This window comes from Alligator mississippiensis, chromosome 2 (genome assembly GCF_030867095.1).
Source record: "Alligator mississippiensis isolate rAllMis1 chromosome 2, rAllMis1, whole genome shotgun sequence".
NCBI lineage: Eukaryota > Metazoa > Chordata > Crocodylia > Alligatoridae > Alligator > Alligator mississippiensis.
Genome location: NC_081825.1, coordinates 289,256,418 through 289,384,963, shown reverse-complemented (window position 1 = coordinate 289,384,963; position 128,546 = coordinate 289,256,418). Strand labels below are relative to the sequence as shown.

The window sequence follows — 128,546 nt, the reverse complement described above, 5'->3', positions numbered from 1 at the left end:
TTAGTTCAAGCTCCCCTGCCACCATTTTTCACTGCAGGGACGCTGATACATGAGATGCTGGAGTCTGCTGAAACGTGGTTATTACCACACTCTAGCAAACCGAATTAATCGAGCTTGCTCCGACGCACTGTAATTATAGCGCATCAGAGTAGCCTTGCTGTTTATGTATAGGTGCCTGATGTAACTTGTGCTTGGGCCTGATGCAACCGCAGGTGGTTAAGATTGGTACTGGTTACAGACAAATCAATAACTACTCACTATTGTTAATCTGCATATTATATTTTTAAACATGCATTCATATTTTCTCATCTATATTTTTTTCTATCTATTCCTTTTATTAGTTTAATTAATGTAGCCTTGAACAGCCATTCTAGCTGCTTTCCCCAATGATCCCTGCTGCTAAAATGGCTGTGGGGGCTGGGCACAGCTTAGAATAGCACTGAATATGAGCAGTTTGGATAAGCAAGAGAATCAAGGCCAGATGTTTTAATGGTGGCTGCTATAATGTGTGCAAAAATAGATGTCAGAACCTGATAGCAATTCAGGTAAAAACAGACAGTGCCTTTTAGGCTTATTTCAAACTCATGGAAGACTAGAGTTCACATTCAATAAATAAGAATACTTCTAATGCTGTGTGCATCTGCTTAGCTCTACAAAATGAAATGCTCTAAGGCAGGGGTGGCCAATCTGTGGCATGTGTAGCATAAGTGGCATGAGAAGCCTCTGTGTCTGGCACACGACAGATCAGGGAGAGATCTGGGAACACATTGACAGGCGGTGCAAAGAGCAGAAAGCAGAGCAACAGATTGGGCAGGGAGCACAGAGCAGGGAGAAGAAAGCAGATCAATAGACCAGGTAGAGAGCACAAGGTAGGAAGCGGAAAGCAGAGCAACAGATTGGGCAGGGAAAGGGGATTGGAGTAACACTCAGAAAGGTACAGGGCTTACCTTGTGACACACCTGCCAAAAAAGTTGTGTGTTCCAAGGGATCCTTATGGGAACCAGATAACACTGCCTGTATGAGTCTGCTAGGAAGAAGACAGAGTGAGATAATGTAAGAACTGATGGCATTGGCTGCACAGCAGAAATGAATGAAGTGTACTAGATTGGAGAAAAAAAAATATAGAAAAGCCATCGAGCATTCCTCATGAAAGAATCGTGTCATGAGTAGAGAAATGGAGGATATGAAAGAAAGGAGCTAGGTTAATGGGAAAGTGTATAAGAACACAGGAATGGCTGACATGAGCTCAAGGCATGTCTAGTAGAGGTATACAAGCCTAGAGAACATAGGGCCTTGCTAACATGGCACTTCAAAGCTGGTCAAATGTTGATTGGTATAGTGCTAGCTTGATTCTGGAGCAGTTGCACCTTAAGGCTAAAAACCTTCCCTGACCGTCCCCCACCTGCACAGCTGAGACTTGCCACGAGAGGGCTGGGGAGCCAGAACAGGTCTATCTCTGCTCCAGGTAGGGGGAGTGTAAGAGATGGGTTGTGGGGAGGAGGAAGCTGAAGTCGGGAGGTGAAGAGTTAATGGGATAGGGGTGGATAATAAAATGGGAAGTGGAGAGGAAATGGGGGTGGGGAAGTGGAGGAAATTAGCCACTGAGAGGTAAAATAAAAAGAAGGAAGAAAATAATTTAAAAAGCAATAAAGAGGAAGTCAATTAATGAAGGTCTCATTTTTAATAAATTGGGGTTTGGGATTGGGGTATGGGGTGTGCTGGTCGTGCTTCCTGGGGTGGCTGGGAGGTGGGAGCAGTGAGGGAAGGTATTTTTGGAGGAGCTACTGCCCCTGCCCCAGGAAGGAAGCACCAGGTCATGGAGACCCAGTGTGACCCCCCAATTTGTTCTCCCTCACCCCCAACCCCACTCCTGGACCAGTCCATGCCCTGCAACCTGGCTAGCTGGCATATGCTCTGCAGGCTGTTTGCATGGGGTTGCACCCCTGGAGGTGGGAAGGTCACAGAACTGCGCCCTGGGCAGTAGAGTTCAGGGGGTGAGAACTTTATCTACATGGAAATGAGGGAGTGGACACTGCACCCTGGGATGCTGGAGGACTGCAACTTGGGTGGCTCATCTGTGGGGAGTGGCTACACATTAATAGAGCACGAACTGGGTAACACAGATCAGAGATAAACCTGTCCTGGAGTGGCATAACTGTATTCTGCCTGAAGTGTGCTTAAAACTAGCTTCAGGTGTTAATGTGTGGACAATCCAGGGGCTAAGAGCTCCAGGAGCTGTCTAAAAGTAATGTGTAACAAGGCCCATAGAAGCAAAAAGAAAGTAGATGTTGAAGGCTCCTCCAGCACCACTGCAATCTGCATACTAATTCCTACCTGCTGCATAACTAATTATACAGTTGGTATTACAACTGTGTTTTCTTTCATTTATCATTACTGTTTATTTATCAGCCTCCAAAATGTGCTAAACACTGTATAAAACTAGCAACTGTGCCATTTGGGCCCAGCAGGCCTGACTGTCTTAATTTGACATGGTGCAACAAATGCGAATCATAAGTGTACAGAAAAGGGAACAGAGAGAAAATGGGCAGCCCTCAAATTGCCATAGAATCACCCAGTGAGGCATGGATGCATCCTTATTGTTAAGTTACTCTGGATTTAGTTAAGATAACTTAACACACAGCCCCTCCCCTGACATATTGGTAAGATCCTAGAGCAGGGGCAGCCAGCCTGCGCTCCGGAGCCACATGTGGCTCTTCAGAAGTTAATATGCTCCTTCTTCAACCTTTGCACAAGCACACGGCGTGTGCCATTTGGAAGCTCATCACTGTGTGCTTGTGCAAAGATTCAAGGAGATGCATATTAATTTCTGAAGAGCCGCATGTGGCTCTGGAGCTGCAGGTTGGCCACCGCTGTAGCACCGCCTGAATGTGGCTAGAAAGAGGTTTTTGGCAGAGTCTGAGTTAGAAAGAGCTATGTACAAGAAGACACAGAAAGATTTGGGAGAGAGCGTGGTGGGTGGAGTGCTGGGGCTGGCATCGAGAATAAGTAGGAAACTCTCATTGCACTGAAATCAACCCTGCAAGAATTGCTGTTACCATATTTCTCACATACAATGCACCCCCCAAATGAAACATGCACCTGGTTTTTGTAAGGCAGAGCATAGAAAAAAAAGATTTTTCCAGGGTCATGGCTGATCGTGTGGCATAGAGTGAATCCTGGTAATACAGAGCCTCCAGGAAGTGTGGCACCAGGAACTTCCTTGTGCCAGCTTCCTCACGCCAGTGTTTCCTAGAATGCCACACTTCCTAGACAGTCTGCATTTCCAGGAGGACTTACTATGTCATGCAAAGTTAGGCCCGGACCCTTGCATGGGCAGTAGCAAGACTGTTCCTTCTTTACATAAATTCATTAAAATAAAGTGTTTCTGTATCCAAAGCCTCATTGAGATACCAGCAGCTGACATGGCTATTGTATGAGAGCCCCAACAGAGATTAGACTCCAACCCACATGTGGTGACAATCTCTGCCCTGAGATGATAATGACCTAAAGGGAAGAGATAGCAAAGAGTGGGAGATACGAAGGATTATTATCACCGCCCTCGATTTTCAAACAGAGGTGTGAGGCACTAGGCAATTAAAGTCCAGACTCACATTTACAGTAAGATCCCTCTGTCTGGCTCTGGGTGGTAAAGGACCCCTAGTGTAAATGATGATCAGGCTCTTGGTGACTCCTCAAAGGTCACACTAAGGGTGCCTGTACATGGGTGCAGATGCTGCTATGACATGCTTGATTTACAGCGCGTTGGAACACAGTTAATCGAGTTTGCTGGAGTGTGATAATTACTGCACGCCAGCAGCTTCTTGCGTCTCGTATATCAATGACTCTACACTTCAAAATGGCAGCAAGGTACTTTAACTACTGTCAAATGAGCTTTTGTACAAGTGCCCCGCTGCCATTTTGAAGCATGGGAATGCTGATACATGAGATGCTGTGGCACTTTAATTAAAGCATCTCTCAGAGCCACTCTAAAGGGCTATCCCCATCCCCGTCCCCCCACCACCACCCCTGGAGCACGTGTAAAAGTGCCCAAAGGTTCCCTGAGGCACAAGACACCGCCATTATCATGAACCTATCTTGGAAACGCAGGTGCTTTGCACAAAAACTTGGCACACTACAAGCGATGCCAGTCAAGCAGAGGGAATTTCCCACTTTTAAGAATTTCCCTGCTGCTTCCACCACATTCCCATTATCATTGATACTTCCACTGTGAAATGAATCTCCAGCCCAAAGTGTGCTTTTACACTCTGCACTGCTTGCCCATTGGCAAACCCCCTCCCCACTAGCTTTTCTCTGTGTGCTGCCTAAAGATTGCACCTAACCCACTGCATACAGATCTGGCCCCATAGTCACAATTTTAAGGCTTCCCTAATGCAACTTCTATCTAGGAATGAAGCAACATCTTGGACAGACTCTTAGCAACATAAGCACAACCACATATCTGCTTAGAAACACGGGTTTCTGTGAATCCATCATCCTGAGGATCTCCTTTCTGCCCGGAGTCCCTAATAACAGAACTAAAATCTAGTTCAAGGACAATGGCCTGCTAGTTCAGACCTTACAAGGAGTAGCCCAAGAGATCTCTTGTTTCTCCATAAACATGACTTGCTAGAACCAGCTCTTGGGGCAAGAGCTGGTTCATGAGTGCACAAGATAGAACTTTCTTGTTCTTATTTCTGCTAAATTCGATACAAATCATTTTAGGTTATGAAAATATAGCTTTGATGCCATCTAGTGGAGCTAATATGGAGGATAAAATATTGTGAACAAGATCTTCAAAAGACCTTATTCCCCTGTTGGGCACTTGTGATGAAAGGAGAGGCCAGACTTTCCGATGGACTCAGCACCCTGAAGCTTTCATTTGCAAATGTTGGGTACTGAGTGGTTTAGTGCATGCACCTGAGCTGAGTGTGGCTCATGGTGAAACACAAGGATTGGCCAAGAAAAATAAAGCTCATCTGCAATATGATACCATGTGAGAGTTAGAGCTGGAACCTAGAGTCAGGCCTAGTTTCTGCTTTGCAAGAAACTCATGGCCCATTGATAAATGACAGGCTGTTTCAGGCATTAAAGCAAGTAGAACATATAAGTCAATTATTCAGCAGAACTTAAAATATGAAGAGAGAGCCCTAATACAAAATACATTCTTGCAAAAATAGGGTAGTAACCTTTTCAATAGCTATTCTGCAAATCCCAAAAATGCCAACTCTAGAAGAAATCATGTTTATTTAGCATGATGAAATTAGTGCATTTGCTCAAATAAATGTGCATGGTCATCAGACCACCATAAGGAAACAAATGAGGTGCCCTAGAAATATTTTAGAAATAATTAGAAGCATCAAAGATGCTGCATAAGGCAATTCGTAGCATCATAGATGTGTAAAGTTTGAAGGGACCTCAAGAGTCTGACCTTCTGCCTGAAGGAACGATGATTAGACCAGTCCTGACAAGTGTTTGCCTAACCTTTTCAGACACAACCTCCACTGGAGGAGGTTTTAAAGAACAATACAGAAAATTCCCCAGTCCATTTAACAATGCCCATTCCAGTAAGAGGAATAGAAAATCACCTTTTCAGCATAGCAAAGATTTTCCATTCCCACAGTTGTTGAAGTAACTGTTCTTAATATGCTCGTGTATAATTACAACAGCAACAAAAGCTGAAGTGTTATCTCTTTGAAAAACTTACCTCTTTGGTCTGTATCTATAAAGAATCCACACTGACTTTCACCAAGAAATTAAATTCCCTCTTGTTTTTCAAAATAAAGTTTTATGTAAAAGTGGGTTACTCTGACACAGAGCCTTGGGCAGCAGCTATATGGACATCTAACTGGCTGGTTCAAGTGAATGAAAAATGCTACAAAGGCATGTTCTTCATAGCATTTTTGCAATGCGTCTGGTGATCTCATTCCTGTACAGGGGGGGCGAGGTGTTTCCAAAAAATATTCACAAAGCAAATCACACATGCAAACACAGCTCTGCCTTCCGTGCTCAACAGAGGACAAGGAATAGCATCAGAAAAATTACCTCTCTCCTCCAGGGTAAGGATGAGACACTTTCATGGAAAGGTCTTGTTGTCCTGGCCTGCTCAGCACCTCATCTGTGGACCGAGAAAGAGGACTTTAGTAATCTAGACTGTCAACAACACCAACACTAACACCTCATTTAGAAAAAAATCCCAGCATTTCTAACTGGTGCGTCTTCAGCCTTGCTGAAAAGTGGAATTGTGTGACAGTGGCAGGATTAAAGTGTAGCAAGCCAGCTTCCTTCTAGTTGCAATGCTCATCCTGCAATCAGAAAAAGGTTGATTGCAACTCAGAGATCCAACTGAATTTTCCTTGAAGCAACAGCATTCCCTATAGCTTTCTCTGGAGCTGCAGTGGTAGGGGTAGGCAGAGCTGGAAATATGCTCACTTTCTAGAAGCTTTCACATTTGGAGTTTAGGATAAAAGAGTCCTCTCAGTTCTCACAGGTGCATTCACAGACTGGGGACTGTCATGGCATACAAGAAGGTTAACATCTTGATTTTACATCCATTTAACGAGCTATAAAATCCCCTTATGTCTCCAGTCTCTAAGCACCACCTTGCATCAGTGTTAAACTTATCTTAATCTTATCTTAAATGTTGAAAAGCTCACTATAAGCATGCAATGAGTTGAAGGCAGCAGTATTATTCTCAAACACTGCCATCTTCTGGCATGCAACAGAATCTTTTAGCACCTCTTTCAAAATTAAAAGTGGCTTTGGAGCCTGGGGGTAGACCACAAGCTTGATTTTGCACTTGAAAAGTCCTTCTGAAATGTAACAAGGGCCTGAACGACTTCAAACATGGACCTCCTAGTCCTGGAGTTCGCTGCTTTTCATGTGTCTCTGACATTCCCTATGAGATGTGTACAATAAGAGATCACACAGGGAGCTTGCACCACATTGTACAGCTTGTTCAAAAGGAAGTTTAACCAAGGTGCTGAAGGGCCATCCTGGTTTGGCCATTATCCATGTGACAGCCCCAGAACACGCACATATATATGACAGATCCAAATGGGGAGGAAGATCTTGTCCACATCCCCCAGCATGCCCAGCGTGAGGCTGCCGATTCCCTAAATATCTCAAAGGTAAGAGGTGCCCACAGATCATGAGTCCATACAGTCCTGAGTGAAGGAAAACATCTCAGCTATAGATAAGGTGGCACAGCCCAGAAGGCGGATCATTAGACAAGGACGTGGGACACCTGAGCTCGATTCCCTGCTCGGCAACCAACCTGCTTTGTGACCTTGGGCAAGTTGTTCCCTTGCAAGGGGCTGGAAGGGGCCCTAGGGATCACCTGATGATCACATGGAGTCAGGAGTCAATGGGGAGGAGGACACTGAAGGGAGGCAAGAGTGGCAATTATTGTAGGAGAAAGGCTGGTGGAGGGGGAGGGCCTGATGGGCTGCAGGGAAAGTGCCTAGAGATGACCATGTGGGTGGAGGTTGAGAGGGGCTTGCTCTGGGTCTCTGGGAGAGCTCCCTGAAGCCAGGTATCATGGCACTCCCTCCGTGTCACAGAGGAGCAACCGCTGGTGTTTTGTAGCTCAGGCAGTTTTGAAAGACTGGAGCTAGGATACAGCAGGTCCAACAGAGCTGCCACCTGTAAGTCACAGCAGATACCTTACATGGAGACAAATTGCCATCCTGCAACATGCTGGAGTAGGATCTTGCCTTGCCTGGCTGACAGATTCCCAAAGACACAGTGCCTAAATCCCAGCGAGTGATCAAGGTTTCCAAATGCCAAGAGTACATTCCCTACATTTAAATTAAAACAACCGTCCAAGAGCTCACGTTCATTTACATTTGCATCCAGCAGCAGGCAGAAATATGTGTTTTGATAAATATTTATCAGCATGTATGCGTGTGTCCTGAGTCTGTTTTTATCTGCGTTATTTAGTAGCAGTTGTGGTTGAAATAAAAGCTGTTCCTTTTAAGAGCTACATAAGAAGTGGGGCACCCTCAACTCTCGTCACTCCCACTCTTCGATTACAATGAAGGATGAGGGGGGTTGCCCTTCCCATACAAATGTAACCCGGGCAGTACTCCAAGAAGTACCCCCTCTCCAATTGAAGGGATCAGAGCAGGTGCACAAGCGCTGTGGGAGGTGTAGGGACTCTCCTCCCCCTAAGAGCAGAGCCAGATCACCAATGGGGACTTAACCATATACCTTTTAATGAAAGAACAGTACTGGGAACATAACAGGCATAAACCAGGGGTATAGGGGACACTACAACGCCCCGAGGGGGCAGGATTCAACAAAGGTTAGGCACTTACAATCATTGACAAAAGACAGGGTTAACAAAATATAAAACACAAACAGCAGAGCACACAAGACTGGTTGGTGAAATATAAAAAGGCACAAAATACAAAATGTGAACTGACAAGGAAATATAGGGCCTAGGTACCTGGAGGGGGAGAAAGGGGGAAAACACAATGGGCCCTTTCCACTGAGAGAAGATTTGCTCCTTGTTAGCTCACTCACCCTAAGTCACCCCACCTGGGACTTAAACTCAGATCTCGTACATGGTAGACAGAAACTCTGCCACACAGACACCACTAGTGGCATGGCTCTAAGCTGCTAGGGGTTTTGGCCTTCCTGGAGTCCCGGCCTCACGTTGAGCTGCCCAGCCTTTTATTGGAGGAGCTGGAAGCAGGGCTGGGAACCTCTCAGGTCACTGATCAGATCCTTGCTGGAGCTGGGGAGCCCCTCCTGCTGGCCACAGCCTCTTGTAGAGGAACCTGGGGCCCAGTGGGGAGCCTCTGCCGGCTACACGCCGCACTACTGAGGGTCCAACTGCTGCCTGCAGGTCCTGCTCCTTCAGGCTCTTCTGGGACAACTGCTCCCACCCCGCTGGCCCAGCTCTTGCCAGCTCTTTGAAGCTCCTTCCTTGTGGTCCCTCGCTGGTCTCTCCTGAGCCAGCTGCACTACCCCTTTTATCCCCCTCCAGGTGACCCAATCAGGGGACACGGAGGGTGAATCTATGGGGCCTGATTGGTGAGGAAAGGGAATCCCAAGTCCTCCAATCATCTTTTGCCCTTTCAAAACCCCTGGGCTAAGTCACTGCCAACTAGCCCGTCACACAAAGGATGAAGCCTTAAAGAAGTTTGCTGAGCCACGTTTGGTACTCTGGCTTTTCACGACACCAGCATCTGACTCTGCTGCTCTGAGCCTTTATTGCAGTGTTTCCCAACCAGTGTGCTGTCAGAAATGAACAGGCGTGCCGTGGAATTTAACCGTGGCAATGAGCTACAATAGGTATGAGGATGGGGAATGCCTTAACAGGTGTGCCGCAGAAAATTTTTATTAACGCTAGTGTGTCTTGGGCTGGAAAATGTTGGGGCACACTGCTTTATTGCTTATGTGTGGGTGTATCTACACGTGCAATTAATGTGACATGATAAACTGTAGCATAGTTTGCACTGGAGTTAGCTGCTTCCAGGTGCAGCGTCTACACATACCTGCAGTAAAGTGCATGTGTAGATGCATTCAACGTGTGCTATATTGGCTCCCACTGCTAATTCAAATCAACAGGCAGCCTTTGAAAAAATATGCCATGGGAAATGAACAAATGTATCAGTCGATGACTAATTGCAAACATGGATGGACTTTGATCAGGGAAAGTGATGGTATGATGGAGACAGAGACGCATGCAGCCATAATGTGGGTTGTAATTTGTCCCCCACCCACACCCCAAGGGACCGCCGCACCTTTCTTACAGCCCCCCTAGTACAGCCCGTCTAGTGAGCGTGGACGACCAGGACTATGAGATTACTCCGCAGAAAGCACTATGCATTTGAGCTGCTTAAGACTCCTTCACTTGGTGACATAGTTGAAAGGATACCCACAAAAAAGCAGCCTCCCCATGACTCAAATCTGCCTCTGGTGCTGGGGATGGAAGTGGCTTTGCCCTAGCTCCATTTGGGCATCAGCTCTTGGCTCCAGCCACCCTCTAATGGTGGGAGGGGAGTCTTGAAAGATGCAGAAACCCCCAGGCTGACCTAAGGAGCCAGCCAAAATATTTAGGACTTGGTCACTTAACTCTTTTTGATTCCACTGAGATTTCAGCACATAGCTCTTTTAGAAAATCCCACCAGCAGCTTATCTGTATTTTTAGTGCCAAGGTAATTTTTAAAATCTGACCTTTAGCACCCCAGGCATCTACTTTTTTGACTCACAGCTAATGTCAGGACTTCAGTAACCCTATGTCAGTGGAACATTATTGTTGACCTGTAAAGTCTCCTCAAGGCTGGTAACGCAGAGTTCAAGAGCCCATGGACAGATATATCTATGTCTTTCTGAAGCTCGATTGCATTAGGATCAAGTTATTCCTTAAACAATCACTTAATACTGGATAGTGTGTTGCCCAGATGTGGACATATTTATTTCACACAATTAGTGAGCTAATCAAGTGCAGCATATGAATATTTTAGACACTGTCACAAATGATTTGATTATACAAGTGCTCTGGAATAAGAGAAGTTCTCAGAACACTAGGAAATTATTTCTTTGACAAATCATTGAAAATACCAATTATTTTACATATAAAAATCTTCAGTTTAACATAGAAACATAAATATATTGAACTTTCTGATTAACTCCGGGATCCACCTTTCCATAGGCAGTCTTTCTGTTGATACCCATCTTCCAAATTCACTGAGTATCTGGAATTCCAGTCTCGTTCAAAAAGATTTTTTAATTGTTCTTGCATTGATGGATTCTTTTTGGAGGGATCAGTTGAGACCTGGTTGATAATCAGCCCTACTCCAGCTGTATTAGTAAAGTAATCTTCTGACCAATTGGAAGTCCCTACAGGGTAGAAAACATCACGTTTAGTCACACTGAAAAAATAAATATGATGTTATGTCAACTATTTTATCAGGCAGATGAGAAAATGGGAGCATGATGGTGGACAAAATTATCAATCCTGAGGTCTCATTTTACATTCCCAAATCCTTATTTAGGAACCTAAATACAAGTGGCCTGACTTACAGGTTCTCCATGGGCCTCATTCAGTGGAGCCAGTGACTGAGATGCACTGGATTTCCCTATTATAGCAATTAATACGGTTTGGCTATCAGTAGGGACCTACTCAAATCTCAATTTTACTTTCCACGAAAAGTGGAGTTCCCTGTGATTTTTGGTGGAATTGCCAGAAAAAAAAACTTACTGAAAATAAAATACTGGCTGTCCAGTGGAAGCCAGCAGTTCTTACAGCAGCTGGCACACAAATGGTGGCCACCCCCTTGTCCTTCCACTGCTGACTAGCCAAGAGGGCTACCCATTGTGCAGCCCTGCCTCTCTCCACCCATCAGCTGTGAGGGGTGAAACTGCATCAACAGCAGCCCTCTGGTGAAGGGCAGCCCTTTCCGCCAATCAGCAGTGAGGGGTTGGGCTGCTGCTGGGGGCCCTTGGCCAATCATCAGCGTGGGGTGGGCCTCACTGTGTAAAACCATGAAAATGGCAGCGGGCACCACTATCAGCCTGCAAAATCACCTGCCTGCTTTTTGATTTCAGTAGGTCCCTAGCTATGAAGATGATGGGGAGGGAAATCAAATCTAACATTTGTTTTGGGCTCATGTATTTCGCTCTTCCATCCCCCTCCCTTCAATGGGGCCTGAGCTGCCCTGCTAACAAAGCAATCTCTAAGGACTCCTATACACATGCAGGGAGGCTGCTCTGACTCGCTGTAATTACAGCATGTTGGATCAGACTCGATTAATCGAGCGTGGACATTACCGTGCTCCAGCAGACTCCACTGTCCTGTAAATCAGCATCCCCCTGTGCTGAAAAATGGTGGCGGGGAGCTTTAAACCAAAGCTCATTCAACGAGCTTTAGTTCAACGTGCCCCATTGCCATGTTTCAAAGTGGGAATGCTGATACATGTGACACTCTGGGTACTTTAATAAGCACGGCTCTCCGACCTGTGCCAATTAAAGCCCCACCTCCCCTGCCTCCCAGAGCACATCTATAACTGCCCTAAAGTTCTTGCCCCTTCAAAAGGAAATGGCTATAAATAAATAATTTTCAAAGCTGAACCTGCTAAAAAAAGTAGCGTGGGCTCCATACAAATACTGCACAGGTGAGTTAGATACACAGGTGGGACCCACCGGTACTGTGCTGGACCTATTAACCAGACGTTCAAAGATAGAGACCTAGTTGGATATGATCCCTGATGCTTTGTCAGAAGCCCCCCTGCCACATAGCATTAAGCACTGTGAATATCTCATAAATCCTATTTTAGGGTGTCTCCTGCGGCCAGTCTTACCTGAACAAATCTATAGATGATTCCAAAATGAGCATTGGTTAGAAAATAAATTTGCTGAGAAGCTACCTGTGTTTCTATCTTCAGAAAGTAATTGAATAGACCATCCTACATTGGCTAGCAGATGAAACAGGTGACCTACCAAGCCTTTTCTAGCCCCTTACTCTGGTCTACACTTCTACTATGAGAGGGAAAAATAAATGCCAGTTACTAATTTAGCAGTGACTGAAGCTGCTGTCTTCTTAAATCTGCTCCTGGAGTTCTGTTTAACAAATACCCAGTAACAAATACCCAGTAAAGTGAATTCCTGACAACAAATGATTTTATTAGAGCAAGATAATGTTTTTCACTGGAACATTAACTATCCCTGTGTGACTCTAGATACACATCTCACTACTCGTGTGCTACAGAAATAGTCACCTCTGCTCATTTGGGGCCAGGACTTGTCTAATTTCATTCTTAATGGTTCACAATCTGCTTAAATAAAGCTCTTGCTGATTTTGTCTGACATTATTCCCCACCCCTCCCTCCGCTTCTGCCCCATCATATCTTTGCTCCTCTATCCAGTGCAGAGATTCTGCCAACTGCTATCCACTGTGCTATGATTCTGTACTTTTTCCTGATAAACTGAGCTAACATTTGACATTTCACCCAATCCCATTTCAGTTCTAACTCTGTTGTTCTAATCATGTCTTAAACTATTCACATTTAGAGCAGCAGGGTGCTTACCAATATAGGCCTCCTTATCAGTGACCATGTACTTGTTGTGATTCACTCTCCCATAAGGAATGTTCGTGTGATTCAGAACTGGAACAATGAAGAGCTTCTGCATAGAAGGAAATTACAAAGCGCACACAGCATTATTTGAGCAAAGCATAGATAATGTTATTGGACACTGAAAACTTTCCCTGTTTTCCAAAACAGAATTGAATCTACAAAAGCTCTGGCTTAAGATGATTTAGAAAAGATTTTACACATATCCATTAAAACTAACTTGGACAAAATGATGACTCCACTGTATGCATAATTGGATAATCCAGTGGGATCAGTTAAGGATAATGTGTATTTCATACTGTTCCATCACTGAAACAACTATTGCTACAGGAAAGACAACTAAGTGTAATTCTAGGCAGCTGTTTAATAGCATTACTGATCTCCAGTCATCATTCATTGGTATTTTATTATGTGCTTGAATAGACTGACCCCAGACAGAGAGAGGTATTGCAAAGAGTAACAAAGATTTTTAATGTTTTTAAACTCTAATTAAAAATTACATGTGAAGTCTTTTTTTTGTTATCCCACTAAATAGTCCTCCATCTTGATCTTGTTACAGTCTTCTCTCCTTGTATCCACTCCATGTTAGGAGGTCCCAACAGCCATTGATACATTTCTAAGTATTGCTTAGCACTGGTGCAGTGATTAATTTGTAGGTAGGTGGGTAGTGAGGAGAACTATTTATCCTGAGTTGTGCTTAGTATTAATCAAAGTGTCACTTGATGAATACCTCACACCAAAGGAAGTAATGCTGTGGAATTTGATATCAGGTGTGAAGTGCATTCACGTGCCGTGTAAGCTGTCACAAAAACGGTGCTCAGTCTGCAACCCTGCCTTGTAAATAGCTATGTACTTGGATTCATATTGCAAACTAGTTTTAAATAAATGCCACCAGTTCCTTGAAAAATTGTACCTGGGCCCAGTTTTGAAAGGGCTGGGGCTGTAAGATCAATAAGTAAACCTATTTATGCAGGCAAACATTTGAATTTATGTACGCAGTAGGCCTGTACAAAGCAGCTAGTATTCGCTTCAGATTTGGATTCGGCCGATTTGGGGGACAATGATAAGATTCGAATCACTGTCCCGATTTGATTCGGCCGAATCTGATTTGAAGATATGGCTACTGCCGAATCTCCAAATCTTTGAATCAGCCAGGCCCATCCCCCGCAGCCCAGCAACGGCTGCCCCGCCCACTCCAGCTCCCAGCACTTGTTAAAAAAAAAAGCCCCGGGTCACTGGGTGCTGCTGGGCAGGAGGGGCGATTCCCGCTGCCCCCAACTGCCCCATGCTGCATGGGGGGCTCTGCACGAGCCCCTCGACCCCCCAACCCTCCCCTTGCTCCCCCAGCCCACCCCACAGGTGCCCAGCCCAGGCCAGCTCTGGCCTTTTAAGAAAAAAAAAACAATGAGGAAGTCCCTGCACTCACCATTCCTGCTGGCGGGAGTGATTCCCACTGCCTCCCGCTGCCCCATGCCACAGGGGGGGCTCTGCATGAGCCCCCGAAGCCCTGAGGCTGCTACAGGAGTGGCGAGTCCCGGGCCTTTTCTTGAGTTTTTTCTTGAGTTCCCGGTGGGGGGGGTGGAGCAAGGGGTGGTGTCAGGGGGCTTTTGCAGAGCCCCCATGCTGCATGGGGCAGTGGGGGGGCAGTGGGGATCACCCCCCCTTCCGGGCAGCACCCGGTGAGCACTGGGGCTTTTCTTTAAAGTACCGAGCTGGGGTGGGCAGGAGAAGCCATGGGGGGGGCTGGGGGAGTGGAGGGGGGCGGAGGGGCTGGTCCCCCATACTTCCCTCCCCCCTCCCCCAGCCCCCCCCTTCCCTGTCCCTAGTACTTATCAGCTTGGAGTGGCTGCAGCTTCCTGCTGCAGCCACCGGGGACTGTCCGAATCGTCGAAGCTCTCCGAATCTTTTCCAAAGATTCAGAGAGCTTTCAATCGATTCGGACCTTTAAATTGGTCCCCTGATTCAATTCGGATTTGGAGATTCAGCTACCGAATCAGGCCGAATCTCCTCCAAGTTGAATCAGCACCCAAAGCTTCGCACAGCCCTAGTACACAGCAGTGCATTTAAAACACACGTGGGTGCGGTGTCTACAGTTCCCAGAGATGCACACTCAGAACTGCCTTCTTATAAATACAGCCCATTACAGCAAGAGTTTTCCTGTCTTACCACTTCTATGCTGATGTGGGTATCTGGATCACTGAGAGCAAGCAGTGACTGTAGGTAATGGAGCATAGAGGGGTCAGTGTGTAGCCAGCAGCTGATTAAAAGCCGGATGCGTACATTGCGGGTGAATGCTACACTTCTCAGAGCATCATCGATAGCTGGCCAGTATCTATAGGAAAGGAAGTAAATTAACAGAAAAGCACTTTCAAAACACATCCATCAAGAGGTCTAACATTACACTGGATGCATCTACACGTCTAATTAATGCAACAAAATAAACACTAGTGCATACTACGCCAGAATGTATTGCTCCCAGGTGCTGCATTTGCACGTGCTCCTGGGACTGCAGCACATAGAGCCAGGTCAGAGCAGCCCGGGCTGGCAGGAGATCCAGGGGGCTCAGCCTGCCAGCCGGGGGATGCTCTGACCCAGCTCAACATGTTGCTGAGGGGTTGGCTGGGACATGAGGGTGCTTCAATGTGGGGTTAGTTGGCAGGCATCCCTTGCACTGAAGTACCCTTGTGCCCCAGCCAGCTTGGTCCCCATCTACACGTGTTGTGGTGGAGTAAATTAGTCTGCCACTGGATAGTACTTGTATATACAAGTACTATCCTGATGTGGAATAAATTAATTTACTCCAGCCTAATAGCGTTCCATGTGTAAACGCTGATGTTTTACTGTAGAGCTAATTAGTCAGTTCTGCAGCAAACATCTCATGTACATGCACCTGCTGATAACTAAGTAACTATAGCACTAATATAGCGCTAAGGCCAGACCTTTAAAAGGCACAACCCAGCATAAAGATAGCGTGGAGGTCAGGGGCAGCAGATTATAGCACACTTTAAGATGTTTAGTTGCAATATGGTAGAGCATTTGCTTGCATTCTCTTAACCAATGTTTGGGAAAGAAAAGACGAGGCAAAGAAATGAGCAAGCAAATGAATATCAGAGGCAAGAATAATTTTAGAAAGTGCAAGTGAAACAGGTCAAAAGAATAAGGCTGAATGTGGCTTGGAGTACATTTTGTGGTCAGTTAGATCTGGTTTAGGAAAAGATATAGCTTAAATAGGGAGTAAAAATAGGCACATAAATATTAATTTGAGTAGAACCTATTAAAAACATCTTTTAAAATGTGGGCCTTACTAAGCTCTGTGACAGTGAGCTAGGGAATAGAGGATAAAAATCCGAGTTCACCTTGGAATCTTTGCTCTACAGCCTTGAACTATAATTCTTGCTGAACAGCCCACCAAGGTAAGTGCTCTTTTAAAACTTAGTTTGCCACTTTGGTGAGATATACTTTTCCCTAAAAAAATGGGTATCCTGTAGGGCAGTGCAAAACTTTGGCAGCTGTTTCATTTCAGAGGTGTTTTGGCCCATGTCAGTGCCCAAAACACTGAATCCAAATCAGAACAAGAGACTGAGAAAAAGCTCCTAAACAAAATGAAAGCATCTGAAACTTTTTGGAAAATTTCAGTTTTGGAGCTGGGCTTGCAGGGAAACAGAAACTAAGAGGAGGGAGGGGGAAGAAGTGGGGGAAGGACTGCTCTGTAGCTGGCCAATGTCTGAGATCTGTCCCTGAGATCCCTTCCAATCCCAGTGCTCTGGGGGAGGGAGGACACAACTGTGCAGACTCCTCCCGGGTGGTGCGGGCCCCCAGATCTGTGTGCAGGATGACAGCAAGGGCCAGCCGCAGCACCAGTCTTCCCAGCGTTTGGCATGCCCTGCGCCAAGTGCTGGTCCCAGTCAGCAGCGGCAGCCTGCCATCATACTGTGTGCAGATCTAGGAGCCTATACCCCCCAGGAGAAATCTGGCACAGCTCTGTAGCCCTCCTGGGGAGTGCAGGCCCCAGGATGTGTGTGTGGCATGACAGCATGCTGCTGCTGCTGGCTGGGGCCAGCACCCGAGTCTGTTTGGCACAGCCCACGCCAAAAGCCAGAAAAGAACCCAGTGCTGGTGCTGGCCCCAGCTGGCAAGGGCAGCCTGCTGTCATCCTGCGTGCAGATCCAGGGGTCCGCACCTCTGGGAAGAGTCCAGCACAGCTCTGCAGCCCTCCCAGGTGGTGCGGACCCCCAGATCTGTGCACAGGATGACAGCAGGCTGCTGCTGCCGGCAACTCATTAGTTATATGAGTTTTGCTTTGAACAGTTTGAGGTGCAGTTTCACAAAAACCCCTGCACCTACCTCCTCGAAACTTGGAGGCTTCGTGCCCTCAGAAGGGGCTACCATCTCTGCAATTTTCATCTGAATCAGCCAAAAAATGACAAAGTTATACCTATTTTAGTGATTCCCCATTATAGTCTATGGCTGAATCTCCAAAACAGCATCAAAATTCCAAAACAATTTTGCCCGAATTGAATCGGGACAGTGACCTTAAACACCGAACGGAATCACTCTGAAATGGCCGAATCCAAATTGAAACAGCCATTTCACACAGCCCTAGTGTGAAACCTAGCTAGACCTAACCTAACCTGCTAGAGGCTATTCTGAAAATGTTGGGACTTAAAGATAATTTTATTTTTGAATTCTCTCAAATGTTAATTTGATTGATATTTCTTTAGATGAATGCATGTTATAAATTGTAATCATTTGCTTGATGTGCCTTACCTGTACTGGTCAGTGATTTATATCTCATCTGTATTTCATTATTAAATTTGCTATTAAAGGGTTTCTATATTTGTGCTTGTGAGTTTTTATCGTTGAACCTTTCTTGGTTCTGTGAATAGCTCTGGGGTCTCAGGAGCTGTTCTACAGAAAGCCTCTTGGAAGTATTATGGACAGAGCCACAGCTCCCACTTCACCTCCATCCTATTCCACCAGGCATCGCACATGGAAGTGAGCACATGGTGCCACTTCCTGTCCATCTCTCCTTGCCCCTTTAGTATTCAGGACAAGAGTGTAAAGGAAGCACAGAGCTCTGCTCTCTGAATGCAGGGAGACCGTAATTCCTCCTGGCACCTGTAAAATATGGTTTCCATATTTTAAAACCAGCTCCCTAGTTCATGAACACTTAGTTATAAAAACAGAAGCCTTTTTCCTTCTGAGTTCATCAGCCTCATCTCCTTCCACATGCCCTGAACTAATCAGCCTCAGTCTGTAACATTATGGCTGGATGCTGTGGAAATGATCTGGGGCCCCAATCCCTTGTCCCACAGGACATTCAGATGCGCGCGTATGTCAGATGAAGCCCTAGATGTCACAAACCAGGGATTAAGGCTGAAGGTGGAGAATGAGCAGCATTAACAAATGGATTTTTAAGGGGAAAACAACTGGTTGTCAGGCAACTAATTTTAATCCAAAACAACGGGTGGCAAGGAATAAGTCCAATCAAATCTATGACAGGAAAACAGAATTTCTCTGAATTGTTTGACTTGCAGAAGTATCTGTCACGTGGCAGACAGACTTTAAATATTTGTTTTAAGGCCAACATCATCTATCTGTATCTCATCTCCGTCCCCACAAGCTTCTGAAGCTCCTAGCTGTAGCCTTATGCTCAGTGATCATCATACCAGAAGATACGTAGTAGGATAAGACTGTTGGTAGCAACATAAAACGAACGGTAATTCAGGGCTTGCTCATTTCCTTACAAGCGTCTTTGAGCGAAGCGCACCTAATTACATATAATCATCTCTCCTTATCAGTTCTTTGAGAACCACAGAGATGTTCCATGCATATCAAGTACCACATGTAAACTTCCCAATCAAGTGCTGCTTAGAGGTTTTTCCTTTTTAATACCTAATGACTTAATAGCTTTCTGAATTAGTTAAAGCTAAGGTTATACACAGAGTATGTAAAATATCTAGCCACAGTGCTTACAATTCTGGCTCCCGCTAGTTCCCAAAGCAGGAAGCAAACATACAGTGCCATCTCCCTGCCCTGGGCAGGTGTACATCCCTCCTTGAAGAGCCTGTACAATCATAGATGCCTTTGTAATGTAAGGGAGGGAAATGCATACAGGCTTCATCTGAAGTATAATGGAAGAAAGCAGAGGAGCACAGACACTAGCAAGATATACAGTAAGACCAGAATCAAGAGTCATTAGTAGGATTGAAGGTAGAAATAGATGTCGCCGAACAAAAGCTGATCAGCTGCAATGGGACATGTTCCACCACAGCTAATCTGCTTTGCTGGGGGATACACACATCGCCCCTTGTTCTGCTTCGGACCCCCTGGCTAATGTGAGACAAGGGGTGGTGCGTTCCCCTTGCAATGTGGAGGCACAGGTCAGCACGGGGCCCAGCGTGGGGAGATCTGAGGAATCCCCACTCGGCCCAGACCCGCACTGAATAGGTCCCAGCAATGAGGCAAAGGGCAGTGTGGGAGCTGGGAAATTCATAAGGCTCGGTCCCAAACTGACAGATCCTGGCATGGAGGCAAGGGTTGCCGGGAACTCCCCAGTTCCTGCATCATCCTGGGCCTCCTTGCCAGTACCAGTGGTGACCTGTACTTCAAGCAGAGGCACGGGTCAATGTAGCACAGGGTAACACAGAATGGCATAGGACCTGGGGAATCCCCAGCACCCTGGGCCTCTGCACTGGGACCTGTGCTTCACATGGAGACATAGGTCAGTGCAGGTCTCAGCGTGCAGGCACAGGGTGGTGGGAATTACCTGGCTTCTGTGCCCCCACCCTGCCAGGTCCCTTACTGACCTGTGCCTCAGTATGCAGCATGGGTCAGTGCAGGTCCCACTGTAGAGGCCTGGGCTCATATGGATACCAGTGTGGAGGCATGGGGTGCCTAGGATTCCCTGAGTCCTATACCTCCATGTGGGACTTGCATGGGCTTTCCCTGCTTACAGAGATGGGCCCCCGGGGTGTCTGTAGGAGGCAAAAGCCAGGCAGATGCCCTGGGGGCTGGAGGAGCCCGATCCTACCCAGGTGCACAGGATCAGACCCCAGGGCAGCAGGGGATGCAGGCCACCTGCATTCTGGCACCCCAGAGGAAATAGATGTTGGCCACAATAAAGCAGCAACATTTGTTAGTATTTTTTGTCGCACTACTGACAAAGGGAAGGGACATCTATTTGCTCAGCATTTGTGTCACCATAAAATCATTATGGCAGCACAAATGCAACACCGGGTGACATCTGTTCTTACCCAAAATCATGGTGCAACCACAACAATCAGCTTCTCCCAGGGCCAGAAGCCAAGAACTCTTAGGGAAGGTGGCAGACTGGAGGTGTAAGGAAACAAAGCAGCTCACTTTTTGGAAATTTTTGCACCAAAATATTTCTCCAAATCCACTCTCTCTCTCTCTGTCTCCAGGTTCTTGTGGTTTCAGCTTGAAATAAATTGGAGGTTAAAGGCCTGATTCTCCTGCCCCTGTGTTGTGGTTTACTTGGATCCAAGGTGAGGGCAGAGCCAGCGTGAACTGCTACAGAACAAAAAGGGAAGTATTTCGTACCCACTTGGCAGCGACATGAATGACGGTCCAAGATGCAGAGCAATGGAGAATCATATCCAAAGTCTCTGTTCCCTCACCTCTTGTGAAAGCACAATATTTACATGTGTGCAGGGGAGGGGGCTGTGGCATTTCTAGTAAGAATAAACTGCTAAACTGTTATAGCTAGCATTTAGTTATGAACATAGTTGTCTGATTTATCCAGATTTAGCATCATACCTAGCTGGGTGTGTGAAGCGGCTTGTAGGGAAATATTCCATAACAGAAGCATCTACATATTCCTGTGCATCTTTTATAATGCTGATAATAGAAATGAGGTCATGGGTACGACCCTTCGGGCAAAAGGCAGGAGGAGATGCCTGCATGGTGGGAAACATAAAGCCTGATGATTATTGTATGTTTCTCCGTTTATAACCTACCATTTTCTTTCAACAAGTATTTAGACACTGGTTTATATTCATAGTTTGATTACACATAAAGATGGAGAAAGTAGATTGAGCACAAAGTGGTAGACCTGCCATACGGCAGCTGATCCAAGGTAACGGTTGTGTATGTCTGCTCTGTCTCACAGCAGGTGAAAGCTATACCAGGGCAGCTCATCCGGGGGTCAGCCTGCCAGCCTGGGGCTGCTCCAACCCAGCTCAACATGCTGCGGAAGGGCTGGCCGGATCACGATGGTGCTCCAGTGCGGGGATAGCCAGCAGGCAGCCCCCTTGCTGAAGCACCCTTATGTCCCAGCCAGACCTATCAGCATCTACATGCACTGATAAGATAGTACTTGTGTTGACAAGTACTAACCTATAGCAGTGTAGTTATTAGTTTACTGCGGCCTAATAGCACTGCACGTGCAGATGCTGAGATTTTACTGTGGAGCTAATTAGGCAACTCAGCACTAAATGCCTTGTGTAGATGCACCCACTGAGTAATGAATTACTCCACAAATAGTCTCACTGAAAACAGTTGAACTACCTAGGAAGTAAAGAACTAGACAACATAGTAATAGATGACAGGACCGTGCACTGTCTTCCTCTGAAGACAGAGGACCCAATTCTTTATCCCTCACTTACATTTACTAGACTTTTAGTTTATAAGTAGTCCTAGTGAATTATGTGACAAAGGTCTTCTCAACACAAATTGGGTGCAACAGGAGACTTTAGTAAACAGCAATACAGAATAGGACATCACCAGTGTAATATGGCATATTTTACAATGGATATCAAAATAGCAGGTTTGAATTTTAAATCCACTTACAGAAAAATAGACTTTGGTCAAAGTTCCATTCAACTGTACTTCCAAAGGCCTATCCTTGTTAATGCTGGTGGAGTAATTGGCTGGCCATGGGTCTGGGATGGAGGCATTAGCGTGTCCTACATCCCAGTAAGTGCTAAATGTTTTCCAGAGATCTTGGGCTAAGCAGCTGCAGTTGTATATTATGGCACCAACTTCTTTCACCTGCAGAGTGAGTAAACAGATGTCAAAAAACCCAATAAATTGCTTAGACCTCAAGGGTATTTTTCACTCTGTGCTGCTTTCCTGCTGTGCCTATATTCTAACTTCTTATTACCATGAGCTTTTGCAAGGAGAGCTAAGATAAAATATGCGCATGATGAAAGCATCTCTCAGATGGCTCTGAAATCCATCACATATTGGATATCTAGCTCCACCTACATTTTTTTTTCTAAATTGTTACCAGTCAACAGTGCAGCTCACCTGAGATAATGACCTCCAGTCCATATTGGCACTGCCAAGATAGATATGCTTCATGTCTACAATCCAGAATTTGGTATGCAGGACACCATTAGTCAGTTTTCCAAAATCAATTCTTTTTACATAAGCCCCTAAGGAAAGATATTGAATAAGAGAAAAAATGGGTTTAAATACCAGCAATTCCCAACACAGTTTTTAAGTTTAATATTAACGAGAAAACAGTAATCTGTATCATTCTTCACCTAGCCAAATATTTTATGGATTTCAATAGCTTACAGTCCACCTAGCAACTATTCCACCAAAACAAACAAGCACAGTTTGCTGGAGATACAGTTATATACATGGTAACAGTTACTATAGCTTCACTTTCAGAAAAATACCATAAAGATAGATCAAACTAAATTGAAGACCTTTCCAAAAAAACCCTTCAGTACATGATTAATTTTAAGCACATGAATAGTTTTACTGTGTTGAAGTTAAGCATGATCTTAAGTGCTATGCCAAGTTGGGGCATTAGTGGCCATCCTACCACGCTGAAGAACTGAAGATACTATTTGAATTAGCAATACCTTTTGCCTCCAAAACATTAAGGTCAGTTGAATGTACTGCTAAAGTTGGAAGACTGGTTGCTATATACACAGAGACATTCTCCATAAGTAAACTTTCCAACTTCTTCAGAATATCTTCACCCTGAATAACACATTACTCATTATACTGGATGATGATGAGACAGTTAGGTAGCCATATGAAGAAAGTAAACACAATACAAAGGTAGGGAATACTTAATCTCTATTAATGCTTCAATTAGAGAGGAATTAAAGATAAAAAACAAAGCTCCCCATCCAATTCAGGAATACCATTTTGCTTTCTATAACTGATTAATATAATCAGTCATAAGGAACTTCCACGTAGAGCCAAACACAACACTGAAATAATGTGGAGTTCAAAGATGAAACCTAAGCAATAACAACAATTCCTGGATGATGATACTTTTTAACTGATTTTTCATATAATTTTCCTTTAAGGATAAAAGTTATAGGGACTATCACAGGGTAAACTGGCCCATCAGGAGTGTTGAGATTTAGTTGCATGGGTGCTACATCTAACTCTCCCCTGCAGCATGGTAGAAATGTGTAAAATAAGACTTGCTGGAGGGGCAAGGGCAAGGGCATGGGAACAGGGAGCAGCAGCAGCAGCAGCTTGTGATGATAATCAAACAGAGAGGACCTAGAGACAGCACAGCCCTGGGAGCCAGGTCTCTGTAAGAGTGGAAGGGCAGTGGGTTCAGGTAGAGAACTTAGGAACGAGCAAGAGTGGTTGAGGCTGGTCAGAAAGTCCAGGGATATACAGTTCCCAGAGCATGGGTTCCTCCTATGTTGCTTCATGGAGGTGGAGACAGGGCTTAGGGTGGGATGAGGCTGAGTCCCAAGTGGTGGAAAAGAAAACAGACCCTTTAAAAAGGAGGTAGGGTTCATCTTTAGGCTAAGGTGCAAGAGTCTAGGCTTTGTGTTTGTCTGGAGTTGGACACCTCTGAAGAGATGGACTTTTTGTAACCTGGCTGGGGGACTGAGTACCGCAGGGACTCAATCTCTGAAGGCTGCAAGAACCCAAATGAGATGAGGGGAAGCTAGAGAAGCTGATGTGGGTGTAGTCACCTGGGGCAGGTGCTCTTCTAGATGTCTCTGTATGTCTGCACGATCACATAAAAGCCCATTTTTGCTTTCTTTTTACCTTTTCAGAAGATGAGTCATTTACACTTATATCTTTTCCAGTGAGAGACCAATAGTAGGAAACCATATGAATCCTGTCCTGAGCCATGTTGAGAAGACCCATCCAGGCTTGGTCTAAGGGTTTTGCAGTGGTGCTGTTGCTTTCATAAGGCATATCATAAGGAACACTTTCCACAAGTTCAAAACTGCAATGGCAATTGCATATCATGAAACAAACATTCACGACCTGAGAAGCCCATCAACAACTATGCAGGAGACTGAATGCCTCTTAGTATATTGTAACAGACATTTATAACACAACCTCTGAGCTTAAACAAGGTGACCCAATAGTGTTTTCTATTTCTAGGCTCTACAGTTGCATGATGTGTAATCAAATGGGTCAAATGTCCTTCCAAACTAGTGCAGCTTCATAAAACATTGCAGTGACTTGTTTTGTTATCTTGCTCCTTTTTAGACTAACACTAAAGCACTTTGTCTGCCAGTTAATCAACTATCAGATGCGACTTACATGCATGAGTCCTTACATCTATTGACAGTGTCTTCCTTAGTAATCCTGTCTTTTACAATCTCTTCAAAGAGTACTTGATCATATCCCTGATAGTAGATGTTGGCAATGGTTTCTTCGTCCTCTGGGATGACTACAGTGACATCTTTTAGGATGTAAATAGCCATCAGGGCAACAAAAATAACTACTGAAATGGCCCCCATGATCTGCAACTAGAACAGAGTTCACATTAGATATGGCTTGACCGTAGCTGAAAGGGCCTCCAAGAACTGGTACATCATACTGAATACTTACCACTGCTGCAAGCAAAGAGGATAGTAATTGAATGTTAATTGTGCTTTCAGCTTCTGTCAAGCACAGATCTCATTTACCTTTATTTTAACTCTGTATCAAGTTGACTTAGCAAAATATCTTCCCTTACTCCAAATTTATTTGACATATTTCATTTTATTTTAACACAAGAATGGTAGGTAGGTATTTATCATACTTTCTCCAATCTAAAAGAAATCTAGAATGCAAACATTAAACATAGAGTCGTGCCCAGCTCCACCGCAATAGGTATGCTTACACATGTGAAAGAATGGGCAGCTTTGCTGTTATGGTAATGCAAAGTCAGAAACAGGAAGCTATTTTGCAAGTTCAGACTCTGTTTTGTTTTTATATTCCAACTCAAAAATGTCAGTTTTGAAACTGAACCATCACAACCACAACACTACTCTTACACTACCATTTTTTTTAATTGAAACTCAGCAGCTCATTAGTCTATGAAGTGGATAGTGTTCCCTCTTTACAGTTTCATTTCAGTTAATCAGATTTGTTTTCCTTTGTGTGTGTGTGTTTAATAAGAAAAACAGGCAGCTGGTTTGCACTGCCCACATCCACGTACACAGCATAACATTGTCTCCTGTAGTCAGAAGACAGAACTCTCCACTGATAACTGTAGGCAAAAGGATTGCTTTTACTTTATCATTTAGGCTCTAGGACCTGATCCCCTGAGGTGTTGAATACAAGTCTTGAGAGCTGGGAAGGTTCAGCCCTTTAAAGAAGGCTCTCAGGGCATGTCTGCACCAATTCCTTGACTTGCTTGGGATACCCCTGTGAAGGACAGCCAACCCCATCCTTGTTCTGCACATGCTGACTCCCTCTAATGAAGTGATGCACTCACATTTAAGTGGCACTGAGCACATGCCCAGTACCACTCTTACATGTACTTATTGGCTCAGGGCAGGTGTAAAGCAATTCTGTTGCCTCATTTCGAGGATTTGTTGCATGTGGTATGGGAACAAGTGGACAGAAAGTAAGAGATCTGGAGTCTCCTGCTTCATTACTTTAGGAAAAATGACCTACAAGCCAGAGGTGTCAATGTGGACATGCAAAAAATAATAGTGAAGAATAGAAATTGCCACAATTATTAATCTCTTATTTTGATGCTAACCACTCCATAAGATACCAGTTTAAGATCCATCTACACCATAAAAAGTTGCTTAGTTTTCTTTTAATTTGGGCATAAATTCTCTAAATTATAAAGAGCTGTTCTCAGAGGAAGGGTGAACCCCTTGATCATTTGAGTACTAGGGAAGGAAACAGGACTGCTTGCATGAGTAGGGGTTACCCCTGTAAGCAAAGACTATAGGATTTAGGCTTCATGTTATTTCAAGCTGCAGGGTTTTATCAGACCTTTAGTTGAGTCAACAAGCACTTTTGGCAGTGAAATCAGCAGCAAACAGGATAAAAACTGACACAATTCAAAACTTGTACTAAAGTATTATAATTAAATTGCTGTTTCTTTCCAGGATTTTGGTACAATGGAATGCAATTCCCAACTCTGATAGAAAAAAAGCGGTATACTCAAATAACCTACCATGCTGATGTCTTTTTGATCATTTGGATTTAATTTCTTATAAAAGTACTTATTTGACATCTGGGACTTTTTAAATATCTTGCTCTCACCCTGAAAAACAGAAATGTGCATGTAAAAAAGTAAGAGATATAAGGAAGTTCTAGAGTAAAATTTGCCTAGAGCCTGTTTCATACAGGAATCCAGGTAACTACAGTGTTTTACACACTATTTAGACATTAGATACAGAGCAATTGCTATACAATGGGCCTTAGGTGGCATGAAAAGACTTCAAAATGAAGGGGAGGGTTAGTTTTCTGCAACTTTTTCCATAAGGCTTTTGCACAAATAGCACCTCCCTGCATTTACTGTATAAGGAACTAACCCTTCCCTTCAGATATCTCAACACCCAGCTTTTCCCATAATACATGCGAGTAAGATAACCACTAATAATGTCAAGGTCCAAGAGGTAGAAAGGACAGTGCAGTTTTTCCAACGTCTAAATTAATTTACATTTTGACTATATTTTATCCCTCTTCCCTGCCCTATATGCATTGATTGTTGTCTTATTCTGCAGCCTCTTCAAAGCACAGATTGTGTTAAGGGACATTGATCAAATAGGCCTAAAATGTCCAGGCCTCTTTTCCTCCCAAACAGCCGTGTTTCAGAAGCTAGCTAACCCTGGTGTACAGGCTGTGTTCCCCCTGGATGCACAAGTTCTCCAGGTCCACATCTACAGAAAGCATGTCCCTGCTTTTGTGTTGGCACATGCCAGCAGACACTGCCCCAAGGAGTTAAAGAAAGCATATTAATATTTGCAACACATGTAATGCTTTTATAATAGCAAAATATCACTAAGACTCCCTGAAGCTCAAAGAGGGGTTACCTTTCTAAACACTCACAAGCAAACACTTCACATATGCCTGAAGGATCAAAATGATCCCTGGAATGACTCCACTGACTTCAATGGAATTACACCAAGAATGAATCTGGTGCGAGGGGACAGTAGTTGTTCCAGAAGCAAAGGACGTATCCTGCGGCAGGACAGATTCCATTATGATAGGAACAAAAAGTGCTAGGACAACATGATCAGCCCTCTGATCACTGTTCCTAAACTGTAATGCACTCCCACAGTGCTTAACCTGCAATTGGAAGCATGATTACAGCATGGAGTTTAACCTAGCTAGCCCCACAAATATATTCCCATGGCCCAGGCAGGCTTGTACTGCCCACATTGTTAGGGCTTCCCTGATATTGTCAACCAAAGAGGCTAAAGCTAAAGGGGTATGTCTGGCCCTGCTCCACTCACACCTCCAGTGCCTATACACATGCTGGTTCACACTCTAATTAGAAAGCATAAGAGCAAATTCAATTAATCAAGTTTGCTCCACTGTCTAATTAGAATGCTCCAGTGTGGCCTCACCATCACATGAATAAACCCTTATGGGTTTAAAAATGGCTCTTGGGGCACTATATCTAAACTTCATGGAATGAGGTTTAAATAAAGCATCCCGCAGCCATTTTTAAATACATGGGCGCTTAATACATGTCATGGTGAGGCTTTTTAATTAAAGCAGCTCTCCAGGAACCACTCTAATTAAACCCCCCACCCCACCCCTGAGCATGTGTATAGGCAGCTTCTGGTTCTGGTGTGAACACACCCAAAGGCAACTGAGTCCCAAGAGCCAGATGGAAGGGAGGAGAAACACCCAAGAGATGGTGAACAACTGAGGACGTGGACCTTAAATAGAGGCTTGGAGAAGAGGAGAGACTCAGATGAAAGTGTAAAGAAGGCAGAACAAGGAACATAGAACAGGGAGGAAAGGGACCAGAATAAAAGGATGAACACAGTCATGTAAAAAAAAAAAAAAAACAGTCCACAAATGCACAGAGGACAGCTGTCGGCCTGTCTCGGAGTCAGAAAGCGAGGTCTATGATTGCAGTGTTGAAGCACAGGGTCCATTGTGTTAAGTCCAATACAAATACAGAGTTGTAGACAGGCCCTGCCCCAGAGAGCTGATGAGACAGGCACAGGGTGGGGGAAGGGCTATTGCATACCAGCAGTGACCAACATGAGGGCAGCAAACGTCTGGGCAGTGCATGAATTTTTGGGGTTGTTTTAGTTAGGAGGAAAGCAGTTACATGGCAAGAAAAGAGGAGAGAAAAGGAATGAGGCAGACAGGGCTTGACTGGGCTAGGGAGCGTGAGGGAAAGAAGGCAAGTGTGAAATGGGGTTGAGGTGAAGAGACCACTGAGAAGGAAAAGGGTAGAAGAAAACAGCCAGTCAGCACAGGACAGAGAAAGTCCAGTCAGTGTGAATAGGTAAAGATCCTCTTAGCTGCTTCCACATCCTTTCTGGAGGCCCCAACACACATTACATTTAGAGATGCAATTTACAGGTTTAACTAGTAACCGGACACACATGCAGCAAATTGTAAGATGTGATAATGCAGTAAACAAGCCACAAAGTTATTCCACTTATTATAAGTCCCTTGCCTATAATGTGGAATAACTTTGTGGCTTGTTTGTATCACACCTTAAATTGAAAGTGTGGCCGGGACTGCCTGGGGGGCACCCAGCTGACAGGACCTGGTATTCAGGGAGGCCTGTATTGACCAGGTTGCTGCAGCCTGATGTTGAGCTCCCTGCGCTCTGGGAACTGTATAAACCCTGCGTGCCAAGCATCGAGCTCTGCATGTGCCGAGCAGATTGTTGGCCAGGGCTGGGGACTGGATTGGTTCTTGACCCCAATTGACAACCAGCTGACTGGATTCATCTTACTGGTGCAGGGAAAGTCTGGACCAGAAAATAAAGTGCAATTGGGATCTCTGATCCCAAAATTGTTTGTCTTGCCATACATAAGTGGATGCATGACTGTTGGAATCGAGGATTAGATCCCATCATGTTTTAAAGTGTATGTCTGTCAGGGACCTAAGTCCCTTGCACAGTTCTGGGTCCAATCTGCTGGGGAAAGGGTAGCCGTGTGCCCCCACTCCACTCCTCTGATTTTGGTTGCTTTGGCAGGTCCTCCGACCAGTTAGAGTCTCTGGTCACAAACCCCTGACTTGGGCACCTGGAGTCACAGCTCAGGGGCTGGAAAGGCCTGTTAGAGGTCAACAGCCCATCCAGATCCCAAAGATAAAACATTTTCTGCAGGACATTGTCTGATGCTGTGATGCCAGCAGGAGCCTTTAGAGGAACTGCAGCTTTCTGTGCACTCCCGGTGATGTTATGCCTCCAAAGGCCGGAAGCTCGAGGGAGTTATAATTAACATGGTTCAGTTCTCTTTTTAAGTGACACAAAACAGCTTTGGGAAGGAGCACTTTTCTTTTTAAATCTGACTGAGCAATCTCCCATATGCCATAATATGCAAGAGGAATAAAACCCCATCTTGTTCAAACGAAGGAATCCTACAATCCCACTGACCATCAGGAATTCAACCCCCAGCTGGTTGTATTGACCAAAGCCCACAGAAACACATCAACCCATGGCAACAGAGGATCTGTACCAACATTTAATTTTGGAAAAAAGAAAATGAAAGAGGATTGGAGCTTTTAAGAGAAAAAACAAGCCCAATTATGGATCATTAATTCACCACAACTCGTTAACCGACTTCTTCGACTTTGCCAGCTGCTTCCAGTGCCTGAAGTCTACCAAAGGGCAAGGAATAAAACGTGTTTAATATTGCTAAATATTAGCAATAGCCAGAGAAGCTAATCCTAGTATCTGAAGAGCATGTTGGGCTATTTTATGCTGTATAACACAGGGTTCCTTTCTAATATATATATATATGCACACACACACACACTACACACACACACGTACATATCCCTTATTGCTACAATACAAGAGAGCTTTAGGCTTGAGCATCTTTTGAATTTTTCTCAGCAAGAAATTCAAAACATGCATGTCAAGCCCTTACAAAGATGAATTTCTAAAATAAAATCTTCTCCCTGTGAGCTCTTTGATGTACCTCAGATGAGCAAGGTACATTCATCTCCCTTTTTTGAAAAAAAACACAAGACAGTAGCATAATAATTCAACATACTTACCATCTTGGGAGCCTGTTCACAGCTCGAAACGCTGCCTCTTTCTGATCTCACTCACAGCTACAGTTATGGCAGAGAGCAGGCAGCACAACCCCCCAGTAGATTTGTATGTGCTATTTTTTTCCTTCCCCATTTGCTCTCTGCGGCAAACACTTCCCCTTACCAGCAGGAGTTAACAAGATCTGTCAATAAAGAGAGATTTCAAGTAGCTATTTGGCAGTGGTTACCTTATTATCTGATCTTAAGGCCTGAACCTCAACAGATGAAAATCATCATGGATCCATTGGCTTGCTTTCCAGCCAGCCCCTGGGGACCTGGATCTGTTACTGGGGACCTGAATGGCAAAGTTCCCATTGCTTTCAAGAGAACAAAGTCAGACTCTGGGTCAGTGCTGAGAGCTTGAAAAGGTAGGCCGTGTAGGAAAGAGTAACACATTTTCAATGCAAGTAAACTGTTATTCAATTTATTGTGAGCATTGCAAAACCATCAAATGAGAATAAAGTGGCTCCAACATTCAGGTCTTTCAATACATCTTGGGGACAAAGGCGGCAAACCCACTCTTTCTTAAGGAAAACAAAAACATCTTTGCTTTCCCACCTTAAAGATTTCAATTCAATATCCCCACTCCACCCCGCCTCAAGACTGAATGCCTATGGACAGATATACCATCAACAGGACCCAAGGCAAAAGCACTGAAGACAGAAGAACAGCTAAAGCTTTCCTCTGTTGCTTGCTTTGCTAGCTGCTGCAGCATGCTGATAAACCATTGCTGGGGCCATCCACTACTCTCCTCTCAAAATTAGGCATTTGTCAACACAGAAATAAAAGAAAAAGGGCCCCAGGCACAAAGTCATAGGCATATACAACAGAAGTCTTACCAGCCAGCCATTCTACTTTTCTCTGCGGGTGAAATCCAATACAGGACTCCCTTTGACAGGACCTGGATTTCACCCCAAGAATAGCATAAAGTCCTGCTTACCATTAGATCTAGAGCTTGATTTTGGTCACTTCTGTCACTGGAGTAATCCTACATTATTTACCAGTATCCTCTCATTCATTAAATACATGTTGGAGCCTGTGATAACAGAAATGTATCACAGTGCTCAAACCAAACATTACATGCAAATTCAGTTGGCCTGAGGGACAATCTAACACAGTTGTCACAAACCAGTGGATCTTGATCCACCGGTAAATATTGGAGCCTATTGCAATAGATCTTGGAGTCTCTTGGAGTTTATCCAAGGTTGGGGTGGGTGGCCAAGTGCCCATGTGCATGCACCCCAGCCCAGCAGATGAGTCTGTGGGACGGAAAAGGCGGGGGCTAGATTAAGGCCACTGCAGCGAGGGACAGTGCCGCAGAGGTAGGAGTGGGGTAAGCTGAGCGGGGTAAGCTGGGTGGGATTTACCTGCTGGGGAGGTGCACCCCCAAATAATTTTCTCTCTCTCTGCCTTGATTTCATAGACATTAGGGGCTGGAAGGGACTTCATGAGATCATCAAGTCCAGTCCCCCTGCCATAGGCAGGAAGTCAGCTGGGATCAAGTGACCCCAACAAGAAATACATCCACATGTTTTCTGAAAGAGTCCAGAGTAGATGCTTGCACCACCTCTGAGGGGAGTTTGTTCCAGACCATGGACACTCACATAGTAAAGAACTTTTTTATTATGTTTAGTCTAAATAGGCCTTCCTGGAGTTTATGGCTGTTAGACCTTGTTATTCCTCGGGCAGCTCTGGTGAACAGCTGTTCTCCCAGGTCCTGATGCACCCCTCTTATATAATTGTAGGCTGCCACCAAGTCCCCCCAGAGCCTTCTCTTCTCCTGACTGAAGAGTCCTAAGTCCCTCAGCCTCTCCTCATATGGCCTGTCCTCCAGGCCTTGGATCATACGAGTGGCTCTCCTCTGGGCTCTCTCAAGCTTCTCCACATCCCTCCTGAAGTGGGGGGCCCAATACTGGACACAGCCTTCCCCCATAATTTGGTATCATCCATGAACTTGGCCAGTTTGCATTTGACTCCTGAATCCAGAACATTAATGAAGATGTTAAAGAGTACCAGCCCAAGTACTGAGCCCTGAGGGACTCCACTGGTCACCCTGCAACACATCAATTTGCTCCCATCAACTAGTACTCTTTGGGTCTGACCCTGTAGCCAGTTGCCTAGCCATTGGACCGTAAGATGATCAAGGCCACAGTTCCCCAGCTTAACCATGAGGACATCGTGGGGAACTAGGACTTTCTTGAAATCCAGATATATGATGTCCATGCCATCTCCCTTGTCTAGGGCATGCTACCTTGTCACAGAAGAGGAGGTTGGTCAGGCAAGACCTGCCAGTCACAAAGACACGTTGGCTGGCATTCAGATGCTTGCCTTCTGTTAGACTGCTGTTGATGGATCCCTTGACAATTTTTCCAAGGATTTTTCCAGAGACAGACATCAGACTGATTGGTCTATAATTCCCCAGGTCATCCCTCCTCCCTTTCTCGAAGATAGGGACCATGTTGGCTCTTTTCCAGTCTTCCGGGACCTCATCTGAGTGCCACACGTTTTTAAATTTCTCTGCCAAGGGAGATGCAATGATGTCTTCCAGCTCCTTCAAGACCCTCGGGTGCATTCTGTCTGGGCCCACAGACTTGTGAATGTCCAGTTTCTCGAGGTGTTCCCTCACCTGATCCACATTGATTTTGGGCCCATCACCCACTCCCAGAATAATTTGTGTCCTTTCTGATAGTGCAATCCTCCTGGGAGGGTGAAAAACTGATTTTTGAATTACTGCAAAAAAATAATTTAGGAGACTGGCCCTTTCTTGGGCATCACATATCAATTGCCCTGTTGGATCTCACAGGGACCCAATGCTATCTTTGTTCTTTTTCAATTTCCTACACATCTGAAGAAGGATTTCTTGTTGTCCTTGATTCCTGTAGCTAGCCTGAGTTCAGTTTGTGCCTTGGCTTTTCTCAACTGCTCTCAAAAGGTGTGGGCGAGTGCTGAGTAGTCCTCTTTGGTGATGCTTCCTGCTTTGCAGTCTTCTCTTTTGAGTTTAATGAGGTCTAACAGTTCCTTGTTCAGCCAAGGGGGCTTCCTTGCCCATTGACTGCATTTCTTGTGAGATAGTATGGCATTCCCCTGTGCTTCTAGGATTATGTTTTTGAGAGATGACCAGTCCTCATGTACTTCTTTTTCTTGGGGGGGGGGGCGGAGTGGTGGGGGGGGGACACCTCTAATTACCTGACTGACCAATTCCCTGAATTTGGAAAAGCCAGCCATCCCAAAGTTAAGGACTTCTGTTTTACTGAGGGGTTTGCCTGCTCTTTGGTGAACTAAGAAGGTAACCAATTCATGGTCACTGTCACCAAGCTTCTCTTTGATCCTCACATTGCTCACCAGGTCCTCCCCTTTGGCCAGGACTAGGTCAAGCAATGCCTCTCCCCTAGTTAGCCCACAGACCTCCTGCGTTAGATAGAGGTTATTAATCTACCCCCCCCCCCACTTCCCTGCCCACAGACTTACCTGCTGGGTGGGGGACAGCGCATGGTAGATCTTGGGTTGTTTTTAAATGCCAAAGGTAATCTTATACTTTCAAAGGGTTGGAGAACACTGATCTAACACTTGGGTTGTAACCCCTGGGTAGTGAAAAGGGGATCAAAGTCTTGGCTCAAAATTTTCATGAGCACCTCATCTGAGATGTTATTGGTGCCCAATCTTTCTTCTTCTGAAGAAGGGCCTTTCTTTCAGAAACTGCTGAGCACTTACCTGGGCTCCTTTAAAGCATTTTCCACCTGAGTACTAAGAAGACGAGGCTCCAAAAATCCTAGCTTGTACTTAAAATTCTTCTCCTTCTCCAAACACTCAAAGCAATAAGAATCTACAATGTTGTGGCCAAAGTCCAGGAAATGAGAACTTATTTCTTCTATAGTTTCTGATTCTCTACCCATCTATAATTCTGACTGATATAACCTCCTGCTTTTCAACAAGGAGAAAGGGATTTGGTGGTAGGGGTCTGCTACAGACCCCCACATCAAGGGGAAGAAATAGATTTGGGGCTCCTGAGGCAACTCTCAGAGACCATAAAAGCTAAAGAGGTGGTAGTCATGGGGTACTTAAACTACCCGGACATCTGCTGGGAGTCACAGACAGCAAAGTCCCACCGCTCACGCAGGTTCCTATCCTGTGTACAGGACCTCCACCTGACACAGGAGGTACACGGTCCCACTAGGGGGAATGCCATACTGGATCTGGTATTGGCAACAGGAGATGACATGGTAGGGGACCTCCAGATCAGTAGCCATCTGGGGGTCAGTGATCACCTAATAATAGAATTCACCATAAGACGTCGAGTGGGTAAGGTAACTAGTAGGGTGAAAGTGCTAGACTTTAGGAAAGCTGATCTCAATGAACTCAGGCGATTAGTCAGGGACGCACTGCAGAGTAGGAGTTTTGAAGTGATGGGAGCCCAAGAAGGGTGGCTGTGCCTTAAGGAAACAATCCTTTGGGCACAAAGCAAGACGATCCCTGTGCGAGGTAAAAGAGGGAAAGGGGCCAGGAGGCTTCCCTGGCTGACCAGAGAAATCCAGGGCAGCCTAAGGGCCAAAAGGGGAGCACATAAAAATTGGAAACAGGGTGAGATCACCAAAGACGAATATACCTCCTCTGCTCGTGCTTGTAGGGAGGCAGTTAGACGGGCCAAAGCTACCATGGAGCTGAGGATGGCAACCCAAGTAAAAGACAACAAGAAATTGTCTTTTAGATATATAGGGAGTAAAAGGAAGGCCCAGGGAGGAATAGGACCCCTGCTAAATGGGCAGAAGCAATTGGTGACGGACAGGGGGGACAAGGCTGAACTCCTCAACGAGTTCTTTGGCTCAGTGTTCCTAAGCGAGGGGCATGACAAGTCTCTCACTGGGGTTGTAGAGAGGCAGCAGCAAGGCGCCAGACTTCCATGTGTAGACCCTGAGATGGTGCAGAGTCTCTTGGAAGAACTGGATGCCTTTAAGTCGGCAGGCCCGGATGAGCTCCATACGAGGGTGCTGAAGGCACTGGCCGACATCATTGCAGAGCCACTGGTGGGAATATTTGACCGCTCGTGGCGCACGGGCCACATCCCAGACGACTGGAAAAGGGCCAATGTGGTCCCCATTTTCAAGAGGAGGAAGGAGGACCCGGGGAACTATAGGCCAGTCAGTCTCACTTCCATCCTTAGCAAAGTCTTTGAAAAAATTATCAAGGCTCATATCATTATTATCATTTGTGAGAGCCGGGCAGGACAAATTATGCTGAGGGGAAGCCAGCACGGGTTCATGGCAGGCAGATCGTGCCTGACCAATCTAGTCTCTTTTTATGACCAGGTTACGAAACGCCTGGACACAGGAGGAGGGGTGGATGTTGTATACTTAGACTTCAGGAAGGCCTTCAATACGGTATCCCACCCCATACTGGTGAACAAGTTAAGAGGCTGTGACTTGGATGACTACACAGTCCAGTGGGTGGCAAATTGGCTGGAGGGTCGCACCCAGAGAGTCGTGGTAGATGGGTCGGTTTCGACCTGGAAGGGTGTGGGCAGTGGGGTCCTGCAGGGCTCGGTCCTTGGACTGATACTCTTTAATGTCTTCATCAGTGACTTGGACGAGGGAGTGAAATGTACTCTGTCCAAGTTTGCAGATGACACAAAGCTATGGGGGGGATGTAGACACGCCGGAGGGCAGGGAACAGCTGCAAGCAGACCTGGACAGGTTGGACAAGTGGGCAGAAAACAACAGAATGCAGTTCAACAAGGAGAAATGCAAAGTACTGCACCTAGGGAGGAAAAATGTCCAGCACACCTACAGCCTAGGGAATGACGTGCTGGGTGGCACGGAAGTGGAAAGGGATCTTGGAGTCCTAGTGGACTCCAAGATGAACATGAGTCGGCAGTGTGACGAAGCCATCAGAAAAGCCAATGGCACTTTATCGTGCATCAGCAGATGCATGACGAATAGATCCAAGAAGGTGATACTTCCCCTCTATCGGGCGCTGGTTAGACCGCAGTTGGATTACTGCATGCAATTCTGGGCGCCGCACTTCAAGAAGGATGCGGATAACCTGGAGAGGGTCCAGAGAAGGGCCATTCGTATGGTTAAGGGCCTACAGACCAAGCCCTACGAGGAGAGACTAGAGAACCTGGACCTTTTCAGCCTCCACAAGAGAAGATTGAGAGGCGACCTTGTGGCTGCCTATAAGTTCATCACTGGGGCACAGAAGGGAATTGGTGAGGTTTTATTCACCAAGGCGCCCCCGGGGGTTACAAGAAATAATGGCCACAAGCTAGCAGAGAGCAGATTTAGACTAGACATTAGGAAGAACTTCTTCACAGTTCGAGTGGCCAAGGTCTGGAACGGGCTCCCAAGGGAGGTGGTGCTCTCCCCTACCCTGGGGGTCTTCAAGAGGAGGTTAGATGAGTATCTAGCTGGGGTCATCTAGACCCAGCACTCTTTCCTGCTTATGCAGGGGGTCGGACTCGATGATCTATTGAGGTCCCTTCCGACCCTAACATCTATGAATCTATGAACTCACTATGGCCCCTCTGTCCACTATTGGATCTCACACCCATTTTCTAACTCCTTTGCTTCTTTCTTTCAACAGCTGGGCTCCCTGCATCACTTCTGTTGACAACCAACTGGGACTCTCTCATTTCCCTTCTATACACAAGGTAAATCCCTCTCACCTAAAGTCTCTGTCCTTCACTTCAACCCATACCTGTTACTTCCTCCTTCTGCAAAGCATGCTGGGCCCCAACATTTGCTGGAGAGAAAAATAGACTATAAACATGTTGTACTGGAAAGTTAGTTAAGCAGAAGCTACTAATTTAAAATGCTCCCGTCACTAATGGTAGGCAATAGGTATTTTCAGAATGCTACACACCTGGTTATTTGAATACAGCCACAAGCGGCAAAAAGCACCAGGGGCCAGATGTACATTATTAATACAGTGAAAAGTTTGAGGCAAAAAAAGGTTCTTTTTGGTGGTGGTGTTGCCAAAAAATGCATATGCAGATCAACAAAACATTTACAAAAAAAATCACTTCAAACTTACTGAAGTCGTTTCAGTTGGAAAAAAACCCCAACAAACAACAAACACTTTTTTCTTCATTTCAAGGTCATGTTCCATTTTGGAAATTTACCTGGATTTAAAAAAAAAACCACAACCCATAAACTATAAAAGAATGATAAAATTGTAACTGAAACAGTTTAGGGTTGAACAAAACATTTTGCTCAACCTCAAATAATTAATTTTGGCTTCACTTTGGTTGGAAAACAAACACACAAAAAACAAAAACAGAACATTTCAGGTTCATCAGAAAGTAAATTTAAAAACAATTATTCAAACAGGGCTAACTATTAATCCTTTAGAAAAGAAGCATGCTGCTGTTCTGTTCCCATCAATGATTGGAAAGGATGCCCTTTGTGTAGTAGCTGCCACCCACAATTTATCAAGGATAGAAACTTATGCATCTCACTGGGTGATGAATGAAGTCTCCAGTATGTTTCTTCCCACTTTACAGTACCCCTGGTTTGTTTTTAGGAGGCACAGGCACTTGTTCCAGGCTACCTCCTGGGCTTAGGGATGCTTTTAGAGCCAGAGAATCACCAAACTGGTCTCATCCTAAACCCCGCCCCAGCAAAATATCCCTCTTTCACTTTCTGTAAGCACACATATGGCATTTGATTGCGACCCCAAGCAGCATCCGTCAGGCCAGCTAGCAGAGGGTGTGAGAAAAAAACCCCAGAAATTGCACTCTAAATTTATCGAGTGAGCAGCATCCCCAAATATAGCAGCACCAGTGCTAGCATGGACAAAGCTGCACTTTAGGCCTGTAGAGCTTTTCCCGCAGTGGGTTTGCAAAGTGGCAGCTACATTTGCGGCTGCCTAGCTGGCGTGGGCAAATCCCCCTGAGCGCAGAAGCGATTATGATTTGGCTGTTATTTCTGCCATGGTGTGTATAGAGGATTGGGGGGAGGGGGGGATTTCAGAGCAAACAGCTCACAGCAATGGTCAGCAATGTTTTCTAGCAGTGGGCAGGAGCTGGCTGCTGCCACTGCCACAGGCCGTGGTGTGGGCAAAACCACCTGCTGCTGGACTGCCCCGAAGTCCCCCACTGCTGAAAAGCTGCTGAAGCCCCACAAAAGCCCACTGGGTCTGTGGGCCAGATCTGGCCAATGGGCCATATGCTGCTGACCCCTGCCCTGCTGATCGATTGCTCCTTTGGCAAGAACTACATTTTTTTTTTCAAATTAATATCAAGAAAGGTACTGCTTGTAAAAGGGAAGGAAGTACTGTAGCTGCACATGGCATCATCTTTTTGCTTTACATTAAATATATTCTAGAAGCAGTGACCCCCCCCCCCGCACAGACTCACTTTTCTTAAACTATCTTAGGTAGGTGCCTAGGCCCCTTTGAAAGCCTCCATAATTTCCCCATGTAGCTTGTTTCACTGCCCTACTGCTCGAACAGTTCAGGAGCTTTCCCAGAGATTCACCTGCTTTGCCATAACTCACTCTTTGCCATGCATCCTCCTCCTAGTGGCTAGGGAAACAATGTTTCTTTACCTCCATCCTTCTTTTCCTTCATCTTCTCTATATAGTAGCATTTCAGATATGTCTCTCTTCTCTCGGTGGTGGCAGATGACAGAACAAGGAGCAATGAACTTAAGTTGTAGCACAAGAATTTTAGGTTAAATATTAGGAAAAACTCTCTCAGTAGGAGGATAGTAAGGCACTGGAACAAGTTACCCAGAGAGGTTATGGAACCTCCATCCTCGGCAGTTTTTAAGACGTGGGTAGACAAAGCCTTGGCTGGGATGATCTAGTTGGGGATGGTCCTGCTTTGAGCAGGGGATGGATAGATGACTTCTGGAAGTCCCTTCCAAACCTAAATTTTCTACGATTATATGAAGGACTCCATATAAGCAATATGAGGCCTTTTTTTTTTTTTTTTTTTTTTTTTTTTTTTTTTTTTTTTTACAGAAATGCAATTAACAAAAAGTGAGTTCAAATTCAGACATCACTGCTTAGTTTAGGAAATTAAGTTTGAAAGTCAGGACTCAAATCAGAAGTCCTTGGCAATGAGAATAATTCCCAATGTCATGGAGCTACTCCTGTAACAGAATGAAGAATCAGGCACACAAATGTCTTATGCAGGCCATACAATCCTGAAATATTATTATTTTTACTCAGCCAATTAAAAAAATAAATGAGATGCTTGCACAGTTGGTTTGAAAGGGCTCTTTGCACTTTAACATGTACAATTATTGTCTAGTGGGCATGGACAGAGAAAAAAAACCCAATCATATCATTGTAAGCGGAAAGAGTTCCACAGTTTTACTTTCATTTGTCTGATTCTGTTTCATGATAAGTAGAAATGAAACTAAGGCAGTTTACCCAAAAATGGAGCAGAATTGAGTTCCTACCATTTAGCTTCATTGCTTGCGAGACAGGAAAGGACAGACAAAAGGGTTATAAAGGGTCAACTGATATGTAGTGAAGAGCAGCAGGCCTATTGTATAAAGGTGCAGAGACAACACAGGAAAGATAAAAATCAGCGCTGCATTTTAGAGACTGTGGGGGCTGTGTCTGTAAATGTGTTAGATGCATTGCTCCAAAAGAACCTGTGAAATCATTTTTAAAAATGCTGCAAACATAAGGAAAATGAAAACCCACCCCCATTACTAATAGGAAAAGCTAATCTTATGGTCTGGGGCTCTAAACATCAAATTTCTACTTTTCAAGGGCCCAGTCCAAAGGCCACTGGGATCAATGGAAAGACTTTGGTGGATTTCAGCTGGGCTTTCTATCAGGCTGTGAAAAAACTGAACACAAAAATGATTGACTTCTTTGCAGTATTTTGATTCAACAGTGGGACTATCTACTACCAGTTTCATCGGCTTTGCATGCCGCCTTAGGCTGTTTGGTTACAAGGGTGGATGGAGCTGAGGAACCCGGAACAGAGTTCCACTTCTGTAACGATGTGCGCAGCGTAAACTTCTGGAGCTCCTTAGAGAGACTGCAGAGGAGGAAACAACACTCAGGACTCCAAGAGAAGACTAAAGAATTTGAGTATGAAAAGAAATGATAGTTAAATAGTGAGGCATGTCAAATCAGGTGGGACTTAAACCCTAAATATGCCATTGTTAGTTATAAACGATGAATCAGATACTCCAACCTTCAGTGTGAACCCAAATATTTAGATTTAAAAAAAGGTTTAAGTACAAGAGAGTCCTTTTTTTTTTTTTCCAGGTCGCTGTCCCTGCAACTGAGTATCCCTGCAGGAAACCCTGTGCTATTGAACTAGGCTCTACGAGATCAACAGGTATGAATCTAATTGCATTATGATCTTTCTTGTTACAGCAGAAGATTAATAGAAAATTGTTTGGAGAACTAAACTATCTCACAGAGTTCATATTAAAAAAACCCAGAATCATATTTGTCACATGATAAAAGGATGATTTATTAGAGCAACTTTATGATAAAATTATATAAAATAACAATTTATTTCTTTAAAGACATCCACAATATCACCTCAGAACAAAATGTACAGATACTGCCTATAATCCAAACAAAATAAATTACCTTAAAAAAAATGTGGGTGGGAGAAGAAGAGGAGGAGAGGGGAACGATGGTGCGAGAAACTAATCAAAATTGTACACAAGATTTCAAGAAGAGGGTGCGGAAAGGAGAGACAGTCAAATCAATTCAAGTTATACAAATGTGTTTCAGCTTTACTCTCCTACAGCTTGGCTTGCATTGTGTAGCATGCAAATGGAATGATCCAGTGAACAGTTTAGAACAGCAGAATCAGCAGCATAACAACAGCAGATAGCCAGATACACACAATTCAGCACAGGGCACATCAGAAGTGAACAGGGAATTAAATTATGTAATGATTTTGCAAAACATTATTTGCTGAAATTCAAAAATATCTAATGTGATCTACAAAAAATAAAAGAAGAAAAAACAAGCATCTTGCACTTCAATATTTCTAATGATTCTATTTTTCAGTAAGCTGTTTGTAAACATTCGGTAAGGTTGTGTTTTTTATTAAAATATTCAAGGATGATACAGGCTTTATTTTCATTCAGAGCATGACCACAACATAATGTTAGTGTAGACACACTTGGATGCCTGCTCACAAAGCATTTCTACATTCTCTCAGGAATTTACATTCATTCCATCACAACAAAGTAACAAGAGTTTTACATTTGAAAACAATCTCAAAGAAAGCGTGGTTTTCAAGTAGAGTAAAAGAACGAGGCCTGGGATTTTCCAGATGCTAAGGACAGGAATCAAATGAACCCCATCAACATTCAGGAAAAGGTGAACATCTTCAAAAATCCCAGCCTAAATTATTTTTATTCAAATATATATAAAAAAATATGAAAACAACATACAGCCAAAATAACTTCCATATAAGTGACACATCTGTCGAACTCACTGAAAGCTTGCCACCACCTGAAAGTCTAATCTAGTGCCTGTTGAAGCCAATGAAGATCTTTCCATTGACTGTCAAGGCCATCGAATCAATCACTAAATGCTTGAGATATTCACATTAGGACTGGACATAGGCCTTTTTTTATAATCATATACAGTACCGTTTAGAAGAATGAACAACAGATAACGTTTTACAATTATGTGGCTTGCTCTTTGGCTTAATTGCAGCAGACAAATGTAGAGTGAGGTGCACTTTGTAATTAGTACCAAAAGCTACGTTTCATCATTGAAACAAGTGCAAAGTAGGATTGCGTTTAAAACAATCTTGAAAAGTTTTGAATGTGAACTCTGCCGGGAAACAGGTGTTTTATCTATTGGTTCTGTCGCACTGAACAAGTGCTGAAGTGAAATAACATCAAATTGTGCTTCCTCCCGTGTGCACACATCAAAATTAGTGTTTTCTATACTCATTGTTACATTGTTATTGCCACTCATTTTAAAAGGTATCATGTTGTATGCGTCTACCCACTTGGCATGAAGATGCTGGTAGAGTACCTCAAAAACAGAGCAAAGAGCAATAATAGCCGAGTACCTCTAAGCCAGGAAAGGAGAAACTGATAAGTTTCAAGCGAAACTAAACAGAAGTGATTGTTCTATAAAAAATAATCTGTCAAGAAACAAAACCACCAGAGCAGAGCCATCAACATGGGATCAGTGTGATAGAAAGTAAAAGCAAATAAAACTAGATGTTTTTGAGTGAAAAAGCAATTATCTGTCTAGAGCAGAAGTGAAACTAATGATCCCTTGAGCTGCTAAGATCCTTCAATTCACAATAAGCTGGAGTTAGCACCTTACTGACTGAGAAGGCCTTGAAAACTAATGGATCCCATGTGTTAAGAGCCATACCAGCACTTATACAATTAACCAAAGACACAGCCAAGTATTTCAGAAGGAGACATCAGAATGAAAAGACAGCAACAACATAGCAGGAAGTCAGGGAGATGCATGCAGGCCAAATTCTTTGTTATTCTGTCAAGTATGATTTACTTCATCCTCCTCCTTTTGAAGACCAGCATACTTATCCGAATCCCTAGCCTAGCGGACAAGCTGTGCCCTCTGTTAGATCACTTGGTCACCGAACCGTGCTTTTTACCCTCAGTCAGCACTTGAAGAGGACACTAGAATGGACTGAATCCGCTTCTGCTAAAATGAGTGGAATACTCCAACTGGCTTCACTGGGAACAGAATCGTGCCCTTTGCTAATATTCATCATATGAGCTTCCCTGCATATATATATATATTTTTTTTTTTTAACAAATTTTTAGCAGAAAAAGCTCAGTTAACTAATCTATCCAGCTGGCCCACCCTGCCCTGCCCCACCCCCACCAATACACAAAAGCAATTAAACTGGGGAAGCTATTTCCACTGGTAAAAATATACTGAGTGAGGGCATAATAGATTTTAGCCTGCTTACCTTCTTCAGTAAATGTGCTTTCCACAACTATGTTGACAGATTTTTTTTACCCAATTACCCGATTTTGTTGCTGTTTCTCAATCAGAATAGAAGAATTAATGTAATAGATCCAGATTCCAAATTGGAAGCAAAAAGCAAAAAAACCAAAAAAAAAAAACAAAAACAAAGTAATTTGCCAAAAGTCCCCCTCCACCAAAAAAACCCACCAAAATCAAATAAAGCCCCCTTTAACCATTATAACCAGACTTTTAACCATTTAGAACTTCAGAATTCAACTGACAGATTGGTATAAAAAGCATTTTTTATGATATACTGCTCAGTGCTGCTGCAAAATAATCCTAAAAAAAAAAAAAATAAAAGACAGACCCATGCCACACTGTAATACCTGCTGCTTTACACTGTTGAATAGGTTCTCAAGAATACAACAAAATGAAGTGTATTCATGCATATCTGGAGACAAAAATCTTATGACAGCACTAGTAATAAAGGCAGAGCTATATTTAAGCCATTATTTTGGAGTGCTGTAGTGTGAACACTTTATTCACAGCCATTATGTGATTACGTTTATTACATGAGCCATCAGAACAGATATTTTTCTTAGTAACTGGGTGATCACAGACAGCTTGCTCTTTAGCTCATTTCCGAGTGATGGCAGCTCAGTATGCAAGATTCCCCACTTTATTTTTTGTTTTTACTTTTTCAAAAAAATGCCATAATACAACACAGTTGTACTGGAAAAATGAGACTCTGGCAAGCTTAACTGTAAAAACTGACCTTCTCATATCTACATCTGTATACCTGAAGCTTTGTGCCTGAAGTATGTTCAGAAATTTTAACTGCATTAATAGTTTTGCATCCATAACATCATACTTAATCTTACACCTTCCCAATGCACAAAACAAAACAAAACCACCACCATCTTTTTTGGATAAAAAGCATGATGCAGATGTGTTCAAAATGGTTCCTTTTTCTTTTTTTTTCTTTTTGCAAAAACACCGAAAACGTTTTCCATACGAGCAAAACAGAAACCAACTGTACTGCATCATCACACAGCAAGATATGCAAGTTGATTCCTACAGAACTGTAATAATGCGCCATGTTTCAATTAAAAAAATGTAGTGTTGACCAAAAAAGGTATATATATTTTTCAAAGAGCTTCATTATAACTGATCAGAAACAAAGCTATAAACAGGCTAATGCAAGAACACTTTAGAGCTTCAGCAGTAGTGAATGGAGGATATACAAAGCCTGTTATTTTTATGGCACGTCAGAAGAATTGAAGTGAGTTGCTTTCTCAAAATCATAGCTTGCCTCTATGCTGAATATGTGCTGCTCCACAGTGCTAGTCTTGATTAAAAGGCATACACAGACTTGCCATTCACCCACACAGCATAGATCTTTTTTTTTTGTGCAACGTGTTAGCAATCTAAACAACTGCTCCACACAAAAACTGTCCACAACCACTCGTACACAATACTAACGCCACAGTAAATTACAATAGGACTGCAATACAAAATAGTGTGTCAGATCACATATTTCTTTCCATCTGAAATGAAGTTAGAATCCTGCAAGCTAGAAGATCCACAGTTCGATTTTTGAGTGTAGTTTCTAATCTGAACTGGGGACAAAGTCTCCAGCGTGGACCCAGCCATGTTAACAGTCCTGCCTGGAGGAGCACTAGATTGTTTAGCAGCAGAGGATGCTTTGTTATTTGCAACCACGTCCAAGTTCCCAGTGGGGTCAATGATTGCATTTATAACTGTGGAAAGGGGAAAAGAGAGAGAAAGATTAGCAACATTCAAGAATGTTTTTAAATAGAAAAAAAATTCTCACTTTCAAAACTAAGTGATTCTTATTTAGCCACAGCACTCCATTTTCTGTATAATTAACCCTGGACCAAATGGAAAACGGGACAAGAAAGTAGGTTAACACCGATAAAGAATTTTTGGGCCGATACCAGTTGCCGATATGCAGCCCGGCAGCTTGGAGATCAATGTCTGGCTGGTAAGTCTGCTGGGGGGAAGGGGGATGGGGGATGGAAGGAGCATGGGGAGCAGATCGAGGCCCATGTGGTAAGGGAGGGAATGAGGCTGGGACAGGGATAGGTGCTGCCCAGCCGGGGCAGGGAAGGACACAAGACACAGCCAGCAGCATGTCCAGGGGGCACAGGAGGGCGCTTCCCATCAGTGTGTGCGCCCTTGGGGAGGTATGGGTGGCATGTGCCCCCTGGATCTGTGTGCAGGGGAAGGGCGGGCTGCTATTGCACACTCATGCACTGCTCTGCACTTCTCTCAGTGGCTGCACTTGGGCCAGGTAGGTGGCAGTGGTGGCACTGGGAGGGGGGCTATGGAGGTGACTCTAGCCACCCCCCCCCCCCCCCACTGCTGCCATATGACCCACTTGGCCTGAGCACAGCCACTGGGAAGTGCCCAGTGCAGCTCCCGTGCTCGAGCCTACAGCAAGCAGTCCACCTTTGCCCTATGCACAGATCCTTGCCTTTCCCGGGGATGCGCAAAGAAGCAGGATCCACACCCCCCCGAGATGAGCCGCCAGCTCCACTACCGCATCCTGCCCCACCCTATCTGGGCAGCACCTCCCCCAGCCCCACTCCCTCCCTCACCACAAGGGTCTTCATCTGCTCCCCTCAGTCCCCTCCACAGACTTAATGGCCAGGAACTGCTCTCTAAGCTGCTGGACTGCAGGCCTGGCTGTGTGCATGCGCAGGGCATTTATCGTCAGCATTATCGGCCACATCAGCGAAAAAAAGCTGATTCCCAATAATGTCAATTTTCCTTTTATCGGTGAACCTCTACAAGAAAGTGCAACCATTCATCAGTCAAGGCATTTTTACATGTTCTTGTTATGTCTCCAGTAAAGATTACGTTTGTATCTCTATAGCATGAAGTTTTACATACACAATTCAAGCCAACACAAACGCTTGCTTAACACTCCAAGGTATGGCATATTGATTGAAGTGATGCCAACCATTTGCCTATTTCAAAGATGAGAAGCTTTTTTTACTCCATGTTGTAGTGCAATTGCAACAGACCTGAATAAAATGTTTCCACAGCAATCATTTCCAACTACCAGAAATCAGCAATTTTCTCTTTACATTTGAAGTAGGGGAAAAAAAATCCCACCACTTTGTATATACACACACACACAAACATGTACACACTCTGAATAAGATTACTTGACATTTAGAAAGCTTAAACTGACAAACCAACCAATAAACCTTGTTAAGGGATTTTAGAATATTTTAGTAAGTCACTTGCATATAAGAGACCAACTGAGAACATTGTAAATTACCAACCTTCAAGTTGTTTCTGAACTCTCCTTAACTCCTTTAGAATAGAACTGATTTCCTAGACATGAAAGAAGCCAAGAAGATCAGCTAATTAACCAAATATTCATTTCACCCAGGAAACAAGTCTACATGTAATACTTAACATTTTTCACCTTTCTCTAATGAAGTAAATTCAAACTCAGTTATTCTATTATCAAACAACAATAAAGTTTGTATCTATGTATGAAGGCTTGTTTGGGTTTGAGCTACCATACTTTGCTAAATGTTATCAGGCTGCTCATACAAATGTTAAGACTTCTTTTATTTGGGATTCCAGCTGCCAGTCAGACATATAAACCCCAGTCATACAAAGGGGTTGGCAAGTACAGACATTTTGATCCTGCTCTTAAAGATGTACATGCATCTTTCAGCATGAATAGTTTCACTGAATCATCTGGACTATTTACATGCTTAAAATTAAGCTTATGCTTAAGGCTTCACATTATTCTTGTGGGGAATCCCATTAAGTGAAACCAGGTGTCTCTGTCACAGGCACCCAAACTCTATAGAAGAAGAGAACATGATGGTAAAAAGCCTATGTCCCACCTGCATCAAAGATAACTAATAGTCACATCTTAAAACAGAAGAAGAAAGAAGTTCAAGGTATACATCTGGAGTAACAATCCAGGAAGGTTTTGATTGACTTCAAAGCTCACCATTTTGGTTTCTTATGAATGCCCCTCCCCCCCAGTGATCATGTGCCACTTACTAGGTGTTGAGATGAAGAACTGAGACAAAAGTCTAAGAGACTCTGGCACTGAAACACCATTAAAATTTGTTAAGATAAAGGCATGCATCTGTTTTGAGAATCCCTAATTCCATAGGCTTGTGCTGTGCAAGTCTCTCAGCCCCTTATTTTCTTGTTAAACCCTCTACCTTGTTTGAGGTCTTTAAAATTGGCACTTCATTTTCAGAGTTAATTTTGGCCTCCATCTCCTCCCAGGTCCTTTCAGAGTTCTGAAAGAGAATTCTGAAGCGCACAAGATCACACGTTTTGTGAAAACGCCAGTAAAGTAACCCACGTGTACAGTATCAAGCAAACACAAAACCCAGCCAAGCGGCCCAGTAGATCTACCTTCCTCTTGAATGCAACTCGGAAACAACCCAAAGCCATTCCCCACCTGATGGCTGTTCTATGACCTATGGACTGACAATCTTACCCCAAGAAGGCATCCCAAAATCTATTCTTCATGATCTGCACTCTTAATGAAATTGGAACAGGGGACAGTAGATTGAATGGAATGGAGAATGTACTCCCCTCTTTCTACAGGGGAGACTTCTTTAAAGCAAAGTTAGGATGTACCACTAGAGGCAGCCCATGCTTAAAAATGTCATCAGTTGTCCAGGACTAAGTTGTCAAGTCACATACAGAAAAGCACGTGGCTTTTTGCCAACCTCCTCAGGCAGCATTCTAGGCAATTACCAAAGTCCTAATCTGGCTAAGGCACAGTCTGTCTTACAGGACAAATCGATTGAGAGTGGAAAGTTAATGGCCATATTTTAGTTCCACTCCCTGTGCTGTTCCCCTTCTGTATGCAGACAACCACACCTCCCAAGTATGTCAATTGAGTGTCTTTCACAAGCAGTTAATTAATAACGCCCCCCATTTCTCACACTAACTCCACAGCAAACATACATTTCAAATCCAAGGTGAAATACTTACTTCATTTTTTCAGCCAGGTTTTCTGTATTTTCACGGATTGCATGGGATAATTGCGACACTGGGTTCAACATAAGGTTGTCAAAGATGACCTAAAGGTAAACAGATCAGACTGAAAAAATATCCTCCAAAGTTACTGTTTTTATATTCCAGTTTTGACAAATTATTCTATTTAGACAGAACATAATTCCAAGGGAGGCTTCATCTATATTTAAAGTTCAAAGGCAGATGAGGGAGAATACAGCTTTGCTGTAGCAAGTCCCTGAGAGGATTAGCACTAATCCGCTAAGATTTTATTTTAGGAGTCAAGGAACAGAGGCCTGCAGAACTGTTTCTGGATTCAGAACTGTGTAAGCATCTTTTTCTAAAACCAAAGACCTCCCATGCTTTTAAAACGCCAAAACAAGCAACTAAATACCATACACAAAACAGTTTACAGCTTTACTGTAAATCAAATCAAGTTGGTTTTCTGAGACTAAAGCTGTTAAAGTAATGCTACAACCTTATGTTAGGAAACAATCGTGTTTGGTTACCACCCAGTATTCATGGCCTCAGTAAGAAATGCTTTATATTCTTGTTACATCAGCCTATGCCATCTACATTCACAGCACATCTAGCCAGAAGCACATAAGAAGCATGTTATACATCACTGGTTCCCATGTATTTGGGGGCAATAGTTCAAGCAAATGACCTCAGATTAGTCTAGGGTTGGGTATTTGATTGATCAAATAACATCTGGTCAATTGACCAGTCAAACACTGATCAAACATTGTAAAAAATTGCCAACAGGTCCAAATAATACATAGGAAACGCACAAAATGCCCATTAAGGATGTGGCAAAAAATCCAATTAAAAATCATAGTTTTGTAAAGAAAAATATAAAAAAAGGTAGTTTGTTTTGTAAATTGCTATGATCTTTGATCGGTCAAAAATATGCAGTCAGTTGACGATACTTGACCAGTCTGGCTTGCCAACCCTAGATAAGTCTGCAACCAGCATGTCCCATTCACATTGTTTTACCCCTCAGGGAAGCGCCGCTGGGGACAGGACATGGAGTAATGTTTTACTGAAGACTCGGATGAAAACAAGAAGTTGGGAGCAGCAGAACAATTCAGATTAGCACAAAAGCTAGGTAGGAAGGGCCAGATTCTGCTGTCCCTCACTGGTACCTTGGTCCACCAGCAGTTCCAATGACACGGGCAGCAAACACAATCTCAAGCCACAAACAGTAACTGGGACCAAACCATTACAAGGGCCAAGACTTCCAAAAATGATTAACTTATTGTGGGTACTAAGTCTGAGGCATTTTGAAAGAGAAAGGCCCAATTTTCACATAGCACTGAGGAAGCTTCTCTAGATGGTGTTATGTTGGCACCCAAAAAATGAGTCACCCACAATCAGCAATAACTATTAAAAATCTCACTCCAGAGCTTTCTAAGTTTTCCTAGCAGAATTCCACACAAGACAAACGTTTACGCAGCCTTCCCCCATGGTCAAAGTAGCAAGGACTGAGGGATTTTTTTTTGTCTTCCTCTGTAGTGTGGGACACGGTTCTCTTCCTAAAATCCTCTAAGCCAGAGGTTCTCAAAATTTGCGATACTGTGACCCCACCGGCGACTGATCAATGAGCAGGGGGCGGGGGCTGCCTGCGCACCCACACAGCAGTGGAAGCGGGTGGCACGCGCGGTTGCTCGCAACCCACAGTTTGAGAACCCCTGCTCTAAGCACATCCCGAAGACCAATTACTTCTCTATCAGTGCAGCAGCAGGACTCTAGCCATGCTATTGTGTCCCCTGCTTTTATTGATGGCATGCTGTAGGGCATTCTTGGCGATGCTGGTTTCGGCCCGTGAAGCTGTGTGTGGAAATGGTGAATGGTGATCTGGAGCAACGTTTCTCAACCCATGGGTCTCGACCCAAAAGCCCTAAGAATATATGAAAGGGCGGTAAAAAAAACTTTAAAAATGGATTCTCCTTTAAAGGAGAAAAAAGTGGAAAACTGTGGCTTTTCCTGTGCAGACTGGCAGAGCTCCAGCCTGCAAGGGGCTGTTTGGGGACCCCCATGCCCCACACACAACTCCCGCCCCATTCTACACACCCACCCCTTGCCCCACAAACTAAGGATCTGAGGCCTGGTGTGGGGGCAGTGGGTCGGGACTAGGCACTGATGTTTACAAATGGGTCCTGGTACAAAAAAGGCTGAGAACCACTGATCTGGAGGAATCCTTGTGTAAAAAACTGTTTGCAAGTGCTTGGAACTGGACTCAATGGCCCAGGAGGCTCCTTCGAGTCCTATATTCCCTGCATAAGGGATTCTTTAAATCATATTTCTATGGCTACAAAAGGTCATGGGCTCTGGAGTGTTCGAGTTCTTTGAATTACTGCTTCTGGCAGGTTAAAAAACACAGATACATAGGCTGAAACCTCAGTATTATTATTTGCCAGCTTGTAATTAAAGGAGAAAACCCTGCCTCCTCTCGATTTCTCGTCCTTGTTTTCCTTGAAGGATCCTCTTCTCTGTTATCATTCATGTTTTGATCAAAATCCTTGAGTTCCATTGACCCCGGAGGCACCTTCTGGTAGTTCAGACTTGCTTCTGGAATGTGCTGCACCAGCTTGAAAATAATAAGCAATGAATCAGTCAAAGTTACCCACCGTGTGGATTTAAAAGAGGAAAAAAGCCCCACAAGACGGGCAAAGAGATGGTTGCTGAAGGCACTGCAGATTAAGAAAAGCCCCAAAAGACAGCTGCCCAGCTCCAACCCTGCCGAAGCAGGAATGGGTTCTGAAGCAAGTCACCTAGGCCTTAATCTTGCGAACAGTTACACATGCCTGGGAGTTTCCCATGGAAAAAGAAAAAAAAAAATCACAGCATTTGCAATACCAGGGCCTTTAACCAGTACTTAAAAGCAAAATGTGTGCCTATTATGAATTCAGGACAGAACTAAAAAATATTAATTCCCTAGTCAGACCTGTTCACAATGTCTATTTTACGCTTTACTAGGTCATGCTCTGAGAGATTAAATGCAACCTTAAAAACAGCATTTAAGTTAAGCTGAAGCCATCTGAAGTAATATATGGAAAAGGCAAAATAAAAGCAATAAAACAATTGATAAATGTTTAACAATAGAATGAATAAAAGTAAAAAGAAGGCACACGCATATGCACAGACACACACACACAAGACAACTACTGTTAGGTTAAAATGGATCAAGCTACTTCGACAAACTTTCTAAGAGACAGTCAAGAGAAAAACAGCACTGTTAAAAAGAAACAGCAATACAAAAGAATGGGATGGAAAATTGCACCTGAAATGGATATGCCGGCCGTAAAGATCTACGAGCAATCTGTGTTAAAACAGAAACAAACAGGACAAAGAAATCAATGCTGAAAGAATGACTTTGATAGCAATCATCCAAGAAAGCATGTGTACAGTATCAACCAGAGCAGGTGGCATTCCAAAGGAGCATTCCAGGGGATGCATGTTAAATGTGCCAACATGCGTCCATGGGAAGTCCTAGCATATCAACTTGCATTGTAGCATACTGAGAATGTATTCACCAATCAAATCCTCAGAGATGATTTTTTTTTTTTTACCATTCTACAATTACATCTAAAAGAAATGGATGACACTAAAATGGACTATCCTTGGTTGAAGTCAACACTCTGGGCAGCAGAGAACATGGACTCTAAATAGTGCCTTTGGCTTTTGGGTGGGGATAGCATAGATCTTGCAAGAATGACATTAAAAGAAATAAGGAAGCTTAAGCCTTGGGTAGTATTCAAATACTTACATTGCAAGGCATGGGTTATAAACCAGCCAGATGAGATAAGAACAAAAGTGCTACTGTGCATCACACCAAAGGTCTTTCTAGCCCAGTATCTTTTCTCCAACAAGTAGTAGATGCTTTAGATCGAGATATGAATGAGGCCTGCCTAGAGTGATCCATCTCATCATACCCTTCTGGGCGTTAGCCATCATTGGTTTAGGGATGTCAGAGAATAACTATTCTATTTAATATCTCCCAAAGGACTTGCCATCCATGACTGTTTCATGCAAGGTGAAGAGTATACAACATTCAAGATATTACATTTCTGTAGATTAAAACTGAACAACACAGGGAAGAACTTTACTAGGAGTCTGAAGGCATACAGTGCCTTATGCTGGCAGAGGCAGTGGCAAGGGCATTAGAATGGTAGAAATGATCAGATCAATGCTAACGAGCTCTTTGGAACCATCACAGCATAAATCACATCAATGTCTAGGGACCTAGAACCCCCAGATGCATAAACTGGATTAATTCTCAAGCATTGTGCTCTGCCATTTCCCTATCCATTTGCCTGTATGATGCCAATTACCATCTTTTAGCAGCAGTAGGCAGCCTTTTAAGGCTGAGAACAGGACTGAGGGCAGGCTGGCAGGTGCAGAGAGGTGCTGCTTTTCCCTGTGCCTGCTGTCACGGCCTCAACACAGGGAGAGCACCACTGCTGCCATTACTTCCTTGCATGGGTGCAGGGAAAGCACCTACCATTCCTGCTCTTCCCTATACCCACTGCTGCTGTTTTTCCCTATGCTGGCAATGGGAAAGCAACTGCTGCCAAAGCCCCTGCTGCCTGATTACACCAAAGCCCCATGACCATGGGCTGGATCAAAAGGCTCTGCAGGCTGGATGCAGCCTATGGGCCATAGATTACCAACCCTTGCCTTACACATATAATGCGACAAAACTAACGGAGGACTAAAACACACAGGCTAAGGTTCCAGAAGTGTGTAGTGATGCAGTGTGCCCAACCTGATAGACTTCAAAGTGGCCTAGATTTTACAGCCTAAGTAATTAGCACTGCTTAAACCCAGGCCTCTTTGAAAAGTTCCTTAAAGTAGGCACCTACAAATCAAGGCACCCAAAATTATTACTCACTTTGAACTATGGAGTTTTTACTTTTGCTATATGCATTTTGCCTTGCATAAGCATATCAGGATTCTCAGGAGAACTCAAATCAGGATTCTCAGGGCCTGTACAATCTGTGCAATGCATAACCCAAGCAAACTAAAATCCTCATTAAGTGCACACCTGGCAATTTGAAAAAGCTCATACTTCCAGTCCAATTCAACCCTGGACTTGGAGGAACAAAGCTCAAAATCCCAGTTTTTATGGCACCATTTTTAACTTGGCTGAGAACACAGCTTATTTTAAAATTTTCAGCCAAGTTTGGTAATGAGATGTTAAAAAAATAAAAATCAGTTGGACCTGAGAAACACACCAAGCAGAAGTCCAAAGGGAATTTCAAAGTTGTGTAATAAACCCTTGACAACAACAGTGTAGAATGAAATGAGGTGCTTCTAGTTGGGATATGTAATTATTTCTTATTCTTTTTCCCCTTTTATCAAAAGCAAGGTTACTGCCTCCTGAACAAGCCTTTAAAAATGCAAGAGAATTTGCTCCAGTTTTTCCTACTATGTTCACTATCATGGGCAAAGCAAGACCTTAAATTATTTTCTTCTTACAAAATGACTGGATTTCCAGTACTGGAAAACCAGGGGACTAGCAGAGTTGGCATATACTGTTGTTTCTATGCAGGGTTTGTATAAGCCAGTGGGTCTCTTGTGGTAGAATTCGATTTTTGCGCATGTTTACTACCCGTGTCCTCTCTCAAGCAGACTTCTGCTACACTTAATGCAATTATAATGCCTTGCTTATCAAAGTGTCTCCACCCCAGTCTGCTCCTTCACGTGTAGCATTTAATATGAAGCTGCTTTATAAATACTTCCTGATTAACATTGCTTGGCATCCCTCTCTTGTGAACTTTGGACATCTCTTATTTGCTTTTCTTGCATTAAGCTAAAATAATTATTTCAGCAGGGATTTAGCAGCACACGAAGCTTGCTGAACGCCCCCTTCCCTCTCTCAAGGCATGAGCCTATTACTTTTAATCCAATTTCCTACAGATATTATGCACTTTGATTAAATCCCACCTGAGTCTGCATGTAGTGCTCCTAAGTAACGTAAAGAAAAGATCAAGCCATTCAGCATTAATGGCTTCCTCAACCTCACAGTGAAGTCACTGGAAAATCCCACTGATTTACTCTATTTTCCCACTAATGTAACTTGGCTCCATCTACGTTTGTAATAGTTGGCCTTCCAATATGATTAGTCAGCCAGCTGCTGATGCTGTTGTGAACGTTGTACCATTTAAACTCATTTGGAGCAAGTCAAAAGTCTTTAAAAGGGTTTTAGTTGACTCCTGCTTGCACTCTCTAGAACTGATAGAGCAGGTTAAAAAAAAACAAAACAGGGGTTTTGTGAAAATTTCCATCCCTCCTTTTTCCTGGGAAAAAACTTGTTTAGCTCCCAGTGTTGATTGGAGGAAAGAGGAAGAAGAACTAGTGATCTAGCTAGCAAGACATTAGGGGGAAATATTTCAAATGTGATAAAGGCTCCAGAGTGAGAGAGACCCTCACTTGCACCTCACTTCTTAAAGGCCGGCTTTCAGTGAGGCAGCAGGGATCTTTGTCTGTCTCATGGGCCCCCTTCAAAACTATTCCATTTGTCCAAGTTTCAAAAACATGAATGAAAACCCTGGATCACACAAGATGTCTGCTAAGCACAGCCACTCCATCAATGGGCTTTTTGGTTCTGTTCCTCTGCCCATCGACCTCATATTTGTCCTTGATTTCATCACAGGGAACTTGTCTGTCAAGCATCTCAGCAAAGCGCCCCGCCTCTTACTATTACCATGTAATAAAAACAGGCAAGTGCCTCCATAATGTCAGGAAGTGAGTTTTATCCATTACTCACAGGCATTAAAAGATTTCAGTTGAAACTGGGAAGTAAATGGCACATTTATTGCTTGGCTGCTTAAAAAAAAAAGTTCTACAGGTGCAGCCCTCTTATTCAAGTAGAGCAATAAAGATGTCTTTATCTTGCACCCCAAGGGTATTGTGAAACAACTGAAGTTTGCACGCAAGAGATGGCAGCTCAGGCTGCACTGAGAAAATACCCACTGCTTACAAGCTGGGTCTGGTTTGATTGCAAGTGCAGACAGTACAAACTGCACCTTGTTCCAGGCTAAACTCTGGCACGAGCCTGCCAAAGTAAATGCAATGCGTCCTTCCACTGGGGGCATCTAGGTACTACCCTCATTCAAGCCATAATTTTGCCCACCTCTGAACCTGTTTTATGCATAAAATTAGATATCCCACAGTCGGACTTCCAATAACACCAGTATTCACATCCCCATTTGCTTGTGATATAGACGGGTGCACTTCTGACTCATGTTGGCTAACACAAATCAGCTAACTCAGGTAAAAGCAGCAATGAAGACAAGACTTCGATTTCAACTCAGGTTAGCAAATGGGGCCTATAGAGGAGTGTGGGGTTGACCTTTAGCTGCCAAACCAAACTGACCCTCTGGCTGCCCTGGTTTTCACTGCTTATTTAATCCTAATCAGTTAATCTGAGTTAAGAACATGCCCTCTTTTTTTTTTCTGACAGTGTGGACCCTCTGCTAACAGGAATACAGCAGGGCTTGGTTTAAATGTAAAAATGTAAGTACATTTCAGCATATACCATGAGGAAAGAGAAACCAATCTGAAAGGGAACTTCTAGAGCTGGTGGGATAGGGGGCCCATGAAGTCAGCAGAGTCAAATCCCTTTTAAAGGGAATGATCTATAAGACCAGCCTTGCTTTAGAGAAATTATTCAGCCTACTGTCTTTCAGTAGGAGAGGAGTCCTACCTGGGCAAAACTGTATGAACACAGAAGGGGAGTTACTTAAACATTTGCAAAGTACTTGGAAACATTTGGAGGAGTGGTGCTGTAGAGTAAGGCTGTCAAATATACTGCCTCTGAGCCATATCTAGCCCAGAGCACTGTGTTGTCTAGCCTCCCAGAAGAGCTGGACATTTGGGGGTAAGAGGTGACTGATGGCTGCATTATTCCCCATAGGCCACCACTGTCACATCCAGATCCAGCCCACAAGGATGGGTGATACCCCTGCTGTAGAGGTACAAAATGAGATACCTGCTGCTAAGAAAAAGCACATGTTGTAAACAGCTGGAGTGCTTACTGCCAATGCCTTTGTTTTAGACACATTAAGAGGAAGAATTCTCTTTCCCTCTCCCCCTAACTCAATGCCCCATAGTCCAGTGAGACTACAGAGACAGAAGGCCACTAAGCCAAGCTCACACCACCCAGAAACAAAACCCTACATGAAAGTCAGCACACCACTGCACCCCACCACCCAGAAACCTATCCCCTACATCTGCTAATCCAGGAAGACTCCTAGACCAAGGCCTGAGCAGGAGGCTTTAAGTACTTGAGAAGCATACTCCTTTACCCTTCAACTAAAAGGCTGTGCTTTTTGCTGAACACTAAAATAAGACTGCTGTTTTCCCATGGCTGAGTGAATCTGCCACAATCTGCCAGGGAACTATGTGATTTGAGCCAAGCCAAGGAAAAATTCTTGCTCCTCTCTCTGTGCAAACTGGCCCGGGCAGAGAGATGCCAGGACAAAATGCACATGCAATAAATTGACAGTGTTCTTTTGCTGTCTCCTCTCTCCTCCTCCCACACCCCGGTGCCTGGCATTGTAGCCCCTGAACTCATCACACAAATGTCCCCATCTCTCCCTTAATTTTGTGGCTGAGATTTTTGCCCTTTCAGCTCTCTTACCTCTTCCCTCGCTGATATAGTAGAAGCAGGGGTGTTGGGCACCGAACTGTGGGAGGTACTTGGTCCAGTTCCTGAAGAGCTCTGAGAATCCCCGTCTCCAGCGACATCATGAATCTCTCTAGCAAGGATGGCTACATCTTTCACCAAGGTTTGGCTTAATCTGTAGCACACAGCATAGCACAAGCAGAGCCATTAGACAGCATTGTCTCTTCCAAAGAACTTTATATGAACCTGCTGAGAGTCACTAGTGTACGGTGGTAGCTACAAATGATTCTTTATTGGACCCAAAATCTGAAAGCTATATGAATGACATCTCTTTGCTGGGGCTACTATGAGCTTTGGGTCTCACCCTGAGGCAGAACAGACACTTTTGGCACTGCTGCCATCTCTTGGGTGCTCTGAGAAGCGCTACCCAGCAAGACATGCTAAGGCAGGGGTGAGCAATTATTTTGACTCGAGGGCCACTTTAGGAATCTGGGTGAGCTGTTGCAGACGAGGGCAGTGGCTGTATTTTGCCCATCCATATGCTAAGGGGAGGTGCCAAGTTACTCAGCACACCCAAGATCACTTTCAGTTCTTGAGATGGCCTCCTCCGTATCCTAGCATCTGGTAAAAGGAAGTCAGCAATCTTCTGGTGGCTCTCAAGTAGTGGACTTTCCACTGCCAGTAACAAGGTTCTCAGCAGAAGCAGCCCACAGCCACCTGGGCTCTAGAGCAAGGGTGGGCAATTATTTCAGGCAGAGGGCTGCTTACAGAGTTTTGCCAAGCCATCGAGGGCTGCATGACAGGCAGCCAGGGCCAGATAAATATTAATTTTCTAATTTTTTTAGGGGCCCTGCTGGCCGGATAAAATGGCCTGGCGGGCCACATCTGGCCCATGGGCCTCATTTTGCCCACCCCTGCTCTAGAGCGAAGAGGATTCAAAACCATAATGTTTTCAAAGGAAGCCCATCCTACTAGCTCTATGTAACACCAGGAAATGCTCAGTTATACTGATAACCAATAGATAAAGGGCTTTATTTTAGAATCATGATCAACCTTAAGGTCCCCCTTATACCTTAAAAACCATGCACACAAAATGGGAGACTGACAAAAACTTAGTGCAAAAAATATTTTCATGGGTTCTTCTGAGATTTCATTGACTTCAAAACCTGAAACACCCCTCCCCTCCCCCTGCGTGAAGAACCAGACTCTCCAAAACAATAGTAAACTTCTCAAAGCTCCCACAGATAAATCCTGATCTTGTGTAGAGACACTCATAAAGCAAAACTGAATATGGTGAAAGATGTAAAAGGCCTGATAACAAACTAAGCCTTTAAAAACTTTCAAGAGTGATTAGTAATTTAGGATCCTGAAGCAGACATTTTAGAAGGACCTGATTTTCCAGAGGTACCATCCAAAACTCAGGGCCCCTGGGAAACTCCAGTTAGCACCTAAGAATGAAGACCTCACTGACTTTTCAAAGCTTGATTTAGATTCCAAAAATTATGTCTAACAATTGTATGTGTTACCAACACAGCTTTAAAACGGCTGATGTTGTTTTTCTTTTTATCTTAACAGTATTCCCTAAAAAAAAATCTCCCCCACTGGTTACTTTAATTTTAATGTTTTGTGTTTTTTTGACTAGTCAGGCAACGGAATAAAACCATGAGGTCACCAAAATATTTTGAAGGAACTTCCTCCGAAACAAGTTGTATATTTGCACTAATTAAAATAATACTTAGATGAGATGCATGTCTAACAAACCAACTGCACTTGTCCGTTTCTGAAACAGTTGTGATGGGATGCATCAATTATGTGATTACGCTCATTGTAAACAAGTGGAATTTTTTCTTTTAACGTTCGCTGAGAAGTTTAAACCACTCCCAGTTAATTCAGGAGCAGCAGCGGAAATCAGAGCTGCAATTAAGAGCCAGACTACTTGACCGAGTTCTCCATAAAGTGTTCAATGTGCCGTGCCAGACAAATCTGATGCAACCTCTTATTTATAGCTTCTGCAATCTAAAGTGCTTTCTCTCTCTCCTAAGAAACCTTGCTATGAAGCAACAAGTCAATAATTTTTTCTCCTTTCATCGAACAGCACAGGGGACACAAAATGCTGTAAGCTTTAAATTGAGTTGAAATTATCTATAAACAACATTTATTAAAGGAAAAATCCCTTCAGACAAGTGGTACAGAGAGTACAGATAACATAGGAAGACACACTGCAGGTCACAGGACTCCTAAACTGAAAGTATTTAACCCATGGCAGACAAAATCTAATTTCTACACAGTAGAACCTGGATACTATTAGGTTCCTGCCGCTCCCCAGTGAAGATGAGGGTTTGCGAAGGATCTGAATACAGGGCTGCAGCTAACACCTGCAGGGGACTGACAAAGTGCCCCAGCTGCTTACTATGGCAGATTGCAAACCATCTGGATATGAATGATCCGAGTTCTACTGTTTCTGGAAAGCTAGCACTTTTTACAATATTTTTTATAAAGCTGGAAAGCTAGCATTTTTATAATCCAATTGTGCAATATCACACCTAGACAAACAGTGCACTGCCAAGCATTTCCAAGTTACAAGATCTCATTATATAATGGCCACCATGGCTCCAGAACCTACTTCATGCAAGCTCTCAGTGGCTTCAAAGTCTGCTTATTTAGATGTGATTTAAGAGAAGGAAAGGAATTTGTTTGAGTGGTCAGAGCATAGGACTAAGATCAAAATTTTGGGGTTCTATTCCCAAATCTGCCCAGACAGTGAATTTGAGGCATATCCCCATTATCTTTGTATAACATCTGACAAGAAGAGGCCATCCAATATCACTTGCCTACCTTACAAGTACTGTAAGGCTCAATTCCTTTAAATCTCAACTTATATATTTATATTTTTAAATGTTTCAATGAAAAGGGGAAAAAAAAAAGATCAGATGAGCAGGAACCAGGTGAAAAGTTATTCTCCAACCACATTCATTTCTGTAATACTGATAATCCCTCTGTTCTTCCCCGTCTGGTTCAAACACCCAGGTAACCCAACAGACTTGCATTCTGACAGTGGCTTGACACCCCACATTCCAGCTCACCTGGCGATTTCCGCTATCTCTGCTGTTTGTGCAATGAAATTGTAGGGGTCAGCTTCATCAAAGTCTTCATCATCATCCGTTTCTCTCCCATTGTGCTTCTGTCGGCTTAGCCCAGAACCACGTGTCCGCGGCGTCTGGGTAGCTGTTGAAGTATGGGAGCGTTTGTGTTTAGGGGAGCTGTGGTTTGAGCCATACTCCTCCTCAGAAGTAGAAGTGTAATCTGAGCCCTGCAGTCTCCTCCTTGAAGCTTATAAGAAATGAATTGGTTTCAGATGAAGAAAAGTAGTAGGACTAACTATGAAGAGCAACACAAAAGGTAATATATAACCTAGCCCAAGAATGTAAGAAGAGGTCTGGAGAGTTTCTGTGCATCTTTTTTTGTTCAAGGAAAGGTTGGCCAGAGTTTTTTTAGAACAAACTGTTCATACTTTAATGGCTTTGCCAAAACACTGCAAATTTGAAGCCAAAAAATTCCAGGGGAAAAGTGTGCCATCTGCATTAACAGCAGCAGGCAAAAAGGTTCTGGGTGGCCTCATTTCCTATACGCAGAAACTCCATATGAATTTGTTAGATTCCTAGAAATCCCCCACAAAAATCTTTTCTACAGAGAGCCCAATTTTCAAGTGTGCTAAGCATCTTAGAGGAGAGCTGTCAGGAAAAATAAGAAGTGAGATTTCTGTGGTGCTTAGTCTCATTTTGTGAAAATGTGCACCTGTTTTCATTGCATTTTACCATTCTTTAATAGGATTTCAAATTCCTTGCTGAAGTTTTCAAAGGAACGCTTAATACTAGCCCCAAGGTCCTTAAAGTGAAGAGAAAAGCCTCTCTTCATTCTAAGAGATTTTGAAGCAAGTAGTTCAGAATTCAAATACCTATTTTAGGTATCTAAGTATGATGTTGGTCGGATGCCTTCCTTTGAAAACTGGGCTCCCAGGATTTGTTTGATTGTTCATATTCTATTACAATAGTTGTTAACAACAATTTCTTCCTTTTTTACATGCTGGTGTGAGGATCCATAGAACACAAAAGCAGCCAGTGTATTTAAAACAACAAAGTGTGATCTGAATTCATTTAAAAGCTTCACTATGTTACCAAGATTGAAACACCACACCACTGCATTCTAATAAAGCCAACACCACTGCAGTGACATAGCTTATGTAGTTTAAATGAAAGCATTATATTTACCATACAAAATATGGACAGTAACTACAAACACACAGTTACTATTCAACTAAGAATGCTTCCAAAACAAATGACTATCTTGATTCCAGCCCTCTAATCAGGACCAAATTTAACAGAAAAACCAAGCTGCTCACAATTTAAATTCAAGGAATTAAAAAAAAAGTCACTAAACTTGAGAATCAAAGGGTTATTCTTGCATTCCCAATTCTCCTTTCACCTGTATCAGCATAAATCAGAATTTTGTCCACTGACATTATTGGACTTATGCTGTATAAATCCAATGCAAGAAAACATATCTGGCCTTAGGCTTTTAGAATATATGCTTGAAGTTATGTTGACAATCTCCCGACAACTCATTTACAGTGGTTTTAAGATGGCCTAGCAATAATCTGGCATTTTACATCTTGTGGTCATGCATCTCACTCTGTTTCTTTGTTGGTAAGATTAATTTTCCTATGGGAATGGCTGGAAGTAATCTTTGTTAGCTAAGCATTTTAAGACATCCTTGAGCAAGTCAGCTTCATCCATTTCGCTACCTTCAGTGTCAAAGCACATTGTATTTAAATTGTTATTGTATCACAGTAAAAATTCCTTGACAACATTGTGTAACATTTAAGCCTATACAAGTTTCTTTTTTAGTCCTAGAATCAATACTGGCTGTTCATTCACTATAAATACGTCATTAGTACAAAAACACATATTAAGCAGTGTCTACAGCACTACACAACTTAGAGTACCCCAGTCTATGTAGAACTTGTGCAAGGTCCAGAAGCCTATCAAAGAATTAGAAAGTTAATATTTTAGAGTAATTAATTTAAAGGAAAGAATTAGAATTATCCACCATAATTAAACACAGGAAAAGTTATTAGTATTTTGCTAAAAAGCACTGGAAACTAAAAACCAATTCATTTAGCACAAGTGGTGGTCAACAATTTTGGTTTTTTCCTTTTTTTTAAATTATATCTGAAGTCTGTGATTAAATGTAAGGATAGTATCTATCTACTGTTTGAAGAACTACAATGATTTTACATTGTTTTGGATTTGTCAATGTTCTAACTAAAGAGAATGTAACCCTCTCACCAAAATCAGAAAATCACCCTCTCAGAAAATGCAGGGGGAAATGCCATGTATATTCTCTTGTTCAGACTCTGCACTGACAGACTTGCATGAAAGGCGTAAAAAAACCTCCATGAGATAAAAGGGAAGTTTGATAAGCTAAAGAGTAAAAATTAAAAACAAGCAGCATTGTATAAAACATTTCTAGCATGCAATTCAGAGCATAAATGTCACTAAAAGGACAAATCATAATTTAACTTACCAAAAAAAAGGTTAAAATGCCACTTACCAAGAACTCCAAGGGCCTCTGACACAAGTTATGAAAACAGACTGGCTGAAGTCACAAGTCTAACAGCTCCAGTCAAATTTCACTGACAACAAAGCTCTTTGCCTTCCCTCCATAAAAGCCTAAGGGATCTGACACCAACTGCTACCAGTCTTAGTTCCCTGACCTTCTGGAACTAGGAAGGTCCAGAAGGACATCACATTGAAGTGCAGATGATGCTCACAACTATCTCAGACTATTTGCTATATCAACCATATGCCTTGTTCCATATAGTAATCATTTAAACGTGCCAAATATTAATGTTCAGGATGCTGTTTCCAGGCAATGGCTCTGCACAGCTCATAGCAGAATCATGTGCTCTATGGTTCTCAAATATGGACCCGAGTACGAAGCTTCTGTACATAGGGCACATTTTAGAGACTGTACTTCAGACCAATAAAAGCAAGCAAAGGGAATTTCTCAAACATGAAGCATTTTGAATTTACAGCATTGACCACAACTGCCTCCCATCTACTTGCACCTTTGCTTATTCCTTGCTTTATCATTTCTAACATGCTCACTCACCACTGACTTCAGCTGCCACTGGACAAATTCTCCTGCTGAGCTAATGCACATACCCTGGATCTTCAAAAGCAGGCAGTGAAGCCTTGGGCAACACTGGAAAATACTTGTATTCTCTTTCTCCACCAAAACTGGCCAAGAGTTTCAAAAATTAGTGTCTACTTTTGGTGGCTCAGTAACAGAGTGCCCAATTTGTGGCACTTCAAAAGGGACAACTGATTTTTAGAATGAGCTAACCCATGACCCTCCCAAAATCATGCCTGTATATGGTACCTCATGTTGATGCATTCCCAAAATTGATTCATTAAAAATCACTGGTCAACTTTTCAAATCCTTATCTGTGTTTAAAAGAAGTTTCAAAAGGGCACAGAACATGCTCTGCTATGTCCAATTCCCTGATGTGTGTGTCATGTTGAATTTCCCCAATGTGCCTATCTGTGCAAATCCTTCCCTTCATCCCATTTTCTTTCAATTCTTCCTCCTAATAGGTTGACAGCCACTGGGCTTGCTATTCCTATAACAGCAATGCCAGCCTCTAGAATGGTGGTATGAAGAAACGTTAAGCACGGTACTTACTGGAAGAGGATGAATATCTGACACTGCTAGAACGAGTTCTACTGAAAGGCTGCTTGGTAGAAGCAGCTGATGCAGTTTTTCTAGCTGCAGTTCTAACCTCAGACGCCGCTGGCTTCCGATATGGCTCCGTGTTGCGCCCAGAAAAACCTGTTCTTGATTGTGTTGTTTCAGAGTCACTTGGCACTGTAAATGAACCTGCCCGTTTCCTTGGCATGGCGAGGATGTCTAGCCTGGACAGTTTCTTGGCCTCTGTGGATTGCTTAGAAGATGAGCTTGTGGTTTCCACCCCAGAGGCTGTTTTCTCCATATCAACACATTCATTATCCGACGCATCTCCCAACCGGGCACGGCGGAGCTTTGAGGCTCTGGTGGGCCGTGGGGTCGACAAACTGTTGGACCTGGTGAGAACCTGCTGGATCTTCTGTGCTGTTGCTTTGCAATGCTCCTCTTTTACAGTCTGAGTAAAAGGCTTCCTCCTGGATGTAGGCCTGGCCACAGAATGCTCTTGATCAGAGGACGCTGTTTCAGTAACCGGCAAATAAGGAAGACTAGAGCTCCTCTCATCATCTGTAAAATCCAGAGACCCACGTGTCCCAGAGCTACGTTTCATTTGGAAACGCTTGGTCGTTTCAGATCGGCTTCCCGTCTCAGGAGGAAGTGTCTTGCGCTTTTCTGATAACCTCTCGCGAGCGGTAGGTTGGATGCCCTGATCTTGCATGGATGGTGCAGAGGAAGATTTTTCTTTCTGCAAGCTGGTGACAGCGTTAAGTTTTGGGACAGTGACTGGGACATTTTTTCCACTGACCAAGCTGACCGTGCTCGCTGTGTCCACATCAGAGTCCCCAGATAAGGAGTCTTCAAGTTGCCCAGAAACAACTTCTGAAGGCTCTAACTGTTGGCTTTGACAAAGTATTTTGGCTTCTAGAGCTGCCAAAGCAGTTTCAGTATCTTTGAGGATAAGATGGGTGTCCTGATTGAAGTCCATACGGTTTGACCGGGTAGAATCTAAATCTTTAAGCAAGGGATGACTTGAAATATGTGGGAGTTTGTTTTGAGGAACAACACTGCTTGATTTATCTTTGGTAAAACTTTCCTGCCTAACGAAGGATGACATTTCCTTTGGGGCCAAGTTTTCTTGCTCTTGAGGAAGACTCTGATGAGCGGGTACAACTATTTTCCCTGCTGCACTGATGTAGGCATTCACATCTTTGACCAGTGGCTTTCCAGAAACAACCACGCTGGCTGCCTTGAAGGGAAACACTTGATCTTTGTAGTCTTTGTCTGCTCGAAAATGAGATGTGCTCAGGGTGATCTTGGAAGGAACTCCTATCTCATCTGCTTCATCGCCAATGTAGAAGGAAGTAGATGCTGTCTCACTTACGGCTCTGATACTTGAACCCCGTGGAGCTGCTGGCTGCCAGCTCTCAGGTTTTCCCTCCTCCCCTCTCTGCCGTTCTTGCTCAGGCATGTTGCTGTTCTCTTTGTACTTCCTGCCTTTTTCTAAGCCAAAGCCATCATCAGATTTGCTGGCATCACTAAGACTATCGGGATCCAAGTCTTCTTGGATGAACAGTCGGCTGCTGGGATCCATGTAGGCCTCTGTAGTGTGATTCTTTATGATGTTCCGCTTTGACACTTCAGGATAGGAGTCTTGGCAAATTAAAACTGTGGGTGTGGGACTGTCGCATTTATCACTTGGAGGGAGCTGGGGAAGAAGCCTTCTTGTCCTTGAAGGCACCATGACTTCTGGCTCCCCTGGTTCACGAGCTGGGACACTTTCTAAGAGGATTAAAAGACATTTATAAATTGCTGTGCTAAATATTGTATTTATTTTCTAGGGGCTAGATCATGTAAAGTGCAATACAGAAAAGGACTTAAGTATGTACTTAATTTATGCCTTTACTTAAGCATGTGCTTAAATGCTGCACCACATTGAGGTCAGAGTACTAAGCACCTGGCCCTAAATCTAAATTAATATTCTTAAGGTACCAAGATAAAAAAACAAAACCGTGTAGTCCAGGATGAAAATTCTAGTACAATGTGCCAAATTGCAGAAATGATCTCTAGTACAAAGAGATTTTTCTAGCTTTTTAACAGCTTGACACAGATATTCATGGCAGTCTGGACTGAAGACAAAAGCTCCTTGTATCTAAAGGGTGGCATGACTGATTCCCAGTTTCTGACACAACTGTGCAACTTTGTACTGTCCCTCTCTTGAACCTAGCTCTACATGCTGTACTCCCCACTTCAGCATACTGACAACTGGCTCCATCAAATCCAAGGATAGCTCGATATATTCAGCATAGTCTGGGAGAAGCATAACAAAACACAGCTGAGAGGGACAGCCCCACACACTTACACACACTTTTATACAATTCCCTAAAGAAAAAATATTGGATTTCTGCTTTCTTTTTTGCTTCATAACTAAGCACAAGAAATGTCTGAAGAATGGTTATTTTTGCCACCCTCAAGTTTTTATTCCCTCAATCAGATGCCCTAAATGTTGAGTATAGCTGTCACCTTTCTTTTGTGAGAACTTCTTGATGACTCAAATGCATACTGGACACATTTTCTACTTTAGACAAAGAAAGGCAAGCTCTGAAACACTAAACAAGAGATTTTCCCACCTAAAAAAATATTTTAGTAAAAACTGAAAACATTTCTTATGAAAATAAAGGAACATTTCAAGATATCTTTTAATACTTCTTAAAGGAACAACAAAAGGGTACAGTCCCATTTGTCCTTCCTTTTCACATCACCTTTAAATAAATCCTTCAGTGCCCCAAAGGGTGTCAGTATAGCACTTACCTTGACCACCTTCTCCCAGTGCGGTAGCAGATCCTGGCTCTGAGTAGCTGTCAGCAAGACTTGCCCACCTAGAGACCCATTTTTGACTGCCTTGAGATGCTGAAGACACCTATAAAAATATTTTTAAAATGCACTGTCTTTTTAAACAAGGTTTTGCTGCAAAACCCCTCTGAGGTCCTATTTGACACGTGCATTAATTAAAGTCACATTCCCACATTACACAGAAATGCCCACTCCCCTCCTCCAAATCTCCCCCTTCTATACCTGCATCTCGCCTGAGGACCCATTAGTGTTTTTTGAAGGGAATGCCTGGAACAGAGATGCTTTCTGACTCGTGCCATTTTCACTGATTAGATGCTGGTGAGAGACCGTTTCTTCTTTTTCGCCCTTGATAATAGGTCGAAAGGCTGAAGAGATTCTGGAAAGTTCAGGGGACTCAAGCACACCAAATACCTGAAGGAGTTGTGTGCAGGAGAGAAGAAGAAAAATTACCATGAAATCAAAATCCACAAAGTTTTATTCACCCTGCAACTCCAATCCCAAGCAGTCATGGATCCAGACTAATTTTTATGCAAAAATGTTAATTAAAGTATTCTATTCTCCACTTCTCAAAACCTGTTACTGAGAACATCTTAGTATAATAATCTCCAGATTCTTATATTATTTAAATCCATTGTCTTTAAAAAAAAAAAAAAAAAAGAAGTTGTAATCTGTGCTGATAGAGTCACTTTCCACCAAGGGAAATTTGGGATGGATATCAGGAAAATGATCTTGACTATAAGGCTAGGGAGAAACTTTCAAAAGAAGGAAAGGCATCTCTAGGATTGAGACATTTAAAAACAGAGTGCTAGACAACAAGCTAGTGAAAGCACTGTCACGGAGATGGAATTGATAACTTAACTGGTCTAATTCTATTTCTCTATTCTATTAACAATTCAAAACACATAAGTCATTTACACAACAGCCCTGTGAGGATGGAATCAATATAATCTCTATTTACAACTCCCTATAAGCTGAAGCACAGAGTTGTTTTAGAAACATGCCCAAGGTCTCAGACTGTCTGTGGCAGAGGCAAGAACAGAACTAAGGTCAACTAAATGGCATTTGCCTGTGCCCCCCGCCCTGCAAAACTATAATTACTTGTACTCTTCTATTCAACTACCGTGATCAACTCTGTGTGTGCTAGGATCAAGGCCTTGTGCTGTGCACAGTTCCAACACAGATAGTCCTTGCCCTAGTTTCAAATCTAGTTTCAGAAAAAATTGATGGGCAGGCAAATAAAACAATAGGGAGGCACTGAGCAGGAGGCTAGATATGGTAACAGCCATACGGCTACACTGTTACATCTGGCAGCTATATGTACAGGTTGGGAACTTGATTCTGCTACAGGATTATTTATACTTGCCTCCACGCCCATTTGGTTTCATAACCTTTGCCCATTTTCTTTTAACAATAAGCAGCAGCTGAGGACCTGGAAGTCAGCCAAGCTTTAAAAAAAGTCCTGGTTTGATCTGGGGGTTGTTTTGTATAGTTAAAGCCTCTCCCACTGCCTTATTTTTCTGTTTTAATTTTGCATTTTTAAACTAACTCATGCATAATCACTTGCATGACTGCTCCAGGCCTCGACAGGCAGGGCAGAGATGCACCTTACCGACTGACTACATCAGGGATGTACAAGCTTTCATGAGCTTGAGCTCACTTCATTACTTCCCTGCAGGGGGTGGCTTCCATCTGTCCTGCAGATGGACAATTCCCCTTCAACAAAGCTAAATACTAAAATACCCACAACCATGAAATGAGGATGTGACTGGAGCTCCCTAAGAAAATCCATCCTAATTCTCAGTTTCTTCTGGCCTATTGAGGAGAGCACAGTCATCTTCTGAGTTGTATCCCATGTATTCAGAGGAGCAGGACAGGAGGAAGGGACATAAAGGACACTGCATAACCCCCAATCCTGCAAAAGCTCGGGCATGCAAGCAGTCCCACAATGTCAACGTACTCACACACACAAGCCTCAGCAGGAACAAATTCTGAGCATTTTAAGCATTACTCTGAGTATACTCTTGCTCTTCCCTTTGCAAGCTCATTCTTGCATCTTTGTACCCAAATCCTATTTAGACATGAAGAATAAAAGTTGCTCTTGTCTTCTTTCAGATGGGATTTGTTATAGCTACTTTATCAGCTGCCTCCCTCCCTCTCCAAATTTACATTATAGTGTAGCCCCCCCCCCAGGAGCACATGCTACAGACCCCTCCCTGCACTGGTCCACATGGGATCAGAGTCTGCTACAGTCCAGCTAAGAAGTCTTGGCCTCTTTAGAGCCAGTTGCAGCAGCCCAGGCTTTTAGGTCTCAAAATCCCCTGTTCAGTTCCAGTTTGCCAGTCGAGAGCAATCCTCTCTATACAAGAGATTTTTACCTGATCTATCATTTTTCTGGCTTCTTCTACTTCTTTGTCCTGTGACTCTGTCTCAATGGTGTAGGTGCCCGTTTCGCTCAAGCTGTCTTCCTCGTCATTCTTCCTCATTTGGGCCAGCTTCGAATCAGTGGGTGGCACAGAACCAGTTTCTGGCGCTGATGAGATGACGACCCGTGGAGCCACTACCATTGGTGCAGAGGCTGGCTTCTCCATGCTTGGCTTTGCTGCTTGCGAGGTCTCTCTCAGATATTCAGCAGCAAAATCCTGAGCAAGTTTAGACTTCCTTCCAACGCTGCCATATGTCTTGGCAGATGGCCTCAAAGTGGAGGAGGATGAACTGCTGATCCGATCCTCCGTCTTCTCTCTCTTAAAGTAGCCGGTTCTCTGAGTGGGCCCAGAAGGGGTGCTGGGTGTCTTGTTCACCTGGGTGACCACATGAGGAGGGGGCACCGTGCCCCCTAGCTTCTCAGCAGGCACAGTTTTGCGCTTTTCGACCTTAGCCTTCAGCCCCTGGTCGGTGTCGCTCTGGGAAGAGTGAGCGCTATGCGTGAAAGACTGCGACCTCTTTTTCCGAGGTGTGTCATCGTCGAAGAACTCGATGACAAAGGCCTGCTTGTTGTGAAGCATCTCGTGAGGATCACGTCGAATTTGACGCTGAAGCCTGGCTTGCTCAGCTGTGCGGTCGCTGCCAGCAGTTTCCTTCTCGGCTTTGGGGGCAACTGGGTCTTCAGAATCACTCTGTGTCCCGTCTTCATGTCTGTTGCCTGGGAATAAAATGCACACAATTGACTTCTACCCCAACTTTTCATAGTAACCCTCTCAGTAAGACCGACACAACCAAAGCTTCCTTTTGGTAATGAAAGATATGTTAGACTCCAAAGATATGTTAGACAACTTTTAGGCTTATTTACAAGAATGCTAAAAGGGAGGGAAGGTGGGCTTCTTCCCTGCCTTAGATAGCTGGCCTTAGGTAGGTGGAGTTTCTTTTCTGCATAATTATTTTTAATGCTGCTGGGGCTTCGTTTTCATTACTGTAATATTAATGATGTTTCAGGAGCCTGAAGCTTTTTTTCATAAAAAGCTTTTTAAATAGTGTTTAAATCAAAATAAATAAAAATCAATTCACTCAATGATTTTGCTGTTCTGAGTGATGGGACTAGTAAAAGATTATCTTCTCATCTTCTTTTTGGTGTAAGATAAAAATTGTCTGTAGATTGCGTGGGGGAGGGGTGAAAACCCTCCAGATTGCATTCCCTGAATCCAAACCAAGCTGATCAAAGAGCAGTGGGATCACAGAGCTTCTGACAAACATGCCTCTGAGCTTCTCGCTTCACCTTTACAAAGAGAAACTAAACTGACAGCAAAGTGAAAACTGAACTTGCAGAATCATGCATCTTATCCAAAGGATTAAGGCCAGGCATTCTCAAAAGTCACTGTACAGTCTGTATGTCATTTCACTGCTGTGACACATAGCAGACCAAGGCGGGGATAGGCAGCAGAAAACAGAACAAGAGATTGGGTAGGGAACACCGGGCAGGAAGCAGAAAGAAAAGCAGAATATCAGGCAGGGAGCACAGGACAGGAATCAGAAAGTAGAACAATGGACTAGACAGGGGAAGAGGATCAGGGTGGCAATAAGAGGGTGTGGGGTTAATTGGTGACACGCCTGCCAAAAAGGTTGGTTCCTGCTGACCTAGGGAAGGGGGTTAATGCTGTTTTTTGATGGAGGGTTATTTCTTATTGAACTCTGGTTTGCGTCAATAGTAATAACACTGCTCTGCCCTGAAGCAGCTTTCTTTGGTGAAGTTCAGAAAGGCAGGGAAGCTATGATAGCCCCCACAAGATGGGAAAGTGGAAATATCGAGGATATAAATGACTTGTTTGAGGACTCTCAGCAAGTCATCAGGAGAACTGGGGAAAGAACTCCATCTCCACACCATAATAACATGTAGTGAGACAAGGTGGTTCGAACCCCTGCCTCACAAAGGAAAACCATTAGGGGTGCACCGATAAAGATTTTCTTGGCCGATATTGATAGCCAATTATTAACCAGCTATATGGCCAATACTCATTTGATAACCAATATTTAATAATAAAGCTCATCGAACAAGCTTTAGTTCAAGTGCCCCCACTGCCATTTCTAAGCGCAAGGACACTGATACAGGAGACATGGCAGCACTCTAATTAGAGTGGATGTCGGAGCTGCACTAATTAAAGCACTGCCTCCCCCCCACCCCCCCAAACTCCTGAAGCATATGTAAAAGTGTCTCATGGCACTTGCAGCTCCTGCCCTTCAACCACAGCCTGGGAGCAGCTGCGTGAGCCTAAAGCTGCCCAGGGATGGACACCTTAATCCTTAATTCAAGCATATCTCGGTGCCGCTCTAATTAAAGCGCCCCCCACCAAGGGGAAGGACCCTGCTGCCTTTTGGGGGGGGGGGGGGGGGGAAGCAGCTGCCCCAGCCCATGCCAGGCTCTGCCCCTGGTTCCTGTGGACCAGACCCCAGGCACTGTGGGTTGAGTCATGCTGGGCTGGGCTGAGCCAGGCCAGGAAGCTCAGCTCCACCTGCTCCTCCCCACCCCAGTCATGTCTGCAGCTGTGAAAGATGAGGGTTTGGTCACAAAATGCTTCAACCCAGGATGCAGCCCTCCAAAGAACTCATTAGGCCTTTTATCCCAGAAAAAAGTGATAAAAGAAATAACTTCTGCATAATGCTCTAAAGATCAATAAAATTTGGCTACTGCTGGAAGGGGCCTCATGAATCACTGGGTCCCTTCCCCTGTATTCTCAGGTAACTGTTTATCCAAGGAACCCCAAAATCTCCATTTCAAATCCTCACACACAAGCAGCATAGCATAATTTCCAAAGCACCATGAACAGTTTATAAAAGGCCATAGGTAAAAGCAGAGGAGACAAGGGAATTGTCAATACAGTGTCATTGCAACAACAGGGAATATATATTCAATTTAAGTGCTCATACCTGGGAGAACTCAGCTCCAAATGTGAAAATCTTGGGGCTGTAGAGGAAGTTTCCTACCAGATTTTAAATGTCAAAATAGCACATAAGAGATGACACCTTTTCTTATGTGGCTGGGATCCAACCCATATAGAACTTACAACCAAAGCTCAGAGAGATGGTTAGTCATGTTAATCTGAAGACAGGCAGAAGGCAGGACAGAACGAACACTCCTTTCATAGCATCTGACAGAGTAGGTTGCTCCCTACAAATGCTCGTGCCACCCTGTCCTACCTTCAACTCAAGGTCAGGACATTGAACTGTTCCTGGAAGCAATGAAACCAGTAAGAATGTAGAAGGCTGGTGTAAAATGTTCTATAAGGGCCTTTACTGCTACTTGAGGAGGCAGCCAAGATGTCTTTTAAGACAGCCTCACAAAAAGGGCACACTGTACAGGCAGTCCTTGACTTACAACATTTCAAGTTACAATGTTTATAAATTGACACCTGGTTTCAACTTTGACAGCAGTTTTGACTTTACAACACCTGATCTGACGTGATGCCACGCCAGCGAACAAGTTCACTACATTGCCCATCTCCCTGGAGAACATCTGTCCAAACTTCCTTGGACACTTTCTTTAAAGCAGACAAAACTCCAGAAGAACCTGCAGCCAAGACTCCTGAGAAGACTCCAGCCAAGAACCCTTCAAAAAGTCCAGCAAAGTCACCTCAAAGAAGTCCTTCCAAATCAATACGATTGTTATTTACAATATAAATACATTAATGTAGCTATGTTACTCATCTATAATGGATTGAGTACAAAATCCTGGGTTATTTTTAGTGAAAATAGGGTATTGGGCCTTGGTTCAGGAACCAATCTTGCATTTAATAACATTGTTTCCTATGGGAAAATCAGTTCTGAGTTACAACATTTCAACTTGAGACGCGGTTTTCGAGAACCAATTATGTCGTAAGTCCAAGAGCTGCCTGTACAGTAATCCAGTCTGGACATCACAAACACACAAATAAATACTGGAACATTCACGAGAGACATCCCTCTACCTACATGTAGGCAGACAAAAAGATACTCCCAACTACCAATTCAACTCATATTTTTAGTGAAAAGGGTACAGTGGCATTATCTGCATAGTGAAACATCAAAATATTTCAGTAGTTCCCCAAGCTTCACATGCTTTTTGGCTGGAGTAACAAAAGCACTGAAAACCACCACATGGAAAAATCAAAAGAACAGGTGGCTGTCCGAACTGGAATCTCTTTATCAGATAGAGCAGAATCACTTACATGCATTCCCACCCACTGCAGTTGAGATTCATCAGCAAATCTCAGTCAGTGACAGCACATCCTGCTAACAGATCTAAAATCACTGGCATGGGCACCTGGGCAGTGCTCAAGAGAATGTCAACCAGCAAGTATGCGAAAATGAAATGCTTGATTTAAATTAGTGCTTTTGAAGAGTCCCCATTATTAAAGCAGGGCGGGAACCAGTTTAGAGAATCTCAGTGCTAGCATCACATGTGGCATCAGGGACACTTGCTGTACAAGGTGGAGGGATATCAGCAGTGATGAGAAAGTGCTTCTTGCCTTATAAATTTTAGGTTGGGAAAAATTGATACAGTTTTCCTTTAAGGGACAGCAATATTTCTTCTCCTTAAGGTGAAAGCTGACCAACAGCATGGTGTGCTTGCAAAACAAGAGCTCACCTTTAAGCGTCCTCACATGAACGGGCAGATCACTCTTCGTACTGTACACGTCATCTCCCGGAGACTGTCTTCTCATTAAACTTGGATCATTCTGTACCAGCCAATCAGCCACTTTGCTCTCTGCTGAGATCATCTCTGTGTGGGCAGGCTCCTTACTAAAGGGTCTTCTTTGTCTGAGTGAAAATTTAGTAACGTGATCTTTTATCTTTATTTTACCAGGAGTACCGTCATCAAATTCAATGGTAAAAGAGGCATGGCTTTGCACAACAGGTGGAACTACTGAGTCAACATCCTTGGTAGGGATCTCATGGACCTGCGTTTCAGGAGATTTGGACAGCTGCTGAAACTCTTTAGTGGGGATTTCAAAGTAACTGGGTTCTCGTCGGAATGCATATACCGACTGTTCCTGGGAGTCTCTATAAGCATTAATGTTACCGTTGAGCTCTTCTTCATGTTGGGGCATCTCCTTTGTTCTTTCTACGGATTCAAAAACAAATAAAGAAAAACCTTTAGATAATTCAATCATTTTTAAACAAAATACCAAAGTTAAGACATCTGGCAGATTCTTTTTACACAGTTGCAAACAACAGTGCAATTACTTATCTGTGAATCTTCCAGTTGTGCACTGAGTAATGTGACTACCACCTATCACATTTATTTTCTCTCATCTACCCAAAGGAAAAAATTGAGTAAGCAATGAAGTGTTCGGGTCTTAGTTGGATCTGGAATTTCAGTTTTGCTTTAGGTATGTTCTGGAGGGGAGGACTGGCACTGTCAGGTTTATTCCATTTGTGTGTTGTGAGGCGTTTGCGTACAGCAAGGCAGGTCAAACAAGGCACCTTTGGAAGGTGGCAAAGTCTGTGTTGGTCCTCCATCTCTGACATTGCATCCAAGATGGGGACTTACAAGGGGAAGAGGCTCTTCTAAGCCAGACCGGCTGACCTGCTTGACCGGGCTTTAAACTAAGCCCGCCAGGGGATGGGTGGATAACCGCCAATGCAAGCCCACTAGGCAACCACTGCATAACCAGCAAGTTAGGGCACCCAAGGGAATCCAAACCTACCCCAGCCCTGAAAAGGTGTTCACCTGGGAGAACAAGGAAGCCTAGGGCTTCCAATGGGACACTTATGTGTCTGTACACCAATGCCAGGAGCTTGGGGAACAAACAGGAGGAACTGGTTCTCCTGCTAAACAAGAATGACTACAATCTCAAAGGGATAACGGAGGCCTGGTGGGACTCCACCTATGAATGGGCCACGGGTATAGATGGTTATACCCTGTACAGGAGAGATTGTACAGATAAAAGGGGTGGGAGGGTAGCTCTCTCTGTCAAGGAAAGCTACACATCCCTGCAAATTGACATTGGCACCCAGGGAGGACAACTGGAGTCCCTCTGGGTTAAAATACATGGGGAACATGGCATAGGGGACATCATGCAAGAGTCTACTACAGACCTAACAAAATACAAGAGCTACATCAGGAATTCGCCATGAAGCTGGCTGAGGCTGCATGCTCTCAGTGCATGGATGTCATGGGAGACTTTAACTACCCGGACATCTCATGGGAAGAGCACTCAGCCAAATCCAAACAGTCACAAAGCTTCCTCACATGCATGGATGAGCTCTACCTGACTCAAGAAGTCTATGGGCCGACAAGAGGTAAAGCATTGCTGGACCTGGTACTGGCCAAAGGGGATGATCTAGTCAGTGACCTAAGAATCAATGGAAAGCTGGGTGATAGTGACCACGAGCTGACCACCTTTACTATCCATCACAAAGCTGGCCAGTCAGTCAGCAATGCAGAAGTCCTCGACTTTAGGAAAGCTGACTTTGACAAGCTCAGAAGGCTCATTGTCAAGGCCCTAAGGGACCATGACTCATCAGGAAGAGGAATCCAAGAGTAGTGTTTGCTCCTTTAGGGAGCAATCCTGACAGCACAATGGTTGTCCATCCCGTCTCAGAGAAAGGGTAGCAAAAGGGCACAGCAACCCTCTTGGCTCAGCAGGGAACTTGAGGACCAACTTTGCCTAAAAAGAGAGGCTTATACAGGATGGAAGACTGGAATCACCACTAAGGAGGAGTATTCTGCACTGGTCCGGACCTACAGGGAGCAAACCAAGAAAGCCAAGGTTGCAATCGAATTCCAACTGGCTACACGTATCAAGGACAATAAAAAGTCCTTTTTCAGATATGTGGGGAGTCAGAAGAAAAGTGTGGGTAACATTGGACCCCTCTAAGCCAAATGGGACAACTGACAACCAACACCCAGGAAAAAGGCAGCCTGCTTAATGGGTATTTTGCATCGGTTTTTCACCAGCCCAAAGGGACTGCCCTGCCTAACGTGACATGGGACGGCCAGGATGAGGGAGTATTTATACCCAGCATTGGTGTAGACCTTGTAAAGGAACACCTCGTGAGGCTGGACATCTTCAGGTCCTGACAGATTACACCCTAGAGTACTCAAGGACCTGGCAGGTGTCATAGCCCAACCATTGGAAAAAAATATTGGAAAACTTGTGGCACTCAGGTAAAGTACCTGAAGACTGGAAGAAGGCTAATGTGGTACCCATCTTCAAGAAAGGGCGGAAAGTAGATCCTGGGAATTACAGGCCACTCAGCTTGACCTCAATCCCCGGTAAGATTCTGGAGAAAATTATCAAAGAGACCCTTCTTGATAAAATGGCTGAGGGCAACGTCCTGAGGGACAGCCAGCACATGTTTGTTGCAGGTAGGTCTTGACTGACCAATCTCATCTCCTTCTATAACCAGGTGACATATCACATAGACAAGGGAGGAGAGATTGACATCATATATCGGGACTTTAAAAAAGCCTTTGATCTGGTGTCCCATGTTCTCATCATGGAAAAACTGGCTGACGGTGGACTTGGCTACACCACAGTACAGTGGCTGGGAAATTTGCTCCGAGGTTGGACCCAGAGAGTAGTAGTCGATGGATGCAAATCATTATGGCATCCCGTGACCACTGATGTCCCCTAAGGCTCTGTCCTTGGACCAATTCTCTTTAACAACTTTATCAATGTGGACATTGGGGTTAGAAGCAGACTGGCCAAGTTTGCCAATGACACTAAACTTTGGGGCACAGCTTCCACACCTGAGGATAGGCTAGTGATCCAGGCTGACTCGGATAAGCTTAGTAAGTGGGCAGATATAAACCTGATAATGTTCAATACTGAAAAATGCAAGGTACTCCACCTTGGGGAAAAATACCCCACAGCACACTTATAGGCTTGGCTGTTCTATGCTTGCTAGCACCACGGCTGAAAGAGACTTGGGGGTCATGATTGACCTCAAGATGAACATAAGCCACCAATGTGATGTTGCGGCTGGTAAAGCAAACAAAACTCTATCCTGCATCCATAGGTGCTTTTCAAGTAAATCTCAGGATGTCATCGTCCCACTGTATTCAGCCTTGGTGATGCAGCAGCTGGAGTACCGCATCCAATTCTGGGTTCCACAATTCAAGAAGGATGTCGAGAAACTTGAGAGAGTCCAGAGGAGAGCCATGTACATGATCAGAGGGCAACAGTAGGCCTTATGATGAGAGACTGAGAGCCATGGGACTCTTCAGCCTGGAAAAGTGCAGGCTCAGAGGTTACCTGGTGGCTGCCTATAAGTATGTAAAGGGTGTGCATCAGGATCTGGGGAAATGTCTGTTCACCAGAGTGCCCCAAGGGATAACAAGGAAAAGGAACAATGGTCATAAACTCCCCCATGATTATTTTAGGCTACACATAAGGAAAAATTTCTTTACTGTCCGAGCCCCCAAGGCCTGGAATAGACTCCTTCCAGAAGTGGTGCAGGCACTCACTCTGGACTCATTCAAGAAACATTTGGATGCTTATCTTGCTGGGATCCTTTGACCCTAGCAGACTTCCTGCTCCTGGGGCAGGAGGCTGGACTTCATGATCTTCAAGGTCCCTTCCAGCCCTAATGTCTATGCCTATAAGATGTCTAGCAGCAACTAGTGGTGTGATGGTGAAGTAGGATGAGACTCTTTAAAAAATTAGAGCACTGGGTCTAGAGGACACACATACAAAATCATAAGTATCAGGCAGCTTTTAGCCATAGGAAGATGTTGGTATCTGGCTTTCTAACCTGGGTTAGAAAGTTTGCACACGCTTGTACTAATTGATTATAAAAAAATCCAGCAGGCCTTTTGGTGTTGCCCATTTTGTGTATGTTGAATTTTCTTCTCAACAGGGCACCTCTGCTTACCCGAGTAATGTTCCTCCTGCCTTCTGTCCTCCTGTCTCTCTAGCTTGTTGTTTGCATCGTCCTCTCCCCACCAGGACGGCTGACCATAGAGCGGGGTGCGGTAAGGGGTAGTTTCTGGGAAAGGTAAAAGTGAAGTTAGAACAGCAACTATCACTGGAAGCTATCGGATTCAAACAACCAACTGTGTACAGCCTGCTGACAGGAAACGGAGAAAATGGAACAGATAAGAACACATCCCTGCCTAGTGCACAGTCATCAAACTAGTCCTGATCTCTAGTAGTAACTGCACTCGAGCAATTTTTCTGCACCGCACTACAAAATGTTGACTGAAAAATCACCTCTCCCTCCCCTCCTGTTTAGTTCATGCCTCGTGCTTTGCTGTTGGGAAAAAGAAAGTAAAGAGAATATGTAATGCATGCTGTCTGCTTTTTTTTGCATTTTAAATATTCCCTGCTGCGTTGTGAACCTAAACAGTATCATTATGCTATTGCCTAGAAACTAAAGAGCAAATCTTTCTCAGCTCAGTGTCCAACCTGAGCAAAATGCAAAACAACAGAAAAACGGTGAAATAAGTCCTTCCTGCTCTTCCTAGTTAAGCAAGGATGGGTTAGCATGGGGGTTTTAGTTGTAGATGCCAGGCCTATAGTGCTACAGTAGTGCTACAGTTTTGAAAGCTCTGGGAGCTTTGTGATAACCTGCAAGATTGAACTCTAACAGAAATAAAATAAAGAGGAAAAGGCAGAAATGTGAGTAGGTCACCCACAAAGATCAAATCCTACTCACAGCACCAAGCCTGTGTAACAGGCAATCTTACTGGGCAAATCTCCACTGCAGATTCTCTCCCATGATCCAGGCACCTCTCTGGAGTTAGCCCACAGCGAGTGTGAAAGTACTCATACTGCAAAGTCAGTCAAACTGCTGTAATGCTCTCCTCTCGTGGTTAATGCCATGGTGAGGAGAGCCACAGCATGAATTCTTTCATGGTGTACAGTGCGAGGAATGTGTTCGCCTTGTTAAGCCCATACGAGGAAATGTAGCTAGCTCAAGAACTCTTTAAAGTGACCCTGCTTTGGCTTGGCACACTCCTTTTTTCTGCCTGTGGTCTTCATTCCAGACGGTGGCCAGGCAAGGATCCTATTTTGACTCATGCCAAATGCGGGCATTAATGAAAGCCATGCAATGCTCAATTTGGAAAGAGGAACCTCTCACAGGGACTCGGAGACATACTTTCATTTCCCTATTTCCTCCTCATGGACTGGAAAGGTGCAGTGCATCCCCTGTGTGGCTGCTACTCTGTCTCATGCCTACAAAATCACAGAAGAGCTGTCTCTTGTTTAAATGCAGTTGCAACTCATCATGGCCAGGTACCCTATGTATCACATATTTCATTCCCTCCTTGACACTCTAATGAGATCTGGATTGGCATTTAGGAATTATTTTAAAGAAAATGTCTGGTTAATTCCACTCCTATCCCCTTCCCCAAAAATAGGAGTAGAATTCAAGAGGGAGGTGGATTTGCAAGGGGGGGGGGGGGAAGACATTTTGATCGGTTTGTAGCAATACATTCCCCCTAGCAACCCCTGGTCCTGCTACGAGTTCTTTCCAAGCGAAAAGTTCCATTAGAGCTGCACACGGAAGGGAGCCTGAATGCGTGGAGTTCCTTCTTATGGAGCAACCCTCAGTTCCAATAGGAACAGCTATAATTGATCACTGCTGGGTTTCTGAGAATTTTCTTTGCCTGGCCGGGTTTGACTGGTCAACTGAGTTGCATGGCAGGATTTCCCAACTGAAGCTAGTTGCAGAATAGAGGCCCTGAAAGAGAAGGCAGGGACCTCACCCCAGTGGGTTTCTGATGCTGACCAGGCCTCTGCACCCTACTGGTACATGATTAGAGACCTTACATTCCCCCATTTACCTGAAGCAAGGGGTTTAGAGAGGCAAATAAAATTGCTTTTATTTTTCATCGTCAGCCTGGCATGAGCAATCCTCTGCCTGGGCTAATAAATATCATATTTCTGCAAGGATGAGTTCTAGCGCTCTTCAGTCACCCGCACCTAAGCATCAGCTGCCTGTATTGATGGTAGCCATTACTGGACATGTTCTAAATACTGACTCCTGCTACAGAGTCACAGCTAAGCTTCCACTGACAGCTGGTGCCCAGCTTGTGCTTTAAAAAAAAAAAATTGCATACAATGAGGTTGAAAGAAATCCTCAAACAGCCCCAGCACTGTTCTATCATTCCAGTTAAGCATAGAAAATTATTGCTTTTATTCTTAGGGTTATGAGAGACATAGCAAAATAAGTACCTTTAAAGGGAGAGAGGAAAAATATACCCACAAATCTAATGATTACCATTTGGAATATCCTAGAAGAAATCGCCATTAAAGATTTACAAACTGATACATCCAGAAAGCTGGCTTTGAAAATCAGCACTGTGCAAATGCAGTCATTTTGCTTTAAAAAACAAAAACAAACCCCAAACAGTATTTACAACCCAACTGGCCTTACCCATACGCTTTTCTTTATGTTTGGATATTAAACACAAAGTGCGCCCCACAGCGCCATGGATCAAAAGAGGTTGGAAATATTATTCTATACTTTCTGCTCGGAGTGCTTAAACCTCCCCCCCCCACATTTGTACAGCTCACATGGCCTTTGAAAGTTCAAAGGAGAAAGCGTTTCTCAGGATGAATAAATCATAATTGCTAAATTATAAGCTCCACAACTAGGAATGGGAATAGAAGCGAGAACTGGCCAAAAGCTTTGCTTGCTCCCCAAATCCCACTTACTTTTCTCAGATTGTGCATTCTGTTAGGAACCTTCCACTCCCCTCCACCTCCTACATATTCCTTGGTAGGTCCTGAGGTCCTACACCCTTTCCTTCCATCTCCATCACTGTTGTCCTCTGATTTGAGGCCATAACGCAATGGAATCCCAGTCTCCTCTGTGCACAGGGGCTCTGGATGGGCAAAGAGAAGTCCGCACAGTGGAGTAATGAAAGGGGAGGTGTGTGACTGGGGCATCCCTCCCAGGTGATGACCCCAGGGGGGCAGGGCAAGAAAAACCCAGAAGTGGCAGCACTGTTGGACCAGTCACTGCTGTGCCACCAGCAGCGTGGCTTGTGATTCGGGCATCTCTTTACGCCTCTGAATCAACGTGCTATGATTACAGTCAGGAAGTGGCATCAGTCAGTAAGATCAGATGCTGTTAAGATGCTCAAGGAGAAGGAGCAGTGGGAAGAAGGCAGGACCCTGAACAAGCATCTGCCGTGTTGGAGGGTTACCAATTACTAAAAGACAATGGATGTGTCCAAGCCCCTGACATTTTTTAAGTTACTGTGGGAATCATAAGGATATTGCATGCCAGGTGAAATAGGGTTACATTCTCACACCAAGCTCCCACGCTACCAGGGGCTTCCCCTTGTGTAGAACATCCTTGGCAAACAAAGCCAACACAGGACCACAAATCAATGGGACACATCAAGGTATATAAGGGCTGGTTGGGATAGGGCCTGAGGGCAGTGCTTTCCTGGCACTTCAGCAGGTACATATTAGAACAGCCCAGAGCCTGCTCTAATCTGAACTGCTAGGAGAAAAGGCCAGATAATGCTCTCCAAAAGAGACACCTGGCAGACTTCAGGGCCCAGCCAGGTGGGTCCAGCTGATGAGCTCCAGCCTGCAGTTTATTAGAAGTCTCATATATTTATTTTAAATTCATTTTGGGATGATTGAGCTGTTCCTGGCCCTCCCAAGCACAATATGAATACACTGGAGCCTCACTCACCTCAGTTTCTTAGAATACAAAGTACGTGGAAGGAAAGTTGGAGAATCTCTGTCTTGCTTCTTATGTACAGCTTCAATACTGAAGGAGCAGGCTACCAGCTTCCAATTTAAGCCCCGCAATTTACATGTTGCATCAAATGGTGAGACATTGCCACCTTCCAATGACAGCACAGAAGACCAGATCCTAATCTGACGGGGATTTCTGCAGGTGCACTGATTTTGAGCTATACAGATATATCTCTCCTGAAGATCTGGACCCCAAGTGAATTCTTGGATTCTTCTGATGATTATGATGACTGTATGGTTTGGCCCATCCCATATAATACTATATATGCTATTAACAAGTATCTTAGTTACATATTACTTTGAATCAAGTATATTTGTGTTTTATTCTATTAGCACACCACCATTAGAAGTGCACAGAAAGATAGGGACTACCCAACTTAGTGATGCAACAAAGAACACCAATAAAAAGCAGCAGCTCAGTCATTTTAATGATATTATAATTACCTTGATTGATGGCAGCTCATTCCAACCCCCCCTCCCAACTTCTAGCAAGCCTGTCCAGATGGTGCAGACTCATTCAAAATATTTCTTGGCTCATCAATTCAAACAGACAGTCTGAAATCTGTCCTTTCAGATGACCAAACTGAGGTCAGCATGCGCAGTCAGCTAGATAAATATTGAACTATGGGCGACGATGTAATATGGCAAAGGGTACGCACATGCATGTGTTCCCTTCATAGATTTATCCTTTAAGAGGCAGTCATTTAGAGAAAAATGAAAGCTGTTTTATCACAGAACAAGAGAGATGCATTCATTTAAAAAGTCTGGCAAAAAATATGGCCTGTTGCATTAATACAGTGTTATTGATCTTTTGAAGGGAAAGCCTGAACAGTCAAAGAAAATGAAATAATTGAATACAAAGAACTTATTTGTGGAGTATTGAACCAATCAACCCAAGTAAGACCACATGGGGTCAGGGAAAAAACACAGTCCAGCTGATCATGCTAGCAGGGGCGGAGGCGGGTAGGTGGGGGGAAGAGCAGAAAGTATGCATTAATGCAGTTGGTCTATCAGACTCTCGGAAGAAAGCTTTCATTATACGCATACAGCTTTGACTAAGGGCTCAGTTTCCTCTGAGAACATAGCTGATGCTGGGTTCCAGACAGGCTCCTGGTTTCATTTTTGGGTCAGTACCAAAGATTGCACTTCGCTCAGGAGTCCTAAACCCCACCCAAACAAGTAATAACCACTCCCCCCCCCCCCCCCCCCCCCGCAAAAAAAAAAAAGACCCCTCCCCGCAAAAACGAACCCCCCTGCAAAAAAAGGAAAAGAGAGGAAGAATAACAAAGGTAAATGTAAACTGCTTTGAAGCTTGCTACAGCCCTCCATGACAAGAGCCTCAGAAATCCATACTGCTTCAAGTCGAGCCTTGTTTGATTCATTATTAATAATGCAACCTCCATGTTCAGAAGAAGTGCAGCAGGCTCCTTAAGGAGAAGGCTTCCAGGGGAAAAAAAGGCAGTTTAGCTCTAACATCTTAAAACTCCAGTAACTCCTAAAGTCTCTACAATTTTTTTCAATGCTGGATTATAATTTAGCTGGAAATGACACAAAGCAATTCTCTGGCATTTTTTTGTAGTGTTTTGGGGAGGGAGGTTGGGTGGGTAGTAAGTGTATACTATGATTTCTTGTAACTCGGATGAATATACATACTAAATCTGCACGTTTTCAGACAGGAATGGTTGCCATAAGTTGACTGGTACCACTTTTTCATGTAGCCTTTGACACAGTATAGATTCTTCCACACAGGCTCAGATGCGGTGCAGATACAGCCACCCTCTCGTCCCTGATGCAACGCTCCCCAGTTCTCCCCTTTCAGTAGTCATCAATTACCATGACCTCAAGCAGAAAGAAGCCAAAGGGCCAAACAGACCGCTAAAGCAGGCGGCCCAGCTTCTACTGCATGTTTGAGCCAGGCTTACTTACTTCAGTGTTGGATTTGGATTTAAGACTGAAGTTGCCCAGTTCATTTTCACCGTACTCCATGATTACCCAGAATTTTTAGGAGCCAGCACAGCAGCTAATCAGTTACAAATGGTGCAGCAATTTTTCCTCAATGGAAGGTTTTAAACTTCAACTCTAACTTAACAAGAGGATTACAGGAGTAACAAAGACCCATGCACTGTACCGGGAACTCAGCAAGACACAAACCCTGCTTTGAATGTCTTCTATGCTAGACAGAAAACACAGGACAAAGGGTGAGGGAAAGACCACGTCAACCCATTTTACAGATGGGAAATAGGAGGTATAAGGACATTAAACAACTTGCCCAGGGAAGTCTGTGGCAGGGCTAGAACATGAAGCCAGCTCTCCCATGTCCCAGTCCAGAGCTCTTCCACAAGCCCTTCCGTCCTGGCCAAAGCACAGCATGGTAGCAAAGCACAATCTGCCTACACACAGGTCTATTTCAATGAATTCAAAAGACATTCAAATGATTTCCCCGCTCTTAAAAGGGCTGATTTTAGTTCCCAGGAATCTGCACCTCTGGAGACTGTGACAGGCCAGTAGGGGGTGCTCCCGCATTGGGCCACCCACCTCACTGCGCCCGACCACCTTCCAGGCTCCGAGTGCCTCCCTGGGGGTGCCTCACGTCTGGCCGACCCCTTCCTGGAGGACACCCACTAGCCTGGGGTAGAAACAAGGATGGCATTGATTAATGACACATTGGACCCTGTGTCCCATTCCCCGACAAGGGTTCTCCTGTTTACCGTTATCATAGTCTGGTGGAAGGCCGTCACCTCCCCCGGGTTTGTGATCCTGTAGCAACAGGCATGCCCCTCACAGTGGCTCAGGTCTCCCCCCTTACCGCTTACAGCTGTTGCATGTCTGACTGGCTTGGGTCTGTTGCTTAGCTTTGGGCAGTTGGGCTTGACGTGGTCCGGCTCCCCGCAGTTATAGCTCCCCTTCTTTTCCGAATTGGGTGGTTTGTCAGACTCTGGGGCCGCCTTGCACTCAGCAGGAGGTGGCCCTCTTTCCCCTGTTGGGCCTGGCCCTCCCTTCCCCCCTCTCTGGAACCCGTTCTGTTCCTTCCCAAAGTAGGGAGGCTTCTTGTCCAGCCCCTCACGATTTAGCAACAGCTGGTCCGCAATTTCAGCCACCTCTTGGATGGTTTGTGGGCCCCGTCTTTGACTAGGGTCTTAATATCCCTCAGACAGCGGTGATAAAATCGGTCCAGCGCTACGAGGTTCAGCGCCTTCTCTCTATTGTCAGCCTTGACTCCGTCTGCCCGTTTAAGGAGCGAGTCCCACACCTGGGCCACAAACTTGACCACTGTCTTCCCCAGTTGTGGGATGGTATTCTGGAAATAATCCGGTCCTAACCTGAACCTTGAAGACAGCATTTTTAAAGGCATCATAGTTATCTGCTGATTCCGAGGGCAGGCTGTTCAGGACCAGACACGTCGCCCTCAACCAGAGCAGCCATGTGTTTCACGAACTCTTCCTTTGGCAACTTCCATCGGCGCACTTGGTTTTCGAAGATGCTTAGGACCACTTCTGGATCATCCCCGTCTTTGTAGCGAGAGAAGATTGGGGTGATCAGTCTGAGGGATGCATCCAGTGTGGGGGTAACACTCCTACCACCCAGGGCTGGGCTTGATTCTGGCTCTGCGCACCCTGGGAAACACAGGCCTAGTAGCCCTCGAGAGTACTTGATTCAATTCAAGAACTTGGGGTGCTTCCCTCAGTCGGAAGCACAAGTAGTGGTCTCCCTTAGTCAGCCGAACCAAGGGGACTCCAAGGCATAATCTAGGGTGCCAAGCCCATCCCTGGGTGGTGGCAGTGTTACCCCCTGGCTAGTGGGTGTGCTCCAGGAAGGGGGGCAGCCAGATACGAGGCACCCCTAAGGAGGCACTCGGAGCCTGGAAGGTGGTCAGGTGCAGTGAGGTGGGTGGCTCAAATCAGGAGCGCCCCCTGCTGGCCCGCCACAGGGGCAAGGATTCGAACCACTAGTCTTTATTTAAATCCAACAGCTTTACCATATTTTCTCATACAACATACATCTTTCCCCCCCAAAAATGGATGTTGGAGTGCACACTATATGCAAGAAATATGGTAAGAGCAGGTTCTGATGTTTACTAGGTGAAACAAAGTAAAATCTGCAGGGATCCATAGGGTGGTGAGCAGGCTCAGCTCCCCAGCTGCTGCTACTCAGTCAGTTACTACAAGGAAAGATTATTTTTTCTTAGAATCATAGAAGGGAACTCAGAAGGTTATCTAGTCCAAGCCCCTTCTCAAAGCAGGACCATGCCCAACTAGATCATCCCAGCCAAGCCTTTGTCTAGCCAGGTCTTAAAAACCTCCAAGGATGGAGGTTCCACCACCTCTCTAGGTAACCCATTCCAGTGCTTCACCCCCATCCTAGTGAGACAGCTTTTCCTAATATCTAACCTAAACCTCCCTTGCTGCAACTTAAGACCACTGCTCCTTGTTCTGTCATCTGCCCCCACTGAGAACAGTCTACCATTCTTCATTTTATCTTCCAAAAGCACAGCAAAACTCTTTGAGGTGTTGTACATGAAAAATACGGTAAAAGGTCTAGTGTTATTTCATTGGCTGAAGATATTGATATTGGAGGACTCAAAAAAAAAAAAAAAAGCAACATTGTTTTTAAACTAAAAAAGCAGTGTGTTAAAATAGCTACACTCCAGCAGATTATGCAAATATTATAGGAAGCTTACATACGTATAATATCTTTTTATGACCATCTCCAAGCCTGTAATTCCATGCAGAGAACACAGAAACCTATCTGTGGTCTCCCTAAATCCAGTATGTCAACCCAGATATCAGCCAAGGGCTCCAGAGAAAGCCTTAAAGACTGTATAGCTGTGTGAGGCTTTACACCTGAGAAGTTTCCTAATCCACTCTGGTGATCAGTTTATGTCCTGAAACATGAGAAATGACAGCTCTGAGTTTTAATACTAGCTAGTCAAACTGCACATGCTTTTCTTACCCATATAAACGTCTTATTAAAGGCAATATACGGTAAAAGCTGTGCTATACGGCATCTTACAAGCCAGCATGCTCCACTAACCGGCATGCCGGCTTGTAAGATAAAGTGAAACCAGAAGTGCCCACCAAGCCTTTTAAAATAAAAGGTAAATTGTATAAAGAACTACTGGGCAAGACAGGAAAGAACAAAGAGACTATTTGTAACCTTCCATATGATTCACCATACTCTCTCCCCCCAATCACCTCCTCTCAACCCCCACCCATTTTCAGCCAGCTCTACTTTATTAAACTCCTTCTCTTACAGAAGTCCTGCATCTCTGCTCCTCTCTTCTTCGATGTTTTCCACTAGAATGGCAATATATTGTTTTAAAGGCTTTTGTTACCACAGACATTCCCCTTTAAATTGCTAGATGCAAGTCACTAAATACCTACACACTTAGTAGAATTGTCCTCTCTTAGTGCCATTCAGTAAAACCCACTTGCTGTAAAGATATTCTGCTCTTCTTTCCACTGATGTTTTAAACTGCCCCTACCCCTTCAGGAAATGGAGGGACATTGTCTGTAACCTAAGACCGAGCATATTAGTCCTAACTCTGAAGCCGACTGAATACAGACACACTGCATGCCCCGTTAGAGCAAGCAAAGCACCGTCTGAAGGGTAAGGGGCGATCCAAGGCCACCGACTACTCCCCAGTGATTCTGCTGGACTTTGGACCTATCTACTGGATCCAACCCTGTGAAGTACCGAGTACCTCCTTCAAAATAGTCAGACACGCTCAACTCCGCTTTACTTCGATAGGGTTAGCAGCTTTCACACACTGGGCTCAGCATTTTCCTGGATTGAACAGTGAACTGTCAGTCAATATTAGTAAGAACAGGTCACATCTTCCCTTACTGAAAAATTCATCACTTCTGTGCAATCTGAACCTTTGTACCTCAGATTTAGTGGCTGGTGCCTGCTAGTGAAGATTAAACAGAATATGCTTTCCCAGAGTTACACCCGGAGGAAGTGGGTCTCTGTGCTGGAGCGTCTGCTCATATTCTGGATTCAGAGATTTTCCCAAATATCGACTGCCATGGGCTCAACAGAAAATACCCTGAAAAACCACATATTTTGCAAGGTGATAAGTGATGAAAAGAACAAAAACAATAAAGCTCATGCATAATCTCTGAAGACACCAAGTTGTCAGCCAGGAGGTGATGAAAGTAAATCTGTTACATTTGGAGCTTAAAGACCAGTTATTTGCAACACATTTTGAGAACCTGGCTCGCATTATGCTACAACTGGGTAGTTTTCCCTCCAGATAAAAGTTCACCTCCTCTCACCCTCCTCAGTGTCACAGTTAATCACAGCTAAGTACATCCCTCTGAGTGCTCACAAGGGACTCCCAGGAAGGCAAAGCTGTATCTGCCACATCTAGTCAACTCACAGTAGGGAAGAGTGACCTGAGTACGCATGTGAAGCGATGTGGGAAAGGTGTCCGTGGCACAGGGACTGAAGTCAGGAGTGTGACTGTGTGCACTTCCACATGCAGGAGGAAAGACTGAAGGGAAACAATACTCTGCTTTAATATGCCCTCTCCCAGCTTAATGGGATTTCCCCAAAAACAATGCATAAAGGGGATTAAGGTCACTAAACTCACTCTGGCCGGAACTAGCAATGGAAAAATCTCAAACAATACCTGATCAGGTGTGACGTTTTTGTCCCAAACCCATGCACCCCTTGTGGTCCCTGGGTCACCTCCATCCTACAACTCAACCACACACTCCCTAAACTCTTTTCCTTTTCTCTTTCCTTTGATGGCTCATGGGACCCCCTCAGCAAGTCTGCCAGCATCTCTCTGCTAACCTCCAAGCTTACTACTTTCTTTCACTGTCCTGGTATCTTGAGGCATCCAGGGTTGAGAGCAACTGTTGTATTCAGAGTGCAGAAAGTGGGTTTTGGCTCCTCTTAGAAGCTTAAAGCTTCAGAAGGCATGCAACGCATTCTCAGGCACAACCAAAGGGGATGCACTGGAGTGTGGGGACGTGAAGAGAGGCTGCTATATCCATTTGCCCCATAGGTCTGCAGCAGTGTAGGGGAGGGAAGGAACAGCAGACATTCTAGTTGAGACTGGACTGTGGTAGGAAGACCATGGACTTGGGGTGGACAGCACTGGCAGACACGAGAGTGCTGGGAAAATGTTACAGAAGAGCCTCAGAACCAATCTGTCCTTCTAGCACAAAACCCAGCTCAATCGCCTAATTTCCAGGAGGAAAAGACCAAGCAGAGTCTCATGGACAAATTCTATGCTGCTTCTACCCTCGCTCACAGGGATGCATCCACTGAAGCTTTCTAGCTCTCATTCCAAGTCACTGGTGGTGTTCACTCGTCAGCTTACAATTCGGAAATTAAAAGCAGACCAGACAGTTGCCAAGAAGTAGCCAAACCAGGTCTCCCTCCTTCCTCCCCACCACTAACTGAACTAATAAAAAACATTATTACAATAGTAAAGCATGCCTGCAACATCAAACCGGCAGGTTTCTTTTGAAGGCAGAATCAGAGAAGGCAAGGCTCATAATCTGAAACAAGTCAACTCATAATAGAGGTTTAGAAAGATGACACATCTATAACAGCTTGTAGATTCAGCCTATGTTATTTGTAAATCTATTCTGAATCAGTATAGAAAGCAGAGTGCATTGTAAAGTGACTGTTTCAAATCTCGACTAACTGGTTTTTGAGCAAGTACCTGTAATTGCTTTCCTCTCTCCTTTCTCCAGTTTTGCTTGTGTAGATTCGTTATAACCACCATGTTCCATCGACTGTTCCACCCTTTTTATTGCCGTGCCCTTGAAATTCATCTGGAGTTGGCTAGTGTACTTCTCATGCTGCAGAGACAGAAGCAATAATGGGTATGGTGTTTTCAACTGCTGTACAGCAGGCAATGGAAAGAACAATAGTTCAATGTACTCATATCAAGACAAATATTGTGATTGTGCTCTGTAACAAGAGGAAAACACACACCTGAACAAAAAGCTGTGGTGTACTATAAATGCCAGCTGAGAAGCTTTCGAATACCTCATTCAGAAAGGTATAAAATGACATAGCTATTCTGCGCAAAGGTCACTATGTCTTAGCTACACAAAACATCTCATTAGAAAATGCTTTTAAGAATAAACTAGGAACAATTAGAATTAATGCCACTTCCATTCAGGATCCTAGAGCTGAATATGCTTTATTCTCACAATGGCATTATAAATTCTTTCAAGCTGTTCTTTTTATGTATCTTATCTTAAATGTTCAGTGATGCCACAGAACATATTCCTCATTATTTTCCCCAGATCTGGACTGAAGGATTGGGAAGCTATTTCAAATTAAGAGATCGCATTATTAAAGTGCTAAGTGATCTAACCAGAACTGAATCTATAAAAAAGGGTGTTCCTATTTAAATCAGGTCTGAGTAAGCGCAATTAGTCATCCACTCAGTCCAAACCTCCTACACAGTAGACTATGTTGGTGTTCTTAAAAACAAAACCTGGCCAAGAAACTATAACTGTCAATTAAAGACTGACATTTGGCATTGGTATTTCCAGGTCTAAGCAACTTTGCAATGTCACTGTGAGTAGTTAAACCACCACTGTCCTAGAGGAGACTGCTTTTCTGCCGTGACCAAAATGATAACAGGAAGTTTTGTATCTGCTTCTGTGCTACATTCAGGAGAGCCACCTCACTGATGCAGGAAGGACTGCTCCAGGAGAAAAGATTAGGAGTTCAGAAGGTGAAAGGAACTTGTAAAAATTAGGCAAACAGCTAGAGTAAATTGAGCAAATTTTAACCCACCAGAGGAAATATTAAAGAGCCAGTATAGGCCACACCATCCAAAAAAAATCAGATTCATGATTCGCTACTTGATTTTTAAGAGGATACAGACTTCTTAATGAATCAGTTTAAGGCTCTGGCTGTTCCTCTTTATGTACTAAAGCTCTAGTAACTTTCTCTCCTGGCAGTTACAACTCCATAAATAATTTCAGTTAAATGCTAGAATTGGGACAGGAAGATTAGAACTGAGCTACCTGGGAGATGCATCCATCCTCAAAGCAAGGTCCTCCCAGTCACATATTGAAGAGAAACTGTGAGTTGGAGTTGTTTCCAGACTGCTTTATTGAAGCACATAAGAGTTTCAAGCTATATGGCTGGCACAAGTGCTCAGAAAAAAGTTAAGATATTTAGCATTTTCCTGGTTAATGGCATCATTGCCTGATATATCTCCTTATAAAAACAGCACATATGTGCTTACCTTTAATGCTTCCTCGGGGACTTTGTGTTGAATATGTTCCAGGACATACATGTTCGAATGTACAGAGCTTGTTAAGGAAGTAAAGAAGGCAACAAAAACAACACAACAAATCTATCCACAATTTAGTTACTGAAATGGAGATTATAAAACTCAGAAAGCACAAAGGAGGGAAAAATACAGATATTTATAGCAATCTTCACTCTTTCAGAACTGTACAACATAACTGTCTTAAAACAACACCAGTATCTCTTTTGCAGCAGATTGCTGATCATTTCTATAAACATGATTGAGCTGTTAGGCCCAGTACTGAGTAAAAAGCAGCACATAGCCAGCCCACATCAAAGGGAGTTGTGGGGAGAAATACTGACTCATTGCTACATGGAATGGGAGGATCCAGGGCCATGATACCATTCCCTCCCTGCTCTTGAACTAACTCTCTACTGCACGGTTCCTGCTCTTCCTCCTCAGTACCCAAGGCATAACTGGATTAGCGCCACATGCTCAGGTGCAAAGATGGAAAAGGAAGCTTTTGTACCCTGAACAGATGCCTCAGATAAGACATACACCTGCTCTGCACTAGCAAGGTTTACAGTCACTACAGTTTCACATATGAAGAGTAAATTAGGTTGTGAGCAGCTATGCCTTCTTAAAACGTGATTCTGCCAATATGTATGGCACTCAGACTATAACCTCCATGAAGTGCTGGGCAGAAAATGAATAAGGGAAGCATTGAGAAAAGCTGTCCATAAAATTATAGCTCCATAAAAATTACACAGAACCAGGGGAAAGCAAAATAACGGTGGGAAATGTTAAACTAAAATAGACCAAGTAATACTGGTAGAGTTGGGAAACTACATTAGTTTGTAAGGGATGCCGTAAGTGGAAGAGCGTGTACACCCTTGTGCAACTGAGCACAGATGACTCACAGAACATGAAAAGATGCTGCTATCTGTACAGAGCTGAGCAAGGTGGGCCTAGGGAACAGTCTGAAAAAATGGCATTTAAGTGGCAAAGGAAAGGAAGGATGTATAATGGGTGCATTAGTCATGTTTTATAAAATGGATTGATTTGACAGGCCCTCATAAATCTACTTGCCAAGGGGCAATAAATTCAGTAATTCATTTAATATGAATAGCCACAAGGGCTGCAGGCATAGGCACTCCAATTCCAAAGTTTACATTTTCAGAATTACTGCAAGAAGTTTAGGCTCCAAGCTGCAGCCAGTGCCCTTCAATGTATTCGTGTTTATAGTAAGTCTTCTTCAGGTTTCTGTTTATGGCAAATCAGAGATTACAAGAGAACTTATACACTGCATAGAAATAAAAGTATGGGAAACACACTATTAAGATTGCAAAGTCAACCACTCTCTAAAGTTAGGGAAAGCCAGAAATGCAGGGCACTGACTGATGTGGGGGGGAAAGCACTTTACCAGAAGCAGCAGGTTAATTCAACCCAGCTCTGCAGCATCTGTACAGATCAGGAGCTTCAGCAGGGATTTTTGGTGTTTTTATCTAAAGCTGATTCAATCAGCTATTAGATAGAAGCACCAGAAAGTCCCGCTGAAGCACCTAATCTATATAGACATTGGGCAAGCAGGATCTAACTAATGCGATGCCTCTTCTAGGCACATGATGCGCTTGGTACATGGGCGTGCTGAGCTTAAAGCACCATTTGTTTGTTTTTTCCCATGTCTGTAAGCAGCCGAAGTTGCCTGGACGACCTTAATTTGTGCCTTTCATGTGTGTACATGATGAAGTCTTCAATTACACAATGAATTACTATCTTCCACAGAGCCCTGCCCATGGGACGGACATCGCTGACTGGATAAGTAACTATTCAATACCTTATTTTCTTCTTGTTAAGCAGTCTCCTAGGCCTTATTCAAGCCCTACCCTGAAAGCAGAGTTATGAAGATTTTCTCCTAGGATTTTACGACATGCACCACTACCATCTCCGAGTACTTCATAAATGCTGGCTAACTTATTTTCATAACACCACTGTGAGGCAAAAGGCAGGCACTCTTGCCATTTTGCAAACTGAGAAATGAGGCAGAGAGAGACTAAGCACATATGAATATTGGATCTCCAATCTGAAATGCTGAAGATTTTAATTTTAAGGACAGTAACATTATATATCATGTCATATGGTCAAAGCACAGCTTCTACTAGCCTCAGCTGCACACCTCACTATGTTCACTACCTCTGCAAATCAAGCCCCAGGATATCATACTGGACACCCAGAAAATGACACACACACCAGCAGTGACCACCTGTGACCAGCCCATATCACAGGGAGTGCTGTGGCTGACAAGGGTGGAATCCAACTCCCCGAGGCAGCATTCTCAGCCCTGAACCATGAATTTTCCTTTCTCTCCTTCCAATCCTCCACCTCATTTACTCCACCCCTTCCAATTACTATAGCCAATAATGAAGGACTCCCACAGATGACAGGCTCACTACACAATCCTGATTAAAGCAGGCCTGTGCTGTGCAGGGGATGAGACAGGCAGCCTCTAGAAAAGAAAAAAAAAAATGTATGCAAGCATGTAACTGGAGACTGCATTAAAAGGGCCAAATTAGGGTTGCACAGGCAATCTTTCTTTTGGTATTTCCTATCTTTTGAACATTCGATTTTGCTATCTTAATAACACTCTTTTAAAGGTAGCTTTTGGTGTGAAATTTTCACAGTTGATTTAAAAAAAAAGTAAATAGAAAGGACATGACAAGGTATCAGATACTCACATGGGTCAGCAGAGCTGAACCCTCTGATCTACTACAGCTAACTGACAGACCAGCACTAGAAGGGGTCGGGACCTTTCCCCACGGGTTTCACTGAGACTGCTGAGACTCTGGGGTGGTGGATTCTGGAGACAACGTGTTCTAATGAGCCTGGCCTTCTGCTCCTGCTAAGCTAGATCCCTTTAAGTCTTCTTCAGCATGATCCTATCCAGTCCTTACCCCTTTCCTGGCTCCTCGTCCCTGTTCCATCCCCCCCAACCTGTGAGGCCCAGTCTCAGCTCTTCAGTCAATCCTAGTCCTCTTGCCCAGCCAGTGCTCTCTTCTACCCCCTCTTCCCCACTTTTGGCCACCAGGCACCCACCCACGTTCCCATTCCCAGGGGTTCCCAATCATCCTGTCTTCAGGCTTCTCAACTTCACTGTCTTCACCTCCTTACACCAGCCTCTTTGCCAAGCCACTTCCAGTTCTCCCCCTCCATGCTCCAACCCCTCATCTAATCTTAGCTCCTCCACCCTGCCCCCCACCCCCCCCGGCTCGCTCTCCCTTTCTTTTTCCCCTCCCCATTTCCCAGTTCAAATCTTACCCTCGAAGTCCCTTTCTCCACCCCTTGCAAGCCTCCAGTAGCAGCCTGTGCCTGCAGGCTGCCTGTCTCACTGAACTCTTCAATCCTACCTTGCAAAACCCTACATCCCTTCTGCATTTGTCGCTGGTGGCTCCCTCCTCCATACTGCCTGATCAGCAGTAAGAGAGGTCACTTGAGTTCACAAGAAAAACAGACCCCGCACCCAGTTCTGGTGCCTGGTTCTATTGCATACTGGAGCTGCCATTACAAGGAAATTTCAGCTTCATCCCTGGAGTCCTGGACTGGAGCCTGTTCAGGTTTTCAGTGGGGATGGTTCCTGTTCAATCCAATCTGCATTAGGAACTGAGAGGGGCTGAAGCATGCTCTGCAAGTACAGAGTATCTGGAGATTTTATCTATTAACCTCTCTCAAGCCTCCAGTGAGCTTGGCCAAACTGCAACAGGACAAAGGCTTATTAGAAAGTCACAGACAGTAGGGCTGTGCGAAATTTCGGCAGCTGTTTTGTTTCGGAGGTGTTTCGGGCTGTTTTGGCACCCAAAACACCAAACCCAAATCGAAATGGAAGGATCAGAAACATCTCCGAAATGAAACAAGGCATCTGAAATGTTTTGGAAATATTTTGGAAAATTTCAGAGTTTCGGAGCCGGGCTTGCGGGAAAACAGCTATATGCTGTGCCCTGCCGTGTGACTCAGCTCCACAGGGAGCAGAGGTCTGTGCTGAGGGTCTCCTTGCCACCGCTGCTTGCCCTGGCGACGAGGGGCTGCGAAGGGCAGGCAGCAGCAGGGAGAAGACCCGGCGTGGATCTCTGCCCCCTGCAGATCCAGGTTGTGCGGCAGTGCTGGTCCCTGCCACACAACCTGGCTCCACAGGGAGCAGAGATCCCTGTGGGCTGTACAGGATGGGCAGAAGTGGGGAGGAGACCCTGGCATGGATCTCTGCTCTCTGCGGAGCCAGATTGCATGGCAGGAAACGGCAGGCTTGCTTGCTGCTCTGCACTGCTTCCCTGCCCTGTGACCCAGCGTAACAGGGATCAGAGATCTGCGTGGGGGTCTCCTCGTGTTCATGGAGAGTAGCGGCCCTCCTCCTCCTCCCCCCCCCAGACAAGCCACCCACAGCCCTGTTCTGCTCCCCACTGGGGCCCCTGCCCAGCTGGGTAGGGCTGTGCAAAGCTTCTGGTGCAGCCCTTTGAAACAGATTTGGTCAAAACAAAACAGGACAGTGATGCAAAACACCAAAACAAATCACTGTCCTCCAAAACGGCCGAATCTGAAACCGAATCCAAACACAGCTTTTTTGCACAGCTTTAACAGATAACTTGGAAAGAGTCCAGCAGTCAGCAGTAAAAATGATTAGAGGCCTGAGAAGCAAGATTTAGGAGGAAGGGACTAGAAGTCTTTAATCTGGAGAAGATGAGACCTAGTGGGGATTTGATAGAAGTCTTCAAATACCTGAAGGGTGATTATAAAGAGGATGGAGCTAGACTTTTCTCTGCAGCTGTAAGGGACAGGACTAGGAGTAATGATCCCAAACTGCAGCAGGATAAATTTAAATTGGAGATTAGGAGGAACTTTCTGATCATGAAGGTGACCAAGCATTCGAACAGGCTAGCTAGAGAAATTATGGAATCTCTATCCCCCAAAATTTCCAAGAGCAGGTTAGACTTGACTGCATCGTTTAGTCAGGGATGATCGTGCCTTGAGCAGGGGGCTGGACTAGATGATCTCACGAGGTCCCTTCCAGCCCCACTTTCCTCTGAACCTATGAACTTTGTCAAATTTGCAGGGATTGTTGCAGGGAGTGGAAAAGGCATATCCCTGACAGAAAGGACACTCTTCTTCCAACTATCAATAGCCACAACATGGCAGGTGTTAGAATTTTCCAAAAAAGTTCAGCATATAGTAATAGTCCAACAGTTTTTTCTAGCCATATTCTCAGAAATTCCTGAACCTTGCTGACTAACATTTTCCACATAAAACCAGCCTATAGCAGACACCCACCATATAAAATTTGAGCCCAACCAGTCAAACGTTGGCAAAGCAACTGAAAACAGGGGGGTTTTGAAAACGGAAATTTTTGGAAAACCTTAAGAGTAGGCAGTATTCACAGCCCCACCTATAATTAACCAATCGTATAGACTCCATTTCAGCAAGGCATTTAGACATGTGTCTAACCTTATGCATGAAAAGTAGTTCTGGGATGGGAAAAAGGAGGATGAAGATAAAGTAGCAATGATGTTATAAGCAAAGTCTAGCAGGGTGCACGTTTTGTAACAGCACTCGTGTGTCCAGTACCTGACCTCCCTCAAGGATCAGCAATGCTTGGAAATAAAACAAATGTGCTCACATATTCTGTGCCAGCAGCAATCTGCAGGGGCAAATTTTAGAAACCACCTATTTGAGTAACCATCTGAGAACATAAAAGTCAATTAACTAGGAATATTTGCATACACAAGTCCCCTGCAAACACAGCAAGAGAGGTGCATTTTTGCAAACAGGCTGTGCCTTGGCTTTGACAGGGCTAAAAATCTGCTCTATGAACTGATTAACAAAAACCACCAAATCATCACATCTGCAAAAACCATAAATAACTTCACAATGTCAGAATTGTGCCAAATATTTAACAGGGAGGTCTCCTGATTAAAAAATACATATAACTCAAGAGTAACGGTATCCAAACTGAATGCAATTCTTGCCAACAAAGGTCCAAAACCTAGTGAAATCACTGGAAGCTGATATAATTATGCTTTGGACTAGGCCCAAAATGAAGGAAATAGGTTGATGAGACATCTAAAAGCTCCAAGTGGCAAAATAAAAGACACTTAGTCATTAGTAGTAATCAGTGATATTTAGCTCTCCACAAAGCAAACAGCAGGGAACTTAAACAAAAATAGTGCATTACACCTCCCCTACACAAGGATATCGTAGCCAAAGCGAATCACGTCATTCAGTTTTAATGTGATGTACTTCTGGTCAGGAATCCGCACGTCGTTCACGAATGTCTGTGAGGAGGAAGCACAGGCACTATGTTGATGGAAGGCATAAAGCTGACATGTTAAAATTCATCCAAGCAAGCCAATGGAACTGCTAAAACTAATGGAATGTGCATACAAATCCAAAGACACCGCACTCTACCCAACATTTAGTGAAAATGAAATGCAGTTTGGCAATGGCCGGAATGATATGCATTCTAGCTACTGAACTGAATTTGCTTTCACACAGCTACTGCTGAAAAAACCCCACTGAAAACAGAAAATAAATAAGAGGAAGACCTTTTTTACATGGTGTGTAATTCACTTGTGGAACTTGTCACAGGAGGTCTCACCAGGAATGGATCCAAAAACAGGGCGCCCCATTCATTTTGGCTGCACCATGCATGCACAGTGAGCTCTGACCTTGCTGCCCAGGTAGTGCAAGCTCCTGCCAGAGCACTGTGCAAGCACTGAGCTCTGACCTCACCAGCTAACAAGGGCAAGGTCTGGCCAGATCCCCTGCTTCCACATGGTTCTGGAGCCCAAGGCATGAATGCTGCTGATGTTCGCCTTCCCCTCCTCCTTTCTCTTGCTCCGCTGAATTCAGCAACAGGGGAAAAAGAGGATTAGCAGTGGCAGTGTTCACACCCTGGGATCCAGAGTCCCACAGAATCAAGGGCTGGTCAAACCCCACACCAAGAGCTGTCACACAGCACAGCAAAGGAGGGTGCAACCATGCTGCCGCACCCACCCTGGATTTCACTGGGGCTAAGTACACAGTCAAAAAGCCCAAGGCTGAATCGATTCAGTCTTTGCAGGTTAGTCTAAGCTGCATGGATTGAACTGATAAGCAAGTGAACAGACATTCACTTTGGATTCCAGAAATGCAGCCACATGCCTGCAGCGGTTCAAGCCAGAAGCCAGGGGGCGTTACAGCAGCCTCCCTGCTCAACTGGAGCAGACAGCTCAGGCACAACCACCCTGCAAGAAGGGATTTGTGGGGGTGGTGCAAAGCATCCTGGGCTGCTGGGGGACTGAGAGTTACTTGAATCTGGAGGGAACCTGGGACAGAAGTTCAATAAACCAATTTAACCTAAGTCAGTTAAGTCTGATTGACTTTTATTAGTAGATGTTTAGGATTGTGAATCCAAAAAAAGATGACAAAGCTGGTAGGGAAATACATAGCACCCGAGTGAGGGACTAACAACAGAAGGATGGGGGTGAGGAGGGGAACGACTACATCCATCCAGGTTTATTTTAAACTGGTTTGGGCCTTTCTGAAAGCAGTTTACATGCATTGAGCTTCTGCTGTGTTACAGATTTGAACTGGTTTCTGATCACTTATACCATTTTATGTGTAATTTCTGTCCCTAGTGCAGAAACATTGGACAGAACTGGGAATACAACTCAGACCCCATGGCCACATCCAGACATGCAGCCATGTATGGTTTGTGGCACCACAAACTGCATGCCCGGAACATTAAAACGTGCCCCATGCTGCAAAGTTGCAGGGTGAGGGCAAAATTTGCTACTGGGATTTCCTAGTAGCAAAAAAATGCCAAAAAAACCCCACCAAGAAAAAAGCGGTGTGGCATGATGCACAATACAATAGTGTGCACTGGAACAAACAGAGGCTTAGTCCTCCAGTTTGCCCAAAGCAGGAACTATTAGTGCTGCTGCAAGTGCACGCCCATGCACATCTGGATGTGGTCCATAAGTTCAAGACCATTCATGGTTAAGGCAATTATGCGGGGAACAAGCAATCAGGTAGGTCCTTCACAGTAAGTATAACCAGTTTTTATATGGCCAGTTCAAAATAAAAACAGATCACAAACTTATGCAAACAAGAGTAGACCTGCTGATGAGGGACTAGGCAAACAGCTGCCCTCAGATGGTCATTGGCAAAAAAATAAAAAATAAATAACTAAATAACTAAATAAAAAAAAAAAAATCAGGAATTATTCGACATTCCAAGACAGAATTTATATAGCTACACAAACAGGAAATGAACAGCAGCTGTCTTCTGTTAGGTTTTGGGAGTGACAATACATTTACCACAGAGAATGTAGCCTGTTTTGGGTGCATGACAGTGAAATAACTGCTTGTGAAATAAGGGAAAAAACCAAGTCTGAGAAGTGACTTTGAAGAAACAAGCTGACTGATAAAAATGACGTAATACACCTGCAGCCCTGGGGCAACACTCTTCCCTCCTGCTCCTCTCTTAATGCTCCAGGTAAAATACTCCTGACAAGAACAAGTATTAAATTGAGAGAAATATTTATTGAAAGGTAGAGCTAGACCCTTGGCTGGTAGATATATAGCAACAACATTCCACTGGTCTGGGAGCTAAATAATCCCATTAATGAAAATGTGGTGCAAAATGAACATTTACTCTCATTTTTAATCATTTTTACTTTGAAATTATTCTGCAATGCATCAGTAGTAGTATATAAGGTTATCAGTATATCAAGCCATGTCATAAAAAGAGAGAGAGAAAACATTCTATTTGATATTATTCCACCTAACTAGACCCACCCACACTATATAGGACATTGTAATAACTATGGATTCAAAATTTTTGACCTAGAAATTAAAATAGTTCAATCTGCATTAAGTAAGGATACCCTGAAATAGAATAGAATAGCAAAAAAGAAAATCAAACTACATACATGAAATAGAATATTTTCACTATCAAATTAAAATTACTTGATGTGGTAGTACTTTACAAAGCTACTGACAAGTCTGAAATTAATTTTAAATATCAAATGAAAAGACATATATTTTTAATAAAAATTCCTTAGAAACAGCGTTTAGTTTTTTTCTAAACAAAATTTCTTGAAAGGTAAAAATATTAACTGAAATTGCTATTATGCAAAAAATTCAGCTTAGTCCATTCATCTTTTTACAATAGAAAAGTGCTTTGACCAGCTCCGAAAAACTGGTATGTAGAAAAAGTTGAAAAACCCAGTACTTAGGTCACTACACAGATCGTAATTCTTCTAAAGCTAGCTAATTACATAATAATATTAACGACTACTAGTAGGGGTGCACCAATAAAGATGTTCTTAACTGATACCAATAGCCGACTATTAACCAGCCATATTGGCCGCTACCGATACAATAACCAATTTATAGGAATGTAGCTGTGCAGTGTGGAATGCAGGTCCCTGCAGGTAAATTTGTGGAGGGAAGGGGCTTGGGAGGGTGGGGGGGCAGATCAAGGACACTGCACAGAAGGAGGAAGTGGGGCAGGGGCAGGGAGCGCTGCCCAGCCAAGGCGGTGAATGGGATGATGGAGCTGTGAGCAGCTTGTCCAAGGGATCACCGTCCCGGTGCTTAAAAATTACAGTGGGGGTGCTTGAACTAAAACTTGTTGAATTAACTTCAGTTCAAGCGCTGCCACTACCGTTTTTAAGTGCAGGAATGCTTTTAACCAGAGCAGAGCCGAACAGGGCAAGGGCAGATGCAGGCTGCTTGTTGCACTCGGGGCTCTCCACCCTGCTGCCTTTCCTCCGGGAGCCCCGCGCGCCCTCTGCTAGCCTGGCAGCAGGAGGCACAACTTGCTGTCCTCACTGCTGCCAGGTGGGCAGGGGGTGCACAGCTGGCGCAGGCTCCCAGGGCAAAAGCAGCAGAGCGGAGAGCCCAAAGCCCACAGCAAGTGGCCTGCATACACCCCATGCACAATCCGGGGGGGCGCGATGGACAACATGCCCCACCCTCCGTGCTTCCCCCAGGGGATGCATGCAGTGGCAGGGAGCAGCACCGCCCCGCCCCTGGATGAGCTGCCTGCAGCTGTCCAGCTCCCCATCCCGCCCCCGGGTCCCATGTACTACCATGGCTGGGCAGCACCCCCAACCCCAGCCTCTGCCCCCCTCTCTCCCTGTGGTGGCCTTGATCTGCCCCTCCCCATTCCCCTTCCTTCCCCCACATCCCCTTCCCTCCACAGACTACCTGCAGGGAGCTGCTCTCCACACTGCTTAGCTGTACTCCTGGCCACATGCATGCATGAGGCAGCACGCATGCACCCGGTACACCTCCCCCCACACTCCTGGAAGCCCCAGGCAGGATCCACTGCAGGCTAGAATGCTGCCTGCCTGCAAGGGGAAGCCCACCATTTCCTGAGGGAACCCAGGCATCTGGGGGTCCTGGCCATAAGGCATAATTAATTATATTTATTGGTGAACATTATTGGCTACACTGGCCAAAAAAAGCCAATAGCCGATAATGTAAATTTTCCGCATATATTGGTGCCGATAACTACTAATAGTAGCACAGTAGTAGTAGTAATTTAAAGAAACAGTTACAGCAGAGGAAGCAATTATTACAGGTGGAGGACCGCTTAACAAGTTTCGGCAAGCTGTCGAGGGCCAAAAGGGCAGCCCAAGTCCTTGACAGGTGCCCCACCCCCTGCTCATCATCTTGGGACTGGAAGTCCCACCCCCTAACCCTTGTCCTTTGTCACCGGAAGTCTCTCCCCTTGCCCCCAGTAGTACTCCTTTTGGGAAGGGGGTTTGTCATCTTGGAACAGGAAAAAAAAACAATGTATATACTAAAAATCAAACATTGACAATAACATATTTTAATTTTATTTTTAAAAATATTTTTCTTCTGATTTGTGTGTGTTTGTGTGGTATATATAGAGGTGATTGCTTAATAGTTCAAAATTAAGTCTTACTCTTGTACATTGTAGGGGAGTGTGATGGGGCAGGGGGTATAGAGGGGTGGGTGTGTATTTGTGTGGATGTATGTTTATGTGGGGAGGGGGAAGGGTGTGGGCGTTGTGGATGTGTGTGGGTATGGGGGATTGTGGGGGTCTGTTTATGGGGATGTGTGGGTATGTGTATGTTATGGAGCTTGTGGGGTGCATGGAGGGGGAGAGTGGCTAGCGGTGTATGGGAGGGTGAGTGTGAAGTGTGTGTGTAGGGGGGTCTGGGTGTCTGTGGGAAGCAGTGTGTGGCTCCTCCTCAAGTGTGTGCTTGGACAGGAAAGGTAGGTGCATCTGGAAAGGGTGTGGATAGGTGCAGTGTTTGTGGGGTGTGTTATTGTGCGTGGGGGAGGGTGTGGTTGTGGGGGAGGGTTTGTGGGTATGGTGGGGTGTGCATGGGAGCCCCCGCTGCGCACCCACTCTGAACTGTGGGGCAGGTCAGCACCTGCCCCGCAACAGCTTGGAACCCACGCACCTTGTGGTGCCTCCCCAACTCTGGCAGCACACAGCCCCAGCGTGCCCTGCACCTACTCTGCACTCACCCCCACTGAGGTGGATCAGCCAGAACCCCCACACAGCCCTGAGCTGGCCTGCCCTGTGCTGCCCAGCTGTGGTGCATCCTGCCCCTCCTGGACATGCAGTGGGGCTGGGGCCACTCTGCAGCTGGACTGCCTTTCTAGGCAGCCTAGGTGGCTGCTGTCACTGTTGGCCCCAGCCCTACAGTACCGGTGAGGACCCACACTGCACAGCTCCAACCCCATGTGCCCTGCACCTGCTCCAGGCTTGCCCACCCAGGCTCAGCACCGGGAGCACCAGACAAAATCTGTTGTCCAGCAAGGGGTAAAAGCAGCTCCTCCTCCTTCTGCTACCGGCAGTTCCCTGCTGCAGCTGCCCGAAGCCCACGTGGGGCTGCCCTGCACCTTCACTACCGTCACCACTGCCTCTGGGCTGTGCCACAGAGCAATGGTGGCAATGCAGAGCAGACACAGGGCAGCCCAGCATGGGCTCCAGGCAGCTGTAGCAGGGAACTGGCAACAGCAGGAGGGGGAGGGGCCACTTTTACCCTGGACTGAACAACAGCTTTTGTCCAGTGCCACTTCTGCTGAGCCCAGGCAGGCACCCGAGCAGGCACGGGGCATGTGGGGTGGGGGCTGCACAGTGTAGGTCCCCACCGTACTGCAGGGCTGTGGCCAGCAGCGGCAGCAGCCAGAAGGAATCGCCTGCTGCCTGGGCTACCTAGAAAGGCAATCCAGCTGTGGAGCCACCCCAGACTTGCTGCATGCCCAGGGTGGCTGGATGTGCCAGAGCTGGACTGTGCCTGGGCCAGGGGACCAAGGGACCCGCCGTGGATCAGACAAAGACTCACCACAGGCTTAACTTTGCCCACTCCTGAGTTACAGTGTGTATTACCTCTTTTCTCCTTCCCCTATCAGTCTCTTTTAGCTGTTCCTGCTTTGCCCTAGTGACTTAACCCCATCACAGGTTTTAAGCTGGTGAGGAGGAATCATTCTTCTCGCTTTCCAATGATGACACTGGTGGAAAGGTCAAGACCCTGTTTTACAAGCAGTGTTTCTCATTGGTGTAACTATTTCTATTAGGCACAAGGTATTTTTAACCAAAGCAGCACTCTTGATTACAACCTCCAGCTTGAATGTTGTTATACTGGTATAGCTCATTTCCATTCCTGTACAGGAATAGTTACAAGAACATAACTGCATCCACACTATGGGAGAGGTCAGAGCTAAAAGTTGGTGAAAGTGGGAAAGCCCTGACTCACTCAAGGCCCCAGAATGAGTTAGTGTCAAAGCAGAGAGAGAGTCAGGAGTTCTTGGCTCTCAGTTCTGTGCTGGATTCATTATCCCACATTACCCCTCAATCTTAATAAGAAGCAGATGCCCAGCAGAAGGGGACCTGGCCTGATTATCGAGAGGCAGCTTTTAAACAGTTTACCTCAGACAAATTAAAGAGACAGACTATATTGTACATCATTCCTTCGCATGACAGCTACCTTGGGCCAAGGTCACCTTACTCAGCAGGAGCAGCCAGCGAAAGAATAGACTAGCTCTTTCATATAGTTAGTCAGAACATTGTTTTTTTGTTTTGTTTTGTTTTTTTTGGGGGGGGGGGTTAATGAAAAAAGAATATCAAACCTATTTTGGGGGAGGTAATTTCCCTTTCCCATAACTGAATCTAAGATTTTTAATAACTGGAGAGTTCTTTCTGCAGGGGTAGAGAAGATAAACACACACACACACACACACACACACACACACACACACACACACACTCTCATGCACTCAGGTCTTCAACTTTAAGCAGCTTATCACTCCAACTACAGAAATTTCCGAGGGCAGAAATTACAGGATCTGGGCACACTACAAGCTCCCTTGTAGCACCAGAACCTTACACTCTACCACGTGCAGAAAGGATTCTGCCGCTACCTGACAGCTGAGGGCATGTGTAGATGCACCCATATCTTCATCCAGCTGGCAAGGTATATTCATCAGCTAGTACCTTCCCAGCATATACTTGGTGCTGTAGTGGCACAGCTGCTTGAGTGGTGCCATGCAGAGCCACTAGAAGTACACGGATGTGTGCAGGCTGCGGTGGCAGCTGCTGTCTGCCACCAGAACTTCCAGTAACAGAAGCAGCCAAAGGCAGGCACAGGCTTTGACAGGTGATTTGTTCTGCTCCAATAAATAATTCCTACTCACTCAATGGGGTCTACTTTGGTAAGTAAAAGCTATGCATGCACGTCAACATCCACAGGATCGGAGCCCACCTACCTATGTATATAGCGCACATCAGTCAGCTGGCAAGTTTACTACTTACCCCGTTTAAGCTTCCAAGATCCTTCACCCAGTGCTCATCTTTTTCCTTGTCATAGTTGATAACTGCATGCTGTTTATCCACACTGCGGGACTGGAAACAAAGGCATAATAAATTAAAGACTGGTCAGACATAGGATACAATGTTAATCAGAACAGTAAGGGTGATATTCTGCGAGCCTGGTATGAGGGTAGTGAGGGGAGAGGATCAGACATCATATTATATATGCAGAGGATCAATTAAAACCCGCCATGGTTGTTCCAAAGTATCTCACTGGAGGCAACCAGCTAATCACAGGCTGCAAGCTAAAATGTTTGTCCTAATCTTTCAGATAAATGCCCAGATAATACAAGGTTGGTCTCACTCTTTTTTTTTTTTTTTTTTGTTAGTGTGTTACTGTTCAAAAAAGAAAAGAAAATCATTTCAAGCAGCAAAGACTGTAAGCCAGGATTTCAGCGTCAACACATACACACACAGCCCAAGGCAATCATACTGACAACCTAAAGGCAGACACTCAGCTGGTGCAAGCTGTCAGAGCTCCACAGTTACAACAGCTGAGGCAATGCAGCCAGGCCCTTCGAGACCTCCCCATTTTTCATCATTTCTTTGTAGCCAAAGCTTACTTTCCATCTTGTACTTTAAGAAAATAAATTCTCTTAAATTGATTTGATTTCAGGATCAAAAATTGAACTGATTTCAGAATTTTTAAAATTATTTTTTAGGGAGATTAAACAAAAATCAACTTTTAAACAAATATTTCAGAACACAGGACTGAAAACAACCTCTTGAGTTAACCAATCCAGTCACCCCAGTATTGAAGTCAATCATGTCACAGAAACCTAGTTCATATTAATACATTCTGTTTAATATAATTTATTAGCATCTGACCCAAACCAGGAGGTCTTCTGAGGTGGGTACGTACATTTTCCACTTAATGCTATTTAAGTTTCTTTTTGAATAGGAGAAAAGTGCTAACTTTTTTATATCAGAGTCAGTTTGCTATTCAAAGTCCATCTCCTGGAAAGACTTGAAAACATCAGTAATTTCTCAAATGCGTAATCCCAATGTTTTCACATGAAGCTACTTGGATTTAGTAAATTCAATCTTCAAAAATGCATAAATTTATTATGGGTAAAAGACAGTACTCTCATTTTCTGGGGGTTTTTTTTAAACACATACTTTATAATTCAAAACATTTAATAAAGGTTACAAGCTGAAGGTACTGATACACTCTTTACTCCACACTTAATGTAATTTGCAGTTTCCCCATGTGACCCATATGCTAACTGGAAAAACTAGATCAATCAGTGAAAAGTACATCAATATAAAACTCACTGAATACCTGTAATAATGAACATGCCATCAAAGTAAGAAGGCAAGCTATACTATGATGTAGTTTTCCTCTTCCTGAATATCAACTAACCAAATGTTGAGAGAATTAATCTTTTCTCTCCTCCAAGTGTAAGTATATTGGCTTCCATAATATCATCCTAAAATTGATCCTACCAACTTGCCTATAAGCAGAGGCTAGTACTTTTTTATGAGGATTCTACAATTGAAAGAACAGAAAGACTTTTTGTCCTGAAAAAAAAAATTGTTACTGCTTGCAGGAATTTTCTCTCCCTTGCAGATGTCAAATGCATTAATAATGTTCCTAACAGCAGATAAATCCTCAGCAAGTTTTAACCCAGAAATCTGCCCTCCAGAACAACCTCAGTGGGTCAATTTGAAACAAACACATCATCGGCTTGGAGGTTAGGTTCTCAAGTCACATGACGTCCCACGTCATTTATAACATGCTGCAGCAAGCGGACGTTATTGCTTAGATATTGAAAAAAAAAAACAGAATCGCCTCGGGCTGTAGCACCAATACCAGGTTATCTCACAAAAAGGAAAAGAAACTCTGTGAGTAGCCTTGGTTACCAGTGGATGAAGACACAGTGGATCTGGATGGACAAGTGTGTTTTTCTGCTGAAACCCCCCTAACTGCCATATCAGCCAATGGTCATTGTTAACTAGTGGGCACACCAAGAAGACACCATGGACATAGGGCAGAGCAGAAGTCACATTTGAGAGTATCCTCCAGGACCCTACATATTGAACCATCATCCTCCCAGCCCCAAACATAACAGATCATGTGACCGAGACCCAACCCAAGAGGGATCTAATCTTGCAGGAGACTTAACATTTGTCCACACACAAGCACAGAGGAGCCCCCGCCCAGCTGCAGGACCCCCTTGTACAGCCAAATCAAAGTGACAGAGTTTGTAGGGCTCTTCCCTTGAGGGTAGGCAGTTCTTTCCATTACTCAGTAGCACAGCTGAGTGGGGTGCCAACTCTGTGGGGTGCAAAAACAGTCATTATGCAGTGCTGGCTGATCATGTCACTGCATCTGGCATGACAAGAGCTGGCACTGCCCTGAAGGAGCTGCACTGCCACACCTCTGCCATTGCCTGTTTTATGATTTTTTTCTTGTTTCTGAGGTAGATGGCTTGCAACAAGACAACTAAGACATTACACATTTGGGTGGAAATGAGGTAAATCTGGAACTTTAGCAAAGGAGTGTTGAGAGGGCTGCAGGCCACAGGACCATGAGCACTTTATTATTACAGACTGCTTCCTCCAGAGTGTCACTCAAGCATCCCCACTGGGTAGAGCAGAAATCTCTCACTGGGTTTTACAACTTCAAAGACAGCACAGCTGTGCTTGATGAATACACAGCTACTATAACCAGAAATGGCAGAGGAACCTGTCCTGAAAGATGCTGAGTGCTCACTACTTCACTAGGAATTAAAGGTTTGTTGTCACACTAATACTAGGTAGGACACTACCTGACACCTTCACACAACATGCCTCTAAATTCTAGTCTGGATAAACCCACAGCAGACAAAGGAAGCTGCAGGTACTTCACACCCTGAAGGTTGCAGAATGATGGAACCAAATGGAGAAGGTGAAAGCTACTGCTAAGGTAGGCACAAGATCATGGCTGGACCACTCACATAAGGCCTTGTGCCTCCCCAAATAAAACAGATCAAGGATGTTTGGACTGGGTAGCTCTACAGCTGACACAAGGGCCTTCCTGGATCTTAGGTTAGTTGTTATCAGTAGCGTCAGCAAACACTGGCAACACTTGTGGCAGAACCAGCTACAACTTTTAGCTACGCAACACTGATTCAAGGATTCAAGGACGGGGCTATTTCCCTACATACTCCCACAAGAAAGCATCAGAGGCACACTCCAATCAAAAAGAAGGCAGATTCTATCTTGCACCACAATCTACCCGGTGCAGAAAAAGGGGCATAAGAGACGTGGATTTCATAGAGTCGGTCCCGTCTCCTTGATTTTCAAGATGCCCTGGACTTGACCCTGATGTATGTTAATGAAGCCTTGGGGCTGGTGGAATGTAGCACAGCTGGTTTCACCTTTTAGGGCCTACATGCCAGCCAAGAATCACTGAAAGGGGGCAGAGAGATGCTCCATCCCCCTTCTCCCCAGGAGCTGACCTATACCCCCTGCAAACCTTTTCTGCGGAGGACATCTCATCCGCAGCCAGATTACATCTACCTGGCTGCCCCTGGGTAGTGCAAACAGACAGAAATGAGGTGAAGAATCTGGCCCCTAGTCTTGAAGGTACTTTAATGCCTTCTTAAATGCTGACGAGACACAGTAAAATATCAACTGCTATTCGATTAACCCACATGTGAAATACCATGCTCTCACTGGTCCAAACAAGTAACACCACAAGGACCAGTTGCAGGAGGATTTGATAAAAGGAAACTGGAACCAAAATAGCTATAGTCAGTGTAGCTCACACCTTTCCTTGTATCACTACAAACCTGCCACAAGCCACAGTTGTTTGGAACAGGAGCGGCTATTCCAGCATCACTTGCATTCATAGCAAGTTAGTCTCAGAGGGCACCTATAGACATGCAGCGAGGCTGCTCCAACAATCTGTAATTCCAGCATGTCAGAGCAGACCCGATGACTCGAGTCTGCTGAAGTGTGATAATTACCACACTCCAGCGGACTCCAACATCACACATATCAGCGTCCCTGTGCTGAAAAATGGCGGCGGGGGTGCTTTAACTAAAGCTCGTTTGCTTAGTTAAACAAAAAATGGCAGCAGGACACTTAATGCCCCTGCCGCCATTCTTCAGTGCTGGGACGCTGATATGCATGACGCTCTGGGCCCGTTAACTAGAGTGACTCACAGAGCTGCTCTAATTAAAGCACACCCCCCCCCACCCCAAACAGGTGTATAAACACCCCAAAACTCAGCAAAAGCAGTTCTCTAAAGATCTGGAGGCTGATCAGCCCCTTTTTGTGTCGGATACTAAACATTTTATGCTAAATAAGAACAACAAAGAGGGTCCGATAAGTTTCAAGTGCTAACAAACCACGAGCCACCTTTACCGCTTAATGTTTGGTGCAAATGGATATTTAACAGCGATCTCAATTACACTAATGAAGTAACTGATGCAATGATAAATACTTATATAAAAAAATCACAGCCTCTGCTGTGTGTTGGGGAGAAGGGGAAAGATGCACAATTAAAAATGGAAAAGCCACTGTCTAAATTTTGTGCAACAATAAGATGCTTTTTAATTCACATACACACTACTGAACTGTTTGGTCATAAAGCAAAAAACAACCTCCATGTACTAATAGCTGTAACCTAAGGGATAAACATTCAAAACTAATACAAGTCTCACTTCTATTCCACTTAGAAAAAAGACAAGGAACAAGACAGCATCTTTGCCTTTGAGGTGGGGGTTGCACTCTTCATTTCTGAGCTGCAGAGGAGATAAGGCTGCAGGGTGCTAGGGGCTGGGATAGGAGGAGAAATTCAAAGTTCTTCTCAGCCTCAGCGTGGAACCTACTATCAGTTCAAACAACTTTTCATGTGCTCTGTTGGCATGCTGGATAACTGTGCTTTCTGAAGTGTAAACCTGGAAAATGAATCAATACAATGCTGATTTAATAATACTCATTTTCTAGCTATACTAGCACTTCATGTTGTGCTAGACAGCGCTAGAAATACTAGCACTGTCTGCAGTCACACGGACTATAATAAGGTACTTTTTAAACAACCAGAACTCTCAAGTAAAGACAGCCAAAGAGAGAGGGACAATGTCTCATTCTCCTCACCTCCCTCAAGCCTAAATGAAATATGGACTCCTCCAAACCACAAGCAGGGATTTCCTGCTGTACTTCACAAGCTTTGCATCTAAATGGGTATATGCCAAACTAAGGACTTGCCCCAACCTCCTCTGTCAGTCTTATCCGTCACTTTGAACATACATGTGGTCAAGGTGCTGGCTTGAGATCCCTGAAATTACTACATCAGTCATGCTCCTGTTGAGTCACAGCCAAAAGCAGTGTGGATCTGTAGCTCAGCAGTCTAAAACAGCAAATCTCCAAAGCAGCACATCTCATGTTAACATGTGTCCTACAAAGAACTCTATGGCAGATGTCCATGGCTTCACATACGTGGCACAGGTACCATGTTAAGTATGGACTAAGGAAATGAGGCAAAAAAAAAGTGACCAGACAGGTAGAAAGCAAGGCCACAAAACTGCTTGGGAAAGGGAATGGATAGTGACTGTATGGAGTAAAGTCTCTTTCATTGCCCCACAGGACTTGGTAACAATCACAGCCCAGTTATAGGTACTGTTCTGATTTTCCCAATGTCAGCACAGTTCCCACGGGCTGGCCTTTCTGCCCAGACTCCGCTCACAGGATCCAAACTTGGACCTTGGCCCTGGCACAGCCAGGAGACACCATGTTATTGGAGATAAAATAAATAAATGAGGACAGTTACTGTATGCTGCTCGCAAAGGATAGCACGATGTGCCTCCCTGGCCCTCGGATAACTGCAGCACACTGGCAGCAACAGGAATAAACATTCATTATTAGAGAAATATTTTCCATACGGAACAAGCTACATTTGTGTCATGAACATTTGCTACTGAAGTGTTCTGCACAGCCAGTGCTCCAGCATGGAAATACAAACCCCCTCGCATCGGCCTTCAAAGAGAGACACAATCAACCTTAACACCTCCACTCCATTCTGAAATATGATTAGCTATTGCTGTTAAAACTAAGGACCAAGCTTAACCTCTCATAAAAGCTATAACTGGCTAGATTTCCCTACCCCACTGGTTATTTTCTGCATTTTGGATCCATTTAACTTTTTCTCCAAATTAGTCAGTCAAGCCCCCTTCCCATGTCAAGTCACCTCCTCAGGCATGGCATGCATTAACTACAACAGGACTTGCATGAGGATAGGGTTATATGCTAGGGAACCCAGTAGTTTACATGTGACACACTCTGCACCAAATTCATGGGGGATACAAGCCTGTTAGCACAATGGGCTACACAGCCTTGGTCCCAAACTGTAGAAGCTCATCACAGTCAAGATGGTGGGCATCAATGGTACCAATGCAGGATCAGTGACTCTGGTTACATCCAGCTCCACTTCAGGCCCCTCTGCCATTTGCCACTTGGCCCCTACCTTCAGTCTATGTTCCAACCTACCCAACTTTGCTATCTTTTATTCATCTCCTCCCCACTTTCCCTCTGCTCTGTTGTTTAAGCAACTCCTCCACACAGCAACAAGGAGGCAGACATTAGAAAAAGAACCACATGCAAGAAAAATGCAACTGTAACCCCCAGAACTTGGCAAGGGGATTCAGAGGCTGGCGCCAGGCCCAAAATGACTTAAGCCATCACTTGGACATAGACGAGATTTACGGCAGCTGGTCTCCCTTTACTGAAGTGGAGCTCTTACAGCTTTGTGCTAGTGGCTACTCACCACTTATCAAGAGGTACAAGGTAAGATCCAGACTAGCCAGAAGGAAATAAATTTTGGCAGAATTCAGCAACTCAGGATCTAGAATCTTCCAGCACAGGAGGCTTTATCCAGATCACATGCAGAACTTCCCAAGATAATCGTGTGTCTGTAGCTCACTGTTAGTCATCTTGCTTCCCAGGTACTGTAGCCTCCACGCCCCCCAGGCTTCCTCAATTCTGTAATCCATTCAGAGAGCTACCACAAAAGCCTGCTTTGTATGTTTGCTAGGGGAATGGAAACACTAGTGTCTCTTCACACATTCAAACAGCATAATCTGGTCCTTCTTCAGACACCTTTACTTGTTGATGCTTGGCCTTCACTTCCAGCCTATGCTTTGACCCACAGAACTTCACTCCTAACTCCTTTTCTGCTCATTTTATTCAGCCCTTTACCAACTTTCCCCTGCTTGTGATGCTCAGCTCTCCACCTGCTTCATGTCACACTACTGCCCCCAGCTCCTCCCATGCCTCTGGCCTCCCAATGCATCCTTTCTCAGTGAGCTGGAGAACCCCGATTACTCCCAAGCCAACCAACTAAAGACAGTGGAAAATACTGAAATGAAAAACCAACACTATACTCAAACATTGTGGAAGGATGAGGATATACACTAGCCCCACTTGTGTCCCTTTATTTGGTGTTGTAGCCTACCTCACATCCCACATTTAAACATGGTCCACTGAAGACTGCAGACTCTCCAGAACAGGATCTTTTGTTTTCATAATTGTCTGCAAAGCATCTAGCTCGCTAGTGACAGTTATTGAATTATTAGAGTAGGTTCTAGGAAGACATGGACTCAGATACACTCCAAGGAGAGAAGGGAAGCAAGTGGTGTGGGCACACAACATGCTACTTCGGTGGTACATTATGGATGGAGCATAGATTCACCCTAACCACACTCCACTGGCTCCAGGAAATGCCTTTGTAGGAAGAAAGAAAGGAGGGGCATTAAAACCAGTGAAGCAGTCTCTGTGGTTCCTAGTAAGGCCTCCTGAACTAGGGGATTACCAGAATGGGAGGGGAAAGCTTCAGCATGTCAGTGAATTCACCCCCAAAATATCAAAAAAACTAAAAATATAACCAAATGGATTCAAGAGCCTACACATCAGCTTCCTCCCAACTTCAAATCTGCATGCTTATTATTCTATACTCATTCTGTACATCACTCGTGTAACATGGGGTAGGCAAAGTGGGTGCTGAGTGCTACCTAAGTGGAGATGTGCCAGAAGGACAGGATGCAAGCACCTCACACTGGAGCTACTGCTGCTGCCTGCCTCAATCTGCCTGCACCTTCCAGCTGCAAGCAGCAGCCAGCACAGGCATTGTGCATCATGAAGCACAAAGTATTCTGGGAATCAGATTTTGCAGGGTGGCAGTGAAGTTCACTGTTGCTGGGGGGAGAACGGCTCTGAATTTTGCTGTTGAAATGAGCATTTTTTTTTGCCCTCTGAACATAAGCTGTGGCAAGAAAAAATGGAGTGAAAGTCTCCCCTGCAACTTCTGCAGCAGCAGTTAACTCCATTACCACTCTATAGAACTATGATTCCCAGAATGCCTTGCACTGACTGCTGTTTGCTACCATTCCTGCACCTGCAAGCCAGAACGGTGGGGGTGAGGACTGCCCCTGGCACATTTTTTTCCACACTACACTTCTGCTGTATATACAAAGACAGAATAAAAACAATGCTAAAAAAAGCATTATTAAGGCTGAAGTCAAGCCCTCACAAGTTGCCAGAATTCAAGTGGTCCCTGTGATCATAATTTGTCTCCCTTGTGCATACATATTATGACTTCACAATTGCGAATCCAACACTGATAAATGCAACGTAATGCTTATGGGGAAAAATAAACCTAGCTATATATACACTTGATGTACAGACTGACTCTGAAATGGAAATTACCATTCAGAAAAGGGATTTGGAAGTCATTATGGACAGTTCTCAAAAAATCAATGTGCAGCAAGAGTCAAAAAGGTAAATGGAAGGGTAAGAGTTGTTAGGAAAGAAATTGAAAACAAAACACCAAACATCTCTGTGCCCTTATGCATCAATCCATGGTGCACCCACATCATGAATACTCAAGCATCTCTGGTCAACCCATCTGAAATAGGATATAATAGAAAAGGTAAGAGAAGGATAACAAAGATGATCGTGAGTATGGAATGGCTTCTATACAAGAAGAAACTGAAACAGCTGAGATTCTTCGGAAAGAGAGATGACTGTGGGGGGTGGGGAAGTATAATAGAGGTCCATGAAGACAAGTGGTGGGAGAAAAGTGAATAGGGAACTACTGTTCACTCTCTCAAAAGAACTAGTCGGGCACCTAATGAATGTATCAAGTGATAAAGAAACATGGTTGTTTTGGGCTTTTTTAATGTAACGCATCATTATCTTATAGAACTCATTGCTACAGGACACTGAGGTGGCCAACAGTAGAACAAGGCTCAGAAAGGGGTTCGACAAGTTTATGGAGGAAAGGGCCTAACATCAGGCTCAGGAAATCCCTAACCCTACAAATACAGGTTGCTACAGTAGCAGCTGTGATTTTTCTGCCCCCCCCCCAACCAAGTTGGTGCCTGGGGCTGCTGCCCTGGTTGCCCCTCCTTAGCTACACTACTGCCAACTCCCAGTCCTAATCTCCTCCTATAGGCTCTCAATCTCCCCCTCAAAATTTTGCTGGTCACCTGCTCCCATCTTTTTCCTTCTCAATTCCTTTACATAGTCTCAGCCCAGCTTCTCGTGGTTCCTAGTTGCACTCATCCACTCCCCCAACTGCAAATCCATTTCTATATTCTCACCAGCCAACTGGCTTTCAACATCTCCTCTGATTTCCAGTTCTAACCTCCCCTCCACAGTCCCAGTCTCCTACTATTACATCTCCCTCCTCTGGCTCTTGTCCAAATCAAGTACAAAGAGAAAAGCTTCCTCGTCTGTGCTACCAGAATGCCAGAGCCCTGCTCTCAGCTCCAATGCCTGGCCAAGCCCTGAAGTTGGGAACAGCCATTATAGGGAAAGCCCAGCTCTATTCATAAAAGCCAGTGTCACAGAAATCTCCGGCACCCCGTGGAGATGGCAGTCTGGTCAGCACCAGGAGCTGAGACTCAGACTTGCTCAGCAGACATACGGTCCGTTGTCTCTACTGATCACGTGAGAATATTACCTTTTCAAAGGCTTAGTACCTGGCCGCATGCGGGCAGAAATTCATGAGACTATGAAAAGGCAAAGCCCTCAGCTGAAGGCCAGCACCAAATTTCAAGTCTCTGCTCCAAAGCAGTGGAACGTTTCAAAGAAAAAAAAAAAAGTCGCCATAAGTTTTTAACAAGGACAAAACAACTGAACTTTTCCTTAGGCCAGTCCAAGCAGTTAAAGCTTGGCAGAGTTTTAAGCAAGCGAGAACAGGGTCTTATTAAGGGTGGGTGGCACATCCCATTATAACACCCAACCTTAGGCAGCACTACAAGCCCCACCTAAAACAAAAATTATTAGGCAATCTTAACTGCAAGCATAACTGCCAGGTGCCATCTGTAATTGGTGTTCAGACATGCAGTTTTATGCAAGGTAGATTAAAAGCCATGCACACACAAACAGAGCTTTGTTCCATAGACACCAGTATTTAAGGGAGTGCTGATCAAATATTTTTTAGCAACATTTTTTTGAAAAAAAATCTTTTTTATACCAAGGCAAAACCAATTATATGAAATATTTTCTATTTTAGTTTAAATGTTCTGACTTTTTTGACAAAAAAAAAAGAAATAGATTGTCTGGGAAAATGTTTGTTTCATTAAGAATTTTCGGTTCATGAAAATTATTATTTTTTAAAACACCCAAATACCAACCAGATTAAGCAGAAGACAAGATCTGATAAAACTGCCAATTATATTTTTTCACAGAAGTTTTGGGGGGAAAATATTCAATTTTCTCTCAAGTTTCTATTAAAACAGTTTTCATCTGAGCATAGGTGAAAAAAGGGGGAAATACTTTTAAAAGATAAATAACTTTTAAAAAGTTTCAAGACAAAATTTAATTGGGCTGTTTTACTAAGTGTAGCCTGATACTGATACCATGACTGCTTGATGATACTAAATAGATAATCCCGCAGGAATCACTGTGATTATTCACAGAACAGAATTCCTCTCAATGTAACAATGAGAGAACTGAGGCCAGAACCAAACTGAATCCTCCAAGCTAAACCACAAAATATAAGTTAGATTTAATTTCCCTCCTTTTCAAAACCAACACAAGCCACACAATTACTTGCACTAAACTCCTTACCACACTGCAAAAATATTTTAAATATTTCTAATCCTTTTAGTTGCAGATTTCCAGAAAGATTACATTTCCCCACTAGCAAACCCATTCAATCTGAAGCTTGAAAGCTACAATTTTCTTCAGCTACTTGATTGCCAACAACAGTTCCTGCCTGAAACATGAACACGGGTCAAAATAAAGCATGCAGCATCCCTTTATAATTTAGTAAATATTCTAAAAGTGAGGGGATATTTCTTTCTTGAGGAGTTTTTTTTAATTGGACCAACTGCATGCAGCTTTCCTGAACCATTAGGAGTATGTCACTACAACTTTACCTTGTTAAAAACAAAAATAACCCACCCCCCAAAAAACCCCAACAGCCACCCCACTTTTTGCTTGCTTAGGGATCCAACAAGTGGATGATGTAAAGTAACAATTAAAAGGTATAAATAAGGATCTACCCCAAATAACTCCTACAGCAGTAAAACTGAAGTTGACCAACTCACTGTGAGCTTCTTTGGACATGGACTGCTATGGCATCATGTATTTGTTCGCTGCCCAGCACACAGGATTGTGACACTACTACTGTCTAGCTACTAAGACAACCATCTGTCCCATTCCCCGGAGAATGCCAGTCTGCTCCGTGCTGTACATTTACTAGGAATAAGCCAATTCTAAAGTTTCTTCCCTCAAAAGCATGCTCACAAATCAAACTAGCCCTACAGCAAGCATTATTATACAGAAGGTGAAAGCTAATAGCATTGGTTCTGGTCCAACATCCCCACAGAATTTTGCCAATGCACCTCAATGAAAACATGCAGCACATCTACATTTAAGGTGAACTGCAATGCCAGTCTGCATAAGGGCTTTGTGATATGGACAGCCATTGTAGGAAGGTTTATTTTTAGGTCCTTGGCTTCTATCTGCTTGCGCACAACTTTGCAAGCATCCACTTGACGTGAGAACTTGTGCCGTGTGTCCCAAGTGACTACAAACTCATACTGCTTGGAACGCACGCCAGCTTTGAGGAATGTCTCTGGAGGTGAAAGGGGCAAAGAAACAGTCCGCCATGCTGCTTGAAATGAGAACTGAGGTGTCATCTGAAAAAAGGGGTATTACTGAAGACAGATAATTAACATGCTCAGACAGGGTCACTGCAATTTGCTTCGTGAACATTATTAGCTCATCGGCCTAAACAAACAGTCCAGAAAATTGCTTCTGGATGAGCAATTTAGTCCCTGTGGAACCACTGCCCTGTCTCAATTACACCTTCCTTGCAGACCCCACTGTAGCACCAACTAAAATTCCTGTCAAATACTACTTCGTTTTCCCCTAACTGAGATCTAGGAAGAAAAAAGCATGATACGAATGTAAAAGGATCCCCACTGCCAGGCTCTGGTACTCCAGGTGCACCACTGTGCCGTGCCAGACGTCCATCTCACAAAGCAGCTCCTCACTAGGAAGTCATCTATGTGGCATGGAGAGGTCCAAAACCCAGACTATTTAATCTATTAATCCTGCTCAGTGCTGCCTATAGAAATTTTTGCGCCCAGGCCAAAGTCTTTGGTTGGGACCCTTTTTGTTAGCTGGGCCACATACACAACTCTTTACAGCTTCCAAATTTAGGATCATGGCTGCTTTAATTATGCTAGTCCCAGAATGGTTTTAATTTCAAAATGTCAGGAAGTTGTATATTAAAGCCATTCCTGATCCAAAACAAGCAGCCAGTGCGAGTTTCCCTGAATGCCAAGATGTGGGACAATATTCCCCATTTTCCCCTCTTCCGTGGGCAGCACTGGCCCTGCTAACACCTGAATGCACAGACACCCAGTTTTAGTCATTCTTAAAGATCTAGACATCTCTATTATTAGGTACCCATATTAAGACATCTGATTTTCACAAAGTGCTAAGGCCATCATTCTATAAAAGTCAGGTTCTTTTCAAAGGGCTCCAAATTGCATATTCAAAGGTCAAAGTCCTTTTGAAAGCCTTGGCCAACAAATGCATTTTCTTCCATAGGCCACAATAAGAGGATGGGAGAAAAAAAAAAAAATCAAGGATTTTGCCCAGTCTAATACAGCTTTACACAAGACACTGGGATGTTTCTGACAGCTCTTGTGTCTCATGTTCCAGGCAGACATGTAAAAACACAAGCTAAAACAAGATCGCGTGAATCATGGGGAAACCCAAACAACTGATCTGCCATCCACCCATCACAATGCTGGAGTTTCAAAACCTGGAATCCCGCTCTAGCTGCTCCATGCCCTGAACAGCAGCAGAGTGCCTTGAGGCACATCAAAGCTTTTCTTCTGAAAACGCCTACTCATATTTTGTCACAGATAATCCAGTCTATTAAGACCTAATCTTCTTTAAAGATACTGTTCCTCCCAACTACAAGTTCTACCCACTAAACTCTCCTCCCATTCACAAAGTCCCTTCAACTGCCCAGAAAAATCACGCACCTGGATACATATTAGGATAACATTTAAGATGCGTCTCTACACAAATTAGCAGGTGGAAGCAGGGAATGGAACCCAAACTGTGCAAACTCTCTGCTGACCACCACTAAATGCTACCACCAGTGGTCCATGGACCAGTGCTTGGAAATCTCTGCTTCAAATAGCCTAGTCCAAAAGTTTCAGTTCTGAATGTCCACAAAGTAACTAGGGGAAGCTAGTCTGCCAGTTGTGCCTTCAACAATACGTAATGGACTTCACGTGAAACATCAGACTATCAAAGCCTCAAAAAGGTAGATTATTTCTTTGGGGTGGGTGAGCGAAATCACCTTTCTGCACAAGTAATACAGTAATTCTGATGGATAAAAGGATGCCACTTAATTCATTTTAGACAGTAAGATTGCTACATGGAGCACAAATGCTTCCTTTCAGGTTAAAGACCCAAACCAGGGACTTAAAGCACTGACAATATAATTAAACTTTCAGTTAGCAACATACAAAACCCAAATGTGCCAATGCACAGTACATGCAGCAAGAGCTGAATGAGAAAAAGTAGCTGAACCACTCTGTGTACTAGGACTGGATTGTGTTCCCTTTGTGGAGTACGTATGCCAAGGTCAGCATTGTTAGCCTGTTTCATTTGATTTACAGCCAGTACAACACTGATTCCCAATCTAATGACAAGGCTGTTTGCAAACATTCGCTGTCACTTTCACCAGTACCTCAGTACACCTTTGTGGGTGTGGTGCACTGAGTTTAAAATCAAGTTCTCATTAACTAGGGAAATAATTCAAAGCACCCAATACCTCTACAGCATCTACTTCACCTTTACTTTACACCTGTAGTATCCATTGCACCTTAAAGGGGTATTCGTAACATCAGAAGAGATATTATTAAACACATATTTACCTGGAGCATTAGTTCACATTCATCTCTGCCGACAAATATCATCTCCCGCGGGAGGCGGTGGCGAATGCCAGTGCTGCTCACCAGGAACCACGAAGTGACACTCATTTTGGTGTTTGGCACTTATCCTTTAAACATCCTGAGAAATAAAACACACGCACATGATGTTCTTTAGTTCACTAGCCATCCATGGGAGCAAGTTCACCAACAGCATTGACATTACTCTGAAAGCATGAAGGAAGGCCTGGGTTTTGTTTTGTTTTCTTAAATAGGTTAAAGGATCCAACAGCCTGAAAACTGAAGCTACCTGAATCCAACAGCCTGAAAACTGAAGCATGGGGAAGAAGCAGAAATTCAACCCACTGTGTGCTCCAGACTAATAGAGAGCACAGCTTCAGCTTCCTCTGTCTCTATAGTTAAGACTTCTTGTCAGAAACTACTAGCTGTGCTAACCCAGGAACTGCCCAGCACAGGACAGGGATGTAATATTTCCTCTTGCTTCTTCTGTGTGATACTCACATCACAGATCAACGCACCAGGAGTCGTGGAAGGAAAAGCAGTACCCTCAAAGCTTCTAGTCTCCATCCCACACAGATTGTGGGAGTAGGAAGAAGTCCCATCTCCTACCTCACTGAGCTGGCCAGAGCGGTGCTGATACAAGGTGAGTGATGAAACCTTCTACTAATCCACTCCAATACCAGATTACTTCACACATATCAAGGCAAGAGGAGGAACCAAGGGATGAACTATGACTCTTCAAGTCACAGTCTGCCACAGCCCCAGGCTTTCCTTTAATGTGGGCAGATTATAAAACTGCAATCTAGTCCTAAAGAAAGGGCAGAGATCAGCAGAGCTGACATCTAAAGGGAAAGCTCTAAGCAAGTGGCCAACCAAACCTGTTTGTTGCCTTGCTCACCCCTCAGGTTTCTGTTGTCCCTGGGAAAGAGCATGTAGAGCAGAAAGCCACTGGTGACATTTGTTTCCTTCTCAGTCTCTCTCAGGCCCCAGGCTCACCATCTCTCTTTCCCCTGAAGAAAGAGAGAATGGACTATCACAAACCAGACTCCCTTTTTTTCCCCCCAATCCATGTGATTTTTCCCACCCTCTTCTCAGCTCCCGCCTACAATATTCCCCCCGAGTTAAGTTTAGTTTTGTTTCTAGGTGGGCTGTAGACAGGAGAATTAGACCTTATTTTCCTGTCATCTCTGCTCCGCAATAGTTTACTGCAGCCCTGATAAACCACAATTCCCTCCTGTCAAGGGAGGTAAGGCCTGCAATGTCAATGTATTAAAGAAGTGGGAATCAACTGCAGGAACGGAGAAAAGACAATTTAATAGACCAAACGGCTCATAAATCTTTGCCTCTCTTTGAGGATCTCGAAGAATATTAGAGATGCTACTTATACTCCGAAGCTTTATGCATGAAGTCATGAACTACCATGCTCATGTGAAAAGATACCCCTCAATCATGGATTGAACAGCTTCGGGCTTGGATCTCAGGCATCGCATCCTCTTGTTGGATAGTCTACAGAGGCCAACCTGTACCACTAAAAATGCAACCACCCGTCTCAGGTACACCAAGTACTGTCCATCTTATGTCATGAACTCCTTGGAGTTGGGGTCCTGCTCTCACCTGCACCTGGCATCACACCCACCACCAGTGCTTCAACAACCAGACCTGACCGACCATCCCTGGCCTGCCTCATTTTAGTAGCCGTGAACGCCCTTGAGCTACACAAGTCCTTTGCATCCCTTTTCAGCCCTTCCTCCTTTGGCTGATCAAAGAGCCAAGGGGCCATTGGGCAGAGAAAGCTCCCTGGCCGCACAAGGAGGGAGGCCCCTGCAGACAGGCTGTCGCTGCTTCTCAGTCCCATCGCTCGTCATCTCCAGGTACGCACACCCCAGGGAGAGGGCCCAGGGCCACACACATTGACACACACACACAGGTGCACATATGCGTGCACACACGCGCATACACGCAAACACACACACACGCATGCATCTTGGATGTCACTCTACTGTCCCATCACTTGTCACCTCCAGTCTTGTGCCCCCAGGGGAACGGGCCTGGCCCGTTCAGACACACAAGTACACATATGCACACGAACACAAGCACACACGCACACACACACAGGCATCCTGGCTGTCACTTCGCCGTCCCATTGCTTGTCACCTCCAGCCTTAAGCACGGAGGAGAGGGGCCAGGGCCGTCCCCCCCATACACACACTGTATGCACGCGCACGCTGCTCCCCTCACTACAGACACACACATCCAATGTACACACACTGTACACACGCACACCCACACCCAATGCACACACCCGATGTGCACGCACCATACACGCTCTGCCACACGCACACACACACACACACACAGAGCCGGTGTGGGCAGAGCCGGGGGCAGCCCGGCGGCCCCTGCAGCGGGCGGAGCCGCCCCGGCCTCGGCCCCGGCGGCGCGGTGCGGTGCGGCGCGGCGCGGTGCGGGGGCGCGTAGGGCCGGCGAGCGGGTCTTTGTGCGCGGGGCCGGGGCCGGGGCCGGGGAGCAGGGCTGGGCCCGCCCCGCCGCACGGGTCGACCCGGCCTGTCCGGCGCCAGGTGCCCCCGCGCCCGGGGCCCCACCCGGTACCTGCTCCGGCTGCGGCTGCGGCTCCCGCCGGGCGCGGTGGCGGTGGCGGCAGGCAGGGCCCGGCCCAGCCCGGCCGCAACTACGGCATCGCCCGCTCCGCGCCGCCGCCGCCGCCGCCCGGCTGCTGCCACCGCCCCGCCCCGCCCGACGTGAGGGGCGGCCCCGCGCCCGGCCCCGCCCCCGCCGGCAGGTGCGGTCAGGTGACTGCCGGGCCGGGCTGGGCCGGGCCCCTCTCCGCGCGGCAACACCCGTCTTCCCGCGGCCCCGCTCGCTGCGCCTGCAGGCGGGCCAAGCAGCGCCTCGGGCCGGGGCCGGGGCCTGCCGGGGCCGGGGCCGGGGCCTGCCGGGGCCGGGGCCGGGGCTTGGGTTTGGCCTGAGACGCTTCTTTTGTCGTTTCCTACCTCAGCGCCGCCGCCGCCGCCGCCGCCGCCCGCTCTGGCCGGTGTGAAGCCGCGGGGGACGGAGGTGTCGCGACCCGCCGACGCCGCGCGTGGGCGTGGGGCTGGCGCCCCGCGCGGCCCCGAGCTGAGGGGCGGACGCGGCATGTCTGAGGGGGACCTTTGTGCCCGCTATTTCTCTCTTGAAGAGAGGACAGAAAGCCGTGGGGTTTGGGGTCGGTGCAGCACAGGGTGCGGCCATCCTGCGGCTGGGACACAATCGGTTTCTGGAAACCGCCTCTTCGGTGACTCCGAACCAATTTTCTCCTAAGAAACAGTGTTATAAATGGGGGGTTGGATCCTGAACAAGGCCTGATACCCTGTTGTCACTAAAAATACCCCAGAATTTTGTACTTGATCAATTACAGATGAGTAATATAACTACATTAATGTATTTATATTGTAAATAGCAATCCTGTTGATTTGGAAGGACTTCTTTGAGGAGACTTTGCTGGACTTTGCGAAGGGCTCTTGGCTGGAGCCTCCTCGGGAGTCCCGGCAGCCGGTTCTTCTGGAGTCTCGTCTCCTTTCTTAAAGAAAGCGGCCAAGGAAGTTTGGACGGATGTTCTCCGGGGAGATGAGCGACGCAGCCAACTTGTTTGCTGGCACGGCGTCACATCGGATCAAGCGTTGTAAAGTCAGACCTGACGTCATAAAGTTGAAACCGGGTGTCAATTTATAAGCGCTGTAAGTCGAAACGTTGTAAGTTGAACACTGCCTGTAGCAGAAAACCGGACTGTCCTCCGTGATGGCGACCCTAGCCCCCTCCCACCGCACGCCCCTGTGCCCCCTCTGCCCACCCCCACCCCCTTCCCCTTCCCTGCACATTAGGGGCAGGGGGCACGTGTCCATCATCTTAGGTCCCCCGCCCAGGCAAAAATAAGTCAGCACCTCTGCATTGACCTCTTCGTGAGAGAGGTTTTTCCTTATCTCTGACCTCAACATCCCTGGCTGCAACTTGTCCTGGTACCAAACCACCACCCTGAGAGCAGTGGTAGAGAAGTATTGCTGGAAGGGACCTCCGCTGGTCATCTAGTCCAGAGGGTCCCAAACCTTTTCTTATTGCGTACCCCCTCCCGATTTACTAGCCTAGCCACCTACGTACTCCTGCCAGTGGAGCTTTTATATTTTAACTCCTTAAATGAAAATTAAATTACACATTTTCTCCTACATACCCCCAGGAGGGTGCACGTATCACAGTTTGGGAACCCCTGGTTTAATCCAACCCCCTGTGTCAGGCAGGAACTCCCCTATCCAAGCCGTCCATACAACCATCCTCTAAACACGACATAAGACTGCCTAGCTCAGGGGTGGCTGGAGGGCCACTTGGCAAGCTTTGGTGAGCTGTTGAGGGCTGCACACACAAAATCTTTTAGAAGATATTTTAACAAATGATAGATTTTAAAAAATCATATACTAAAATCAAACATCTACTATGATGTATTTTAATTTTATTTCAAAAAATTTTTGTCCTGATTTATGTTTTTCTGAGTAGCGTATACAGAGGCGATGGCATAATAGCTCAAAGTAAAGTTTTGTTCTTGTGTTTTGTGTGTGTGTGGAGGGGTAGGGGTGTGAGAGCTGCCTGTGTGCTAGGTCTCAGGAGCCAGATGTGGTTGGGGGAAGGAGAGGGGAGGCAGGGGACACATGCAGCAGAGCTCACCTGGACAGTGTAGGTGCAGTCCACCCCCTACATCCAGCCCATGGCTGCCCCCACAGTGCCCCACATGGGCCAAGCCCTGCCCTCTCCTACTTGGGGCAGCCCACGCCGCGCTCCCACCCCTGGCCCTGGCTAGCGCACACAGCTTCCCAGTGGGTGGCTGCTCATCATGCCAGGCAGGCGGAGTGGGTGCAAGGTGACCTGGAGCTGGAGACCCAATTCAGGATCCAGGGTGTGTACAGCAGGGTCCCATCCAGTCACCTAGCATGGGGCTGGTGGGGGGAATAGGGGCCCCAGCCATTCAGGGATAGGGGGCTTGGCCGGGCCCTGATCTGGCCATGTGGGGGAATGGTTATGGCCCAGCTCTGACCTGCTGTGCCAAGCTTGGGATGTTGGCAGTAGGTAGGGGTGGCGGTATTAACTCCCACTGCTCCCCCACTGCCAAATTTCATGACTTGGGTGCCCCATGGGCCAGATTCCAAGGCTCCAGGGCCTGCATTTGGCCCCAGGGCAGATTTTGAACACCCCTAGTCTAAACCACTGGTGCCCAGCCTCAAGGCCCTGCTGGACAGAGGAGTGGCACAGGGTGAGTCCACAGGTAGGATCCCATGCAGGGTGAGTCAGTGGGTGTCATCCCATATACCCAGATCCATCCTGACCCTGGGTACCCAGATGCAGCTGTGTGCTGGCACATTATCTGGACCTGCTTGGGGGGTGGCAATTACTGCTGCCACTGTCTCCTGCTGCCAAATTTCTTGACCCTCGGGGAGACCTGCCAGCTGGATGACATAGCTCTGCAGGCCAGATTTGACCTACGGGCTGGGTATTGAGCACCTTTTGTCTAAACCCATTTGTTTCCATTCTCCAAACTCAGCAATGCACAATGAGTAGGCTTGGCAGAATTCAGATTGAGATATATAATTTCGATGGCTAAAATCAATGTTTATTTTTACACATTTCTTTTACCTTTTATCAATTTTTATCAATTAAAATTTTAAAGATTGCACGCAATTAGGGGTGTGGGGGGCAGACAATATAATAATGACAGTATACTGTTAAAAGGTTTATAAAACCACTTTAAAATATATAATATAAATTCCATAAATCAATAACGCATACCTGCTTTAAATCATTCTGTTCATTCATCAAGAAAGAGCTGGGTGGGTAGGGACCAGAAGAAGAGAGCAGCACTCCAGAGCTCTGGAAACAAGGGGATGGGCAGCGGAGTAAGGAGCAGCTCCTTGCAGCCCCTTAGAGTTGAGCCCTGCTTGGCAGGCAACAGAAGAGGGGCAGCCCAGCCCCTTGATAGCCACGGCCTCCTGCCCCTCCGGGCAGTGTGCAGGCAGTGGCTGGGCCCCAGAGGCACCCCCACACACCCTGCCCCACATATGCAGGGGCTGGGCCAGGCAGGAGCTCTGGGAACATGGGGAGAAGCAGTATGATTGGGACAGGGCACACAGGGGCACCCCCAGGGCCCAGGTGCTGCCCCCACACTGTCTAGAGAGGCGAGAGGATGCGTCTGTCAAGAGGCTAGGCTGCTGTCTTGCTGGTAGCCACCAGGCATGGCTTCCTGCCCAAGGGGAGCTGCTTCCCAGCCCAGGCTAGGTGGCTGCTGTCTCTCCCTGTGTTCCCAGAGCTCCTGCCCAGCCCAACCCCTTTGTAATCTGGGCAGGGGCCAAACTCTCACAAGCCCCAATCACATAGGGGCCAGCCTAGTCTCGCTGGCAGTTTGGCACAAAATCCCCAGCTGGGACCTGGGCAGAGAAAACAGCCAGTGACTCCGGGCTCCCAGCTGCCAACAGCCCCCAACCCCAACACAGCCCTCCCAGCATGGCCTCCAGCTCCTGCAGTAGCTGCCTGAACCACTGCTAGAGGAGCAGTGCATGGGCAACGCAGCTGGCACTTCTCCCATCCCACCTGCAGCAGCCACCAAGCATGTGTGCGCTCATGCATGTGTGCGTGTCCCTGCCCCAGATTTCCTTACCCCCGTCCCAGATTTTTAAAATATATTATCTTCTTTCTATAAATTTTGATGATTGCCGATGGAAATAATTTTTTCCATCTGGTGAAATTAATGTTTATCCATGTTTATCAATACTGCCAAGCCTAGCAATGAGCATGCATTGCAAGCTGGGGAGATGTGCACAGTGTTCCACCCATGGACCAATCTAGGATTTTGAAAAGAGTACAGAGGGTGAGGTGCATCATTACATATCAAACAACACATACTTTTCTCCAGTTAAAAATAAACTAGAACCTTTACTAATATGCTCGGGACCTAGGGCTAGATTATTCAGTTTAAGATTGAAGCAAAAACAAATATAACTTCATGAGTTAAAAACAGTCTGCAGGGCTGTGAAGCAGGAGCTTCATGACCAGAAGCAGTGAACAGATAGCAGCATTGCAGAACAAAGGATAGATGCTTGATTGGTGGAACATTAAAAAGAAGAGATGGCCATTAATACTTGTGCAATGAAGAGTTTAAAAGGGAGCAGGTAGACTACAAGCCAAGTGACTGCCTCAGTGCTGCCTGACTATAAATGCTGCTGCCACTGCCAAGCAGTTGGTCTGAAACTCTGGGTGGAGCAGGACTCAAAGGAGGGTACAAGTGTACTAGTAACTGCCCCTCACCCTGGATTTACCCCTGGTTCTACTCCACGTGTGCCCACATGCCATCCAGAGCAGGCAGACATGTGCATCCACTTTTCCCACACGCTTCTAAAAATTCTGGCCATAGTTCCAGCCTTTGTAGCAGCCTGCAGTCCAGTGTTGCACCCTTGTTAGCTATCCAGCATCTCTTATATTTCCAAAGGTGCCTCTCACCCTGCTACCCAAGCTGTAGCTCCAACTGCTGCAGCAGTAGACCCTAATCAGATTTCTGGTTAATTGGCTTTTCGACTCATATGGAATACTAATAATGGTACTGTACATTGCTTCAACAGCATCTTTTATTCAGGCTCTCATAGGGCCTCACGAACATTAATTAAGCTTCATGACACCTCTCTGACACAGATATCAACATCGCTGCTTTGCCACAGTGTGAGCTAAATGAAGCAAGTTTCGTATCAGGGACAGGAAAGGAATCCCAACCCTGGCTGACCCTTTAGGAGCCAATAGCCAGGACTGCCTCTTTGAGCTTCATTGGATTAGTGACACAGGCTAAAATTGCTCTCGGCACACTTAACCTACTTAGTAGCCTTTTCTGATGCTCCAGGGGGAAAGCTACTTCAGAGGGATTGACAAGGGATTGGGCTTAATTGGAGGGTGTGTGAATGGAAGAAGAGGCTGGCCAGGAGAAGCCTGTAAAAGGGCATGAGGTTGCCTGCTTTATGGTGTGGAGGTCACTGAAAAGCATACTCACTGGCATGGATAGTCATCAACCTGCTCTTTTCCATGGAGAAGGAACTGGAGCCACCAAGTTTCATGATAATGTATCCAACTGTTTGCCAGTGGTGTTAGAGAGAAGAACCCATCAATACCAATTGCAGATCCTTGGTATCTATTAGGCCCTAAGTAATCTCCAGGACATCTCTGTTACCTTTTTTTTGAGGATGTAACAAACTCTTTACAATGGCAGATTGTGGCACAGGATGACAGTGACAGGCTATGGAGGAAACCAGGGGGTAGTCACCTTTTGCCAATGACAGTTTCACTCCACTGTAATTTCTACTCATTTCCGGAATATTCTTTCTGGTTTACCTGATTCATGAAGGAGTTCAGAGTCAGCTTCAAGTCTCTGGCTTAAGATAATAGTGTCATTGGCCTCCCATGAATATTGGTAGCTATCCTGCCTGCTGGGAGGAGAGGAATATTGGTCAAAGCTTAGAGTTATGGAAGAAGAAAGGACCTCCATCAAGATTAGGAGACTTGTATGGAGGTCTGCATTTCTTCTCTTTCCCTCTTGCTCTAAAAAGTGTGGTAGGATTTTATTGTTATTGTAATGAGCACCTGAATTCTTCTCTGGGAAATGCGCTGTGTCCAAACATAATTCAAGATGCTGATCAAAACCCTTCATGGCCTAGAGCCCATCTCCCTCTGATTGCTTCTCCCGCAGCAGCTCTACTGAGCTGACATGTTCTTGATGTCTGCTCAGGGTTGAGTTCCAACAAGACATGCTCAGACACAGCCTTGGGGCTATGAGGATCTTTCAGACTAGGGCATCTGTTCAGTTCGGTGCCTTAACCAGCAACAGATTCAATTTAGGAAGAGGAACTGCTTCATTTCTGTGTTCATTTTGACTGGTCCTTCAGAGCTGCATTTTTTTTTTTCATTTTTATATTGGGTATTGGCATAATGTAATGCAGGCCCTTTATGAATAAAAGTGGACTTTTTATTCCCAGTTTACTCCTTGGTTACACTGTGCTGTTAGTGTTCGTTACAGTATCATATACTTTAACTTACACAGTTACACACTTAGTGCTCTTTGAACTACCCACATGCATTGGAGAGGTTTCTGTATTAGTCTAATGGCAGGATAGGAGTTTAGAAATGCTGTGAAGTGTCATAATTTACTTCTCTGGGCAAGCCT

General features: G+C 44.7%; 2 protein-coding genes across 6 annotated transcripts; both read right to left on the bottom strand.

Annotated features, from left to right (window-relative positions):
* Nucleotides 1-10,402: 10,402 nt before the first annotated feature.
* PLD4 (phospholipase D family member 4) lies at nucleotides 10,403-30,642 on the bottom strand. Its single transcript, XM_006275951.4, has 11 exons — nucleotides 30,471-30,642; nucleotides 26,443-26,532; nucleotides 24,585-24,793; nucleotides 24,078-24,261; nucleotides 22,916-23,036; nucleotides 22,350-22,477; nucleotides 21,891-22,091; nucleotides 20,859-20,998; nucleotides 15,246-15,411; nucleotides 13,035-13,131; nucleotides 10,403-10,848 (listed from the first exon to the last, which is right to left on the bottom strand). Exons 1-11 carry the CDS (start codon nucleotides 30,471-30,473, stop codon nucleotides 10,634-10,636), a joined length of 1,554 nt encoding a protein of 517 aa, XP_006276013.2. The 5' UTR covers nucleotides 30,474-30,642; the 3' UTR covers nucleotides 10,403-10,633.
* Nucleotides 30,643-40,918: 10,276 nt separating this feature from the next.
* On the bottom strand, nucleotides 40,919-122,008 carry CEP170B (centrosomal protein 170B). 5 transcript variants are annotated; one of them, XM_059723290.1, is made up of 21 exons: nucleotides 121,922-122,008; nucleotides 120,193-120,324; nucleotides 119,300-119,435; nucleotides 104,841-104,930; nucleotides 97,255-97,333; nucleotides 91,014-91,072; nucleotides 89,466-89,604; nucleotides 77,940-78,053; nucleotides 73,705-74,181; nucleotides 69,029-69,792; nucleotides 66,876-67,064; nucleotides 66,612-66,720; nucleotides 63,804-65,582; nucleotides 60,143-60,389; nucleotides 57,075-57,234; nucleotides 51,711-51,749; nucleotides 50,874-51,017; nucleotides 48,407-48,495; nucleotides 47,620-47,713; nucleotides 46,711-46,762; nucleotides 40,919-45,156 (listed from the first exon to the last, which is right to left on the bottom strand). In XM_059723290.1, the coding sequence occupies exons 3-21, from the start codon at nucleotides 119,402-119,404 to the stop codon at nucleotides 44,921-44,923; spliced, it is 4,965 nt and encodes a 1,654-aa protein (XP_059579273.1). In that variant the 5' UTR covers nucleotides 119,405-119,435; nucleotides 120,193-120,324; nucleotides 121,922-122,008; the 3' UTR covers nucleotides 40,919-44,920. The 5 variants fall into 5 exon arrangements, with proteins under 5 accessions (XP_059579273.1, XP_059579272.1, XP_059579275.1 ...); XM_059723289.1 differs by having other exon boundaries at nucleotides 120,213-120,324; XM_059723292.1 differs by having other exon boundaries at nucleotides 60,143-60,284; nucleotides 120,213-120,324.
* Nucleotides 122,009-128,546: the final 6,538 nt, after the last annotated feature.

Excerpts from the sequence above, each read along its gene's own strand:
- PLD4 (XM_006275951.4), bottom strand. Across the intron at positions 24,262-24,584 it reads AGATGTAAGGACTCATGCAT|TTTTGAACTTGTGGAAAGTG; the intron begins GTAAGTCGCATC and ends TTGCCATTGCAG. Across the intron at positions 13,132-15,245 it reads CCCACATCAGCATAGAAGTG|AAGCTCTTCATTGTTCCAGT; the intron begins GTAAGACAGGAA and ends CCTTCTATGCAG.
- CEP170B (XM_059723290.1), bottom strand. The coding sequence starts at position 119,404 with ATGAGTGTCACTTCGTGGTTCCTGGTGAGCAGCACTGGCATTCGCCAC. Across the intron at positions 89,605-91,013 it reads TCCCCGAGGAAGCATTAAAG|CATGAGAAGTACACTAGCCA; the intron begins GTAAGCACATAT and ends CTGTCTCTGCAG. Across the intron at positions 66,721-66,875 it reads GGTCCTCAGGCGAGATGCAG|GTGTCTTCAGCATCTCAAGG; the intron begins GTATAGAAGGGG and ends ATATTTTTATAG.